The sequence below is a fragment of the Eretmochelys imbricata genome, chromosome 20 (genome assembly GCF_965152235.1).
Source record: "Eretmochelys imbricata isolate rEreImb1 chromosome 20, rEreImb1.hap1, whole genome shotgun sequence".
In the NCBI taxonomy this organism is placed as follows: Eukaryota; Metazoa; Chordata; order Testudines; family Cheloniidae; genus Eretmochelys; species Eretmochelys imbricata.
The window spans coordinates 17,379,901-17,518,161 of record NC_135591.1 but is presented as its reverse complement, the minus strand read 5'-3'; the positions used below and the strand labels follow the sequence as shown (position 1 = coordinate 17,518,161).

Here is a 138,261-nt window from a genome sequence, read left to right as displayed (position 1 = left end):
AAGAAGGCCAATGGCATTTTGGGATGTATAAGTAGGGGCATAGCGAGCAGATCGAGGGACGTGATCGTCCCCCTCTATTTGACATTGGTGAGGCCTCATCTGGAGTACTGTGTCCAGTTTTGGGCCCCACACTACAAGAAGGATGTGGATAAATTGGAGAGAGTCCAGCGAAGGGCAACAAAAATGATTAGGGGTCTAGAACACATGACTTATGAGGAGAGGCTGAGGGAGCTGGGATTGTTTAGCCTGCAGAAGAGAAGAATGAGGGGGGATTTGATAGCTGCTTTCAACTACCTGAAAGGGGGTTCCAAAGAGGATGGCTCTAGACTGTTCTCAATGGTAGCAGATGACAGAACGAGGAGTAATGGCCTCAAGTTGCAGTGGGGGAGGTTTAGATTGGATATTAGGAAAAACTTTTTCACTAAGAGGGTGGTGAAACACTGGAATGCGTTGCCTAGGGAGGTGGTGGAATCTCCTTCCTTGGAAGTTTTTAAGGTCAGGCTTGACAAAGCCCTGGCTGGGATGATTTAACTGGGAATTGGTCCTGCTTCGAGCAGGGGGTTGGACTAGATGACCTTCAGGGGTCCCTTCCAACCCTGATATTCTATGATTCTATGATTCTATGACTGTTGCCAGGAGAAGGAACCAGGAGGATGAACCGCCATGGGCACGCTAAGAAGAATGCTGTGCTGAGCAGAATACTGGCTCGAGCAGAGACAGAACCATTCCCTGGGCCCTGCGGGGCAGATTGGAAGTGTTCAAGTGACCGGAAGACAGAAAACAGTTATTCCTCCCTGGAGAGGGAAGATCCTTGATAAACGCTGCTGGGTACCAGGAAATACCAATGGATATTGAGTGCTTGTAGAGCCTACATCTGAGGCAAGCCTACCTAATGGGCTCCAGCCAGCCAACGTACTGTCAAAGGAAGAGTACTCACGTGGGAAGGCCATGGCGTTGTATCCTCGAACCAGTGTTGTAGAGTGGCACCAGCCCAAGGGAGTGGTTCCTTGGGTGGAGGTGACCTTTGAAGAGAGTATTACCAGCAGGAGAGTGGGGTGGGAGGAGAGAAAACCTTTTGTAGTGATAAACATCCATTTTTTCATGGTCTGTGTGTATATAAATCTCCTCACTGCATTTTCCACTTTATGCATCCGATGAAGTGAGCTGTAGCTCACGAAAGCTTATGCTCAAATAAATTGGTTAGTCTCTAAGGTGCCACAAGTACTCCTTTTCTTTTTGCGAATACAGACTAACACGGCTGCTACTCTGAAACCTTTGAAGAGAGTGACAATGAGCTGCGGGGGACAAGGAGAGATGAGCTGCGGGGGTCAAGAAGGGAGCACAAGTTACTGGTTCTTGAGAAAGACTTGCTGGGAGGCTGCCAATTCCAGTTCACGCGGCACTCCAAGGGCTGATTCCTGCGCAGGTGGCTATCTGAAGGGTGTCGCTAGAAAAGAATCCAGAAGTCTTGTCTAAGGAGGAGGTGACCATTGGCCGGCTGGGTCTTCTGAAAAATATTCTGGTTTTCTTGGAATTATGCAGCTGGAAGGGAAATGGGTATCTGAGAAGTTTAACTGTATTTTTGCTGAAATGTACAGAGACAAAAATACATGTTAATAACCCGATCTGAAAACAAGTTTAGATGCTTGTTTTTGAAAACGTTGCAATGTGCAGTGAGTTGTTCTTGTTTATAGACCTTGTTACCACCATAAAGTTTTCAGATTTTGAAAAACATCTTTTTATTTGTGTCCCCATTTAAAATAGAGTTTATCAAATGGTAGCGAACTGTGACGGGAGTGACCTGATCCGTCACAACTAGCCACCCCTGGGCCAGGAGGAGGAGAAAGGTGAGAGTAGCTCATTGTGACAGGGCAGCAAAAAAGACTATCCAGAGATGTCAGTGTGACGAAGTGGCGATTTCCCCTTGTTATGTTGTGTGTGAGTCTTACTGTCGAGCCGATGTGAGTTTTGCTGTTTTGCGTGACCTGACCCCTTCCCATTCTGTGACAAGATCTATGTACTATATACAGCATAGGCAAGAGTGGTAACACAAGAGGCCTGCTGGCCTGCATTCTGTAAGACTTTGCTTGCGCTAAGAGCATTTGCGTATGCTGGGCCGTGGTATTTGACCCAGATAACAGACTAGGCCAACCGCCTGCTAGAAAAGAGCTAAAGGGCCAGAAGTCCCTAGCTGTCCATTATATGCAACCCCCCCCAAAACCTGCAAAAGCCCCTTGACAAAACTCTGCCACGAGCAAACCGCAGGTCTTGATAATAACAAGTGCGTCAGCAGTGTACTAATTATGAAACCATTTTTTATCTCCTTATAAGGCTTTACTAACAATCCTTGAGTGATAAGGAAATGTATCATTTGGCTTGGATTTGTAACCTATATAAGACTGGTCTTATAGGGGCAGGACAGAGAGAGACCAGGGTGGTACCTGCGTGTGACCATCTCTGTCTCCCTCTCCCTGCATACTTGTATTCAATAAAGGACCTCAGACTGTTTGAAGCAAACAGATGGTGTGACTCGTTTTCCACAACACATGAATACTCTGTGTGCCTTAGTTTCCCTCTGTGCTGCACCAATAATGCAGTGGTGGGAAAAGGGGTGTGTGACTTTGGCTGAGACCTCTGGGGCAGGTGACGCTGCTCCAGCTGCCTGCACATATGCTCTGACCAGTGCCCTTCGTATCCTGAGACCCAGGAGGGGGATGCAACCAGGTGGCGACCAGGTGACTCTTTGCCCGAGGAGCAAGACAAAGACAAGGAGGAAGAGTAACAGGAGTGTTGGAGGTCGGGTCGCTGGAAGCTGGCAGTCTGCTTGGGGGGACTGGAAGAGGGGGAGTCCAGGGCTTCTGGCCCAGGGCTCCCCAAGATGGACTTGGCTGAAAGTCACTGATTTCTAACAAGTTCTGTTCTACGCTATGTTCCTGACAACTAATAAACCTTCTGTTTTACTGGCTGGCTGAGAGTCACGTCTGATTGCGGAGTTGGGGTGCAGGACCCTCTGGCTTCCCCAGGAGCCCCGCCCGGGTGGACTCGCTGTGGGAAGCGCATGGTGTGGAAGGGGATGCTGAATGCTCCAAGGTGAGACCCAGGAATGTCAAAGCTGTGTGAGCTTCTTGCCCTGGCGACAGTCTGCTTGGAGAGAGGAGGCTCCCCCAGAGTCCTGACTGGCTTCGTGTGGAGTAGTTCCAGAGCATCGCCCCGGTGACTCTGTGACAACTGGTGGCAACGGTGGGATAAACTCCACCCTGTGGACAGAGCATCCTGCAGTAAGTGACTGGGGAGCAGTAGAACGAAGTGGGATTCGCGAGAGACAGGTGCGCTGAAGGCTCCGAGAGGTGCGGTTCCAGGAGGCGGAGGCTTAACCCCGAGAGAGGTGGATCCCCGAGAGAGGTGGATCCCCGAGAAGAGCTGTCACACTGAAGGGGTTCCTCCCAGGGACTGTGGGGAGCTGAGAGAGCACAGGCCTGTGAGTCCATGACCACTTGGGAACGGCGTGGAGATGGCCTATAACCATCTCCTTAAGAAGGACATTGTAGAGCTGTGCAGAGGAAGAGAGTGGCACATTGGAAAGTTCACTAAGGCACAGCTGATTGCTCAATTAGAAGAGGAGGATCGCTCTAAGGAGCTGGTTCCTGACCCAGCTGGGGCCACGAGAGAGCCTGGAAGCAGCCGGGCATCCTGGAGACCCGTGTCCCCGTCAGCAGGGGGGTCTCCACTGGGTTCCCCGTTGGTGGATCTGAGATGGATGGAATTGGAGCTGAGATTGAAGGAGTCAGAGGACTATGAGAGACAGGGAAGGCATGAAGCAGAGCAGCAGGAGAGAGCGGTAGTATGCACTGGCGATGGCTGAGCTGAAAGGCAGAGGGACCTGTCCAGGGGTGAGTGGGGATGGATCTCGGGATGCCAGTTCCACAGGGAACCTCGACACTAAATTGCTGCCCCAGGTTAAGGAGGGTGGAGATATAGATGCCTGTCTCACAGCCTTTGGGAAGGCTTCAATTGGAACCAGGCTGGCCCTGCAGAAAGGCTCTGGCGTCTAGCCCCCTTCCTGGGTCCCAAGGCCATAGAGCTGTTTAGCCAGATGGGCGGGGTGGCAGACTGGCTCCCATTCTGGCCCCAGCATATATGTCTGTGTGGACTCTCCTGGGCTCAGGCCCCTCGGACCCCCAGTGGGAGTGGAAGGTGATGGTCAATAGGGAGACATTCCTGGGGTGGTGAGATCCTGGGACAGAGAGAACTGTTGTCAGACCCCAGGTGGTGCAGCCTCACCAGATGCTGAGGGGCTGTGTGACCTGGGTGAAGGCCCCACGGATGAAGCCCCTCACCCTGCCTATGGCCCAGATCCCTGTGCAGATACAGGAGGGATCGGGCTGGCTGGTAGTTGGGGTTCTCCAAGATATCGGCTGTGACCTCCTGTTGGGGGACGACTGGGTCTCTTTGGGACAGGATCCAGGCCCTGCTCCTGTAACAGATGAGGATTTGGATTTGAATCCAGGGAACCAATCAGCCAAGACTGAAGCGGTCAGTGAAAATGCAAATGACCTGGCTGCCAGGGGGAGGAGCTACTAAGATCAGGATACCTGCCTGCCTGTAACCAGAGCCCTGGAGCTGAGTGGGGCAGAGAGATACCCCTGCACCCGGGTAAATTGGCTTACACTGGCTCTGATGCTGTGAGCAGAGCAGTGGGACAGCAGGGGCAAAGCTGAGCCCAGGGGGATCGAAGACCCCAGCTGAGTGTGGGAAACCAGAGCCAGGGTGGGACAGCTCCCAACCAGGGCTGCCTTGTCTAGAGGTGCAAAAGGCCCGGTACAAGGGTAAAACAGCCTTGGGACCCCTGCTTGTCATAGAGGATCCTTTTCAGAAGGTGGCCCTGGACTTGATGAGAGACGGATGGGAGGGGAAGGCCTCCCCTGATGGAGAATCAGTGGTGGAGCATGTACTGACCTTCCTGGAAAACCTTGCTGAGCTCATGGGTCCGGCCAGGGAGAACCTAGCCAGGGCCCAAGGGAGGCAGAAGGTCTGGTACAACCGCTCAGCCTATGGCACCGGGAACCAGGTGAGGATTCTCATCCCGGTGAGGAAGAATAAGCTGCAAGCTGCCTGGGACAGGCCTTTCAAGGTCATCAAGCAGCTGAATGGGGAGAAAGATGTGGTGGAACTGCCCAACCGGGCTCACAGCCACTGAGGGGACCAGGTCAACTTGATGGAGCCATGCTGTGACAGGGAGAGGCTGGTATTGGCCATGTGTGGCCAGGGGGAGAAGGGGGAAGATCCCCTGGTGGGTCTTCCCTGGGACAGGAGCCAGCCCCTCGCTGGAATCAATTCTCCTCTCTGACCAGCTAACCCATGTCCAGCAGGCAGAGATCAGAGAGGTGCTGCATTCGTACCATCAGCTGTTCTGCAGCCTTCTGCATTTCACCATCAGCGAAATATGTTAGTGAGATTGGAGCCCTCATTGTGCCAGGCACTGCCCAGACCCCGACCAAGATCAGGGCCCCATTGTGCCAGGCACTGCCCAGACCCTGACCGAGATCAGGGCCCCACTGTGCCAGGCGCTGCCCAGACCCCGACCGAGATCAGGGCCCCATTGTGCCAGGCGCTGCCCAGACCCCGACCGAGATCAGGGCCCCATTGTGCCAGGCGCTGCCCAGACCCCGACCGAGATCAGGGCCCCATTGTGCCAGGCGCTGCCCAGACCCCGACCGAGATCAGGGCCCCATTGTGCCAGGCGCTGCCCAGACCCCGACCGAGATCAGGGCCCCATTGTGCCAGGCACTGCACAGATCCCAGCTGAGATCAGGGCCCCCTTGTGCCAGGCGCTGCCCAGACCCCGACCAAGATCAGGGCCCCATTGTGCCAGGTGCTGCACAGATCCCAGCTGAGATCAGGGCCCCCCCCCATTGTGCCAGGCGCTGCACAGATCCCAACCGAGAGAGAGGCAGGAAGGATCATCCCCATTTTATGGGCAGGGAGCTGAGGCCTAGAGAGATGCCCACGGTCATCCAGGAAATCAGTGGCAGACCTGGGCATCAACCCCACATCTGCTAAGTCCTAGCCCCAGCCTCTCGCTGACCTTCAATCCTGGGGAGGGTTAGGAGCTGGGTCCCAGATCTGCCCCTCATTCATTTCCCCGGCTCTAAGGAGCAGCCAGAATGGTGCAGCCGCTTTCGGGGCTTTCCCCAGATCCTGAAACCGGATGGGACTGTCACTCACATCTTGTCTGGCCCCCTGCCCAGCAGCCCTGCATCCGTTCCTGCCGCGAGCCCAGCAGCCAGGCCTGAGCTAGAGCAGAGCTCTTCGACCACCAGTTAGCCTTGATTGATCCCTCAGTCCCCAGGCCATCTTGGCTGACCTCCGGGATAACCCAGGCTGGAATCCTGCCCCCAACGATTGCTAGGAAAACAGCTTGATGTAAAACCTGCCAGGGATGGCGAAGCCTTCACCATGCCCCTGGGTCAGGTGATTAATCACTGTAACCAATAAACATTTGCGCCTATTTCCAGTCTGAACTGGTCTAGTTTCAACTTCCAGCCATTGCCTGGTGTTCAACTTTCCTCTGCTGGACCACAGAGCCCATTAGCCTCGGTTTGTCCCGTCCCCCCGGTAAGTATTTACAGCCTGGCTGAAATCATCCCGTAAGCGTCACATCTAGGCTGAATCTTGTCTCGCTCCGGCCAATCGCCCCCATCAGCCTCACAGCACCCACTTGAGGATTGGACCCAGGCGTCCTGGGGCCCAGGCAAGCACCCTAGCGGCTGCAGCCTGCAAGAGACTCTATGCCTGGGCCACAGATTTAGGATAAGCCCCAGTGTTCAGGCCCTGACTCACAAAAGGCCCAATCAAGGCCGGGCGTGTTAGTTTCCCAGGCCGGGATTGATCCCGCTGTTTACATGCAGGGATATCGGCACCATAAACACCAGCGTTCGGGCCCCGGATGGCGGCACATTCCAGCCCCGGTGCTTGGCCCAGCGGATCCCCAGGGGACAGAGCATCAGGGCGGGGCAGGTTGTCGCAGGAAGCCAGGCAGCCAGGGCTCTCGTTAGCCCACAGGGACCCCCTAAGAGCTGACACAGACCATGTGAGTTATAGGGGGCAGCACCCCAGCATCACAGCACCCTCTGGTGCCAGGCTGGGGTGTGTATGGGGCTCGGACACAGCCAGGGCATTGAGGGCAGCAGCCCAGCACCCCCTGGTGCCAGGCTGGGGTGTGTATGGGGCTGGGACACAGCCAGGGCATTGAGGGCAGCACCCCAGCACCCCCTGGTGCCAGGCTGGAGTGTGTATGGGGATGGGGCATTGCCAGTGTATTTGGGGAGCAACACCTCAGCAACGCAGCACCCCCCAATGGCTAGGGTGTGTATGGGGATTGGGCATAACCAGGGCATTGAGGGCACCATGCCCAGAACACACCAGGCATTGGCAGGCAGCCCTGCCCACTGTGTATCTGCCCTGTGGCAGGGAGAGAGGGCGAGGGGACTTGGCACGGTCAGACCCTGGGCCCTGACAGAAGCTCAAGGGGACACTGGGGAGCAGGAGAGATGCCCACCAGAGGCCATTTTCACAGGGCCAGCCCAGCTCATGTTCGCCATCCCCCAGGAAGCAGTGGCAATGTGGTAGCCGGGGGGTTCAGGCCTGGCTCTAGGGACTAATTCCCAGATGTGGATGGGGGGGAGGGGGTTGGCACAGCTAGTGTTGCCTTTGTGCAAACCGGATCATCCTTTTCCCGCACCCTCACCTCCTGGGTGAGTTACTCAATGACTCCGTGCCTCAGTTTCCCCCAGCTGCCAAATGGGGTTCATAATTCTAGAGCCTGCATTCCTTGGGGCAGGGACCACCACCGTGCGTCTGTGCAGCACCCGGCACCCACCATGGGGCTCTCAGCTTGGCACCTGTCACATGGAGACGTTTGCAGAGCTGAGCCAGGCTCAGAGACATGCTAATCCCTGGAGCTTTTCCCCAGTAGAGCTCAAAGCACTTCACAAAGCTCAGTGTCATTACACAGATGGGGAAACTGAGGCACAGAGCGGGATTAAGCTGCTTGCCCAAGGTCCCCCACACAGTCAGTGGCAGAGCCATGAGACCGAATCCAGCTCTCCGGTGCCATGCACTGTCCTTCGGGCCACGCTCACCCCAGAGTTCTGAAGGACTCAAACGTGAAATTGCAGAACAGTTACCTGCGCGATGTGACCTAGCAATCAGCCCCACGCCAGACGACTGGCGGATCGCGAAAGCGACACTGCTTGTTAGAAAAGGCTCCAGAGGCGACCCTGGCAATTCCAGGCCGGTGAAGCCTAACTTCAGCACCAGGCAAATCGGCTGAAACGACAGCAAAGAACAGAATAAGCAGACACCAAGATAAACACAGTATATTGGGGGAGAGTCAACAGTGCTTCTGGAAAGGGAAATCATGCCTCACCAATCTGTTAGAATTCTTTGAGGGGTCAACGAATATGTGGAATAGGCTGATCCAGGGGATATAATGTACTTGGATTTTCAGAAAGCCTTTGACAAAGTGCCTCACCAAAGGCGCTTAAGCAAAGTAAGCCGCCATGGGGTAAGAGGGAAGGTGCTCTCAAGGATCAGTAACTGGTTAAAAGATAGGAAAGGAAGGCTAGGAATAAATGGGCAGTTTTCAAAGTGGAGAGAGGTAAATAGCATGGCTCCCCCAGGATCTGTCCTGGGACCAGCACTGTCCAGCATAGTTATAAATGATCTGGGAAAGCGGGGTAACCAGTGAGGTGGCAATTTGCAGATGATACAAAACTACTCAAGATAGTTCAGGCCAAAGCCCACTGCAAAGAGTTACAAAAGGATCCCATGACACTGGGAGACGGGTCAACAAAATGGCAGATGAAATTCCATGTTGATCAGTGCAAAACAATGCACATTGCAAAACATCATCCCAACTATACATATACAATGATGGGGTCTAAATTAGCTGTTCCCACTCAAGGATGAGCTCTTGGAGTCATTGTGGAGAGGTCTCTGAAAACACCCGTTCAATGAGCAGCAGCCGTCAAAAAAGCGAACACAGTGTTGGGAACCATTAGGAAAGGGCTAGATAAGATGACAGTAAATATCACAATGCCACTCTATAAATCCATGGTGCGCCCACACCTTGCATACTGGGTGCAGCTCTGGTCGCCCCGTCTCAAAGAAGATACATTAGAATTGGAAAAAGGACACAGAAGGGCAACAAAAATGATCAGGGGGATGGAACAGCTTCTGTATGAGGAGAGATTAACAGGCCTGGGACTGTTCAACTTGGAAAAGAGACGACTAAGGGGGGATCTGATAGAGGGCTGTGACATGACTGGTGCGGAGAAAGTGACTCGGGAAGTGTCATTGACCCCTTCACATAACACAAGAACCAGGGGTCACCCCATGAAATTAACAGGGAGCAGCTTTAAAACAAACCCAAGGAAGTTCTTCACCCAGCGCACCGTCCCCTGTGGAACAGACTGCCAGGAGCCGTTGTGAAGGCCACAAGCATAATTGGGGTCAAAAAAGAATGAGGACAGGTCCATCAATGGCTATTAGCCAAGATGGTCAGGGAGGCAGCCCCATGCTCTGGGTGTCCCGACACCTCTGACGGCCAGAAGCTGGGACTGGACGATGGTGGATCACACACTAATTGCCCTGTTCTGTTCACTCCCTCTGAAGCATCTGTCACTGGCCACTGTCAGAGACCGGACTCTGAGCTAGCTGGACCATTGGGCTGACCCAGTGTGGCCATTCTTATGAAATCCAAATCAGTGGGTCCCTGTGAGAGTAGTTTCTACAGTGAGGTAGAGTGGGGTTCGTTCAGTGAAACCCCATTCCGGATCTTCTAATATAATTCGGATATATATATATATTGCTTCTACCCATCATTGCAATGCAGCCATAGCTGGGGTGGAGCATGGCAGTTTTTAATAGCCACACAATATTGCGCAGCAGTTTAGGACAGGAAGGGGAGAGTTCAGCTGTAGGCAAAGATACCAGAGTTATTATCTCCACCAAAGGACATCCCAACCCAGAGCACTGCGCCCCCCTAGTGCCACACTGGGGTGCAGCACTGACTGCCAAGGGAGAGCGCCCCCTACTGAGCCCCTGCAAAGTTCCTTTCAGCACAGTGCCCCCTAGTGCCACACTGGGGTGCTGAATAGATACAGCCAGATTAGATCGCGAGACCGGTTTCACTCTGTGAATTCCCAGCACAGATACGGAGGGTTTCCCTGTGCCAGGCTCCCTGGGAGCCGCTGGTAGTCCCAGCCTGCTCTGGCCAGACGCCACACGCGGCATATTGGCCCAACTCATTGGCAACAGCAGACCAAGACCCGCCCTAGGCCTGGCTATCGCTGAGGTTTCTCTGCAGGACTCTCTGTCTCCACGCCCTACTTCACGCTCAGCTTCCACCAGATTCTGCCCTCTTCGCTGGCACTGGAATCCATACCATAATAACCCATGCAAAGGGAGTCGATGCACTAGGATACCGTGAGACTTTTCATCTCCATGCTTCAGGACGTGAGCTGAGCCCCAATCTGGAGGGGTCAAGAAGAAATCCATCCCCGCCCCCCAGCCCCAGCAGCCAAGACTCCAGGGTGCACGGACCGTCCAGCTGTGGGGTGCGGCCGTTGCATCATCCTTGGGCTTTCCAACGGTGCTCTGCTCCCCAACCCCAAAAGAGAGACCAAACCCAGCGACACCTTCCTCCCCTCCCCCCCAGCCCTTCTCCTCCCTGCCCAATGGCTGCAGCTCACATGCCAGCAACAGGGCCAGACCTGCCCCCCCAGCAGGTGTCAATCAAAGACGCCAGATTGCACCAGCGCAGTATCTGGCCTGAGGAGAGGAATGGGGGGTGAGGGAGACAGGGGCTGTGTCTGGCCAAGCAGCGCGGCCTTCTTGACAACATCCCAAATTAGGCTCGCGGGGCTGGTGCAGAAGCATATTTTCCGAGCAGAAGAATCCACTTTGTGTTATTTGCTGGCAGGGCTGCAAACATCTGCCTTGCAACAGCCCCCCCATACACACACACACACTCCCCATAGCCAGTGAGTCAGGCGTGAAATAATCTAGCCTGGCCCCGAAAGAATGGCGTTGTCGGAGGCGGGGAAGGAGTCCAGGCCTGCGCCTATTTGAGGCATTGGCTGTTTGTCCCTCCCCCAGCACCTCCGGTGGCCTCCCTCCATCCATCGCCCTGCGGTGGGGAGGACGGGGGGGGGGGCCCTGTCAAAACAACCCAGTGCAGCTATGTAGCTGGGTCGTCGAGGAGCCGGCCCCGGTCGCCGAGCTGTTCCAGTCAATTTCGTTCCCGGGCGTGGGTGGGGAATACGTCCACTCCCCAGGAAGCTCCTGCTGCATCTGGGTAAAGACAGGACCAAGGGGGGAGGGGTCTCCACGCCCGTCCCCGGACACGGGGCCTAAAGGGACGTCCTGGGTCAATGAATCCAGCCGGCGCTGCCCCGGCCTGTCACCCCGTTCAGAAATTTACCAAGATCCGGCTTCGAGCCAGGCAGGTCCCACACAGTCTGCTGCAGACCCACCCTCTGATGGCTGAAAACCTGCTTGGAAACTCCAGGCCCAGCTTCTTCCTGGCCAGTTTATCCCCATCTGGGCTGGTGCCAACGTGGTCCTTCAGCTTCAATCGCTCTGCTCCCGCTCCGGTGTTTAGCCCCCCCCCGCACCCTCCCGCCTTCCCCCCGCAATGTGTTCCCAGACAGCCCTCAGCTCAGCTTGCCTTTTTGGCTAACCGAGCCGTGTGCATCTCCTCCCGTCAGATCCGGAGCACCTGGCCCTGCTCTGCCTTCCTGCCCTGCTGGCTGGGGTTTGTCCAGCACCTGGCAGGACCGCTGGCTCTCCCAGGCACCAGTCTTATGCCTGATACATCACACAAATGGTCTGTGAGTCCATCAGTCTCCACACATGTGTACCTAGACACTCAGCCAGCCATCTCTGGCCTCTGTCTGCCTATCAGCACACGTGCCCCTCTGCTTCCCTGCCTGTCTCTATATGGAGCGCTCTCTCCCGCAGCCTGAGCCCCTTCTCCTGCTTGATATCCTTCAATCCACCCTATTGTAGCTCATAACCCTCCAGTCCCACTGAACCGGTTCTTTCTGGGACACCTGAGTGCCCCGCGCCCTGCCCAGCCTAGTGCAGCGGATCCTGATTCACTCAAACTCTGCTGAGTCTAAAATGCCCACCGGGGCTCCAGCACCCAGGGCCAGGCCCCTCTGACCCCGAAGGGGCAGCCCCGGAAGGGCTGAGCCCCACACATGCAGTGAAGGTTGGGGAAGCTTGGAAAATGGGGATGCAGCCCAGCTGCCCTGGATTGTGGCTTTGCAAAGAAAAAACTAAGCCCACGGCTTTGTTTGTGTCTAAAGTCCCGGTCACTGATCCAACACCTCCCCCTGACCCTGACACACACACTGAGCCTTGACCCAAACTGGTCTGACCTGTGTTTCCTGAGTGGGTCCAGCCCAGCTGAGCGTGAAAACCCGTCCCCCACCCCACCACTCCATCTACACCTCTGTGTTTGTGCAGCACCTGGCACAAGGTGCCTGATCCTGGCTGGCCCCTGGGCACTACTGAAATAAACGTGATTCGTAATCAGCCTGATGCAATGACCCGAGGCTGTTCCTGCTGGAATATCCGGCAAGGTTTGACCCGGTTGCTTCCGAGCGCATCTAATGCCCACAGATCTGATGTGGCCCCACCTCAGAGCCAACCCCCAGATCACGGGATTGTTACTGTTTATGGGACATTAGCACCAAGACAGTGAGTGACGGGGCCCCATTGGGCCCAGCTGCACAGATACCCAGTGAGAGACGGGCCCCTGCCCCAGCTGAGATCAGGGACCCCGGGGCCGGGTGCTACACAGGCACAGCGAGAGACAGTCCCTGCCTCGGCTGAGATCAGGGACCCCGGGGCCGGGCTCTGCACAGACACACAGAGAGAAACAATCCAAATTTTCTGGTTCAAAGTCACTTTTCTTTTTGAAATTTAATCTAATTAGAGTAAGAAACAATTTCTTTAAATCAAACACCATGAAACGTTTGACCTGACCCAGTCTTTATCTCCAGATTTTCGTTTCCCAAAAATGTTCAAAAGTTCAACTTTCTGTCCTGATTCTGGGTGGGAAAATGTTGCAAGATCTTGAAAAATGTGGGACGGGAAACCCGTTTGTCTCCTCGCCCTGCTCCTTATGGGTGTCAGAAAGAAACCTGCCCTTCTCCGGTCTAACCACCCCGCACTCCAACCCCGACCCGACGGGGCCCACAGCAACCCATTGCAATGACCGTGACATAGCACAGCTAAGATGGCAAATCAGTTCCAAGATTTGACCGGCCAAAGCCTCTGAAAGGGTGTTACATCAGCATGGGCTTGTGGGGAGGGGGCTGACCTGGGCTCTAGCCCCAGCTCTGCCATTGGGCAACCTCAGGCACATCACTGCCCTGCTTTGTGCCTCAGTTTCCCCTGTTGACCTCTGCCTGTTTAGGCTGTGAGTTCAGTGGCCCGGGAGTTGTGTCTGTTCAGAGACCAGGCTGTGCTGCAATGTTAAGGAGTGGAGATCCAGCTAAAATCCCTGAGGCAGATCAGAGCCTGATTTGTCCCTCTCCCTGGCTGTTAGCCTGCCTATATAAACCCGTACGGCTTCAGCAACAGAGCTGGCGTGACTGGAGATGCGGCAAGTTCAGACTCACCCAGCCAAGACAGTGTCACCCACCAACAGGAGCTGGGAGCCCCAGAGAGTCGGCCAGGGACTTTTTGCCGAAAAACGCTGATTTGTCAAAACCGCGTCATCGGTATCGACAAGTGTCCAATATCGACGGTATTTCCCAAGTGTCCAGTTTCCCCCAACAGCCCGTGTCGGTCTTTTCCCAACGTGCTGGTTTTGAAAGGCCTTTTCGTTTCCAGGTTTAACTTTGGCCCCAGCAAACGCCGGGCTGAAAGTAGGACAAAGCGGCTGGAATTGGGGCGGAGCCCCTCCCCTTTGCGACACGGTCGCCCCTGGCGGAACCGCCTTGGCAGATTTTTGGGGCATGGAAATTTTCACCCTCTCGATTTTTCATCCCGATTCCAGACAGAAACCTCCGAGTGTCCAGAATTATCACAGGACGGCAGCCCCGGTCCCGGCCCCCGGGGACAGACAGGAGCTATCCCAGGCCAAGCTGTCACAGGAGGGCGCCCAAGCCAGGTCGCCCCATGTGTTTCGGGCACTGGACTGGGAGCATGGCCTGGAGAACTGGGTCTGCTACTGCCTGGCCATGAGGAGTGTTCCTCCCCCTCCTGCCCCCGCCCCACCCTCTGGGCCTCAGTTTTCCTTGTCTGTGATGGGGCGCGACACTGACCCACCTTCAGCAGGGCTTGGGGATCCAGGAAGGTGAAGGGATGAATTATTAATCAGATGGCTTGGCTCAGGGGAGTGGAGTCCCAGCAGCTCCTTTCCCCGGGGATGCGGGGGCTGCTCAGAGGAGGTCTCAGCTGACACACTCATCCAGAGAACATGCTCCATCCCCGGAGAAAACAAGCCATAAAATATCGTTATCTCAGGGCCCGGCATCAGCCAGGGATCCACTCGGGGAGGGTACCAGCAGCAGGAGCAGCAGGAAAACAGCCGGCGCGCGAGGTCTCCCGTCTGTGTGTGTAGGTGGATGCAGAGCGGTTCGTGCAGGGTTTCCCTGGGGCGCGTGGATGTTGGCATGCGTGTGTGCGTCTGAGTGGGCCCACGTATGTTCGCAAGGGGCCTGCGGGTGCAGGGCGGTGCTCACGCCGATGTGCGCGCCTGAGAGCACCCGGGCGCGTTTGCTGGGGTACAAGTTTGCGCACGTTCATGGTTGTGTGTGCACAGCCAGGGGTTTGTGTATGCCGCTGGGGGGGGGGGGGGCGTGTGTGTGTCACGTCTCTGTGTGCTCGTGGGTACGCGTAGTTGCGGGCGTGTCCGTGTGTGCATGCAGATGCACGTCCCGTGCGCAGTCACGTGCCTGGCAGTCTCTGGGCAGGTGCACGTACTTCTGCGTCCCGTAAAGGTCCTGCGGTGACCACGATGCTGCAGCGTCACTGCCCAACCTGGCACGCTCAGGGCACTGGTCTTCCCCGCGTGGGCACGAGAGAGGCCCTGACAGGTGGCAAATTCAAAGCTGATCTAAGGAGATGCTGCTTTACCCAGCGCATGATTAGCCTGTGGAACTCCCTGCCACAGGAAACTGTTAAGGCCGAGAATTTGGCACGATGCAAAGTGGGACTGGACGTCTCTAGGGATGGGAAATAAAACTGCCTGCTTCAGGGCTTGAGACCCTGGGGGGGGGGCAGATTAGCCCCCATCAGCTACCACAGAGATCTGATAGGGTCCTGTGAGGTGTCTGGCGCTGGCCCCTCATGGAGCTGGGATCCTGTTCCTAAGAGAAAGACAGAAAATGAATTGGGGCTCTTCTGATAAATGTCGCCAGGTGGGTCCAACCGAGATCAGGCCCCCATTGTGCCGGATGCTGCACAGATCCCAACCGAGATCAGGCCCCCTTATGCCAGGTGGGTGCTGCACAGATCCCAACCGAGATCGGGCCCCCATTGTGCCGGGCGGTGCACAGACACAGAGTGAGAGCCGGTCCCTGCCCCAGGGAGCTCACAGTCTAACAAGACAAAGGCGGGGAGGGAAAACTGAGGTTGCCCCAGCAGGTCAGTGGCAGGAAGAGATCCCAGGCATCCAAGGCCACAGGCCGACACCCAGCCACTAGGCCACACAGCCTCTCTAAGGCTCTGACTGTACATACCCTGCCTGCTCTCTGGCTGTCTGAGGGGACACCAGGGTCGCTCTGCCCCATAACCTCCACTGGCCCCATGCTGGTCACCTGCTTCCCCCTGCCCTCCCCAAATACCCCCCAGCTCTGGAACCACTCCCCTGGGGTCTCCCAGTGCTGCCCAGCAGATCCTGGGCCACCCCCTGGTGATGCCCCTCCCCAAGCACGAGGCACGCCGGTGATGTAGCCTGTATTACACAGAACAGCCTGGCCTCACAGGGCTAATCTCAGCCAGATACGGGCCCGGCAGCAGGAATTCCTGCCCATGGGGCGGGGAGATGAATCAGCCACAGAGCTCAGCTGACAGAAACCCCTCTGGTGTCCAGCCCCAGCCCGCTCGTCCGCGGCTGAGCCATCTCTGAGCAGCCATCCCTTCGAGGGATCAGCACCCCGGGCTTCCATTGCTGGCTTGGAAAGACAAGTGGGGACTGGAGGGTTAGAACGGGTTGGGGGAGTTCTGGGAGGTCAGTCAGTAGCAGAGCTAGGAATACAGTCCAAGAGGCCTGGCTCCCAGCTGCCTCACCCCACTCTAACCACTCAACCCCACTCCCCTCCCAAAGCCGGGACAGAACCCAGGTGTCCTGGCTCCCAGCCCCTCCGCTCTAACCACTCAACCCCACTCCCCTCCCAAAGCCGGGACAGAACCCAGGTGTCCTGGCTCCCAGCCCCTCCACTCTAACCTCTCAACCCCATTCCCCTCCCAGAGCTGGGACAGAACCCAGGTGTCCTGGCTCCCAGCCCCTCCACTCTAACCTCTCAACCCCACTCCCCTCCCAGAGCCGGGACAGAACCCAGGAGTCCTGGCTCCCAGATCCTCCACTCTAACCTGTCGACCCCACTCCCCTCCCAGAGCCGGGACAGAACCCAGGAGTCCTGGCTCCCAGCCCCTCCACTCTAACCTGTCGACCCCGCTCCATATGGCTCCTGACTGATGGTCCAGCCAGACCAGGCATCTCACCTCTGAGGCCAGATACCCCAGGAGGCACCCGCTGCCCCTCCCCGCCGTGGAAGGGCTTTTCCCCTCCCCACACTCCAGGTGCTACCCGGGGGAGGGGGGTTCTCCGAGCCCGGGGCCTGGAGTGTGTCATCGCCCCGGCCTCCCCTTGATGAGATCCAGAGGCCCTGGCGGATCCTGCTGGGGAATCTCACGCCAGGGGGCTGGTGCCTGGCCAGGTGCCAACACTTCCGCTGGGCTGGGATGAGCCCTGGCACCGTCACCAAGGGGTAGCCCCTACTCCCACCCCCACAGGCTCAGGACGTGGGGTAAGGGACACGGCCCCTGTCAGCCCCACGGGCAGCGGGAGCCAGGGGGCTGGCAGAGGAGGGGGCTGGGACTCCCCTCTGGGTGGGGGGGGGGCTTGTTGCCAGAGGGGATGTGAGGGGCACCCAGAGAAATCTGCCTCTCAGAGCTTCCAGCCCCCCCTCCTTCCTGTCCACCTCTTCCCCCCCCTTTCTCCCCCCCACCCAGCTTCCCAGCAGGCCCTGCCCTGGCAGGAGTTACCCAAGAGCCTGGGGCAACTTCCCATCCTGCTCGGGTGGTGAAATGTATCCGGGACATGACCCCGCCCAGCCCAGGGATGTCCCCCGCCTCTCTGGCCAGCCTAGCTCCCCTCCCCGCCACTCTTCACCCGTCAGCCCAGGGACCCCCCCACCCCCTGCTCCTCTCCGGCCATTCCAACCACCCCCACTCCCCACCCCTCCCCATCTGACCCAGCTACCTCCAGCCCCTGACCCTCTCTGCCCAGCCCAGGGACCCCCACCCTCCCTGGATCTCAGCCCCCTGCCCTGCCTCCTCCCCACCTGGCCCAAATCTTCTCCGTCCCTGGTGCTGGCACAAGAAACTCCTCCTGCACAGCCCCTGTCCCGCCCCACATTCTGCTCGGCTCCAGTCCCCCCACTCTCTCTACACCCTGTTTGTAATCAAGGCCCCCTCCCCCATCTGCACCCCCCAGCAAAGATACCTGCAGCTGGGTCATCCAGCTCCGCCCCTTCCCCCCACTCCATTACAGAGTGTCAAAGCCTGAGTTACCCCGCTGCTCTTGGGGGGACCCTCTGGATTGACCCTACCATTGCTGAATGCAGGATTTGGCCCCCTGCCCATCCTGCCAGACAGATGCCTGGCAGCTTCCTTTGATCCACCTGGGTGGGGCCTGATGCAACGGAAGTTAGATGGGGGTTCCCCCGCCCTCACATCCGTGTCACAGGAATTGCTGCCCCATGGGCCCATCTAGCCTGGTATCCCATCTCCTCCCTGCCCCCCGAATCACCACCTAGCCTGGTAACCCCCTAGTGATGGGACGATGGGATAACCCACCTCTAGAAAAAGTTGCGGCCTGACCCCAGGCTGTCAGTGGCATGCCCTGACGCATTGGAGCGCCTTTCCCCAGTACATGGTATCCCTTATCCCCAGACGACACTTCTGCCATCCATCCCCGTGTCTAAGCCCCTGATGCCCTGGCCTCGCCGACACCCAGTGGCAGGGAGTCCCGCAGGCTAGTTATCTGGGGTGAGTCTTGGTTTGAAATCAGTTCCTGTCTGCCCCCCCTCACGCTGGGTTGCTGTTTGTTCCAGGCCTGTGGCTGGCCGCTGGGCTTTGAAGGACGAGTTAGTGGTCAGAGCCTCCGTGTAAATGCAGTTTGGCTCCAGTCAGGAGTGCAAGTAGGGTGGGACGCTCCAGTATGCAGTATGCAGCAAGAGATTTTTAGTGGGTCTGGGGTACCGGGAAGACTTGGGGAGGCTAGCCCCCACCCTGGAGGGGGGGTGGAGCTGCACTCTGCTCCTTAAAGGAGCAGAACGGGGCTAGGGAGGGCGTTCATTCTCTATATGGGATTAATAGCACAATACATATGCTAACAAATGTAAACAAAGGCTTTGCTCAAGTTTGTTAGCATACCTATTGTGCTGTTAAGTTGGTCAGGAATCCTCAAGAGGGGCGGGGTGGGCAGGACGGAAGGTGTTTAAACAGTGTTTTCGATTCCTGCTCCAGCCTCTGGTCTATGAACATATACTGGCTGGGAGCTTTCGAACCAAGGGACTGAGGACTTTAAGGTAATTTGGAGCCTTCAAATTTCCTTGATCCTTTGCAGATGGACTTATGAGTTGGACATGGTGCAGAGACTGTTCTAGCCTTATTGATGGCTGATTTCTCCCTTGCACTAGGCCACGATCATAGAATCATAGAATCATAGAATATCAGGGTTGGAAGGGACCCCTGGAGGTCATCTAGTCCAACCCCCTGCTCGAAGCAGGACCAATTCCCAGTTAAATCATCCCAGCCAGGGCTTTGTCAAGCCTGACCTTAAAAACTTCTAAGGAAGGAGATTCCACCACCTCCCTAGGCAACGCATTCCAGTGTTTCACCACACTCTTAGTGAAAAAGTTTTTCCTAATATCCAACCTAAACCTCCCCCACTGCAACTTGAGACCATTACTCCTCGTTCTGTCATCTGCTACCATTGAGAACAGTCTAGATCCATCCTCTTTGGAACCCCCTTTCAGGTAGTTGAAAGCAGCTATCAAATCCCCCCTCATTCTTCTCTTCTGCAGGCTAAACAATCCCAGCTCCCTCAGCCTCTCCTCATAAGTCATGTGTTCTAGACCCCTAATCATTTTTGTTGCCCTTCGCTGGACTCTCTCCAATTTATCCACATCCTTCTTGTAGTGTGGGGCCCAAAACTGGACACAGTACTCCAGATGAGGCCTCACCAATGTCGAATAGAGGGGGACGATCACGTCCCTCGATCTGCTCGCTATGCCCCTACTTATACATCCCAAAATGCCATTGGCCTTCTTGGCAACAAGGGCACACTGCTGACTCATATCCAGCTTCTCGTCCACTGTCACCCCTAGGTCCTTTTCCGCAGAACTGCTGCCTAGCCATTCGGTCCCTAGTCTGTAGCGGTGCATTGGATTCTTCCGTCCTAAGTGCAGGACCCTGCACTTATCCTTATTGAACCTCATCAGATTTCTTTTGGCCCAGTCCTCCAATTTGTCTAGGTCCTTCTGTATCCTATCCCTCCCCTCCAGCGTATCTACCACTCCTCCCAGTTTAGTATCGTCCGCAAATTTGCTGAGAGTGCAATCCACACCATCCTCCAGATCATTTATGAAGGTATTGAACAAAACCGGCCCCAGGACCGACCCTTGGGGCACTCCACTTGATACCGGCTGCCAACTAGACATGGAGCCATTGATCACATTGATCAGATGTCAGCTGACCCTTTGCTACCTGTGGTATAAGCAACAGAGCCCTGGCTTGAGTGGTTTTGTTCTTGCCTCTCCAAATGTCAAAGCCTGGTCCCATTGAACTCAATAGCAAAACTTCTTTTGATTTCAATGGGAGCCGCATTTGGCCCCAAGAGATCAGAGAGTGTGATTTTGATCAATTGCTGATCTGTCCAGAGACAGTTCTCATGCCAGGCGGCTTTTGCTTGCCCCTCCTGTGTGGCATGCTGAGGAAAATAATAAAACAATTCGGGCAGCAGTTCTAGCATGATGCACGTGGCACACACAGTTCTGTGCCTCTTTCCCAGCAAACCCGGCTGGTGCAGCATCTTTGCTTCCCTCTTAGGCCTCATCTACACTGAAACTTTCTCGCTCAGGGGTGTGAAAAAACGCCCCGCTGAGCAATGCAAGTTTCAGCGCTGTAAGGCGCCAGGGTAGACAGGGCCGCAGCGCTGGGAGCTATTCCCCTCCTGGGGGTGGTTTTTTCACCCCTTGTGGGGGTGAGCTCTCTCCCAGCACTGCTGCTTTAACGCTGGCAGGGAAGACACACCCTTAGATAAAGGCAAACTGGCAGAAGCCTGGTTTGGCCATAAGAGAGGCACTGGTAGGGTGTTAAGGGAAAGTGGGGTGATTCCTTCCTATCCTTCTTTCCTTTGCGAAGTTTTCAATTTGGGGTGCTGCTGGGTCCTCAATGATCCCTGGAAGTACGGGTGGCACCAGGGGCCAAAAGCAGCATTTTACAACTGCAGGTGTTTAACAGATCCAGCTGTAAAATTTTAGAGCAGTAAAGGGGGGGGGGGGGCCAGGCTGGGGGCGGGGAGGAGTCACATGAAGGATCATGTGTGGAGGTCACGTGGCCCCCTTGTGTCCCTCTCATGGCAAGAAATGATTTCTACTTGCACCACTGGCTCCAGTGGTATGACGCCCGTTTACACCAGCTGGGGATCTGGCTCCAATGGAGTGACGCCCGTTTACACTAGCTGGGGATCTGGCTCCAATGGAGTGATGCCCGTTTACACCAGCTGGGGATCTGACTCCAATGGAGTGACGCCCGTTTACACTAGCTGGAGATCTGGCTCCAATGGAGTGACGCCCGTTTACACTAGCTGGGGAGCTGGCTCCAATGGAGTGACGCCCGTTTACACTAGCTGGGGACCTGGGTGCATTGCTGCCAGTTGCTTGCTGACACTGCATCTCCCTCTTCGCTGACAGCAGGGAGGTGACACTGTGGAGAGGGGGTTGAGGCCTACAGAGAGGAGAGGGCTGGCCCAAGGCTGGCCCACTCCTGTAACAGTGAGTCTATTACAGGAGTCCTGACCTGCAACAAACCCTGCTGTAACCACTAGACCCCGCTCCCCTCCCAGAGCTGGGGACAGTGCCCAAGAGTCCTGGCTCCCAGACCCCTGCTCTAACCACCAGGCCCCACTGCATTCCAAGCCTGTCCTGGGAATGCTGGGGAGGAGTGGGATCCTGGCTGGGGCAGAATAACTGGCTAGGCCCTTTCATTAGCCCAGCTATTCGGAGGCCGCTGCTGGAGAGGGAGCTGGGGAAGGGGGTCCTGGGGGGGAAGGGGGCTTGGAATTGGTTTCTTGGCATGGTAGCCGGCAAGGAGCACCCAAGTCCCGCCCCATCTGCGCCTGTCCCTGCCAGTGGGGCATTAGCACTAAGTCCCTTATGTAAATAGAGCCGGGTGGTCAGTCCTGCCGCAGCTCCCCTCTCAGCCACCTCTTCCCCCCCACCCCCTATCTAATGAGCCCCTCCCCACCCCGTCAGGCCTGGGCTCTACACGCTGAATCACCCTGGGTGGCATTGTCTCCCCCACCCCAAAGGGGTCCCAGTGCCAGGGGCTTCTGCAGGGTCCTGTCCTGCTCCTCCCCGGAGGTGCCTGCATTTCTGTGGCTGGGGCAGGACGGACGAGCTTTGGGACCTGCTGGGTCTTTCGCTGTTCGCAGTGAGCAGTGGGAAGGGGCCATATGGGCACAGCTGGGTCACAAAGCAAAGGACCAGGGTGAGGTGCCCACTCCCTGCAGCTTGGCGCTGGCTGTCAGCGTCTCAAACACAGAACACAGGGAGCACTGCTACAGGGCTCACAAGCCATTTAAAGGGGTACGCCTGTATTCGGATACACTACAGGAGCCCAGGGCTGGGATAGCAGGGGGCTGCAGGTCGGGATTGAGGGGCACCAGCCGAGCTGGGGGGAGCCCAGGACTGGGATAGCAGGGGGCTGCAGGTGGGGATTGAGGGGCACCGGCCGAGCTGGGGGGAGTCCAGGGCTGGAATAGCAGGGGCTGCAGGTCGGGATTGAGGGGCACCGGCCGAGCTGGGGGGAGCCCAGGGCTGGGATAGCAGGGGGCTGCAGGTGGGGATTGAGGGGCATCGGCCGAGCTGGGGGGAGCCCAGGGCTGGGATAGCAGGGGGCTGCAGGTGGGGATTGAGGGGCATCGGCCGAGCTGGGGGGAGCCCAGGGCTGGGATAGCAGGGGGCTGCAGGTGGGGATTGAGGGGCACCGGCCGAGCTGGGGGGAGTCCAGGGCTGGAATAGCAGGGACTGCAGGTCGGGATTGAGGGGCACCGGCCGAGCTGGGGGGAGCCCAGGGCTGGGATAGCAGGGGGCTGCAGGTGGGGATTGAGGGGCACCGGCCGAGCTGGGGGGAGTCCAGGGCTGGAATAGCAGGGACTGCAGGTCGGGATTGAGGGGCATCGGCCGAGCTGGGGGGAGCCCAGGGCTGGGATAGCAGGGGGCTGCAGGTCGGGATTGAGGGGCATTGGCCGAGCTGTGGGGAGCCCAGGGCTGGAATAGCAGGGGGCTGCAGGTCGGGATTGAGGGGCACCGGCCGAGCTGGGGGGGAGCCCAGGGCTGGGATAGCAGGGGGCTGCAGGTCGGGATTGAGGGGCATCGGCCAAGCTGGGGGGGAGCCCAGGGCTGGGATAGCAGGGGGCTGCAGGTCAGGCTTGAGGGGCACCGGCCGAGCTGGGGCTCAGAGGTCAGTCACTTCAGGGATGGACGGTGCCTGGAAATATCGGGGCTGGGTCACCATGGCCTGCTCTGTTCTCGGTCTCTCTGCCGGAGGCGGGGGAGGAAGTCTATGGTGGAGCCTAGACCTGGGCCAGTACCCCCTGAATGCAGGGGGATGGTCCCACCTGGCCATGTCCGGTGCCTGCCCCTACCATGCTGGGGCTCTTAGGGACCCCCCACCTCCCTGCCATGATGCAGGGCAGCGCTGGCCCTTCAGAGCCATCAAGGGAGGTAAATCAACCCTGACTTTACTGGGCGGCTGGGAAATCTCCCAGGCTGGCACCTGCTTGGATGTGATTCAAACACCACAGAGAGCAACAGTGAGCACTGGAGAAATTCCCCCATCCACCTGGACCGGTGCCCCTCGATCCCGACTCGCAGCCCCCTGCTTGCCCAGCCCTGGATGCCCCCCAACCCCCAGCTCTCTCAGTGCCCATACACACCCCTCCACCTTCCCCCATCCCTTAGACCCCTGTCTATCCCCCATCCACCAGCTCACCTATCCCCACACAGCTGGCCACTGATCGATCCAACTCCATACCCCCCCCACCATCCCATAACTACCCCTCTACCCTGCCCCCTCACCCCATAAGAATGGCCACACTGGGGCAGCCCAATGGTCCAGCTAGCCCAGTGGCCTGTCTGTGACAGTGGCTGGTGCCAGATGCTGCAATGGGAATGAACAGAACAGAGCAATTAATGAGTGATCCATCATCGTCCAGTCCCAGCTTCTGGCTGTCAGAGGTTTAGGGACACCCAGCGCATGGGGCTGCCTCCCTGACCATCTTGGCTAATCGCCACTGTTGGACGTGTCCTCCTGGAACTTATCTAGGTGGTTTTTTACTCCAATTATTCTTTTGGCCTTCACAGCATCCCCTGGCAACGTCCTTGTTTTGGTTTGTTTTGCTGCCCATTGATTTCATTGCGTGACCCCGGTTCTTCTGTTATGAGAAGGAGAAAATAACACTTCCTCGGTCACTTTCTCCACACTGAGCCTGATTGTATAGACCCTCTGGCACTTCCCCCCTTAGTCATCTCTTTTCCACAATCCCAGGCCGGTTAATCTCTCCTCATATGGAAGCTGTTCCATCCCCCTGATCATTTTTGTTGCCCACTTTCCCCAATTCTAACATATCGTCTTTGAGACGGGGCGACCAGAGCTGCACCCAGTATGCAAGGTGTGGGCGCACCATGGATTTATAGAGTGGCATTGTGATATTTACTGTCGTTTTAGCTGTCCCGTTCCTAATGGTTCCCAACATTGTGTTTGCTTTTTCGACGGCCGCTGCACATTGAGTGGATGTTTTCAGAGAACTCGCCACAATGACTCCCAGATCCCTTTCTTGAGTGGGAACAGCTAATTTAGACCCCATCATTGTATATGTATAGTTGGGATGATGTTTTCCAATGTGCCTTACTTTGGATTTATCAACACTGAATTTCATCTGCCATTTTGTTGCCCCGTCACCCAGTTTTGTGAGATCCTTTTGTAGCTCTTCGCAGTCTGCCTGGGACTTATCTATCTTGAGTAGTTTTGTATCATCTGCAAACTGCCACCTCACTGGTTACCCCTTTTCCCAGATCATTTATGACTATGTTGGACAGTGCTGGTCCCAGGACAGATCCTGGGGGGGCCACGCTATTTACCTCTCTCCGCTTTGAAACTGCCCATTTATTCCTAGCCTTCCTTTCCTATCTTTTAACCAGTTACTGATCCTTGAGAGCACCTTCCCTCTTACCCCATGGCAGCTTACTTTGCTTAAGAGCCTTTGGTGAGGGACCTTGTCAAAGGCTTTCTGAAAGTCCAAGTACATTATATCCCCTGGATCCCCCTTCTCCATGTTTGTTGACCCCCACAAAGATTCTAATAGATTGGTGAGGCATGATTTCCCTTTACAAGAGCCGTGTGGACTCTTTACGTTTATCTCTGTGGGATAGTTCTGTTCTTTACTGCAGTTTCAGCCAATTTGCCTGGTACTGAAGTTGGGCTTTATCAGCCTGTATTTGCCAGGATCATCTCTGGGGCCTTTTAAAAAAATTAGCAACACATTAGCAATCCACCGATCATCTGGCCCAGAGGCTGATTTAAGTGGCAGGTTACATACCACAGGTATTAGTTCTGCAATGTTTATTTGAGCTCCTTCAGAACGCCTGGGTGAATCCCATCTGGCCCTGGTGACTTATTACTGCTTAAGTTACCAATTTGTTCCAAACTCACCTCTACTGACACCTCAGTCTGGGACAGGTCCCCAGATATGTGTCCGCTAAGAAGAATGGCTCAGGCATGGGAATCTCCCTCACAGCCTCTGCAGTGAAGACGGATCCACATAATCCATTTAACTTCTCTGCAATGGCCTTGTTTTCCTTGAGTGCTCCTTTAGCACCGTGATCATTCAGTAGTCCCACTGCTGGTTTGGCTTCCTGCTTCTCATGCACCTAAAACAAAGTTTGCTGTTAGTTTTTGTGTCTTTTCCTAGTTGCTCTTCAAATACTTTTTCACCCTAATTATACTTTTACACTTGACATGCCGGAGTTTATGTTCCTTTCTGTTTCCCACAGTGGGATTTGACTTTGAGTTTTTAAAGGATGCCTTTGGCCTCGAACTGCCTCTTTCACTCTGTTGTTTAGCCACGGGGACATTTTGTTTTTTGTTTTGGTTTATCCTCACACTGCTTGTTTTTTTCAACGGGGGCTACACATTTAGATTAAGTCTCCGTGAGGGTATTTCTAAAAGGTGGCCATGCAGCTTGCAGGCGTTTCACCCTTGGGACTGTTCCGTCGAATGTCCCTTTAACTCGGGTTTGTGGCATTCCCCTTTCTGAGGTTAAATGCTGCAGTGGCGGGGGTGGGGTTGTCCTTTGGTATTTGTCCTCTGCCCCCACCTCACCAGGGTGTTAAATGTCATGTCATTCTGGTTGCTGTTACCAAGCAGTTCAGTTCTGATATCCAGCCCCTTAGGAGCTGTCTGGTCCTTTTCTGGCCCCAGGGGGCTGGGGAGATTAGTTGGGGGGGTGTCCCCATGTGGTTTCTCCTTTCTGCCCCCAGCTCATCCCAGTCCTTCCCCCATCTTGGAGCCGGTTGCAGGGCTCGGATTTCCTCAGCATCTCTCTCTGGGGCCCTGACCCCCCCCCCCACTTCCCCACCCCCTGCACCCTGTCACAATGCATCAAGCCGGGAGGCCCGAGGGGAAATTGCCATGCCACAGGGGCCATGTATCCAAGGGGGGCAGGAGAAAGGCTGCCCAGTCCCCTACCCTGGGGGAGGGGGTGAGTAACAGGTTCAACATGGAATCAACTGCCTGCTACCCCCAGGGGGCGCTCTCCACTGGGATTGGCATGGGGCAGGGTATGGGGAGGAGACAGTCAATAAAGCCTGCCCCTTCCACAGTGACCCCCAGTACCTCCCCCCAGCCAGGCGACCCCCTTATCAGGCCTCCTGCGCCTCAGTCCGCTGCCCGCAGTCCTGGCCTGGGCACACATGCGGTTGTGTGTTGCCTCCTACAGGGCCCTCAGGTCACATGGGGTGCAGAGCCATTACGCCCATTACAGCCGATGGGAAACTGAGGCACCAAGCAGGGTCTGCCCCGCAGCATCACCCTGCAGGGCAAGGGCAGAGTTGGGAATAGAACCCAGGTGTCCTGATGCCCGGGCACTGGGCAGGAGATCCCTGTATAAACAACCCCCAGACCCACCCCAGAGGTGGCTGCATCCCCATGTTGGGTGAGCGATCCCTGTGTAACATCTGTTGAGTCATCTAGTGTCTCACAATTATGTGAAATTCTCATAATCTGCCCCCACAGCCCACCCGCATCCCCCAGAATTCCTCCCCCTGTAGAAAACCCTCCACCATCCCCCCACTTAAGCCCTGAGATGTTTGTGTTGCAGATATGCTCCATCTGGGCCCTTAGCCAAGACCCCCTCCTCCCATCTGATGCCAGGAACCAAGTCAATTCGGGGGCGGGGGGGGGGCTCGCCCCTTGCTGAGAGCGTTGGCGCTTGACCATAAACAGCCTGTCTGGATCTGCAGGGCAGGGGCTCACCAGGGGCACTCACCCCTCGCAGTCAGTGCTGGCCCCCAGCATGACCCTAGGGGGCGCTGTGCTGCAGGGAGCAGGGCTCAGTAGGGGGCGCCGTGCTGCAGGGAGCAGGGGGCTCAGTACGGGGCGCCGTGCTGCAGGGAACAGGGTGGGGGCTCAGTAGGGGTCGCTGTGCTGCAGGGGGCGGGGCGGGGTGGGGGCTCAGCAGGGGGTGCTGTGCTGCAGGGGGTGGAGTGGGGGCTCAGCAGGGTGCTGTGCTGCAGGGACCGGGGGGCTCAGCAGGGGGCGCTGTGCTGCAGGGAGCGGGGGTCTCAGTGGGGGAGCCGTGCTGCAGGGAGCAGGGTGGGGGCTCAGCAGGGGGCGCTGTGCTGCAGGGGGCGGGGTGGGGGCTCAGCAGGGGGCGCTGTGCTGCAGGGAGCAGGAAGCTCAGCAGGGGGCGCTGTGCTGCAGGGAGCGAGGGTCTCAGTGGGGGAGCCATGCTGCAGGGGGCGGGGTGGGGGCTCAGCAGGGGGCGCTGTGCTGCAGGGGGCGGGGTGGGGGCTCAGCAGGGGGCGCTGTGCTGCAGGGAGCAGGAAGCTCAGCAGGGGGCGCTGTGCTGCAGGGAGCAGGGTGGGGGCTCAGCAGGGGGCGCTGTGCTGCAGGGAGCAGGAAGCTCAGCAGGGGGCGCTGTGCTGCAGGGAGCAGGGGTCTCAGTGGGGGGGGCCGTGCTGCAGGGAGCGGGGGGCTCAGCAGGGGGCGCTGTGCTGCAGGGAGCAGGAAGCTCAGCAGGGGGCGCTGTGCTGCAGGGAGCAGGGGTCTCAGTGGGGGGGCCGTGCTGCAGGGAGCGGGGGGCTCAGCAGGGGGCGCTGTGCTGCAGGGAGCAGGAAGCTCAGCAGGGGGCGCTGTGCTGCAGGGAGCAGGGTGGGGGCTGAGCAGGGGGCGCTGTGCTGCAGGGAGCAGGGGTCTCAGTGGGGGGGCCGTGCTGCAGGGAGCGGGGGGCTCAGCAGGGGGCGCTGTGCTGCAGCGAGCAGGAAGCTCAGCAGGGGGCGCTGTGCTGCAGGGAGCAGGGGTCTCAGTGGGGGGGCCGTGCTGCAGGGAGCGGGGGGCTCAGCAGGGGGCGCTGTGCTGCAGGGAGCAGGGTGGGGGCTCAGCAGGGGGCGCTGTGCTGCAGGGAGCAGGGTGGGGGCTCAGCAGGGGGCGCTGTGATGCAGGGAGCAGGGGTCTCAGTGGGGGGGCCGTGCTGCAGGGAGCGGGGGGCTCAGCAGGGGGCGCTGTGCTGCAGGGGGCGGGGGTGGATCGTGTCACCTGCTTCCCAGGGCACAGACCCAGACAGTCTGCGAGTGGCTGAGCTGGGGGGGTCGGTCCCTGCTGGCGACCTGCTCCCAGTTTCCATTGTTTGTACTGGAGACGCTGCATTGTTGCTATGTAAATAGCCCCTGGGGCCGCGAGCCACCAGCTGGGCGCGGAGACACCCCGGGGAAGCCGGGCTGCTGCAGGGAGCGGGGCAGTTCGTGGGACTCAGTCTGGGGGGGGCGTGCTGCAGGGAGTGGGGGGGGGGGGGTTGAGGGGCTCGGTGCGGGGGGCGTGCTGCAAGGAGTGGGGGGGTTGAGAGGGTCGGTGGGGGGGCATGCTGCAGGGAGTGGGGGGGATTGGGGGACTCGGTGGGGGGGCGTGCTGCAGGGAGTGGGGGGGTTGGGGGACTCGGTGGGGGGGCGTGCTGCAGGGAGTGGGGGGGATTGGGGGACTCGGTGGGGGTGTGTGCTGCAGGGAGTGGGGGGAGCCATGCTGCAGGGAGTGGGGGGATTGAGGGGCTCGGTGGGGGGGAGCCATACTACAGGGAGTGGGGGAGTTGAGGGGCTCGGTTGGGGGGCGTGCTACAGGGAGTGGGAGGGTTGAGGGGCTCAGTGGAGGGGCGTGCGACAGGGAGTGGGGGGCCTGGCGGGCAGGCTCTGCTCATGGCAGACCCCCCTGAACACACACCCGGGGCTGCGTGTATGTCAGGCCAGGAATCACCTCAGTTAATTCTCTTCGGCCTCCCAAACGCCTCCCCCGCGCCCCGCTCCGCTGGAGACAGGATTTTCCTTCCCATCCTGTTCTACTGTGCTGCCGTGGGGCGGCCCCAGCCCAGAGCTGGCTGCATCACCGGGGGAGTGTCCCATGGCTGGGCCAGCTGCTTGGGGGTTACTCAGCAGAGCCGCGAGGCTGCTGGGGCCTTCCCCTTGGAGACGTCTGAGACACAGAGCCAGCAGCTCAGGTTTGCCGCGGACTCTGAGCCTGGCCTCAGCCCATGGCAGGCGGCCAGGTTATGCCACCAGCCGCAGCCCCTCCTCCCCCACCACAGCCCCCCCTGCAACTCACCTCACCCCACCACGGCCCCCTGCAACCTGCCCCCCCTCCACAGTCCCCCCCACCCTACAACCTGCCTCTTGCCACAGACACCCCTTTCCACACACCCCTCCAATCTGGGCACCAAATCAAAGGAAACGACAGGGTGACTCATTCACACATTCCAGCCCCCACCACAGCTCGGGAATGGGCCGGGCAGCCTGGCAGAGAGCACGCCCCCCCCCCCAGCTCTGCCGGTGCCCCTCAAGCCTGACCCGCAGCCCCCCGCTAGCCCCGCCCTGCCCCCAGCTCTGCCGGTGCCCCTCAAGCCCGACCCGCAGCCCCCCGCTAGTCCTGCCCTGCCCCCAGCTCTGCCGGTGCCCCTCAATCATGACCTGCAGCCCCCTGCTAGCCCAGCCTTCCCCCCCCCGGCTCTGCTGGTGCCCCTCAATCCTGGTCTGTCTCTTCTACTCTGTGACCTTCTGTCCCCTGATTCTCTTGGCCTGACTCAAGTTGGCTCAGATTGACACCGGTCCCTGGCTGGTACGTCGTCCCTTCCCTAAACATTGCTGAGAAGCAGGAGAACCCAGCTCCCATTTGGCCTGGAACTGCCATGTGTCTGGCAGCCGCCCCCCTGCCAGCGGTCCTGGCCGCAGGCCCCTCCCTGCACCCCCAGCTGCGTGGGATCCAGGCGCCCCGGCTTCAGCACCCGGCAGACAGCCACCGCCTGGAGTCGTGAGCTGCGCATCCCAGTCCCAGGCCAGGTAAGCCCCATGCCCCCTCCCTCGCTGCCTTGGCCCATCGTGCCCCCCACCCTTGCCCATGTGCCCCTGCCCCTCCCCATGCCATGCACCACCCCAGCCTTGGCCCATGCGCCAGCCCAGCCCATGCAACCCCTGCCCTGCTCTATGCATCCCCCACCCCCCGTTCATGCGCCCCCCACCGCCCCAGCCTGTGCGCCCCGCTCCCCAGCATGTCCCCCCTCAAAGGGGAGGAGGCTGCGTGATCTGTTCATGCCAATGGGCCGTGTGTGAAAGGACCTGGATGGGAGGCTGGGTCCCGGCGTGGGTGCAGCCCGGGGCAGGTGCTGCAACCAGCCGCTCGCCCGGCCCCGCATGAGCTCATGGCTGCGGAGCTCCATTACCCATTACCGCGGCCTGCAGCCATTAGCACTAATGGGCTCCGTGTGGGGCGGCTCTGCCGGGAAACGCCGCCAGCTGGAGCCTGGGCACGGCAGGGCCGGGCGCCACCTCGCCCCACGCGCGGCAACAGCTGGGCAGGTCCAAGAGGCTCCTGCCCCACACCCCACAGCGCCCCCTGCTGGCTGGGGCCGGGCTGGTGCGAGCGCTCCCTGCAGCGTGGGAGGGGTCACGGTGCTGGGCTGCAGCTCTGGGCCTGGGCTGGGAACTGGGGACACCGGGGTCCCCCCAGGTCCTGATTCCACCCACCTCACTACTAGCCACTCCCTCTCCCCTGCCCGCTTTGCCCCCAGCCTAGCCCATCCCACCCAGTGTCCCTGGCTCACTCTGCATGCCAGGAACCCCCATGGGACTCGATTCCTGGGGCTCAGTGGTTTTCCACAGACATGTCGGGGGTTGGGGGGGACCTGTTACCTCCCCCCGCCTCCCCCATGACCCTCTCCCTTCCCCTGCCCTCCCCACCCCCACCCCCCCGTAGTCCCCTGTCTCCCCTATAACTCCTCCTTCCCCATCTCCCGCTCAGGCCCCCTCCCCCAGCTGTCCCTGGCACCCTCCCCCTTCCCATCACCCAACACCAAGGCCAAGACCCCGCAAGGCATCGAGGTTGGCCCAGGCCAGAGAGATGCGACTGTGCAGGGCTCACCCGCACCCACCAGGGGGCGCTGTGGGGTGAGGGCAGTAGTGCTGGCTGTGGGGATGGACATCCATGAGCCCCCCCACCCCCCCAGGCACCTCCAAAGCCTTGGCTGGGGGCGGGCAGCAAGTCGATCCCCCATTGCACGTTAGGGCCATTGCAGCTGGCCCTGTCAGAGGCAGGATACCGGGTTAGATGGGCCCATTCCTGGGTCATTTTGTACCCAGCACTCCAGCAGCTGGCGCTGGTCCCTGGCTTCACCGAGCCACGGCCCCTCAGCCCAGGAACCTGCCGGTCAGCTGCACCCATATGAAGCTGATAACCCACAAGGGGCCATGGTGTCCCGGCTACCAGGCATCCCCCTGCCCCACCTGCCAGGTACTGGGCTCAGCCTGTGCCCCATGGCATTGCCCTCCAGGGGCTTAACCTGGGTCTGCAGACTGGCTAGTGTAGACGGAACCCACTCCCAAGTCACAACGGCTCTCCATCCCAGAATGCACTGCTCCCCCTTCCAGTGCTTCTCTGCCGCCTGCTGATGCATGATGGGAGAGCAGCCTGGATTTTCCCACAATGCACGTGGCCAAATGTAAGTCAGGGCGGAGGCATAAGGACGGCGTGGGCACCACTCCTGCCCAGAGATGGTGCTCGCTCACCGAGGGGTGTGCCCTAAGCCCCGCGCTTGCTCAGCACAGGGGTCTTGGGCCCGGACATGGATGGGGCCCCGCTGGGGCAGGACTCACATGGCTGCCAGCATGGCGCTGGCCCCCGCTGCCCCCTGCTCTGAGTCCCACCTGCTGCCATGCCAGACACCAGTGGAAGGGGGGGCCAGGGGATGGGAGACCCTGCTGGGGCTGTTCAGCAGAGCAACGGGCTGCCGTTCATGGCCCCTCACAGGGGGTCACTGCGGGGGCAACACAGCCTGGAAACAGAACTCTAACCCCATTCACAGCCAGCCCGGTCTGACCCTGTCCCCAGCCAGCCCTGACTACCCCCATCCCCGTCCCCAGCCAGCCCCGTCTGTCCCCGTCCCCAGCCAGCCCCGTCTGTCCCCGTCCCCAGCCAGTCCAGTCTGTCCCTGTCCCCAGCCAGCTCTGTCTGTCCCCATCCCTGTCCCCAGCCAGCCCCGTCTGTCCCCGTCCCCAGCCAGCCCCGTCTGTCCCCGTCCCTGTCCCCAGCCAGCCCCGTCTGTCCCTGTCCCCAGCCAGTCTGGTCTGTCCCTGTCCCCAGCCAGCTCTGTCTGTCCCCATACCTGTCCCCAGCCAGCCCCGTCTGTCCCTGTCCCCAGCCAGCCCCGTCTGTCCCCATCCCTGTCCCCAGCCAGCCCCGTCTGTCCCCGTCCCCAGCCAGCCCCGTCTGTCCCCGTCCCCGTCCCCAGCCAGCCCCGTCTGTCCCCGTCCCCAGCCAGCCCCGTCTGTCCCTGTCCCCAGCCAGTCTGGTCTGTCCCTGTCCCCAGCCAGCTCTGTCTGTCCCCATACCTGTCCCCAGCCAGCCCCGTCTGTCCCTGTCCCCAGCCAGCTCTGTCTGTCCCCATCCCTGTCCCCAGCCAGCCCCGTCTGTCCCTGTCCCCAGCCAGCCCCGTCTGTCCCTGTCCCCAGCCAGCTCTGTCTGTCCCCATCCCTGTCCCCAGCCAGCCCCGTCTGTCCCAGTCCCCAGATAACCCTGTCTGTCCCCATCCCTGTCCCCAGCCAGCCCCGTTTGTCCCCATCCCTGTCCCCAGCCAGTCCCGTCTGTCCCTGTCCCCAGCCAGCTCTGTCTGTCCCCATCCCCGTCCCCAGCCAGCCCCATCTGTCCCCGTCCCCAGCCAGCCCCGTCTGTCCCCATCGCCGTCCCCAGCCAGCCCTGTCTGTCCCCGTCCCCAGCCAGCCCCATCTATCCCCATCACCAGATAACCGCATCTATTTCTGTCCCCAGCCAGCCCCATCTAACCCCATTCCCTGCCAGCCCCGTCTATCCCCGTCCCCAGATAACCTTGTCTATCCCCTTCCCCAGCCAGCACTGTCTGTCCCCATCCCCATCTAACCCCGTCTGTCCCCGTCCTCAGACAACCTGTGTATTGCCATCCCCAGCCAGCCCCATCTATTCCCATCCCCAGCCAGCCCCGTCTGTCCCCGTTCCCAACCAGCCCCGTCTAACCCCATCCCCAGCCTGCCCCAACTATCCCCGTCCCAAGCCAGCCCCGTCTATCCTCGTCCCCAGCCAGCCCCATCAATCCCCATTCCCAGCCAGCCCCATCTAACCCTGTCCTCTGCCATCCCCATCTGTCCTTGTCCCCAGCCAGCCCCATCTAGCCCCTTACCCCACCCCCCAGCTACTGCTTGATCTGTCACCTTAAACCTTTGTCTGTCTCTCTCCTCCCCTTTGCTAAGGTATTCTCAAGAGCTGGTAGACCTCTTGGTGTGTGCCGGGTGCTGGGCTGTGCTGGGGCAGTGGGGCTGGGCATAGGGCCGGAGAGATACCAGGACGGTGGGGCTGGGCTGGGCCTGTTGACAGTCACCATGTTGCTCTCGGAGCCGCTTTCCTCACCAGGCCAATGCAGTGACTCCACGGGCAGTGGGGGGCTCTCCGGGTCAGTGCCTGGATCCCTGGGCCAGCAGGATGGGGGAGCCACTGGGCTCTTCCCAGGCGGAGATGAGAGCTTGGGGCCGTGGCAGCCCCCAGTGGTTTCAATTCTCCAGCTCTGAGGCACCAGGGACCTGTGATCCATGGAGCTCGTCAGCGCCCAGGGACCTGTCCCGGCTGGAGCTGTTCAGATCTCACTGGGCTGGGGGTAAACAGCGACTGGCAGGAACTGATGCCACCCACAGGCCTCATGCAGAGTCTCCTTCCCTCCCTGGCCTAGAGGTCGTTCAGCTGAAAGGTCTCGGGACTCTTTAAAGGGGGTCTGGGACTCAGGACTCCTGGGTTCTATCCCCAGCTCTGGGAGAGGAGTGTGAACAGGCCGAGCCGTTGGGTGACTTTCCCCTGGAGCACATCATCCCTGCAGTGTTTTGTAACCCGCCTGGGGTGATGACACAGCAGGGGCTGCTGGCCCCAGGCACTGTCCTTGGCATCTAATGGCCGCAGTGCCCCACGGGGAACAGGGCTGTGTGGCTCCAGGCACTGAGCTCCAGAGCACCTGAGCTCCGAGCAGCCCTGACACCCAGGGGATGGGCGAGGCAGGAGGCTCCAGCCAGAGCAGAGAAATGGTCCATCTCAGCCTGGACTGAAGGACAGCGTTCCTTAGGGAATAGAGCCTTGGGACTCAGGACACCTGGGTTCTGTTCCTGACTGCCCATGGGCAAGTCCTTTCTCCTTGCTGCATCTCAGTGTGCCCGCCCAGCCCCCCCCCCCCCCCCCGGGTAGGAATGTGTCGCCTCCCTGCGTCTGTGGGCCTGTGAGCTCGGTTCCATTGGCCCAAGGGGCCCATCTGCCCTGGTATCCCTCCACCCTGCAGAGCCCGCAGCCCCAGTGGGTAGCATGCTGCATACAATGTGCCTGCTAGGATCCTCCATGGACTGGGGCAGGATGGGCACCAGACAGGTTCCAGTGGCATGGGGCAGGGTGCCATAGGGGACACACCCCATAGGCAGGGTGACATGGGGCAGGGTGGCACACGGGCCACACATGTCATAGGCAGAAGCAGTGTCATGGGGCAGGGTGGCACAGGACACACATCGTAGGCAGGCGCAGGGTGGCATGGGACAAGGTGCCATAGGAGATATGCCCTAGGCAGGGTGGCATGGGGCAGGGTGGCACATGGGATGTGGCATGGGCAGGGTGCCATGGGGCAGGGTGAAATGGCAGTTATGCCCTAGGCAGAGTGCCATGGGGCAGGATAGCACAGGAGATATGCCCTAGGCAGGATGGCATGAGGCTGAGTGCCATAGGGGACACACCCTGTAGGCAGGAGCAGGGTGCCACAGGGGACGTGGACGGGACAGGGTGGGACAGGACAGCATGGGGGCATAGGGGACACACCCTGTAGGCAGGAGCAGGGTGCCATAGGGGACGTGGACGGGACAGGGTGTCACAGGGTGGGACAGGACAGCATGGGGGCATAGGGGACATACCCTGTAGGCTGGGCCAGGGTGGCATGGGGCAGGGTGGCACAGGACCCACCCCATAGGCAGGGGCAGGGTGACGCATCCCTTACGCAGGGTGGCTCGTGCCCGGAACATGGAACAAGCCAGAGGGTGTCAGCTGGCTCCGTTGCCGGGAGCTGGGCGCCCCCCGTCCAGCCCGGCGCCCCCCGTCCAGCCCAGCACCACCGGGCCGCTTGGCAGCTGGGGTCACCCCTCCCTGGGAGCTGTGGGGCGGGAGCCCGCGAGCCGAGCTGGGCACGGGGGGGGTGGGCGCGCCCCCTGGCGGCGGCCCGGCGCGGCCCCCCCCCCCCCCCGCCCGCGGACGGAGCGGGGCCGGGCGCAGGGGGGCGCTCGGGGGCGCAGCGCTCCGGTCTCTACGCACGGCCGGCCGGGGAGGCAGAGCGCAGCACGGCGGGACCCCGGGGCTGGGACTCGCCCCACCGGGGAAGGCGGCTGCCGAGGCGCGGGGCGGTGGGTCTCCGAGCGGGTCCCGAGCCCTGCGCCCCCCGACGGGGCGTCGATCCCTCGGCCAGGGCGGCTCCGTCTCTGCCCCGTTCGCAGCCGGGACGGGGCGCGGGGGGCCCGGACGTGCGGTCCCTTCGGGGCGAGCCATCCGGCCGCTTGGGAGTGGGGCGCGGGGTGCCTCTGAGCACGGTAAGGGGGCGCGGGCCCCACGGCAGCACCGCGGGGCCGTCTCGGGGGTGGGGGGGGCAGCTGGGGGGGGTCCGGACTGCTGGCCCCGGAATGGGGGGCCTGATGGGGGGGTGAATGAAACAGAATCGCCCCCCCCCCGTACCGACCGGGACTGGTGCTGAGCTCCGATCTGCTCTTTGCAGGGGGGAAAGGGGGCTGGGTGCCAGGGCCCCGGTTCATTCCCCTGCTGGGGGGGGGGTCTAGAGCGAGGGAAGGGGGGTTTCTAGGAGTCTGGGTTCTCCTCTCTCTGCTCCCCCAAGAGTCACCCCTGGGCTCTCTGCAGCCCAGCGACCCAGTGCCAGGGGGCGTCTCCCGTGGGGCCACACAGGGTTCCCCGGGGGGTTCGTTCCCCGGGGGGTTCGTTCCCCGGGCTCAGGGGAGGCAGTGGCAAGAGGGGCCAGTCCTGCTCCTTGGTGCCAGTCCACAGGGGCACCCTGGGCTCCAGCAGCGCTGCCCTGCCTGACCGGGGGCCAGTCGCCCCGCCAGCCCTGGGTTCAAATGTCCTGAAAGTTGGGGGACCCCCACAGAGCCAGGAAACGTGCCCCGATTCCCCCATTTCCTCTCCCCCCCCAGCTCCAAACTGCTGTCCCCACCCCAGCAGGCCTGGGGGTGGGGGTAAATGAGAGCCCACAGCTCCCTCTGGAACCAGCAGAGGGCGCCTCCCCCAGTGCGGGGCGGGAGAGGGGACCGTGGGGTTCAGCCCCCAGCGTGTGGGGGCATTGCCGGGGCCTACTGGCAGTGGGTCTCCCCTGATTCCCATCTCTCTCCACCCTCCCACAGATGCCCATGGCTGGTGCCAGCTGCAGACACTGCTGAGAGGATGTTCACCAGCCACCCGCCCAACACCTCCCTGCTGGGGGCGCCCTGCAGCCCCGGGGCACCCCTCCCCATGCCTGTTGGCGGCTTGCGGCTGGGGAACTCCTCGGGGGGTCAGGGGGGGCCCTCGCCAGCCATGCCCATCTTCTCCATGATGCTGGGCGCTGTCTCCAACGTGGTGGCCCTGGCCATCCTGGCACAGTCCTACGCCCGCTTCCGGCGCCGCTCCAAGGCCACCTTCCTGCTCTTTGCCAGCAGCCTGGTCATCACAGACTTCGCCGGGCACGTCATCCCGGGCGCCTTCGTGCTGCGGCTCTACGCCACCCGGCTGAAATGGGACGCCATGGACAGCACCGGCGCCATGTGCCAGTTCTTCGGCGCCTGCATGGTCTTCTTCGGCCTGTGCCCGCTCTTCCTGGGCTGCGTCATGGCAGTGGAGCGCTGCGTGGGGGTGAGGCGCCCGCTGCTCCACGCCTCGCTGGTCACCTCTGTCCGGACCAAACTCACCCTGCTGGGCCTCTGGGGCTCCGCCCTGGGCATCGCCCTGCTGCCCATCTTCAGCTTCGGGAGCTACACCATCCAGTACCCGGGCACCTGGTGCTTCATCAAGGTGCAGCCAGCGGAGAGCTGGCGTGAGGTGACCTTTGCCTTGCTCTTCTCCCTGCTGGGCCTGGCCTCCCTGCTGGTCGCCCTGGTCTGCAACACCCTGAGCGGGGTCACCCTGGTGCGGGCACGGCTGCGGACCCAGCGCAAGTGCGGGCAGCGGCGTGCCAAGGCCCATGACATCGAGATGGTGGTGCAGCTGGTGGGCATCATGGTCGTCTCCTGCATCTGCTGGAGCCCTATCCTGGTGAGTGAGGGGGTAGGGTGGGGGCCATGGAATACAATGGGGTCCCCCCCAGTGCCATGGGATGTAGTGGGAGGGTTGCCCCAGGAGTGCAAGGTTGGAGGGATTTCCCTGGGGGGTCAGGGTGCAAGGGGGTTCCCCATGGGTGTAGGGTGGGCTCCTTGGGGGTCAGGGTGAAGGGGGGATTCCCATGAGCGCAGGGTTGGGGGTTCTCTCTGCAGGGACAGGCTGCAGTTTGGGGGTGTTCTCCAAGGGTGTAGGGCTTGGGGGGGGGGGTTCCCTGGGGTGTCAGGGTAGGGGGTTCCCTGCAGGGACAAGGTAGACTGGGGGTGTTCCCCATGGGTGCAGGGTTTGGGGGTTCCCCATGGGTGCCAGGTTTACCCCATTTCAGCCCCTCCCCCCGTGGGGGCTGCCCTGGAGAAGGCTGGGGCTGGCCGGGCGGTGGTGGGGAGCCCAGGTGATGCCGGAGCCCCAGTCGGCCCCATCCTGATCCCCCCGGGGGAGGATTGCCCCCTGGGCCCTGACCTGGGGGAGGTTGGAGGCAGGAGCACGTGTATCTGCGCGGCTGATTCGGGGGGGGGGGTGGGGGTGCTAGGCTGATGCAGCAGCGCCCTCGTGTGGTTGGTGGCTGGTAACTGCACAGTCACGCTTGGCTCCAGCTGTACATGCTGCAGGGTCCCCCCCCCCCCCCCCCCCGAAACTGTCTGGGGTGAGTAGATCAGGTTGGAGGCGGGTCAGGTTGGGAGGGGAGCGGGCTGAGGCCGTGGGGCGGCGGGCTCAGGATGTGGGGAGGGGGATCAGGCTGTTGAGGGGGCTCAGGTTGGGGGAGGGGGCTGAGGTTGGGGGGAATCGGGCTGTTGGGGGGCTCAGGGCGGGAGGGGAGGGGGGCTCAGATTGAGGGTCAGTCCCAGAGATTTAGGGCCAGAGAAGGGGTGAGGGGCCAGAGTCAAGCCCCCCCCCCCACCGCCGTGCCCCTCCCTCCCCTGCAGATCTTCGTGGTGCTGGCGGTGGGTGACAGGTCCGGCTCGCTGAGCTACCAGACGCTCCTGCTGCTGGGCGTGCGCCTGGCCTCCTGGAACCAGATCCTGGACCCCTGGGTGTACATCCTGCTGCGCCGGGCCGTGCTTCGCAAGCTCTGCGGGGTGCTGTGCCGCCAGCCGCCGGGCAAGGGCAGCCGCTTCGAGCGCTGGGAGGTCAGCTCCTTCCACAGCTCCGAGCGCAGCATGGTCGGCCGCTCGTAGGCGCCCCTGTGCCCTGCCAGCGCCTTGGCACCGGCTGGAGAGACGCTCGGGAGGGGGGGGGGGGGGACGTTGGACGCTTCTGGGGCGGACGATGGTGCCCCACCCGCCTGGGGGGGCCCCCCCCTGCTGCAGCCGTGGCAGGAGCTGAGCCAGATGGAAATCTGGGGCGGGGGCCGTTGCTGCCGGGGCCCTCCCGGCTCAAAGCAGGAGGCACCTTGGACATGGGGCAACAGGTTGCACAGGTGTTTGGGCATGTGCGGGGGGGGGGGGGCGCACAATGCTATGGTGAAATGCGGGAGTGGTGGTGCAGAGTGGTTTGTACTCAGAGCACCTGGCCTGAGAGGTAGCAGGGCCTAGTGGTTACGCCGTCAGCCTGCGCATCAGGACACCGGGGTTCTGAGCAAACCGTGGCTTTGGGGGAGCTCAGGGCCTGGCTCTCTCCAGGGAAGCAGCATATTGAACCAGGCCTGTTTAACTTTTGGGGAAACTGAGGCACAGCGAAAGGAGGTGATGGCACCAGTCTAGCAGGGCCCACCTGCCGGGGCTTCTTGCTGCCCTGGCCGAATCCATTCTGCCTCCCTCAGTCCCCTGGAGGGGATTCGTCTTCACTTCCTGGCCTGGCATGGGCAGCGTTGGGATGTGGCTGTTAGAAAACGGCCGTGCCCCACCCCAGAGGTGACTGCATGCCAGTGCCGAGCAAGGGTTTCCTGTAGAAAGAGCCCCTGCACACCCCAGAGGTGGCTGCATCTCCATGGGGCTGTGTATACTGCACAAAGTGCCCACAGCTTGCTCTCGACCCAGGGGACAGCTTCCCCCTTGCACCAGGCCACCCTCCCTGTTCACGGGCCCCAGCTGAGCCCCCTGGCCCCAGGCTAAGCTGGAGTGGCAAGTATTTGAGGGGGGCAGGTTGGGAATAAGCCCCCACTGGACGTGGGGGTTGAGGTAAAGGTACGTGGGAGGTGCTCTGCTCCCTTCCCCAAGGGGCTGGTGCCATTCCCAGGACGGCTGGGGAGATGTCCCCCACCCCATCCCCATTCTGCCACAGGCCCCCAGCCCCACTCCCCTAGGCCTTGCTTGGGGCCAGCCACCAACTGCAGAGCTCCAGGACATGGGGGGAGCTGGACAGGGGCTGGAGGGGGGGTCAGGAATGAGCCCCCAGCGGCCACAGGGAAAGCCAGGGGGTGGGGAACGCTGGCCCCAAGCGGGGCGTTCATTTCCCAGCATGCCAGGGGGCCAGCCCGCAGGGCGGCGCTGGGAGCTCTGTACAATAAAGAGCTTTTACCGATCGCTCTGGTGTCTGGGCTTTGGTTTGTGTGCGAGTCCCCATCCCTGCCGGGGAGGGGCCCCCACCCGAGGGGAGCCCCACCTCCGCCGCTGCCCCCCCGCAGAGCTAGAGGCCCAGCAAACTCAGCCCATGCTGCAGCCTCCAACCAGCTCAGTAGATGGCGTCCCAGCTGCCCCTCCCAGCCGGCCAGTCCCCTGCCCCGGGGGCTGGATCAGAGCCGGCGCCCCCTAGAGGGGAAAGGCCCCGTGTCCCGTTCCCTGCCCGGCCCTTTCCCATGACAGTCACACTCCCCCCGCCGTCACGGCGCCTGACTCAGGCAGAGCCCCCAGCTGACACAGGCCCCCACAATCCAGATCTTTACTAGTGTCCAGCCTTTACAGACCCCGCTGGGCACACGCATGCGGCTAGCTCCGGCAAGGGGGGATCTGGGACATCCTCCCACATCCTCTTGCCCCAACCCAGGGCCCTGCGGCCCCTGTGATTGGTGCCAGCTCTGGGGCGGCTGGGGGAGGGGGCGGAGGCGCTGGGTGGGGGTCTGGGTGCCATCAGCGGGAGGATGGTGCCCAGGTGCCAGAGCGATCCAGGGTCCAGATCCTCTTGCTTCCTGCCGGTGTCAGAGCCATCGGCCAGGGGTGGGGCCCAGGGGGAGTCACGCTCTTCCCTCCCCGCACTCCCGGGCCACTGATCCGAAAGGCAAAACGACCAACCTGGCTGGGGGCGGGGCAGGGCGGGCGCACTCAGTGTCACAGCCCGCAGGATACGTCCAGGCCTGGGGGCAGCTGCTGGCAGGAGGAGCCCCATGGCTGGCCAGAGCTGTAATCCTGAGCGGGAGGCTGCAGTGAGGGACACAGAGGTGGAGGGGGGTGGGGGGGTCTTTCTCCAAAGTCACGGGAGTCCGCAGGACGCTGGGGTCCCGTGATCTGAGGGCGGGCTGGGACACCTGGGTTTGTTACCACACAAAAGAACACAACCAAGAGCGACGGGGGCATGCGGGGAATCGCAGCTGGCAGGGGAGCAGGTCTGCCTGGTGCAAAGGGGGGGTGGGGCTTTCCAGTTGGAAAGGCGGAGCTCTCTGGAGCGAGGGGCGGGGCTCTTTGATGCAGGGGCGGGGCTGTCTGGTTGGGAAGGCGGAGCTTTCTGGTGCAAGGGGCAAAGCCGAGGCTTTGGTATAAAATGCCCTGGTGCAAGGGGCGGGGCTGTCTGGCACAAGGGGCGGAGCTGATGCTTTGGTGCAGGGGGCGGGGCCAGTGATCCCGCCCATCAGTTGTAGAGGTCGTCATCCCCCTCCTCCTGGAAGAGGCTGCCCCGGCTGTTGTCGCCCTCCCGGGAGCCACCTGCGCCGTCGGCGCCCCCGGCCCCGCTCTGCTTCCCAGCTGGGAACCTGTGGGGAGAGAGCGGGGCTGGCTCAGTGGGATGGGGGAAGGGAGCCCTGCCCTTGGCAGAGGCATCGTCTGGCACAACCATCAGCCCTCGGGTCCCCTTGTGCTGGCCACGGGCAGGCCATTCTTCCCGGGGTTGAGCGTGACACCGGGGGGGGGGGGGGCTAGTGGGGCAGGGGGAGAGCGGGCAGAGGATCCAGGGGCTGAGGGTGACAGCAAGGCCAATGGGCTGAGACTAAGGCTGGGGCAGTCCTGGGGAGGGCGCAGATCCCAGAGATGAGGGCAGGGCTGGAGGGATCCCAGGCGGGTGAGGGCAGGTAGGTGGATTGTAAGAGCTGGGGACAGACAAGGGGGAAAATCCTAGGGGGCCGAGGGCAGGGCTGGGGGGATGGCTGGGGATCCCAGGGGGCTGAGGGCAGGGCTGGGGGGAAATCCCAGGGGGCTGAGGGCAGGGCTGGGGGGAAATCCCAGAGACCTGAAGGGATCCCAGGGGGCTGAGGGCAGGGCTGAGGGGAAATCCCAGGGAGCTGAGGGCAGGGCTGGGGGGATCCCAGGGAGCTGAAGGGATCCCAGGGGGCTGAGGGCAGGGCTGGCGGGGTCCTGGGGCCGAGAACGACGCCGGGGGATCTGCTCCCTACCTGAAGTTGCCGAAGCTGCGGCTCTGCTGCAGTGTCTGGGCGAACATCTCGTACTTGCGGATGTCGTTGTCGCTGACGGAGCGGCGGGCGAAGCGCATGGCCTCCTCAAAATGATCCCGACGGATCTCGGGCACCGGGTCGTAGTCGTCCTCCTGCCCAGGGGAAGGGGGGACGGGGGAGGGGGACGGATGACACGGTCACGCCCGGTCTGGCCCTGATCAGCCAACCCAGGGCTGCTCCATCGGCAAACAAGGGCCATGTGATTGGCCTGCTCCACTCTCACCAGCCTGGTGGGGGCGCCCCAGGGGGCAGAAGCCAAGGCTCAGGGGACCCCCCCCCAGTGAGGGGGTAGCTCAGGCTGTGCAGCTGCCCCACTGTCAGGGAGCTGGGGGTTCAAGCCCCCCAGTGCCTTGCAGCAGGGAGGGGTTTGCCCCCTTGCCCTGTGAGGTCCCCCCCATACCATGACGGCATCCGGGTGGCTCTGGCGTTCCCGCTCCATCTTGATCTCCATCTCGATGGCCTCGCGGATGGCGAGCTTGCAGGCGCGCTGGCAGATCTCAGTGAGGTCAGCACCCGAAAACCCGTGGGTGATCTTGGCCAGGTAGTTCAGGTCCACATCCTGCGGGGGGAGGGAAGAGAGAGATAGTCAGGGGATGGGAGGGAAACAAAGAGCGCATTGGGGGGGTCACATTCCAGGGGGGTGGGAGAGACACAGCCAGTCAGGGGCTGGAGGGGGGCAAAGGCAGTCATTCCTGGGATGAGCATGAGGCTGATCAAAACCTTCCATCTAAACCCTTTTCAGACAATCAGGTTTTGGACAAAGCCATTTTTCCCCATCTAGAACGTCCATTTCCCGCAGAAAAGTTGGGTTCCTCATAAAAAAACCCCAAATATTTTGATTCTAAAATGTCACCCCCTTGTTTCATGAGAGTTGTAGTTGGGTTGCATCACATCCCCATTCTCCTCTATGGACCAGGCTTCCTGGGCAGACTACATCTCCCATGATGCACCAAGGACACAGCCTCCTATGATGCACCCCCACCTCTCACCAAGGGTGGATGCCGTGGTGCATCATGGGGAACGTAGTTCAGTAGTCTCACGTCCCCATCCTCTAGACCAGACTTCCTGGCCAGATGACATCTCCTATGAGGCACCACTTCCTCTTGCCAAGAAGGGAGACCATGGTGCATCATGGGACATGTAGTCTGACCAGGGAGCCCAGCCTAGAGAGGCGAAAGGATTCATGAGGCACCACGGCAGCCTTCAGAATGCAAATATTTTGGTTTTTGACTGCAATTCTTCAGTTTTCAAATTTCTGCTGGAAAAAAAGTCCCATGGAACCATTTAGATGCAAATTAAAGTTTTTTTCATGTTCTTAGAAATTGTCCATGGGGGGGGGGCTTGCCCCCCAGCAAATGCCACCCCTGGCTAGGACTGGAAAAACCAGACTCTGCTCCCAGTAACACAGCAATCTGGAGCCGCCTCACTGGCCCTCACATGTTTAAACCAGACTGACACCAGCCTAACTCTGAGAAGGATTTCTCCTGTAGCCTCTGGGGGATGTATTTGTGGGTGAGCAGCTCCACTTTTGTGTGCCCATGGACACACATGGGAGCTGCCTTAGGCCAGAGACACACACACAAGGGAGCTGCTTTGGGGTGGGGATAGGCACACACACACACAATCTCTCTGGGGGTCAGGCGGGGGGACAGACAATAGGATCTGCCTTGGGGTGGATACATACATACACCCCCCCACATACACATTCTTCCCATGGGTACACACAGAGTGCGCCAACTTCCCCACAGGGTGGGTTTAGGAAGCCGCCCCAGTGTTGCTGACCCCAAGCGTGGAAACCTCACGCGTCAGGCCTGGGGGAAATATCATGAGACCAACCTAAAAATCCCGAGATTTAAATACTGAACAATGCAAGCTGGGTTCTCTTCCTTTGCCTCCTGGGCTCACGCTTTCCAGCTCCGCTCTGCAGCCACAAGAGCTAGAAAACAATTTCTTTGCGGGCGTGAAAGCCGAGGGGCTCCCCTGTACTCCCGTGAGCTGGGGATTTAGGGAAGAAACGAGCGCAAGTCTCAGGCTCCAGTGCTGAGAGTTGGCAAAGCTGCGGCTCTACGAGACCAGAGCGCCGTGCGGCTGGGGGAGGAGGTGCTGCGAGGCCTGGCGTGCTCACTCACCCCGGCCACAGGCGACTTGCGCAGGTTGGCACTCAGGATGGCCGCCCGGGAGGTGTCGTCAGGCAGCGGGATGTAGATGAGCTGGTCCAGCCGCCCCGGGCGCAGGATGGCTGGGTCGATGATGTCTGGCCTGGGGATGGGGGGGAGGCGACAAGGAGACACAGCCTCAGCCCCTGCCCGGCACCCACCCCAGGGGGCGTCCTGGGGCACCTCCAGAGAGGGGGCAGCTCCCACATACACCCACCCCCACCGCTGGCGTCCCTCGGCCCCGGAGCAGCCCTGGGGAGCACGGGTACTACGGCCGTGCAAAGCTTCTCCAGGGAACCTGGACTGCGAAGAAAAGGAGACAAACCCCAGGAAGCCCGTCCCCCATAAGGGACCCTCCCCTACCCCCATGCAGCTTGCCCTACCCCCCGTCCCCAAGGAACCTCCCCCGCCTCCACAGAGCCTGCTCACCCTCTGTCCCCAGGGACCCTGTCCCCTGCAAGGGACCCTGCCCTGCCCCCCTGCCCCCAGGAACCCTCCCCCGCCCCCAGGAACCTCTCCCACCCCCACAGAACCTGCTCACCCTCTGCCCGTCTCCTGCCCCCAGGGATCTTGTCCACCCAAGGAAACCTCCCCAACCCCACGGACCCTGCCCCCTTGCTCTCAGGGACCTTGCCCCACCCCTGCTCCCAGGGTGCCTCTCCCAAGCTCATATAGATGGGGGGCGCGGTCCTCATGCCCCTCCCCATGGCCAGGTCTCCCACGGCGCAGGAGCACGCAGCAGGGCGGCACAGAGGGGCTTGTCCTGGTCCCAGCAGCCTGGGCCTGGAGAGCAGGGTGTCTGGGGGAGTCTCACCTGTTCGTGGCCCCGATGATGAAGACGGTCTTCTTGTTGGTCATGCCATCCATCTCGGTGAGGATCTGGTTGATGACACGGTCGGCCGCCCCCCCGCCGTCCCCCGCGCCACCCCCCCGTGCCTTGGCGATGGAGTCCAGCTCGTCGAAGAACAGGATGCAGGGGGCGGCCTGGCGAGCCTGGGGCGCAGGGGGAGAGAGTGGGGCGTGGGGGGGAGCTCCCGAGGGGGAAGAGAACAGGGTGTGCAGGGAGCCCCTGAGTGGGGAAGAGAGTGAGGGGCGGGCCTGGGGGGGACACCTGGAGAGGGACAGAATGCACTGGGCAGCGGGGAGCCCCAGGGCGGGGGTGGGGGGTACTCACTGCAACAGCAGTGCTGGGACAGGGGCTCCCCTGCTGCTGGGTCAGGCTGGGGCACCATGCAGCTCCCCTCCCCCGATTAGCAGGAATCCCCCCAAACCTGCGCCCCTTTGGCTGCGCAGGCATCACCCCCACAACTGGTGAGCACAGCAGGTTGAGGGGGCAACACAGACCCTGCAGCCAGGGCTCATGGGTAGGAGCAGTAGAGAGGCCCCCCCATGCCCCAGCACCCTGAGGCCTGGCCAGGCAGGTGGCGGGGAGCCCCCAAGGCCCGGCTGAGTGCGAGGGGGAGCCCCCAAGGCCCGGCTGAGTGCGAGGGGGAGCCCCCAAGGCCCAGCCGGGCCAGCACTCCATGCCCCACGCACCTTGTCGAAGACGTCGCGCACGTTGGCCTCGGACTCCCCGAACCACATGGTGAGCAGCTCGGGACCCTTGATGGAGACGAAGTTGGCCTGGCACTCGTTGGCGATGGCCTTGGCCAGCAGGGTCTTGCCGCAGCCCGGCGGCCCGTAGAACAGCACACCCCGTGATGGCGTCATGCCGAACTTCAGGAACTTGTCCGGGTACTCCACCGGGAACTGCAGGGGAGGGGTCAGGGATCAGGGATAGGGGGGCCCAGAAAGCTGGCATCGCCCCCTCCCTTCACTGCACCATGGAGGTGCCCCCTACTGAGCCCCCACCCCGCCCCCTGCAGCACAGCTCCCCCTACTGAGTCCGCCCCCCGCCCCCTGCAGCACAGTTCCCCCTACTGAGCCCCCACCCCGCCCCCTGCAGCACAGCGCCCCCTACTGAGCCCCCACCCCGCCCTCTGCAGCACGGCGCCCCCTGCTGAGCCCCCCATCCTGCTCGTTGCAGCACAGCACCCCTTACTGAGTCCCCACCCTGCCCCCTGTCGCCCAGCGCCTCCCGGTGAACCCGCCCCCTGCAGCACGGCGCCCCCTGCTGAATCCCTACCCCGCCCCCTGCAGCACGGCACCTCTTCCTAAGCCCCCCATCCCGCTCCCTGCAGCAGAGGCTCCTGATGAGCCCCCACCCCACCCCCTGGAGCACAGTGCCCCCTCCTGAGCCCCTGTGATGTTGCACTCTATATGGTTTTATGAAAATATGCTAATGAGTGTGAATATAACGTAACTGAAATATGCTTCATGCAAAAGGTCTCTTGTAAGGTATCATTACAAAGCTTACAATCTACTGGGCGTGGTCATCCTATTTGTAGGTATGTATCACTCTTGTATCTGAAACTAGAAATATGAACTATAACTCTGAGGTCCTATTGTAATTATGCAAAGTGTGGGCCATTAACGGTGGCTGGGAATCTTGATGGCTCCCATCAGCCAGGACAATTGGTTGTAAATGGCTCTGTTTACCGGTAAGTCTGTGTGCTGGCAAGTGGGTAAGGAAGTCTTACAGTGACATGTAAGAAGGAGGGGTGGGAACCCAGAGAGGGACAGAGGATTCCCACCTTGTGCAAAAGATATATAAGTGGGTGGAACAGAAAAAAAGGGGGTGGCCATCATGAGGAATCCCCTAGCTACCACCTGAGCTGGAACAAGGGCTGTACCAGGGGAAAGGATTTTGCCCAGACTAGGCAGGCATCCAGTCTGTGACAGAAGCTTATTGAAACATCCGAGGGTGAGATTTCATCTGTATTCACTTTCTTACTGTATTAGGTTTAGACTTGCGCGTTTTATTTTATTTTGCTTGGTAACTCACTTTGTTCTGTGTGTTACTACTTGGAACCACTTAAATCCTAATTTTTATATTTAATAAAAATCACTTTTTACTTATTAATTAACCCAGAGTATGTATTAATACCTGGGGGGGGGGCAAACAGCTGTGCATCTCTCTATCAGTATTATAGAGTGTGAACAATTTATGAGTTTATCCTGTATAAGCGTTATACAGGGTAAAACAGATTTATTTGGGGTTTGGACCCCACTGGGAACTGGGCATCTGGGTGTTGGAGACAGGATCACTTCTTAAGCTGTTTTCAATTAAGCCGGCAGCTTGTGGGGGACGTGGCTCAGACCCGGGTCTGTGTTTGCAGCAGGCTGGCGTGTCTGGCTCAAACAAGGCAGGGTACTGAAGTCCCAGGCTGCCAGGGAAAATGGGCTCAGCGGTCACCTCAACACACCCGGTGGCAGTTCCCAAGGGGGTTTCTGTGACCCAACCTGTCACAGCCCCGACCCCGCCCGCTGCAGCACAGCGCCCCCTAGCACTGCACTGGGGCACTGGGGCTGGCATGGAGGAGGGAGAGTCCCATCCAAGCCCCAAACGGGCGGATCCTTGCTTAGCCTGGGCAAGGCGGGTGCAGCCCCCCACTCACCTGCACCAGCTCCTGCAGCTCTCGCTTCACCTCCTGCAGCCCCCCAATGTCCTCCCAGCAGACCTGGGGCACCTCCACCACCGTCTCCCGCAGCGCCGACGGGTTGCTCTGGCTGAGCGCCCACTGTGGGGGGGGGGGACATGGGGGGGAAGAGCATGAGGGGCGTGGCCTCGGGCTGGGGAGGAGGGGCGGGGCCCAGGGGCGGGGTCGCCAGGTTACCTGGAAGTCGTCCATGGTGACGGCCATGGCGTCGAGGATGTCGGCGTCGATGGTGTCGTCCTCCAGGTCGATGATGTTCATCTTCTTGCGGATGGCCTGGAGCGCCGCCTCGGAGCACAGGGCCGCCAGGTCCGCGCCCACGTGCCCGTGCGTGTCTCTGGCCACCTGCAGCCACAGGGCGCCTGACACGGGGCCACGGGGGGCGGGGCCACAGGCAGCCAGGGAACGGGGCCACGGCAGGGGAGGGGGGAGAGGAGCCAGGGAACGGGGCCACGGGCAGCCAGGGAATGGGGCCAGTCAGGGAACGGGGCCACAGGCAGCCAGGGAACGGGGCCACGGCAGGGGAGGGGGGAGAGGAGCCAGGGAACGGGGCCACGGGCAGCCAGGGAATGGGGCCAGTCAGGGAACGGGGCCACAGGCAGCCAGGGAACGGGGCCACGGCAGGGGAGGGGGGAGAGGAGCCAGGGAACGGGGCCACGGGCAGCCAGGAAACGGGGCCAGTCAGGGAACAGGGCCACGGCAGGGGAGGGGGGAGAGGAGCCAGGGAACGGGGCCACGGCAGGGGAGGGGGGAGAGGAGCCAGGGAACGGGGCCACGGCAGGGGAGGGGGGAGAGGAGCCAGGGAACGGGGCCACGGGCAGCCAGGAAACGGGGCCAGTCAGGGAACGGGGCCACGGCAGGGGAGGGGGGAGAGGAGCCAGGGAACGGGGCCACGGCAGGGGAAGGGGGAGAGGAGCCAGGGAACGGGGCCACAGGCAGCCAGGGAATGGGGCCAGTCAGGGAACGGGGCCACGGGACCAGCCAGGGAACGGGGCCACGGGAGGGGAGGGGGGAGAGGAGCCAGGGAACGGGGCCACAGGCAGCCAGGGAATGGGGCCAGTCAGGGAACAGGGCCACGGGGGCCAGCCAGGGAACGGGCCCATGGGAGGGGATGGGGGGCCAGCCAGGGAACAGGGCCAGTCAGGGAACGGGGCCACGGGAGGCGGGGGGCCAGGGAACGGGGCCATGGGAGGCGGGGGGCCAGGGAACGGGGCCAGTCAGGGAACAGGGCCACAGAGCAGTGGGCTGTGGGGAGGGGCTAGCCAGGGGACCTTGGGGGTGGAGGCACTAGCTGGGGATGGAGCTATGGGGAGGGACCAGCCAGCCACAGGGGAGAGATCACAGCTCCCCTGCCCCACCCTCCCCCCAAGCACACATGACCCTCCCCTCATCTATACAGACTCCAGTCCCCACACACCTGCCCCCACCCCCACATCCATGTACACGACCCCCCAGCTCTCCCTCCCCCGCCCCGTCCAACCCCACCCTCTCACCCGCTCCAGATCCACGTCCTCAGCCAGCTTCATGTTCTTGGTGTGGATCTGCAGGATCTCCAGCCGCCCGACCGAGTCTGGGATCCCGATGTCGATCTCGCGGTCAAAGCGCCCTGGGGAAGGAGAGGGGTTGGGGTCTCAGCCCAGCCCCTCGCAAGCATACACAGCGTGTGGAACCATCATGCCCCAGGAGCGGGGGCTGGGGGCTAGCAAGCAGAGCAGGAGGGGCTGGGAGCCAGGACTCCTGGGTTCCATCCCCAGTGCTGGGAGGAGAATGGGGTCTAGTGGTTAGAGCAGGGGCTGAGAGCCAGGACTCCTGGGTTCTATCCCCAGTTAGCGCAGCAGCAGGGGGAAGATAGGAAGCCAGGACGTTCAGTCCAGGATTTACTTGCCTCCCACAGTGAGGGCCCTGGGTGGGGTCCCCATGTCCCTGCAGCCCCACACCCGGGCACCTACCAAACCTGCGCAGGGCGGGGTCCACGCTGTTGGGTCGGTTGGTGGCGGCCATGACGATGACATGGGACCGCTGCTTGAGGCCGTCCATGAGCGTCAGCAGCTGGGACACGATCCTGCGCTCTACCTCGCCATGTGTCTGCAACAGGGGAGGGGGTTGGGCTGAGAATGGGGAGACTCCGCAGCACCAGTGACCAGGGCCCCCGGGACCTCCCTGCTGCTCAGCCAGCTCTGGGCCAGGCTGAGCCATGGACACAGCACCGTCTAATGACAGGGCACTCCCCAGCAGCACAGCGCCCCCTGGTGCCAGACTGAGGATGCCCCTGAGGACTCCCTGCTCTTCCCTCTCTGATTGGGAACCGTTGGCCTCACATCCGAGATGAAGCAGGAGGATCTGGCGCTGTAAAATCCCATAAACCCTAACCCCTGCCAGCAGCGGGCTCGCTCCACCCCATACCAACCCCTGTTGCCCGGCCAAAGCAGGAAATCAGGGCAGCTGGCATCAGAGCAAGACAGCGAGAAACACCAGCCAGCCAGGGTCAGGCGGGTGCACACAAGCATGTGCACGTGCCCTGGGGCCTCCAGCAGACACGACACGGCCCCTCTTTATGATCAATGATCACAGAATCCTAGGGATGGGGGCAGGAAGGGGCCTCCAGAGGTCACCAGGTCCAGCCCCCTGCCCTGAGGCAGGGCCAAGTAACCCCAGCCCGTCCCTGGGTTGGTGCAACCTGTTCTTACAAACCGCCAATAATGCGGACTCCACAACCACCCTTGGTCGCCTGTTCCAGAGCCAAACTCCCCTTGGAGTTAGAAAGTTTCGCCTAATATCCAACCGAAATCTCCCTTGCTGCAGATTAAGCCCATTGCCTCTTGTCCTACCCCCCGGGGACACGGAGAACTACTGATCTCTGTCCTCTTCGTAACAGCCCTTAGCATGTTCTCAGGTCCCCCTCAGACGTCTTTTCTCAGGCTAAACATGTCCAGGTTTGAACCTTTCCTCAGAGATCCGGTTTGCTAAACCTCTGATCATGTTTGTGGCTCTCCTCTGGCCTCTCTCCAACCTGTCCACATCTTCCCTAAAGCGCGGCGCCCAGAACTGGACACGGGACTCCAGCTGAGGCCTCCCCAGTGCCGAGCAGAGTAGGGCAGTCACCTCCCGTGTCTTATGTACGACACTCCTGTTAATCCTACACCCCAGAACGAGATCAGCCGTTTTCACAGCCGTCTCGCACTGTTGACTCATATTCGATCTGTGCTCCGCTAGAACCCCAGCCGCTTTCCAGCACTACGACTGCCTTGCCAGGTATTCCCCGTATTCTGGTTGTGCAGTCGATTTTTCCTTCCTGAGTGAAGTACTTTGCACTTGTCTTTACTGAATTTCATCTTGCTGATTTCCCGCCAATTCTCCAATGTGTCAAGGTCGTTCTGAATTCCAAACCTGGCCTCCAAAGAGCTAGCAGCCCTCCCAGCCTGGTGTCAGACGCTGATTTTATCAGCACTCTCTGCACTCCGTTATCCAAATATTTAATGAAAATATTGACTAGAACCAGGCCCAGGACTGACCCCTGCGGGACCCACTCAACACACCCTCCCAGTTTGACAGCGAACCATCGATAAGTACTCTTTGAGTATCTTTGAACCAGTTGTGCACCCACCTTATTGTATATTTTTCTAGACCACATTTCCCTAGTTTGCGTATGAGAATCTCATCCGGGACTGTGTCAAAAGCCCGACTGAAATATTACTGTGACAGAATGAGAATTTTTCACAATATTTTGGATGAGTCTTGTGTGTGCCTCAGTTTCCCCCATGAGCTCTGTGGATAACTAGGTCAGGGAAAAAGAAAAGGAGGACTTGTGGCACCTTAGAGACTAACAAATTTATCTGAGCATCAGCTTTCGTGAGCTACAGCTCACTTCATCGGATGCATTCAGTGGAAATTCACTGAATGCATCCGATGAAGTGAGCTGTAGCTCATGAAAGCTGATGCTCAAATAAATTTGTTTGTCTCTAAGGTGCCACAAGTCCTCCTTTTCTTTTTGCGGATACAGACTAACAGGCCTGCTACTCTGAAATAGGTCAGGGAAAAAGTTTGCAGAGACCCAGGTGTGACTGATGCCTGGCTGTCTGTCGACCGCCCCAGGCCCAGGGATGGTCCCAGAAAACAATGGTCCCTCCAATTGCCCGGACATTTGTTACCTAGTGACTAATAACCATGATGCCCGGGAACAAGGAGAAAGGATGGAGGAGGGGCCAGGTGAGGTGGTTAAGTGGGGGCTGCTGGAAGCAGAAGTTTCTGGATGTGGACTACAGAGGAGTCAAGAGGGCTCTGGGCTGGGGCCTGACGCCACTTTGCTGTAACTTTCCATTCTCATATTAACTAAAGACTTTCTAAGCTGTGTTCCTTAATAAATCCTGCTGTTATACACCGCTGGCTGAGAGTCACTCCAGAATTAGGAAACTGGGGTTGCACCGCTCCCTTTGGGGGTGCAAGTCTCCCCCAGGGGTCCAATCCAGGTGGACTCATTGCAGGGAGCTCATGGCGTGACACAGGGGTGCTGACGGCTCAGAGGTTCGGTCCCACGAGGTGGGGAAGCCAAGGGGCTGACCATCAGCCTAAGGGGGCTGATGCACTAAAGGAGTCCTCCCAGGGCTGTGCGAGAGCATTGGGCCTGTGGATCCGTGACAATAACATCGACTATTTCTCCCTCAACTTTCACCCTGACCGGTTAGATTGTTCACATACGATCCCTCCCTGATGCTGAGATGCGGCTGCCACTGGGGTGGGGCGCGGGGGCTGTTTATACTGGGATCCCCTACCCCATCTCACCTTCTCCCTCTTGGGGGCAATGGCGTCCAGCTCGTCGATGAAGATGATGGCCGGCGCATTCTTCTCGGCCTCCTCAAAGGCTTTACGCAGATTGCTCTCTGACTCGCCAGCCAGCTTGCTCATGATCTCCGGACCTGGGCGGGGGCAGGGGCTCTTTATAAAGGGGTCCCTTGCCTGGCACTGAGAATCAGCTGGGGTGAGGCGCATGGCTATTCATACAGGGAGTGATGCCGGCCTGCAGGGCCATGGCAGGGGCCAGTCACCCGCATGCTTCAGAGCAGAAGGGAATCCCCAGCAAGGGGTCAGGAAGCCATGAAAACCCAAGGCACAATGGGGCCTCTGCACCGGGCAGCATCACCATACCAGCATGGGAGAGTGCCAGGATGAAGGGAAAAACTGAGGGCACCCAGCCCACCCCTGGCAGAGTGGACCAGGAGGGAGGGTGGGTGCTGTGGGGCGGGCAGCACAGAGGGAGGGCAGCCGGAGACCACAGCGAGGGATGCATGAGAAATGCCAAAGATGAGAGAGAGGGGGGTGCGTGGGGACAGACTAGACAGGCATGCGTGGGGACGGACAGACGGACATGTGGAAGGATGGCCAGACATGTGGGGACGGATGGGCTCCCCACCCTTTGCCCCCTCCTGCTTGGCGTCTCTCACCGTTGATGAGGAAGAAGAAGGCTCCTGTTTCGTTGGCCACGGCTCGGGCCACCAGCGTTTTCCCGGTGCCGGGGGGGCCGTACAGCAGGATGCCTCGGGGCGGCTGAGGAGGGAACAGACTCAGTTGGCAAGAGGCAACCGATGGGAAAACTGCCCAAGGAGGCTGCATTGGGCACGTGTGCGACGTGCAGGGCGGATGCCCCCAAACCCAGTGTCCCATCAGGAGAGGTGGTGGAGGGAGGTGACTGCGATGTTAATCGAGGCTGAGATGGTCCTGTCCTGGGGTGCAGAGGGAGAGGGACCATCCAGATGGCTCTGGGGGCACCCCAGGCTGGACTGAGGCCCATGTCTGGGGACCCAGCAAATGGGGTCCTGGACGACATCAGGATTGCAGCTTCTGCTAAGAAGCGTGTTGCCAGCCCTCATGGTTGGGAGGAAAAGGTAGAAAATATGACAGAGGGTGTCACGGACACAGTGCTGCTGCCTGCGTCTGCAGAGAGCCTGACCCCATTGCTCTGAGATGGGGGGGAAACAGCTTAAAGGGCAGAGTGCTGGGGCTGATTACACAGGGATCCCTTGCCCAGCACGGAGATGCAGCTGCCTCTGGGGAGGAGCGCAGGGCTGCTCGTGCAGGGATGTCCTAACAGTGAGATCTGCTTGGCTGTGGGATTGGATGAGGTGGCCCCGCCCTGCCGGGCTCACGGTACCTTGACGCCAATGGCTTTGAAGAGCCCTGGGTGGCGCAGGGGCAGCTCCACCATCTCCTTGATCTGAGCCATCTGCTTCCGGCAGCCCCCGATGTCGTCGTAGCCCACGTCGTTCAGGCTCTCCTCCTCGTCCTGCGCGGGTGCCGGGCAGGGTCACGGTGCGACCAAGCCGGCCTCCCAAAACCGTGGCAGCCACCCTGGGACCAGCACCCACTCCCTCCCCCTCTGGGACCAGACCCTGATCCCCACAGACAGCCACACTGCCTCCACCCCGTTGGGACCCAGCCCCGACCCAACCTGCTCCCCCAGGATCCAGCACCATGGGCCCTGCTCCACCTCCCCATAGATCCAGCACCATGGGCCCTGCTCCACCTCCCCATAGATCCAGCACCATGGGCCCTTCTCCCTGCCGCCCCCCGATCCAGCACCATGGGCCCTTCTCCCCCCCGCCCCCCCCAGATCCAGCACCATGGGCCCTGCTCCACCTCCCCATAGATCCAGCACCATGGGCCCTGCTCCACCTCCCCATAGATCCAGCACCATGGGCCCTGCTCCACCTCCCCATAGATCCAGCACCATGGGCCCTTCTCCCCCCCGCCCCGCCCCCCCCCCCGATCCAGCACCATGGGCCCTGCTCCACCTCCCCATAGATCCAGTACCATGGGCCCTTCTCCCTGCCGCCTCCCGATCCAGCACCATGGGCCCTTCTCCCCCCCGCCCCCCCCCCAGATCCAGCACCATGGGCCCTTCCCCCGCTCGGATCCAGCACCATGGGCCCTTCTCCCCCCCGCCCCCCCCAGACCCAGCACCATGGGCCCTTCTCCCCCCCGCCCTCCCCAGACCCAGCACCATGGGCCCTCCCCAGGCTCGGATCCAGCACCATGGGCCCTGCTCCACCTCCCCATAGATCCAGCACCATGGGCCCTTCTCCCCCCCGCCCCCCCCAGATCCAGCACCATGGGCCCTCCCCCCGCTCGGATCCAACACCATGGGCCCTGCTCCACCTCCCCATAGATCCAGCACCATGGGCCCTTCTCCCATCCGCCTCCCCCCGATCCAGCACCATGGGCCCTTCTCTCCCCGCCCGCCCCCAGATCCAGCACCACGGGCCCTGCTCCACCTCCCCACAGATCCAGCACCACGGGCCCTTTCCCGCGCCCCCCCCGGATCCAGCAGTCTCTGGGGCACCTGCAGAAGGGCGCAGGGCCATGGCTGCACCCACCTCTCTCTTGATGGGCTCACCCTCGCAGTGGATGACGGTGTCAGGGGCCACGATGCAGTGGGGGCTCGGATCCACTTCCACCACCTTGAACTCCACGGCCCGCATCCCGCCACGCACCAAGAAGATGTCACCTGGTGGGGGAGGGGATGTTGTTACCGAGCCAGCTGGGGGTAGGGGGGAGTCCAACCCACACCTGGCGGGGGCCCCCCTGTTGGGGGACAGCCCTACCCAACCCGCTCCAGGCTGGGCGCCTCCCCACCTTCCCCTAACAGAGGTAAGACAGCCAGCCCCGTGCTGCCCCCCCAGGGAGCTGCCCCCCGAACCATCATCCCAGGAAGGGGGGGTAGGTCTCAGGGCTCCCCCCGACCCCGGCTCACCTTTGTGCACAGGCCGATAGGCCTCCAGAAAGTAGGGCTTCAGGTACACTTCGAAGAGGTTCCCGGTCAGGCCGACGATGGTGTCGTCAATGGGCAGCACGTGGATCCGCTTCCCGTACTTCACGTCTGGGCAGGCCTGGATGCTGCAGGACAGACCCCGGCTCAGCCCGGCACCCGCAGCACGGTGCCCCCCGCCGAGGCCCCGGCCGCACGGCGCCCCCCGCCGAGCCCCCCGCTCCCCGCAGCACGGCCCCCCCCGCCGAGCCCCCCGCAGCACGGCCCCCCCATACTGAGCCTCCGCTCCCCGCAGCACAGCGCCCCCGAGTCCCCCGCTCCCCACAACTTGGCCCCCCCCGCTGAGCCCCCTGCCCCCTGCAGCACAGCACCCCCTGCCGAGCCCCCGCTCCCCGCAGCACGGCGCCCCCTGCCGAGCCCCCGCTCCCCGCAGCACGGCGCCCCCTGCTGAGCCCCCCGCAGCACGGCGCCCCCTGCTGAGCCCCTGCTCCCCACAGCACGGCGCCCCCGTACTGAGCCCCCGCTCCCCGCAGCACGGTGCCCCCTGCTGAGCCCCTGCTCCCCACAGCACGGCGCCCCCGTACTGAGCCCCCGCTCCCCGCAGCACGGTGCCCCCTGCTGAGCCCCTGCTCCCCACAGCACGGCGCCCCCGTACTGAGCCCCCTGCTCCCCGCAGCACGGTGCCCCCTGCTGAGCCCCTGCTCCCCACAGCACGGCGCCCCCGTACTGAGCCCCCTGCTCCCCACAGCACGGCGCCCCCGTACTGAGCCCCCTGCTCCCCGCAGCACGGCGCCCCCTGCTGAGCCCCCCGCAGCATGGCGCCCCCGTACTGAGCCCCCTGCTCCCCGCAGCACAGCATCCCCTGCTGAGCCCCCCCGCTCCCCGCAGCACAGCGCCCCCGGTGCTGACTGCTGTGGAGACTACCCCTAACTGAGCCCCCCATACAATGATTCATCCAAGCAGGGCATGTCAGGTCTCTATTGAGTGCGAATACCCCACTGGCCCTCAGAGACACTGCAAAACTTGGGCATGGATAATATCCCAGATTGATGCATCTGCACCGGACATTACAATCTTAAAGCCTTGACGTTAAAGGCAGGGCCCAAGGAGGCAACATGCCTCGGGCAGGCTCTGTTCAGGAAGAGGGAAGTGGACGCTTCTCTCTCGGGCTGGTCACTGTGTATTAAGAACACAAGAACGGCCAGGCTGGGTCAGACCAATGGTTCATCTTCCAACAGTGGCCAGTCAGGTGCTTCAGAGGGAATGAACAGAACAGGGCAATAGCCAAGGGATCCATCCCGTCATCCAGTCTCAGCTTCTCAGTCAGAGGCTTAGGGACACCCAGAGCGTGGGGCTGCATCCCTGACCATTTTGGCTAATAGCCATTGCTGGACCTGTCCTCCAGGAACTTACCGAATTCTTTTTTTGAACCGAGTTATACTAGAGGCCCTCACAACAGCCCCTGGCAACGAGTTGCACAGGTCAGCTGTGCGTTGTGTGAAAAAGTACTTCCTTTTCTTCGTTTTAAACCTGTGGCTCTCCATCAGGGGTACCCGTACCCCTGGGGGTATGCAGCGGTCTTCCAGGGGGTCCATCAACTCATCTAGATACCTGCCTAGTTTTACTTCAGGCTACATAAAAAGCACCAGCAAAGTCAGGACAAACTAAGATGTCCGACAGACAACGACTTGTTTATACTGCTCTGTGGACTATCCACTTAAATGTAAGTACAATAGTTATATTCCGATTGATTTACTTTATAATGACCTGGTAAAAACGAGAGAGCCAGCCATTTGTCAGCAAGAGCATGCTGGGACCCTTTTGTATTTTTATGCCAGATTTTGTCAGCAAGTCGTTGTTAAGTGAGGGGAAACTTGGGGTACGCAAGACAAGTCAGACTCCTTGAAAGAGGTACAGTAGTCTGGAAAAGTTGAGAGCCACTGGTTGAAACCTGCTGCCCCTGGTTCTTGTGTTCTGTGAAGGGACCAGTAACACTTCCCTCGTCCCTTTGCTCCTGATATTACACAACTCTGTCACGTCCCCTCTTCGTCATCTCTGGTCTAAGCTGACCAGCCCAAGTCTTTTCAATTTCCTTTCTTATGGAAACTGTTCCACTTCTTTACTCATTTTTGTCACCCTCATCTGTACCTTTTTCTTGTTGGAGACAGAGTGACCAGAGCTGCACACAGTATTCAAGGTGTGGGCGCACCATGGCGTGGCGTTGGGATATTTCCTCTCTCACTACCTAGCCCTTTCCTAGGGGTTCCTAACAGTCCGTTCATTGTTCTGAACAATGAAAGCTGCACGCTGAGTGGATGTTTTCAGAGACTTATCCCCGGTGACTCCAAGATCCCTTTCTTGAGTGTAACAGCTCATTTAGATCCCATCACGTTGTCTGGACAGTTGGGGTTACTTACTGTGTGTTTCCCAGTGTAAGTCTATTTCAATGAGGGGCCACCAACTAATCAAGACCAATGTTCCCTCTAATTTTTGACAGGCTGTGTACACCAAAAAATTCTGCTGTGCAAATGTTTGTGCGCGATGGGTTTCGCCGCGGGTGCGGGGTTTCGGATCTGTGGGCAAGCACGCAGCTTAAAGGGAACAATGATCAAAAGGACTGTGAAATTAACAAGAGACTGCAAAATCTGCAGGCAGGGACACACGGCAGGAGGCTCTCCACCATCAAAGGACCGTTTTCATATACATATTTGGGGGTTGCAAAGGGACATAGCATTCTGGACCAGGGGACCAGCTGGCAGCACGGTTTGCCTCATGAAAACAAGCTCCCAGCTAGGCCTGGCTGAAAAACGCCAGAAGGACTCTGGGGTGAACTTCGCTCTCTATGACACGAAAGGATCGAGGTGAACAAGTCTAGGCTCTAGAATGTGAGTTACAATTACATTTGCCATGTAACCTTTTGTTCCCAAATATTTCTACTTGCTCCCCTGGGAATCTCTTCCCTTTGTTAAATGAACTTTGGTTTGTTGTCACTGCAGACAAAGTGCAGCGTGAAGCAGGGCGTGACCTGAGGCCAAGCCGGGTATGCTGCTTCTTTGAGAGCAGCGGATCCGTGATTGTTCAGCGAGCCAGGGCAGAGCTCTCCCAGGGGACGCACGGAGGTTGCCGTGTGCCTCTCGCTCCACCGCAGAGGGCCAGCGGGGCCTGCATAGGCAGAGAAAGGAGTGACTGTATTGCCCGGGACTGGGGGAGTTGGGGATCTGACCCCAGCAGGCACAGCCCTGGTTTCCTCCTGCTAAGGGCAGGTGGTAGTGAGGTGCCACCCAAACCTGAGTGGTGTCACAGAAGGGCGCTCCCTGCAGCACCCCAGGGATTCCCAATTTCAGTCTCCCATCCGCACCCTGAGCAGGCCAGCCCCTTCTTAGCTGCAGAGCTGGAGGGAAGGGGCCCACCCGGCACTCACCTCACCACGTCACCCAAGCGCACGCGGAGGTTGTTGCGGGTGACGCGGTTCATGCGGATCTTCTCGCTGTGGCAGGAGTCGTCAGTGAGGACAATGCACACCGTCTCCCGGCGCTTCTTGCCCTTCAGCAGCACCGTGTCACCCCGAAACAAGTGCAGCTCCTCCATCTTGGTCTGCAATGGAGACGGGCGGTGACGGAGCACACGGGGCACGGGGGCATTTGCAGAATGTGTGGGGTGCATGGTGTGTCCATATGCAAAGGGTGTGTCGGGGGTATGTACATGGTACATGTGCTACTTCTGGGGGAATGCTGCGCCAAATTAAAAATTCTGCGCACGATATTTTAAAACATCTGCAAAATTCTGCATATTTTATTTGTCAGAATAACGCATGCTGGTTTCAATTATGTAGGTAATTTATTTAAACTACAATACAATGGATGGAGAATGGGAGTGGGGAGCATTGGAGGAAATCCCCAAATCCCCTTGCTTAATAGTAACGTAGCTAGGTTTGACGCTTTATTTCTACTTATTAGTCAACAAATAGATGCGGCCATATGTTCAGTGTTACATCATAGGTAACTGAAGAGCAAGTGAGGGCTGGGGAATCAAACTCACAATTTATACTGGCTACTGACCATCTCCAGAAAGGTCAGTAGCAAACAGTTCATGGAGCACATTTTGATAAGAAATGTTTTCAGTCCAAAAATGTAGACCAGTTCTAATCACTAAAGCACCATAAGCATTTATAAGGCCAGACTGTCCTTTATACCACTCTGGCCATGTGAAGGAGCCTTAAAACTTATAACACCTGTTTTATACTCCCAGGGAAATTCACAAAGACAATGGGAACAATTCACTAAGCAGGCAGGCTGCTACTTCTGCTCTGCCTGAGGGGACTGCCTGTGCCACGCCGGCTTCCTCAGACATTCCCTGAAGCCCTGACTCCCCATGCTGAGTGTGCTGCAATAGTGAGGGAGAGGTACAGAGTGTCTCTCTCTCACACACACACACACACAACTGCCCACCCCTTCACACACCCCCAGTGGTGATTTACATCTGTATTGGCTGCTCCGGGCACCTGAACCGACCTGCCTGTGCTGCCGGGGAGGGGCGTGTGACTGCTCTTGTGGCTTCCCTTTGCTCTCCCCTCAGAAGTCATTTTTCTGCAGGGAAGCAAAGAAATCTGCGGAGACCATGAATTCTGCACACGCACAGTGATGCAGCATTCCCCCAGGAGTAACAATGTGCATGGCGCAGATGTGAGACTGCATGGGGGTGTGTGCTTGGAGCACGTATGTGCATGGCGTGTGCACAGTGTGTGTGCATGGCGTGTGCATATGCATAGGGTATGTTGGGGCTGTGTGTGTGTGGTGTATGTCTGCATGGTGCCCAGGTGAGATTGCATGGGGGGTGTGTGCTTGGAGCGTGGATGTGCACGACGGGTGCATGCATGGGTGCACGGGGTAGTACTCATGCAGGGGTGTGTACATGCCTGGGGTATGTGGAGGCGTGGATGCGTGCATGGTTTATGCATGTGCAGCGTTTGAATAATGAGTGTATGCACATGATGGATGTGTGCGCTTTGGAGCGTACACGATGCACGTGGGGGTGCATGTAGATGGTGTGTGGGTGGGGGTGCATGTATGTAGATGGCATGTGGCTATGTATACACATGCGTAGGGGTGTGTACCCACGCGTTACCTTCACCCTCTCCTGGCGGGAATCCAGCCTGCCTAGCTATGGGTCCTAGCCCCTGTATTGCTAGCAACAGGGGATTCTCACAGAGCTCAGAGGGCAGGCGCTTTAGGAGCAGGGGAATCCAGGTTCAATCTCTGCTGGTCAGTGAGTGTCCCGGGATGCAGCAGGGAGCTCCCAGGAGCCTCGGCTCAGCTACAGAGCAAAGCCTGTGTCCCCCCAGTACCCCCCAGCTGACCCCTCTGCACAGTCTCGGCCCACTAGGCCACCTGCCTCCCTGGGGGGGAAGGGGCTCCGGTTCTTGGCAGGCCAGGCGGCTGGCTGGGGCAGGGGTCTCCATGCGGCACGGGGGCCGTACCTGTGACAGGCTAACAATGCTGTTGTCCTCATTCACCGCCTCATCCACAAGGAGCCGGTTGGGCCGACGCTTCTGGCGCAGGATGGCCGTGGAGTAATCCTCCCCTTTGGAGCTGCAGAGGGGAGAGGGGTCAGAGGGTCTCCCTCCCCAAAGGAAACAGAGCCAGCCCCGCCACGGGCCCTTCAGACAGGGGAGAGCGGGAGATGCAGGGCCTGGTTCCCGGGACTCCTTGGGGGTGGGGGGAAGAATGTCAATTTTAGAGGGGCCTTCAGACCCCAACCCTACCTAACATGCCTGGCCTGAGGAATCCCAGAGCTGAGGGGGGTCTGGGAGCCCAACTTTGGGGGACGGGGGGGCCAAGGGGATGCAAGGAAAACTAGAGCACTTTGCATTTTGAAGGGGGAGCAGAGAGGCAATCGTTGCTAGGCCTGCGGTTTGAGGTGGGGGAAGGGATCAGAGACAGGCACTAAAGTGTGGAGGAGAGTGTGGGGGGGGTTACAGACAGGCCACAGGGTGTCTTGGGGGAGGACCGCGGGAGGGACATGGAGCCAGGCCCCTGGGGCTTGGGAAGGGGGGGTGGGTCCCTCAGCCAGGCCCCCAGGATTTGGGAGTCACAGTAGCCGATGCGGGGGAGGATGGGGGGGGGGAGTTGGACACACAGAGGGTAAAAGACCTGCTACCACTGCCAGCTACGGCCCGGCCTCTCGGTACAGGCGGGCCTCGGGTTCGGGCCCCGGGTCCGGAACAGACCCAACCACTGTTTGTGTCCCGCACCACTGGGGGGGACAAGCCTAGGAATTTGTGTCCCCCCCACGCCGGGGCCCCCTGGGGGCGGGGCTGCCCTCTGCCACGCTGATTCTGTGCCAGTCCCGGGCGCGTGTGGGGATCGTGTTTCACCCCAGCCGGTGCCAAGAGCCTCCCCTATAAATACCCCGCGGCGTGGGCTCATCGCCCGTTATAGACACCAGTTGCCCCCCCCCCCGCCACAACAACAAACTCGGGATCCCCCCGCGCCAGAGCCCCCCGCCCAGCCCCCCCACTTGGGGGTAGGCCCCCCTGCAAGTTCGGATCCAAACTTTTCCGGCCCCTCCCCCCGGCTGAGCCTCTTCCCAGCTGCAGGACCCCCCCTGGCTGCCCCCCGCCCCAGGGGGGGTGGAGCCCCTCGAGCGCCCCCACTTACTCCCCGCCCGGGCCCGGCATCTCGGCTGCGCTACCCCCGCCCGGGCCGCCCCGAACCGTCCCGCAGCGCCCGCGGCTGCCTGCGCCCGCCCGGCCCTGGACCGCCCCGGCTGGAGCTCGGCCCCGCCCCGCCCGGCCAGCGCCCCCCGCGGACACAGGGGGAGCGGCAGAGACCGGGGGTGGCCAATGACCCTGGGGGGGCCTTGTGTGGGGGTGTTGGGTTGGCTTGGAGGGGTTTTTGGTGGGGGAGGGGGTGGTGTTTGGCCTGGGGAATCCCAGAGCTGAAGGGGGGGGGTATGGGGGAGGGGTTGGGTTGGGGGAGGGGGGTTGGTGTGTGAGGGTTTTGGGGGGAGTGGTGAGGTGGGGCTGGGGGTGTTGTGTGGGGGGACGTTTGGGGGGAGAGGTGAGGTTGGGGGAGGGGGTGTCGTCGGGGGGGTATTTGGGAGGTGAGGAGGGGAGTGGTGTTTGGGGGGAGGGGAAGAGGGATTGGTGGGGGGGTAGGGGAGGGGGAGTGGTGAGGTTGGTGGAAGGGGTGTGGTGTGTGGGGCTGTTTCGGGGAGGGGAAGGGGCAGTGGTGGGGCGGGGTTGGGGGTTATTTTGCTCACTGTTGGTGCCTGGTTCTGCTCCAGAGCAGCTGAGCTGAGGGGGCCGGGTGGGACCAAGTTCAAAGGGACTTGGGGGGGCAGTCAGTTGGGTGAACGTGTGGGTCAAGTCCCTCTGTGCAGGGCCCAGGGTGCAGCTGGGCAGGAGTGAATGTGGGATTGGTTAGGTGGGTGCATTTGTACCTGGCTGTTTGGGGCATTCAGGGTCTCCAAGTGCTTTGGAGGATACAATTAAAATTCAGAGTGATCGGTCAAACTGGAGAAATGGTCTGAAGTAAATAGGATGAAATTCAATAAGGACAAATGCAAAGTACTCCACTTAGGAAGGAACAATCAGTTGCACACGTACAAAATGGGGAACTGACTGTCTAGGCAGGGGTACTGCGGAAAGGGATCCTGGGGTCATAGGGGATTACAAGCTAAATATGAGTCGACAGTGTAACATTGTTGCAAAAAAAGCCAACATCCTTCTGGGATGTATGAGCAGGAGTGTTGAGAGCAAGACACAACAAGAAGTGCTTAATTTTTGCTAGGGCTGAGCCCCGGCACCGCTGGGCCTGGGAGTTCGTAGCCCTGGCACCTCTGGGCTTGGCAGTTCATAGCCCCAGCACCTCTGGGCCTGGCAGTTCGTAGCCCTGACACCTCTGGGCCTGGCAGTTCATAGCCCTGGCACCTCTGGGCCTGGCAGTTCATAGCCCTGACACCTCTGGGCCTGGCAGTTCATAGCCCTGGCACTTCTAGGCCTGCTGCTTCAGTTATGAAAGTAAAAGAAATTGCTTGAGTCCCCTCACCTCTTTCAGTACAAATTAAGCACCGACAAGAAAAATTTCTTCCGCTCTCCTCCGCGCTGATTAGGCCTCAGCTGGAGTCTTGTGTCCAGTTCTGGGCACCCCATTTCAGGAGAGATGTGGACAAACTGGTGAAAGTCCAGAGGAGAGCAAGACTAATGATTAAAAGTCTAGAAAACACGACCTATGAGGGAAGATTGAAAAAATTGGGTTTGTTTAGTCTGGAGAAGAGAAGACTGACCGAGGACATGACAGTTTTCAAGTAAATAAAAGGTTGTTAGAATGTAAGAATGATCAGACTGGGTCAGACCCAAGGTCCATCTAGCCCAGTGTCCTGTCTTCCAACAGGGGGGGAATGAACAGAAGAGGGAATCATCAAGTGATCCTTTCCCTGTCACTCATTCCCAGCTTCTGGCAAACAGAGGATAGGGACACCATCCCTGCCCATCCTGCCTAAGAGCCATTCATGGACCTGTCTTCCATGAATTTATCTCATTCTTTTTGAACACTGTTATTGTTTTGGCCTTCACATCTTCTGGCAAGGAGTTCCACAGGTTAACTGTGTGTTGTGTGAAGAAATACTTCCTTTTGTTTGTTTTAAACCTGCTGCCTATTAATTCTTGTGTTAGGAGAAGGAGTAAATAACACTTCCTTATTTACTTTCTCCACACCAGTCATGATTTTATAGACCTCTATCATGTCCCCCCTTAGTCATCTCTTTTCCAAGCTAAAAAGTCCCAGTCTTACTAATCTCTCCTCATATGGAAGCCGTTCCATCTGCCTATATATTTTTGTTGCCCTTTTCTGAACCTTTTCCAATTCCAATATATCTTTTTTGAGATGGGACAACCAGATCTTCACACAGGATTTGAGATATGGGCGTACCATGGATTTATATAGAGAAGGAGGGAGAAAAATTGTTCTCCTTAATCACTGAGGAGAGGACAAGAAGCAATGGGCTTAAGTTGCAGCAAAGGAGGTTTAGGTTGGACATTAGGAAAAACTTCCTAACTGTCCGGGTAGGTAGCCACTGGAATAAATTGCCCAGGGAGTCACAGCAGGTGACTGTCACTGGAGATTTTTAAGAGCAGGTTAGGCAGACAGCTGTGAGGGATGGTCTAGATCAAGGGTGGAAAAACTTTTTGGCCTGAGGGCCACATGGCAGCTGCAAAACTATATGGAGGGCTGGGTAGGGAAGGTTGTGCCTCCCCAAACAGCCTGGCCCCCGTCCCCTCCCACTTCCCACCCCCGACTGCCCCACTCAGAACCCCCGACCCATCCAACCCTTCCCCCCCGCTCCTTGTCCCCTGACTGCCCCATCCTGGGACCCCACCGCCTAGCCAACCCCTCTTGCTCCCTGTCTGCCCCAACCCTATCCACACCCGCACCCCCGACAGGCCCCCCGGGACTCCCATGCCTATCCAACCCTGTCCCCCGATCGCCCCCCCAGAACCTCCACCCCATGTCCCCTGACTGCCCCTTATCCAACCCCCCCACTCACCACCCCCTTACCATGCCTCTCAGGGGAGCAGGAGCTCACAGCCCCACCGGAGCCAGCCCCGCTGCCCGACGCAGCATGGCGCGCTGAGGCTGCGGGGCAGCGGGGACAGCAGGGATGGGGCTGGGGGCTAGCCTCCTCAGCTGGGAGCTCAAGGGCGGGGCAGGATGGTCCCGCGGGCCGCAGTTTGCCCACCTCTGGTCTAGATACTGCTTAGTCCTGCCTTGAGTGCAGGGGACTGGACTCGACGACCTCTCGAGGTCCCTGCCAGTCCCATGATTCTGTGATTCCACCAGTGCCTGCTGCTGGATGGGACGTGGCAATCCTGGCTCTCCTGACACCGTGATATACCAGGTGACACGGCCGTACTTCTGTGGGTCCTCCCCTCTGCACTCAGGGCAGCCCCGATTCTGAGATGTTGTGAATCACACTCATGAGGGGAGCGGTTTGTCATGCTAGGAGCAAGGGGGCTGGGTTTTGGGACTCCTGGGCTCTGTTCCCAGCTCTGGGAGGGGAGCGGGGTCTAGTGGTTAGAGCAGGGGGCTGGGAGCCAGGTCCTGGGTTCTCTCATAGCATAGTCAGGGTGACCCTGCCCTGCAGCAGGGACTCCCCCTGTGCTGGGGTTTCGGGCTTTGCTGGGCAGAGGGAACTGCTCCTGCAGGCTGTGGCTGTATGTGCAGGGCCAATCGCGTGGGAGTCAAGCCCTCCCCGCTGCAGAGCGAATGGGCCCAGGCTCTGCGGATGGCCCTGTCTTCCGGCAGGTGATGCAAGGACTTTCTCAATGGAGAGAGGATGCACCCAGACGGCTGTGGGTGGTGCCATCTTCTCCCCCAGCCTGGTCCAGCTGCTCCCATCCCCAGCTGCAAGCGCACCAGTGGATGCTGCTACCTGGTCCTGGGGCACTGCTGTCGCGCCCCCCCCGCCCTTCAAAAATGCTTTATTAACTGTGTGCCACAAGGAGAATTGAACCACACAAGCAGCCTGGGCTCCTTATACACCGGTCCCTATACTGGCTGGCTGGTCCCTATACACCCCTCAGCCTAGATACAGTTCACTGCTCCTTTATACACCACACCCACCCTGCCAGGCACAGCTCACTGGCAGGGATTTCCCTACACCCCCCATTGGGGGTGTAAACCCCCCTTGAATTTCCCCAACACCTCCCCAGCGGTCAACTAGTTCCATGCAGTGTTGCCATATTAGTCATTGGTTGGAAATTTGAATTGCAATTGAAACATTAGTTCACCCTTTAGAAGCCTACACAGAGTGCGATAAAATAACTTGTACCTGAAAAAGTGTAATCGGTTTGAAAAGTGTGAACAAAGACTCGATTCTTCACCCAGCTGCTGTTCTTTCTGACAAGGTCGGCACATTCATTTCGGCAACGTTGGCCAACCTTATAATATCAAATTATGATTTGTAAGCAAGGTCTGAATGAGCTCTCCCCTGCCCGCTACTGATGGGGATGGGGGGTAAGGCCTCAGTGAGGGGAAGGCTTCAGGACCAGACTGTATTTACATGAACTCACCTACCCTGCCTAGGTATCCAGCAGACAGAGCGGTGTTGCCCAAGTGATCAATTTTGGCTGGTGTTGGGTTATAAATCACTTTAGTATTGAATGGGGTGGGGGGGTAACAGCGCTCTGACTCATCACCGCAGCACCTCCTGCTGGTCAGTCGGGGAATGAGCTCATTCCAGCCTCAGAGCACCTCCTGCTGGCTGGTGTGTCGCCCATTGTCGGCTCTGCTGTGTCATCTCCATCACTGGGACACACGTCGCTCTCTGGACCGCAGTGTCCTCTTCAGGACACTGCCCTCCGGCACTGCCCACTACTCCATTCTCCCCCCTTCCGGGGGTATATCAGCAGTCCTAGTTCACACCTGCCTTCATGGCCACCTGCCACCCCAAAGTCGAGTCCCTTACCTCAGGAACAAGCTGCTGACCATGGGCCACGCTCCCTTGTGGCAAGGTGCGAAAAGGCCCACCCCTACTCTGGGCCTCAGCCCAGGGACCCTTGAGCAGCAGCCGCTTGCTGCCGTCCTCCACTCCCGGTCGCTGCCCGCCTTCCCTGGGCCACTTCCCCGGAGCCCTAGCACCCACTCAGCCCTTGTTTCAAGGCCCCCTCTGCCCGGCCCAGCACTGCTCTGTGCAGGGTGCCGCTCCTTCTACCACAGGGGTTCTCAAACTTTTGTACTGGTGACCCCTTTCACGTAGCAAGCCTCTGAGTGCGACCCCCCTTATGAATTAAAACCACTTTATTAACCGTGTTATATGGAAGCTGTTCCGTACTCCTAATCATTTTTGTTGCCCCTCTCTGTACCTTTTCCAACTCCAGTACATCAGTTTTGAGACGGGGCGACCAGGTCCGCACACAGTAGTCAGGATCTGGGCGTACCATGGATTTATATAGTAAAAGTGGAGGAGCTGGGTTTGCCAGACCGATCAGCCAAGCCAGGGCTGACAACCTCTATGAAAAGGCTGCAAACCACGAGGCCTCTGGACTGCATCGACGTGCAGAAAGCCTTATAAGCCGGTCAGTGTCAAAGCTAATTTTAGAAGTACTTAATGAGGTTGTTAAAAGGGCTGGAGACACAACACAGTTTATTCCAGGGGTCCCCAACGCAGTGCCCGCTTCTTCCAGGACGTTTTCAATGGATAGCTCTCCCACTGATCCACGCGTAGCTTCCATTGCTGGAACGAGATCTACAACTGTTGTAGCAGATGCCTGGATGACATTGGTTAACGGCCCAAGTGGTTTCAACAGCAGATTTACAAGAGAGAATGGCGATTGTCTTCTCTGAACAACAGTAGTCCATCAGGCTCACTATTTAGATCCGTCCCATCTCAGAAGCTTTCCAAAGCCAATAATAATGGCTGGAGTAATTTTAAGAGACCAGCCAAGGATCTCTCATAAGACAGTCAGCGGGTTTTCCCAGGTTGGACTAATTTGAAGTTCAGTCCCAATGTATCTTTGATATTTTCCAAGACGTTCAGACTTTTTGGACTCTTGCTGAAAAAAGAGGATAACGAAGACATTCAATGTATAGCTTTTAAAAGGCCTTCTGAAGATTCTGCAGTTCGTACGAGCACTAGTTGGAGTAGGTGACCTCTGCTGTGTGTATAGGAGAGATCAGAGTTACACTTTTCTCTGAGCAAAGCTTGTACTCCACCATGTCTTCCAGAGAAGTTTGCAGCTCCGTCAAATGCACAAGCAGCCATCTGCCTGGGGTCCAATTGACAAGCATTTAACTCTTCTATTAACAAATGACAATGCACTTAATATTGGCCTCCAGTTTGCAGCTTGTGGTAGCTCTTGCTTAAAGAGAGTGTATGATGTGACAGTCATCTGCCCCCGAAAAAGTCATTTTGGGCTAGGCCGGAGGGCGTGTGTGTGTCCCCCTGTTTCAGAGCTATTCTTTCTGGGCCACAAACCTGAAGCACTGTCTCCCACCGACGCATCGATGGAGGAGGTTTTAGAACAGATTGATCAGGCACTGGGACCCGCTGGCATTCACCCAAGAGAGCTGAAGAAACTCAAATATGAAATTGCAGAACTACTATCTGTGCTATGCAACCTAGCACTGAAATCAGCCTCTGGACCAGATGGCTGGTGGCTAGGCAGAAGACACTGATTTTTAAAAAGGACTCCAGAGACAATCCTGGCAATTACAGGCCAGTAAACCAGGCAAATTGGCTGAAACGATAGCAAAGAACAGAATTAGCAGACACATAGATACCCACAGTATGTTGGGGAAGAGTCAACATGGCTCTTGTAAAGGGAAATCATACCTCACCAATCTATTAGAATTCTTTGAGGGAATCAACAAGCATGTGGACAAGGGGGATCCAGTGGATACAGTGTGCTTGGACTTTCAGAAAGCCGTTGACAAGGTCCCTCACGAAAGCCCTTAAGCTAAGTGAGCTGTCATGGGATAAGAGGGAAGGTCCTCCTATGGATTGCAAACTGGTTAAAAGATAGGAAACGAAGGGGAGGAATACATGCTCAGTTTTCACAATGGGGAGTGGTCAAAATGGCAGTGGTCAAAAAAGCAAACCATGTTAGGAATGGGGTAGAAAATAAGACCAAATATCACAGAGCCACTATGGTGTGCCCACACCTGGAATACGGTGTCCAGTTCTGGTTGCCCCATCTCAGAAAGGATATGGTGGAACTGGAAAAGGTTCAGGGCAACAAAGACGGCCAAGGGTATGGAACAGCTTCCTGAAGAGGGGAAAGTAAAAAGACTGGGGCTTTTCAGCTTGGAAATGAGACAACTGGGGAGGGGTGGGGGGGATAGAAAATCATGAATAGTGTGGAGAAGTGTTATTTATCCCTTCACACCGTACAAAACCCAGCGGTCAGACAGGCAGCAAGCTTCATACAAATAAGAGGAAGCACTTTTTCACACAACGCACAGTTAACCTGGGGAACTCATTGCCAGGTGACGTTGTGAAGGCCGAAAGTATAACTGGGCTCAGAACAGAAGTAGATACATTCCTGGAGATTAGATACAGCAATGGCTGTTCGCCAAGGTAGTCAGGGACGCAACCCCATGCTCATGGTGACCCTAAGCCTCTGACTGCCAAAAGCTAGGAGGGGAAGACAGGGATGGATCACCCCACAACTGCCCTGTCCTGTACACGCCCCATGAAGCTCTGGTACTGGCCACTGCCAGAGACAGGACACTGGGCCAGACGGACCATTGGGCTGACCCAGGATGGCAACTCTAATGTACCAACGGTTTTGGCAAAAATAACGTCCGGTTTTGTGTCAAAGGCAACACTTCCATTTTGATCTGTTTTGGTTCAAAATTTCCCGCATTAAAAAACCCCAAGGAAACATTTTGATTTTTTCTGATTCCCCCCTGCCCCAATCTGGCCAACTCAGCATCACCAAATCTGCATTTTTGTGCTGGAAAAAAAAAAAGGATGAAAACGGTCACAGCTCTAGTTCCCATCCTCCCCAGCACACCCTCACCACGCCGCAGTTGCAGGCTGAAGGCCAAGTGTACAGAGCAGCATCTTGGTGCAGTTGCCTTGACGTGAATCTGGAGTAGCTGCACCGGATTCACTCTGGAGTAACCGGGATAAGGATCCAGCCAGGCCCTTTGGCTTAGGCCTTGTCTGCCATGGCATGTGATAACCCCAGTGCCAGGGTGGGCTGGGCTCCTTAGCTCTGGGTGGGGGCTCTTTGTTGTCATTTGTGGGGCAGACGGGGCGAGCTCCCCTCATAGCTAGGGAGCTGCTGGATGGGCCCACTGTAGACCTCCTGGCCCCACCGTGCACCCCCGCTCAGAGAGAGGCCATCAGGGTGTTCCCAATGGGGGGCGCTGGGCCCAATCTCCCACCTACCCTAGAATAATATCATCAATCTCTTGCCTAGTGCTTCCCAGCCGCAGATCTCAAAGCACTGCACACAGGGGCTCAGTCTCATTGTTTTCGTGCTGTAGATGGGGAAACTAAGGCATGGGGAGGGGACGAGACTTGCCCAAGATCACTCAGCGGTTCAGTGGCAGAGACGGGAATGGAGCCCAGGTCTCCTGAGTCCCCTTCTAGTGCTCTGTCCACGCTTCAAGCATTCTCCCCCCACGCCACCAGACCTAGCCAGTCCCCCCGTCCCCGTCCCCCCCACCCCGCGCCAGGCAGCCCAGCAGCCTTCCCGGTGCCAAGAACCAAACTTTTATTGCAAAAACACAAGGTTATAAATAAGAATTGCACTTGGGTTAGGGGGAGGGGGAGCCCCTGCACAGGGCTCTGTGGAGATCAGGGGAGGGGGGCCTCCAGTTCAAATTCAGGTGGGGGAGGGGACCCCATGGTGCTCTGTGCACTCAGGGTGGGGTGGGGCATTCTCAGTGCCCAGCAAGTTTGAGGAACAGGAGGGGGAGGGAGACAAAACCCTGGCAGATGGGGCCTGAGGTGGGATTATGGAGCTGTCCACAGATCGGAGGAGCCTGGGGAGACCCCCGTTCCCCATTAACAGCAGGGATCTAGCCCCTGGCTGGGGCTTTTACAGGGGAGGGTTTATGGACCCAGAAGCCCCAACTCTCTTCTCTTTTACCCCACCCAGGGCATCAGCCCTCCTAGAGGCAGTGGGGTAAACTCTGCAGAGATGGTCCCCGGCCTGCCCTCCAGCCCCAAGGGGCAGGTGGGGGAGTCAGGGCTGAGCCACCTCCACTCGCCAAGGCTAACAAGCCACCTGGGCCTAGAATCAGAGGCTTTTTAAAACAGCCAGTGGTTAGTTAAAATACAATGGGCCTGTTTGGGTGCCCTGACATCAGGGTGAGGGGCCCAACAGGAGGCACATGGGGGCTGTGCTACTGTCCCTGCCCCCCTGGGCTGCCCCAGTATAAGGGCTCCCTGCTGGTGCCAGGGCAGGGGAGGGGAGCGCAGGTCGGGGTGCTTAGGATCTGCACCAGCAAGTCGGTGGCCAGGGTATGCGAGGGCTCCTCGAAACCGATGGTCAGCAGTGGCTGGAAGTCACCCGTGGGCTGTGGGCACAGCACCCTGCAAGGAGAGCGAGGGGCACGTTACAGCCTCTGCCCAGGCCCAGGGCGCCCAGCCCAGCCGGGTGCCCACGCCCTGCCAGGACCACACCCACCCACCGCCAGGGGTGCCCAGCCCAGTCAGAGCACCCAGCTTGTTCTCACTCCGATCCACCCAGTCACTGCTCTCCCCGCCCCTCCCTATCCCCTGAGCCCTCCCAGCTGCCCCTCACCCACCTGGCTGCCAGCCCCCCGCCCTGACCCCAGGCCCCCTGTGTCAGCCCTGGCAGGAGGGGGCAGTGCTCTCTGTTCCCGGGTCCAGGGTCACTCAAGGCTCACCCCGCGGTGCCTGCAGCAGGATGGGTTTGGGCGCTGCCCCCGCAGGGAGGGTCTCGGGTGGAGACAGGGTCACGGGGACGTGGGGTCAGCTGGGCCGGACCACGTCACTGGGACTGATGCCAGGCCCCCGCCCCCCATGGCAGCTCCCCACCTCTGACTGCTGCAGCCGGGAACCCGCTCCCTGCCCTACAGCCCCTTGGCCCACACCCCAGTGCTCACCACTGCAGGACGTCGGAGGAGTGCTCTGTATCGGGGTCCAGGGGCACCCAGCGCCCGATGGACCAGAGCTTCTGCATCTTGACGGCGTTCTCCCTGCCCGTGTCCCGGAAGCACAGGAAGTAGCTGTAACAAAATTAGGGGGCGAGGGTTGTGGGGCGGTCAGACTGGGGCAAAGGTCCCCCTGGGAGACGATCTGGGGGAACGGGGCTGGGGAGGAGCCTGCAGGGATAAATTGGGGATTGGAGGAGGTGCCTGGCAGGGGAAAAGGGTGCCAGTCAGGGTGGGGGGCACGAAGTGCCCAATGGGGGGCCCTGTGAACCCCTCCATCGCCCCCATCTACACCTGAGTTCCCTGCTACCCTCCCACCACAAATGCCCCTAGGTCCCTGCCACCGAGGATGGGTGGGGTCGCCCCCTAACCCGGGGCTTGGCTGAATCGCTGCAGCTCAACGTCAAATCTCCCCCGGACCCAGGCCCCACCCCCAGTGCCCAGCAGCTCACTACTCAGTGCGGTGTGCCCGGCGCCGCCCCCCGGCCCCCGCCCCCTCCTCCAGAAAGTCCAGGTTCCAGCGCATCTTCTTGTAGAGGTTGCAGGGCAGGCGGGCGGCCGTGTAGGGGGCGGAGATGCAGAAGCGGAAGACAGAGAGCTGGCGCCATTCGCTGAGCCAGAAGCGGCCGCAGAAGAAACATGAGACACTGCGGGAGGGGGAGGAAACACAAACAGATGGGGTAAAAGCCCCATCTCCACCGGGGGGAGCCGGCTTCCTCTGCCACCCTGCAGCAAAGCGCCCCCTAGTGCTGCATAGGGGCATTGGGGCTGACTGTCAAGGAAGAGCCCCCCGCCCTGCTCCCTGCAGCACAGCGCCCTCTAGTGCCACACAGGGACACGGCGGTCACCACTGACTGCAGGGGAGAGCGCCCCCTGCTGGGTCCCCGGCCCCGCTCCCTGCAGCACAGCACCCCCTAGTGCCACACAGGGACACCGCGGTCAGCACTGACTGCAGGGGAGAGCGCCCCCTGCTGGGTCCCCCGCCCTGCTCCCTGCAGCACAGCGCCCCCTAGTGCCACACAGGGACACCGCGGTCAGCACTGACTGCAGGGGAGAGCGCCCCCTGCTGGGTCCCCCGCCCCGCTCCCTGCAGCACAGCACCCCCTAGTGCCACACAGGGACACCGCGGTCAGCACTGACTGCAGGGGAGAGCGCCCCCTGCTGGGTCCCCCGCCCCGCTCCCTGCAGCACAGCGCCCCCTAGTGCCACACAGGGACACCGGGGTCAGCACTGACTGCAGGGGAGAGCGCCCCCTGCTGGGTCCCCCGCCCTGCTCCCTGCAGCACAGCGCCCCCTAGTGCCACACAGGGACACCGCGGTCAGCACTGACTGCAGGGGAGAGCGCCCCCTGCTGGGTCCCCCGCCCCGCTCCCTGCAGCACAGCACCCCCTAGTGCCACACAGGGACACCGCGGTCAGCACTGACTGCAGGGGAGAACGCCCCCTGCTGGGTCCCCCGCCCCGCTCCCTGCAGCACAGCGCCCCCTAGTGCCACACAGGGACACCGGGGTCAGCACTGACTGCGAAGGGAGAGCGCCCCCTGCTGAGCCCCCACCCTCACATACTTGAAGGGGTCGGTGTCCTCCAGGGAGACGAAGCTGAAGGAGGCGTACATCAGCACCAGCTGCTCCAGCCGCAGCGCCAGCTGCTCCGAGATCTCCAGCAGCTGCAGGGGAGAGAGACTGGGAGCCTCTGGGGGTGGGCATGGCACTTAGCCAGGACCCCAGGGGGGAAGGTGTCTCCCAGCGCCGGGCAGGGAGGGACCCCAAGAGTCAGCATTCAGTCACAATCAACAGCTTGGGTGTCGGGGCTGCCCTGATGCTGGGGTGAGGGGCAGGAGGAGTCACAAGGAAGCCTTCCTGGGATGGGCAGCCCAGCCCCCTTCCTGGTCTTACCCCCAGGAGGGCTGCCTCCTTCCTCCAGCCATTGGCCTCCAGGCATTCTTGCCCAGCGTGTCTAGGGCAGGCTGGTTTCATAGCATATCAGGGTTGGCAGGGACCTCAGGAGGTCATCTAGTCCAACCCCCTGCTCAAAGCAGGACCAGTCCCCAACTAAATCATCCCCAACTAGCCTGCCTCCTTCTACCCCCCATCAGAGCCTGGCTGGAGGACAGGTACTATTCGCTGGTCTGCACTGGGGGCTGGAGCCCCTCCCTCATTTCGTTAGTGAGGACATTCAACGAGGCTGGACCCAACAGTGATCCAGAGGACACCCCAGCCGAGCCTTGCCCCATCCCTCCCCAGCCACGCCCCACACTACCTAGCCCTCCTCCCCCACGCCCCGCACAACTGCCCCTCCTTCCCTGCCCCACGCCCTCTGGCCCAGTTCATCACCCTCAGCCTTCGGTTCTGCTCCTGGAGCCTCTTCCCAAATGCACATGACAACGTCACATCCAAGGTACGTGTCAGTTAGCTCTGAGCTGGGGGTAAAACCCAGGAGTCCCAGCACCCTTGCTGTAACCACTAGACTCCGCTCCCCTCCCAGAGCTGGGGGTAAAACCCAGGAGTCCTGACTCCCAGCCCCCTTCACCCCATCCGACACCTTTAACAGGAGAGTAGAGAAGGCAGGTGACCTTTTGCCCCTAATGCAGGGCAGATGCACCCCCCCCCCCAAACCCCTACACAAGCGTCTGTGATTCCCCACCCCACCCGGCCCACTCACCCTCTTGCGCACGGACGCCTGCAGGGCGCCCAGGCCGGAGTTGTAGCTGCGGGCGGTGGACTCCAGGTATTCGAAGTAGGGCTGGCACATCTGCAGGAAGGTGGGCACGGCCTTAGCAAACTGCTCCTTCTGCATCCTGTCCCTGCTGGAAAGGCAGTAGGCACCCAGTCACGAGGGGCCAGAGGAGGCTCCTTGGCACTGACGGGCAAGCAGAGAGTCCCCACCCTGACGCACAGGGCCCCAGCGCCAGGCCGGGGCACACGGGTCAGCAGTGACCGCAAGACGAGAGCGCCCCCTTCTGCTCCCTGCAGGGCCCTGGCTCCTCACCGTCCCCCTCCTTTTATTTCTTTTTTTATTTTTATTTAGCTTTTATTTCTGCATCTCCAGGGGGTACCGCACCAACACCACTCCCCATTCGGTCCTGGGGCTCAGTGTGCCCACGAGCCCCCGGGCAGGGAGCTGGGCACTCCTGATTGGTACAGACCGGCCTCTTCCAGCAGGCAAAGGTGGTACCTGGAACCTCCATTCCCGGCTGGGTCAGATCAGAGGCGACTGACGAATTCCCCTTTTCCCCTGGAGGGCAGACCCCTGGCAGGGCACGGCCCCATCACCGTGTGGGGTACCACCCAGATGAGCCCCTGGCCCCTCAGCAGGACAGCTGGGATCCCGGCATGGCACTGCCCAGAGCGGGAGCTGTGCCTGGTAGACGGGTGAGATGCTGTGAGGGGGGTGCCCCCTTGGTCGGGCATTATTCCTGCCCAGCACTGACTGACCCAGTGCGGGCTCCGTCCCATCCTGGGTCCATTCCTCCCCTGCGTTCCCAGCCTCCTCGCCAGCACCTGGGCCCCTCCCTTCAGCACACAGAGCTGCCTGGGAGCAGGTTGAGGTGAACTGGCCCGCTGCCCCCACCCTGCTGCCAGGCTACCCCCACATCTGCCCCCCCATGCCAGACCCCTCTCTCCCCACTGCCCCCTCTGTGCCAGGCTTCCCCTTAACCCCACCCCCCTATCCCTCTGCCAGCCCCCTCTCTCCCCTCTGCCCCCTCTGTGCCAGGCTTCCCCTTAACCCCACCCCCCTATCCCCCTGCCAGCCCCCTCTCTCCCCTCTGCCCCCTCTGTGCCAGGCTTCCCCTTAACCCCGCCCCCCTACCCCCTGCCAGCCCCCTCTCTCCCCTCTGCCCCCTCTGTGCCAGGCTTCCCCCTCACCTCACTCCCCCCACCTCTACCCCCCCGTTCACTGTTGGCCCACTTCTTTGCCATATACCCTCCGCTCCCCATTGCTCCCTCCAGTGCCAGGCGCCTCCCTCCCACCCCTGCACACCTGTAGAGCAGGTATGTCTGGAAATCCTCTGCCTTCTTCAGCAGGTACTTGAGCTTCTCCGTGACGGGGGTGAGCAGCTCTTCCAGCGTGAGGCTCTCGTGGGTCGGGGACTCGGCCTGCGGTGGCGGGCAGCTCAGCCAGCCGGCTTCGGACGCGGGCGAAGAGAAGAGGCCGTGCTCCGGGCTGTACGGAGCCAGGCTCACGGCGCTGCTGGGGCTGAAGCACTGGGCCTTGGCAGCGCCCTCCGGGCAGAAGGTGCCACCGTGCCCCTGCTTGCCTGCCATCCCAGGGTCCCCTCTCAGCGTCTGCAAGAGAGGGAGCTGCTGAGGCCGGGGCAGGGGGCCATGGGTTTTGTCCCCATGGGTTTTACCTGATGGGGGCGCTAGAAAGGATCGGCCAGGAGAGCAAGTCACTTGGCCCCCCAGCCTGATCCCGTCAGGCCCCCGTGCATCTCCCAAGGCCAGTGGAGAGCGCACCAACTCTGGGGGGGTGGAGACGAGAGGAGAAGGCCTCGTCTACACGGGGAAGCTAATCTGAATTAGCTAACAGGGCGAATTCAAACCAGCTTAGCCCCCCCTGCCCTCCGTCCAGGCACTCCCTTTCCAAACAGAGGTGCCCTCAATCCAGATTTGCCCTGGCTGTAGACAATCCCTGAGGGATCAGGCCCTGCCCTGGGTGGGGAACGGGGGACAGGCCCTCACCTGCCCCCTGCTTTGGCAATCTCAGGATCACCCAGAGGTGCCATCAACCCTCCCCCAGCCCATCCCCGTGCCCCATTGCAACTGCAAGGGGCCTTGGTACCGGTGTGCCCAGGAGCCCCAAGGCCAGGGCCCTGCAGCGGGGGAACCCTCTGTGGGCTCATCAAGGCCACCTCCTGCAGCGGGGGTGGGGGGGCCGTGCCTGATGCGGGAGCAGCCCCAGCTCCAGGCTAGGCACCCCAGTGACAAGGAGTCGGGGCAGGGGCATCTCCCACCGGGCCCCCCAGGTTAGTGGCTGCTTGAGAAATTGTGAACCTCAGTGCCTCAGTTTCCCCATCGGTATAACGGGTGGGGGGGAGGGGGAAGCTGCCTGGGTTCAAGGGAGACAGACGGCAGGGAGCGTGGGCGGGGCGATGACCTTGGGGGCGGGGCACAGGGGCGGGGCTATGACCCTATGGGGGAGGGGCATGGGCGGGATTATGAGACGGTTTGTTTCCCTCCCCTTCACCTGCTCCTCCTACGGCGCCTCGCGCGCCGGCCCCGTCCAACCACCGCCCCCTGGAGGGGCGGAGCCAAGGGAGGGGGCGGGACTTTGGCCGACAGAGGGCGGGGCAGAGAGGAGCACAGCAGGGCTGGGGTCTGCAGCAAGGGGGCTGTTAAGGGGGGGCAGCCCCACGCCCCTGAGGGGCCCCAGTTCCCCCCCTCCCCATTGCTGGGGGCCCCAGCCCTTACAGCCTCCCCCCCACCTTAGACCCCCATCATGCCCCCCGCACTCCTCCCCCCTCTGCAGAGGCTGCACTGGGGGGCCTGGATTGGGGGCAGGGAGCATGTCCAGGGGCCATGTGTGGGGGCAGGGAGCAGCTCCCACAGCGGGGGGGCACAAAGTGGGACATCCTCAGGGCCCCCCACCCTGGCCCCCTTGTGGGTGCTCAGGGGCCGTGGGCAGGAGACAGAACTGCCGCTGCATGGAAAAAACCCAGATTTGTTTTCGTTCCACCTGGGACCAAAGCGGGAGGAAAGGGGCACCACGAGAACCACACTCTCCCCTAAAGCAGAATTAGAATCGGTTCCACTCTCTATTGCTCTGGGTCCAGCAGCACCTGCCCTTGTGGTAAAAATCACAACTGGCCACACGGATTTTTTTGTTTGGTTTTTTTTTTTAACCTTAAAATATGTCAGCCAGACTAATTTACAAACAAGGAATCTGAGCGGTTCCTTCTGCCCCTCCCCGGCCCTTCAGCATTTCGGCTGCCTCCACCCAGTCCTGACAAAGCGTCAATTTCATCCAAGGAGCATTTTTCTTCTGGAGGAGCCAGCTCTGCCCCTGAAAGCCCCAGGTGCTGGAGTCCTGGGATTTGTTTCTGCAGCAAAGACTTTTACCCCCCATACATGAAGGGGTGTTTCATAGAGTTGACACCACAAGGGACTATTTAATCATCTGGGCTGGCCTCCTGTATAGCACAGCCCATTAAATCCCCCCCAGATACCCCACACTGAGGCCAGAGACTTAGGTGACTCTAGGCTGTTATAGATCCAGGGCTGAGAGGGGCACCCTTGCCCTACAGCAGGCCGCTGGGACCAGGGCACACATAAACCCACTCCAGCGGTAGCAGGGTTTCAGCCCCATTCTTCGGCAAGGGGTTCATGCTTCAGAACAGGGCAGGATAAATCAAAGCAACCTGATCCTTTCCCTTGCCCTTGCCCCAGGATCCAGCTTCTGTAGGCCCCTACCTGCTTTCTGCAGGTCTGCTGTGTCTCTCTGACCACCTGGCTTGGTGGCCTCTTATCTCAGGCTCTGTGCTGCCCGCCTCTCAAACCCATGGGGTGGGCTAAACCCACCTTCCTTAAAGGCCTAGCCCACCCTGAGCCAGACACAGCTGGTCTCCTGCTCTAGCTTCATCTGTTTAGATCCTGCACTGCCGACGTGGGTGGGAGTTTTGCTGTTGATTTCCTGGGGAGTTGGATCAGACCTGTAGCTAGAGCCGGGCAAAGACCCCATGTGGATGCAGTCATTCCACTAGAGAACAGTTCTAGTAGCACCCCCCGGAGCTATGTTTTTGCCCAAGGTTTTCGTTTTCAGCTGCTTAGAACTTTGCCAAAGTTTAATTGGTTGGGACGAAACTTCCCCCGCCAGGTATCTGCTTCAGGTGAACTTGGGGAGTTTAAAACCACACTGCTGGGGGGGAAACCCCCTTTAGCCCATGTGGAAATGCCCCCCCAACCATTTGATTCAACAGCTGTAGCGCCCCTGTGTGGTGACACAGGGACCTTTGATGGATGGGGACACAGAGGTCATGGAGTCAGGAAAACGCCACTCCTTGGGCAGGGACTGTCGTCCTGGCCTGTGTTTGTACAGCACCTGGCACAATGTGCTCCTGGCCCATGACTAGGGTGCCAAGGCACTACTGTAATACACCTAATCAATAACATACAGCACCGAGCACCAGGTCTTGGTCTCTGACAGGGATGCCTACGCATTATCGTAATACACCTACTAACTAACTAATACAATGTGATCCCAACCCGCTCTGAACTCAGAGACCAGAATAAACTGAGCCCCGGGTTAGAGCAAGCCAGGAAAGAATTGTTTTCCTGGGGACAAATTTATAATATTTTAAAAAAGTTTTGGGCAGAGTTTTGTTGTCGGGTTTTTCCAGGTTTTCATCAAAAAGTTGATTGGTGTCGAACAAAGCCATGTGAATGGAAAGTATATTTGACCCCCCCCCCCATTTATTGTTTAAAATAATCATGATATTTTAGGCCAATCTTGCAATTTGGGGGTGGGGTGACAAAATCTTAAAATGCTTGGGGTTGGCAATGCTGGATGTCCCCTTACTCATTGGTGCGTGGCTCAGGGATAAGCCAGTAGGAGGCACTATAGGATGCCAGCTCGTCTCTTCCCTAGATTCTCCATTGATTTCTACAGAATTCCAGATTCCAGTCGTTATGGATTCATCACAATGATGATCGAGCCGTGCTTCATCTTGGTGGGTGTTAACTCTGGTCCCTAACAATGACAACCAAAATGGTCAGTGTGTTAACCACTGATCATTTGAGCCCAGACATCTGGCTCATAGCAGGCCTGGAGACTGTGGGCAGGGCTTGTAGGTCACACCTATCCCCTAACCTTTGTTGCGTCAATTTAGATTGCAAGTGTCTTGGGGCGAGGACTGTCTTGGCAGGTGTCTGTGCAGCTCCGAACGAAGCCATCCCCATGTTTGCTGTTCTGTGTTTGTGCAGCACCCCCAGCAGGGGGCTGATCTTGATTGTCCCTTCCCCTGGCACCATTGTAATAAACATGATTCTCTTCTCCTCCCTCTGAGCCTTGAGCTAGCTTAGACCGCGCTGCCCATCACCTCGGCATCAGGTCTTTTCTCACTTGCTGCCGAGGGAAGAGCTAAGGAGAAAGTCAGGAGACCAGAATGTCACCAGCATGTGACAGAGACAAGTGGCCATGAGATGCCCCCTCCGGGGATCACAGCATTGGGAGTTAATAGCTGAGTACAAATGCATTGGGCCTATTACATGCATGAGAGGGCAAACCCCTGCCCAGCCCAGGGCCCCACACCAGCCTGAACCAGGTGTGTGGAGAGTTCTGGGCTGCAAGACCACTCACCTGGGCCATGCAGTGCCAGACTAGCTGGTCACGATGATCCCGTTGCCTCGATGGCTATGAATGAGCCTTCAGGACCAGCCCATGGCTAACCAGCTCAGCTGCTACCCCCCAGCAGCAGGGGGGCTCAGGGCCTCTGTGGGCTTCCCCAGCTGCCGCTGGACCATCCTGGGCAGCTCTTCCAGGGCTCAACTCTCTGGAGGCAAGACCCTAGTGGAGTGTAAGGCCCCTCTGCCCAGCCCTCATGGGCTCTGGCCACTTGCTCCAGGGATGTGGCCACATGGCTGGTTGCTGGCAGCGCACTGGCCCGGGAGTGTGTCTGAGGGGAGAGCCCCAGCAGATGTAACTTAGCATTGCTCGAGTGGTGTCAATAATCCCCAGATGGTGTCAGTCTAGGGCACTCACAGAGAGCTGGTGACTAACCCCGTTGGAGACTTGGCCTGGGGCGTTTGTGCCGTGATGCCCCAGGTGCTGGGTGGAAGCTCCTGGCCGGGATTTGCTCGACAAAGACCAGGGGTGAGTGGGACTCACAGGAGGATGGAGCATGTCAGCAGAGAACTGGACAGATGACTGAGTACAGGGAGCTCCCTCCTCTAAGTCTGTATGAACCCACTACCCCATTGCAGCACTAGGGGGCGCTGTGCTGCAGGGAGCAGGGTGCTCAGCAGGGAGCTTTTCCCCCTCACACTCAGTGATGACCCCAATGCTCTAGTGGTGGGGCAATAGGGGGCGCTGTGCTGCTGGTAGGTCTGCTGCTCACAACCTGCCCAGGCATGCTGAATAAAGATCCCCCAGAGCTCAGGCTCCATCCCAGCTCCCTCCAGGAGAATCCCCCCGCCTCTCTCAATCCCCATGTAGGAGCATTGGGACTTGGGCATTTCCCCCACTTCCTGTCCCAAACTGCTATGCACAGGGCCTTGGATGTGCTAAATAAACTCCAGGCCCACTGCGGCACTGCCCTGTTCCCCAGAAGGGGGCACTGCAGCTACCATCCCTGCCACGGGATTCTCCTCTCCGCTGAACTCACCTGGTCCATTTTAACCCCTGCTGCGCTGAGGCCAGGTGCCTCCCTTGGTTCCTGGGCCTTCTGCAGCAGGTTGAGGGCCCAGCCACGGGGCCACCATATGCTGCCCCATCCCTCTGGCTTGCCCCGTCTAGCAGCCTCTCAGCACCACTGTGGGGAGCTTCCTCCCCAGCCTTCAACGTGCTTCATAACTGGGGAGGAACATCAGTCTCACAAAGTTACCTGTGGGGAAACTCAGGCATGGGAGGCTTGCCCAAGGTCAGTGGCAACGAAGGGAACTGAGCCCAGGCGTCCTGGCTCCCAGCCCCCTCCCCCCTGCTCAAACCACTAGACCCCACTCTCCTCCCAGAGCTGGGCATGGAATCCAGGAGTCCTGAGTCCCAGCTGCTGCCCCTGAAGGGTATCCCAGGGCACTGCGCTGGTTGGAGGGCTCTTCTAGCTTCCCACAATGAGATGCCTTCGACGGCCAGGCTGCGACATTTGCTTAACTGGTCTATAATTTACAACTCACATCTCATACCACAAAGGCAGCTGATTAGCTCCCTCTCACCCCACAGAACACAGCCCGAGGGTCTCCCTGCGGGGACAGAGGTAGTTAAAAGGCAGGCGGGTGGCAGGGCGCTGGCAGGGGGACTGTAACTTTGAGCCTTTGCCTGGAGCCAGAGCGACCCCACCCCAAAGGCTGACAGGCAGGGGCGGGAATGTTACAGAAGGGGAAACTGAGGCACACAGAAACGTGACTCCACCAGGTGCACACAGCAAGTCAGTGGCAGAGCCAAAGACAGAACCAAGAAATCCTGGCTCCCAGCCCCTCCTGCTCTAACCACAAGAGCTCACTCTCCTAGGGCCAGGACAGAACCCTGACTTCTGGCCACATGCCCCCTCTTTAACCACTAGACCTTTCTCTCTTCCCCATCAGTAACAGAACCCAGGAGTCCTGATTCCCAACCCCACCTCCATCACTAGACCCCCCCACCCATTCAGAAGCAGTGGGCTCGACTCCTGCCGACCAGGGGAACGGCCCCTCTTGTGGCAACGCTTCCCTGCATCCCCAACACTGTGGTCAGGGGCACAGCTCAGTGGAGGCTGCAGCAGCAAGCAGGTGCATGAAGCCCCCATGGGGAGGCACTGCAGGACAGGGCAGCACCCCGTGGGTGGGAACTTAGAGACAGTGGCCATCTCCCCCCTTCCCCTCCCCCACCAGGTGTGGGAGTACACAGGGAATCCCTACCCCCAGCCCCTGTGGATCTGCTGTGCCCTCAGCCCTTGTGCCTGCCTGGGCTCTGCCCCATCTCCATGGGGCCAGCAGCCCCCAGGTCTCACCCCAGTCATACCCAGGGAGGCTCCTGCTTCCCTTTATCAGGGGTGATGTGGCTCCAGACCCTCTAACCTTCATGCAATGCAGGACGGGGAGCTAGGACATCATGCTGAGTGCGGTCAGACACGTGAGAGACAAGGAAAATGCAGGGAGTGGGACAGGGGCTCAGTGCCCCCATACAGCACTAGGGGGCGCTGTGCTACAGGGAGCAGGGTGGGGGAGCACAGCAGGGGCACTCTCCCTTCACAGTCAGTGCTGACCCTAAAACACCAGCGTGGCACTAGGGGGCGCTGTGCTGCAGGGAGCAGGGGTGGGGGGCACTCTCCCTTTCAAGGCAATGCACAGGGGCCTCTGGTTTTGGCTTAGAATTAAAGCTGGAGCCCTGATCAGTCATCGGGCTGGAAGGGACCCGAGAGGTCAAGTCCAGCACCCTGCACCGAGGCAGGGCCATGGGTACCTAGACCGTCCCCAACAGGTGTTTGGCCACTGTGTTCTTAAAAACATGGCCCAGCCCATGGCCAGTGACGGGTGGGAGCGCCAGCTCCCTGGCCAAAGTCCCCTTGGGGCAGCCCCCTGCAGCCTGCCTCCAGTCCCTTCCCCTCCAGTCCTAAAACTGTTGTGTGCTGTTGCTGGTGGCTGTTAAGCAGCTGAAACAGCCCACCCCAGAGGCAGCTGCATTTCAGTGCCAGGCCAGGGATCCCTGTATAAACAGCCCCCGTGCCCCGCCCCAGCGGCGGCTGCCCCCACCAGTTCCTGCGTCAGCCGGATCCAGATACTCCAAATGGTCCATGATACGAGGCAGAGCCCTCAGGCAAAGGGCTGGGCTGCCCTTTGCCAGGCCCTGGGGGAGCAGATGGGCCTACAGCCATGGGCAGAGGGCAGCTGAGCCCTGGGTAGAGCTGCAGTAGGATGAGGGGCTGCAGAGCATAAAGCTCCCCAGCTCAGTGGAGGTTTCCAGGGCCTCAGAGAGGAGCAGGGGCAGATGGCTGGGTCACTGTATGGGGCAGGGGGGGGACCCTCCTGGGCACCCTTCTGGGACCTGACCATGGAGCATCCCACCAGTCCTCCCCCAGGACCTAACATTGGGTGCCACTCCTCCGCCCTCAGGGTGGTCCCTACTTGCCCTGAGGGTCCAGCAGCTCCCTACCCCCACGAGCTGACTCCACCCTGGCCTGGCAAGGCCCCCACCTCCCCTCAGTGCCCATCCTCCCCCCGCCCAGGATGCAGGGCACAGACCCCTCCTCTCGCTGCACCCCTGCCTCTGGGAGCAGGGGGTGGGGCTCGGCCTTACACCCATGGAAACGCGAAGGCCAGACCCAGGCTGGGGGTAGGAACCAGGGCGGGGCCAGCGCTGTGCTCACCCCCTCCACTTGTTGGCAAAACTACAGTAGTCCAAGACAAAGTTATGGGCAGAAGGGGCAGCGGAGGGCTCAGACAGGGGGCAGGTGGGGTTGGGGGCAGCGGTCCCTGGCAGGGATTCCAAGAAATCCACCTCCCCTGTCTTGCTTCTGCGGCCTTGGAGCCAAACTGCCCCCACAGCACGGATCCGGGACGACTCCCCGCCCCAGTGAGTCCTTCACACAGGTGGGGGCAGGCTTCCTCCGCAGAGTCCTTCAGAGCCCGAGGGGGTGCTGGTGAGAAACCCTCCGTCCGTTCCCGCGGCCCAGCTCTCCCCTGGGCTAGCAGGTGTCCGCGAGGTAGTCGAAGTGGCGGAAGGCCTCCTGCTCGGCGGCGGTGAGCGGGCGCGGCTCGCGGGGCGGCGTCAGTGCGGGTGCCTCGGCCGTGAACTCCTCGTCGAAGTTGCTGATGTCCTCACGCCCCTTGATGACGGGGACGAAGGGGGGAGGGAGCCGCCGGGCCAGCAGGGCCTCCCAGTCAATGAACTGCGGGGGGAGGGGAGCAGTGAGCAAGTGGGGGCGGCTGCAGCCAGACTGGGAGTTAGCCCTGCCCTTGGGAACCCCCACCAGGCTAGGCCGGGCTGGCCCTGGCCAAGCCTTGGGCAGCAGAAGGCAGCTGCAGGGTGGGAGTCACAGCAGGGGGTGCTCTCCCCTGGCAGTCAGTGCTGGCCGCAATGCCCCCATGCAGCACCAGGGGGCGCTGTGCTGCAGGAAGCAGGGCAAGGGCGCAGGAGGGGGTGCTCTCCCCTGGCAGTCAGTGCTGGCCGCAATGCCCCCATGCAGCACCAGGGGGCGCCGTTGCCTAACATGACCTTAGACCAAGGGGGCTGCACTCCATCCTGGATATGGGGGAGGGGGCATCGCCTCCTGCAGGCTGAGCCAGGCATGGCAGTGCCAGCATCCAGCGGGGGCATCTCAGCAGGAGCCAGGCTGTACCCAGGGAAGGGGGCTGCAGTGGAGGGTTGTTCTGTCTGGCGTGGGGGTGGCCGCAGGGCGGGATGTCGGGGGAATGGGGGGGGGGTTAACATGGGGGTGGGAACTGACCCTGAAGAACGGCTGCTTCTTGACGTCCTCGGCGTCCCGCTCGCTGGAGCCCAGGCGCCGGTCCGGGTTCCTGCGCAGGAGCTGGACAGAGACACCGTCACCCTCCAGCGCCCTGCCCCCACCTCCCTCTCCATCCCCAGGGACCCCTCCCTGCCCCCGCTCTCCATCCCCGGAGACCCCCCAATCTCCATCCCCAGGGGGGACAGGCGCTGCACTGAGCCACCCTTCCTGATCCCCACCCAGAGCAGAGCCCTGGAGCATGAGGGTAGCTTGACCGGATGAGCCATACACTGGAGGGGCAGGAGCTGCTCCAGGCTGGGGGCAGGGCCCCCACCTCTCCTTGATGCCCATCCCCCTGGCATCCGGTTCCTCCCCCAAGCACCCAACCCCTGCTCCCACAGGCTCTTTGGGAGCTGCCCTGCCCCCCAGCCCAGCCCCAGTGTGTGTGTGATGGGGGCAAGGCCTGGCGTACTCACCCGGCGCATGACGCCGATTGCTTCGGTGGACAGGAAGCGGGGGTACCGCACCTCGTCATTCACGATGCTGTCAAACACCTCCTCCTCGTCGTCACCTGGGAATGGGGACTGCGGCGCAGAACCGGGGGGCAGGTCAACATCCCGCCAGCTCAGAGTGACCCCCAGCACAAACCTGCCCCCACCCTGCCCCAAGCGCCACCCCAAACCTCATGAGGCTGACCCCGTGCACCTCAGCCCTGACCCAGTCCCCCGTCCTGAACCAAGCACTCCCCCACCTCCACCCTACCCAATATCTCCCCACCTTTGACCCAGCCCCCCGCCCTCTCCCAAGCGCCCTCCCTGCCCGGGCACCTGTGACCCGACTCCCTCCCCCACCCCAACCAGCCCTGGGATGGCTATGTGAAGGCCCAGGAGAAGACCCCGCCCCCCGACTCACCTCCCCCACCAGCATCTCATAAACCAAGACGCCCAGCCCCCACCAGTCCACGGCGCGGGTGTAGGACGTGTCTGTCAGCACCTCGGGCGCCAGGAACTCAGGGGTCCCGCAGAACGTGCTGGTGCGGTCGCCATAGCCCATCCCTGAGCGGGGAGGGGAAAGGGTTAAACCCCGGGGTCCCCCCCTGCACTGAGCAACACCCTCCCCATCGCAGGGTGGGGGCTACGCCCAGGGCTTCCTCCCAGCTCCCCGGAGGCCACAGACCCACCAAGGCTCCTGCCCCCACTGCCCCCCCTTCAACTGCTCCCAAGCTAAGCAGGGTCAGTGCATGGAGAGAGCTCCCAGAGAGCGGGTGGGGGCTCAGCAGGGGGCGCTATCCCCTCAGTCAGGCTGGCCCCAATACCCCAGTGCAGCACTTGGGGGGCACTATGCTGCAGGGGATGGGGTGGGAGCTCAGTAGGGAGTGTTGTGATGCAGGGGGTGGGGGGATTAGTAGGGGGCGCTGTGCTAAAGGGGGTGGGAAAATGGGGGCTGAATAGGGGGCACTGTGCTGCAGGAGTTGCCATGCCCCAGGGTGGTTATGAACAACCCCTGAGCTCCCCCACAGAGCTGCATTTGTCCTGCTGTCCCTAGCAGGGCGCTTCTATCCCCCTGCAGCCAGATACGTGCCTCTCCTTCACCTCCTGTCCCAAAGTGCTGCATTCCCCCCGAGTCCCACAGCTGCCATGTCCCCCCATGGAAGTGGCTGCACCCCGGCGCTGGGTGAGCCACACTCCTATAAGCAGCTTCTATGTTCCACCCCAGAGGTGGCTGCATTGCAGCAGCAGGTGGAACTGGGCACAGAGACCCCCAGCTGCCTGACGGGCCCCGGTGGCAAAGTATCTCGACACTCACACGTAACTGCCCCTGGTACCCCTGCCCCCTCCCTTGCCCTGTACCCAGCACCCACCTTCCTTGCACAGGCCAAAGTCTGCGATCTTCACAAAACCCTCCTTGTCCAGTAATAAATTATCCAGCTTCAGGTCCCTGAAGGAGGATGGTGCGAGGGTCAGTGTGTGCGGGCAGGCTAGGAGTCCACACTGCTGGGATCTATCCCCAGTGATGGGAGGGGACTGAGGTCTAGTGGTTAGAGCAGGGACGGCTGGGAGTCTGGACTCCTGAGTCCCAGCCCCAGCTATGCACCTTATCCACAAAGTCCCGTCCCGGCTGTGTGCCTCAGTTTCCCTACCTGTACAGCAGGGTGCAGAGCAGGGAGCCCCATGCTGGGCAAGGGAATGTCCCCCCTCCCCCGTTGAGAGTCTCTTACCTGTACACGATTTTGCGCTCGTGAAGAAACTGTAAGCCAAGGACGACACACGCAGCGTAAAACCTGCAAGGGAGACCGGGATGGGGGGTGTCAATGCTGCAGCCCGTGCTGGGTCAGCCCCTCCCTGCTGGCTCTGCCATACAGAGCAAACCCAGTCCGGGGGGGGGAGCAACAGCAGGCCAGGAGTCAGGACTCCTGGGTTCCACACCTGGCTCTGGGAGGGGAGCGGTGTCTAGCGGTTAGCGCAGGGGACTGGGAGTCAGGACTCCTGGGTTCCACACCTGGCTCTGGGAGGGGAGTGGTGTCTAGCGGTAAGAGCAGAGGGCTGGGAGCCAGGACTGTTAGGTTCCAGACCTGGCTGGGACTGCCAGCAAGGCCCTGTGGGCTGGTGCACGGCTGCCCCGCACTCACGTGGCCCGTGGCTCGGTGAAGACGTCGGTGTGGATGTGCATCATGAGGTCGCCGCCGGCTGTGTACTCCATGACGAAGCAGACGTGCTCGGGCGTCTGGAAGCAGGCGAAGAGGTTCACCAGGAACGGGTGCCGCGAGCTATTCACCGTCTCGAAGATCCGCTTCTCGCACATCAGGCTGCAGGGGAGGGGGGACATGGGGAGGAGTGGGGAAAGGCAGGTGTGGGGTGAGGGAGATGGTTCCCCAGGCCCCCAGCCCCTCTGCCCCCAGCAGGGGTCTCCAGAGGGGACTGGCTGGGTCTCCATGGCACCGGGGAGGGGTGGGGGGGTGCTGGCCACTCACCTCTCCACCTCGTCCCGTGCCACAATGTCGCCCTTCTTCAAGGCTTTGATGGCATAGAGCTCCCCTGTGCGGCTGTATTCAGAGAGCAGCACCTGCAGCCACACAGCCGGCGTTAGGGGCTGCACCGTGGCTGGGGGCCAGGGCTGCTGGGAGGGGAGTGGGGTCTAGTGGTGAGAGCAGGGGGCTGGGAGCCAGGACTCCTGGGTTTTCTCCCCAGCTCTGGCAAGGATTTGTGGTACGACTGGGTGCAAATCACTTGTCAGTGTCATTTCTCTGCCCCGCTGGGAAGGGCCCGGATGGGGTGGGAGGCACTTTAGACTTCCCACCACAGCAGGGGGCTGCAGATGAATGAGTTGGGGGAAGCCCTTGGGGGGTTGCTGGGGGAATGGGCGCGAGTGGGGCTGGGTCCAAGACTCACTTTGCCGAAGTGCCCGCGTCCCAGCACGGCCAGGAACCTGAAGTCATCCAGCGTCAAGGGCGTCGTCCTGGGGGGCAGAGGCAGAGTGAGAACCAGGCACCGCTGCGGCTGGCAGCCGCCGTGGGGCGGGGAGGGACCTGCGCACCACAGGGCAGGGAGGCCCCTTACCCCTCCCCCAGCCCAACCCTGAGCAGGGGGGTCTGCAAATGGTGCCCCCCTAATCCCCACCCCCTCTGGGGAGACAAGAGCCCCAGGAGGGGGAGGGGCTGCTCGCTTCACCCCTGCCCCCCCCACAATCCGACCCCCTCTGTCAGCTGGCTCTGGGCAGCGAGAGCCCCTGGTGGGGGCTGAGGGGGGCAGGGTGGGATCCTGGGGATGAGGTGACAGTCCCACCGGGGGTCCCAAGAGACAGGCTCTGGGGTAAGGGAAGGGGTCTGTGGGGAGGAATGGGACTAACAAGTGTTCGTGTGGGGGTGGGGAGCGGGGCAGGAAGTGGGGGAGGGGTCTGGCAGTATGGAGGGGTGGGGCCAGCAGGTGGGGGAGGGGCTTGGCATGTGGCAGCTGATAACCTGGGTGGGGCCCTGTTGCCAGTCTTGCCCCTGGAGTGGTTGGGAGGCTGAAGGAGGGCTGGGGGAAGGGGTTTTCCCTCCGCTTGCCCTGGGGGCAACTTCCAGCGAGGAGCGTGAGAGGGCAGTGGCCAGGGGTCTGGGTCAGAAGCAAATGGGGCTGGGAGGGACCCTGAGGTCTCTGGGGCTGGGCTGGGTAGGCACACGTGGGGAAGATGGGGGGCAACATGGGGGGCAGGGGTCCCTCACCTGTGCAGGGTGCTATTCCCAGGCCTTTGGGTGTCTCCTCCAGGCACCGGCTCCTTGTCTCCTGCTTGCGGGCTCTGGGGGGCAGACGGGGGTCAGGCAGGCAGGAGCTCCCCCAGCCCCCTCACTGCCCGCTGTGCCAGGCATGGTGGGGCAGCTGAGAAGGCACCACAGTCCCATGGCAGTGCTGGGTGGTGCCAGGGGTCAGCAGGGCCTAATCTTCCCCCCTGGGGTACTGAGGAGCCCAGCCATGAGGCAGGGAATCTCCATCTAAAACTCCCCACTGGCGCTGCATCTCCAGGGTGCCCATCCCCATGGACTCTGGGCGCAGCTAATGGCAGGCCCCGTTAGACAGGAGGGAGCGAGAGTCGGGTCCCCAGTCGCTGGTGGCAGGGGGCCCGTTCCCTCCCCTGGGCTCTGACTGCAGGGAGCCCTTGGGTCTGGCACTGGCTCCCCGTGGGGCTGGGTGTGGGCTGCGGGATCCCCATGTCTGGTGCTGGAGCCCAGGGTGGGTGGTTCCCCAGGTCTGCCACTGCTGCCTGGCGACGGGTGGTTCCCTGTCCCTGGTGCCGGGGACCCGGCCCATCCCTGCCATCCCCGGAAGTTGCTCTAGTGGACAGGAGCAGCCCCCCATGTGACAGGGGGAGTCTTACCAGTGCGCCCCTCTCCGGTCGCTCCCCACCTTCGGCCGGCTGGCCTGGCTGCTCCTGCTGCGGCTTATCAATGTCCAGGGTCAGTTTCTCGATGGAGAAGTCTCTGTGGGGCAGGGATGGGGGTGGGGGGATTAGAGGGGAAGACCCATGGGATCCCCCCCTTAGCCCCCTCCCCCCAGATCCCCAGAGCGGATGGAGCTGGGGGACCCTGCCTGGGAGGCTGGTGGGTCTGACGACAGGAGGTAGCTGCCCCCTTGCGACATCCCCCCTTGCAAGCAGTTGTTTGGGGGGCCCTGGCAAACCTCCTGCCCCCTTCCACAGCTGGGCGGTGAGGTACCCCCATACTTCTGGCAGTATTTGGGCTCTCGCCCCACAGACCTGGGCCCCCCCATCACCCCACGGGACGCAGCTTGGCCGGCCTGCCGGGGCTGTGAGGCCTGCCACTCCCCCCCTCCACAGCGGGGGGCTGTCCCTGGGGGCCCGGCCCAACCCCCACAGCCCCAGGCCCCAGAGCGAGGGCAGAATGGTCCCCCCGCACCCCGGGGGCCGTGCCGGGTGCGGTGAGCTCCAGCCCCCTCCTCCACTCCTCCTGCTGCCCCAGGGACCCCCAGGGGCTCACCTGGCCAGGCTGTGGTGGCCCTCGGAGCCGGGCCCGGCGGGCATGTGGGCCGAGGGGCTGTAAGCACCGGTGGAGCTGGTGGTGGGCAGGATGCGCCGTAGCAGCCGCACCCACGTGGCGATGTCAATGTTCATCTGGCGGGCGCGCAGGAAGGCCTTGCCTGGGGGGGGGGGGTCAAAAGTCACGGTGGGACCGGTCCGCCCCCCCCACCTCCAGCCGCCCCCCCAGAGCTGCTTTAGGGCTGGGAATGCAGCCGAACCCGGAGCCTCAGCAGCAAGACGCTGCAGCGCCCAGTGCCCGCCCCCCGGGGTGGGGGATATGGGGTAGAGCCAAGCGTTGGCCCCCAAGGAAGGGGGAGGAGTATAGGGAGCAGAGCCCGTCCCCACAAGGAGGAATGGGGATATGGGGCAGCATCAGCCCTCAAGGGGTGGAGGGGGTTATGGGGCAGCATCAAACCCCAAGAAGGGGAAGGAAGATATGGGGCAGAGCACAGCATAAGCCCCCAAGGAAGGGGGAAGGGCATGGGGGCAGAGCTGCCCCCACAGGGAGGAATGGGGATATGGGGCAGAGTCAGCTCCCAAGCAGGGAGGGGGGACACAGGCTGGCACCTGGTGCCCACCCATATCTCTGGGCTGGGGGTTTACGCAGGAGCCTCCTTGGGGTGCTGGGCCCTGCATTTGGGTCGTGCCCCCCCCAGACGGCACCTTGCTGCTTGGAGAAAATCTTCTTCTGCCTCTGGAGCTTGGGGATGCGCTCAATGACAGGGTCGAAGAAGGTCACCTGGGGTGGCAAGAGACCGGGATGAGGGGCTGGGCCCGGGCAGGGATGGGGGGCCTAGGACAGGGTGAGGTCAGTGCAACCTCCCCTTGAGATACTGCTCTGCTCACGGGGCCATGGGGAAGCTCCCACCCCACAATGCAGTGGGGCCAGCACAGGCCCCGCCCCAGCGAGCCCATGGGGTGACTAGCTGAGTATGGAGGAGTCCAGGGGCCAAGGGGCTCCCCCCGGCCGGTGAATTTACCTTGGTGAGTGTTGGGAAGGGGACATGGCCAGTTCCCCTCGCCCCGGGGTCTGTTCCCTGCTCCCCCCTCCTCCCTCGCAGCGGCCTGCTCCCTGCTTCACTCTCCTCCTCCCAAGGACCTGCAACCCCCTCTCCTCTCCTCCCCGCCAGGGGCCTGCTCCCCTTCCACCATCCCGGGACTGCTCCCCACTCCTTCCCCTCAGGGGCCTGCTCCCTGCTCTCCCCCTCCTCCCCCACAGGGCCTGCTCCCCCCTCTGTCCTCCCAGGGCTTGCTCCCCATCCCTGTTATCCTGATCCCGCCTGCCGCGGGCATCACCTCAGCCAGCAGGGTGCCCTGGGGCTCCAGGTCCAGGTGGATCTCATGGCGTTGGTTATCCAGGAAATCTTCCAGCTTGAGATGCTTCAAGGCACAAAGGCTGCGGTAATCCCGCCAGTACACTGAGATCTCCAGCTCCCGCGCCTGGGGGGCAGAGTCAGGAGTGAGAGAGACCCCAGCCAGGGCTATGGGGCAGCTGGGGGTGGGGGGCAAGGCAGTGCGGAAGCCCCATCCACCACCTGGTAGCTCCAGCCACAACCCCCCAAAGGAGCTGGATATTTGGGCTAAAATGTTGGAGCCATTATTAGGTTCCAGTGTAAACAGTTTCCCACTGACATGGGGCCACTTTAACCCTTTCCAGTAGCTTTTTCAGCTGTGGCTCAGCTGAGTTTTGGGACAGGGGTGGGGAGCGATTAAACTTAGTTAGAGCTGGAGTGCAGATGGGAGCTGGCTTTGCCCCGCTAAACACTTTGGGCTGGGTAAGGCCCAGTCCACACTACAAAGTGTGACAATGTTGGAAGCAGAATCAGGGCTGGGCCATGTTGGAACCAGGTGCCCTAATCCGGTTAGGAGCACAGAGTCCAGGGGGGACGGGGCAGCTGAGCACTGGAAGCTCAGTTCTGTTCACTTACCAGGACTGGATCGGCAGTGCGGGCAATGCAACAACCAGGCTGGAGGAATTGGGGGTCAGGACTCCTGGGTTCTAGCCCCAGTGCTGGGAAGGGAGTGGGGTCTAATGATTAGAGCCGGGGGGGGAGTGGCTGAGGGCCAGGACTCCTGGGTTCTATCCCTGGCTCTGGGAGGGAAGTAGTATCTAGTGGTTAGAGCAGTGGGGAGGGGCGCTGGGGGCCAGGACTCCTGGGTTCTATTCCTGGCTCCACCTCCCTCAGAGAGGCTCATCTGAGTCAGGTGCGTGGCTGCCCTTTGACCAGACCCAGCGTCCTGGAGCAGCAGGGCCCGATGTGTGCACGTCCCCCCTACACTCACCCTCTCCAGCTCCAGGGCGAAGGTCTGGTTCCAGGCCTGCTGGCCCACAGGCTTCCAGGCCGTCTGCCCCACCACAGTGTTATCCAGCTTCAGCACGGCGCTCACCTCATCTGCGGGGAGAGGCGCGCGTCACCGTGGGCCACCCCCTATCCGTCCTATCGCTGCCTCCTCGGAGCGGGGCCCTGCCAGCTGAGCATTTGGGAAGCTCCCAGCACATAGTGGGTACCACTGTAAATGCTATTATACCAGTAGCAACCAGGGGGTGCTGTTACACAGCCCGATGCTCTTTGCGTGCGAGTGAGTGTTCAGCCTCGGGAGACACGCTACGTGTTGCTGGTGGCACTGTCGTGCCCACGCTTCGCAGGGGAGCTGCTGCACGCGGCAGGGGAGTTTGGACCCAGCTTGGGTCTCTCCAGCGAGAGTCAGTGCTTGGGACAGAGTCGCTTTCTGGGCATCAAGAGTCGGTGCAAGGCTGAGGTCCTGGGTTGCCCTGCATGCTACTGTGCCCACTTCTGCCCCAGGACTGGGGCAGCGACAATAAATTAGTTCCGTTGAGGGACTCCCCAGACTCTGTGTCATGATTTCTCCCCCAAGGGGAAACCACCCTGCTTTGCGCTGCGGGGAGTGTGCCCGGGTGATGCCAACGCCCCCCGAATGCCTGCCAGCTGACAACTCCTTACAACCACCATCCGCCCCCATCAACAACCATCCTCCGCCTCCAAGAGTCTAATCCATCTCCCCCTCCCTTACCCCACACAGCACCCCCGATCCTCTCCCTCAACCCCTCTGCAGCACCCCCCCATCCCCTCCCACATACCTCTGATCCCCCTCCCCTGCAGCACAACTCCCTCCTCGCTCCCCTCCCACTCTGCAGCAACCCGACGGGATCCCCCGCCCCCATCCCCACCTGCATCCCTCCAATCCCCTCACCCAATCCCCCCGGCAGCACGGCGCCCCACCCCCGGGTGTTCCCAGCCAGGGGCTGGGTGCCCGGCTCACTCACTGCTGAAGTCGTCGGATTTGAGGACGGTCCGGCCGCTCAGGCTGCCACTGCGGCTGTAGAGCCCCCGCCCGCTGCGGTTCATGAAGTAGGGGCGCACCTCGCCGGGGTTGTTGCAGGGCAGCGAGACCGTAGCACCACGGGTCCGGCCAGGCACCGACTCCAGCAGCCCGCTGCAGCCCAGCAGCTGCACCTCCAGCATGCCTGGGGGGTTGGGGGGGGCGGGTTAGAGCAGTGGGCTGGGCGCCGGGACTCCTGGGTTCTATTCCCAGCCCTGGGAGGGGAGTGGGGGCTAGTGGTTAGAGCGGAGAGCAGCTGGGAGCCAGGACTCCTGGGTTCTATTCCAGCTCTCTCACTGACTTGCTGTTCCCTGGGGGGTATCCAGGGACTGGTCTCTGTGGGCGCTAGGGGGCGCTCCCCCAGGGGGCCGGTACCTTGGTGTTTGCCCCAGTGGGACTGTTGCCAGTGGGCCCCGGGGTACCTGTGAGGGGCGAGGGCTTGCAGAGCGTGCTGTACTGGTTGTGCTGGTAGGGGGTGCTGTTGCGGGCGCTGAAGGCGGACGAGGAGGCCATGATCAGCTCCTCCTTGACGATGCAGCCCTTGGGGTGCTCCTCGGGCAGCTCCCCCACGCGCCGCTCCAGCGCCAGGCGCAGCAGGTCCAGCTTCTGGCTCGACTCGGTCAGCTTCGCCTGGGGCCTGCAAGGGGCACAGCGTGGGCATGGCCCCCGAGACCCCCCCGTGCCCCCACATGCACTGACCCTGCCCCCCATGGCCCTCCATGTACCCTGGCCCTGCGCCCACAGATAAACCCCAGCCCTGTGCACCAACCACCCCCGATACCCCCTGCTCTCCCCGACAGCCACCTCTGAATGCTGCCCTGGGACCCCTGTCCTCCTCGATGGCCTGTGGAGGGGGGGGTTGGGGGGGCAGTACCTCAGCGATGGCCTTGCTGGGGGGGTTAACGAGGGGCTGGGGGGAGGTCAAGGGGGGGCCGGGGTGGGCAGTACCTCAGTGATGGCCTTGCAGGGGGGGGGTTTAAAGGGAGGTCAGGAGGGCAGTACCTCAGTGACGGCCTTGCAGGGGGGTTAACGAGAGGCTAGGGGGGCAGTACTTCAGCCATGGCCTTGCGGGGGGTGGGGGGCTTAACGAGAGGCCGGGGGGGGCAGTACCTCAGCCATGGTCTTGCGAGGGGGGTTAACGGGAGGCCGGGGGGGGCAATACCTCAGCCATGGGCCTTGCAGGGGGGGTTAACGAGAGGCCGGGGGGGCAGTACCTCAGTTATGGCCTTGCGGAGGGGGGGGTTAATGAGAGGCCGGGGGGGGCAGTACCTCAGCCATGGCCTTGCGGGGGGGTGGGGGGGTTAACGAGAGGCTGGGGGGGAGCAATACCTCAGCCACGGCCTTGCGGGGGGGCTTAGCGGGAGGCTGGGCGGGGGCAATACCTCAGCCATGGCCTTGAGGAGGGGGTTAACGGGAAGCTGGGGGGGCAATACCTCAGCCATGGCCTTGCGGGGGGGTTAACGAGAGGCCGGGGGGGGCAGTACCTCAGCCATGGCCTTGTGAGGGGGCGGGGGGGGTTAACGGGAGGCTGGGGGGGGCAATACCTCAGCCATAGCCTTGTGGGAGGCAGGGGGGGTTAACGAGAGTCCGGGGGGGGCAGTACCTCAGCCATGGCCTTGCGGAAGGGGGTTAACGAGAGGCCGGGGGGGGCAGTACCTCAGCCATGGCCTTGCAGGGGGGCGGGGGGTTAACGGGAGGCTGGGGGGGCAATACCTCAGCCATAGCCTTGCGGGAGGCAGGGGGGGTTAACGAGAGTCCGGGGGGGGGCAATACCTCAGCCATGGCCTTGCGGGAGGGGGTTAACGAGAGGCCGGGGGGGGGCAGTACCTCAGCCATGGCCTTGCGGGAGGGGGTTAACGAGAGGCCAGGGGGAGGCAGTACCTCAGCCATGGCCTTGTGAGGGGGCGGGGGGGGGGGTTAACGGGAGGCTGGGGGGGGCAATACCTCAGCCATGGCCTTGCGGGAGGCAGGGGGGGTTAATGAGAGTCCGGGGGGGGCAGTACCTCAGCCATGGCCTTGCGGGAGGGGGTTAACGAGAGGCCGGGGGGGGGGGGCAGTACCTCAGCCATGGCCTTGCGGGAGGCAGGGGGGGTTAATGAGAGTCCGGGGGGGGCAGTACCTCAGCCATGGCCTTGCGGGAGGGGGTTAACGAGAGGCCGGGGGGGGGGGGCAGTACCTCAGCCATGGCCTTGCGGGGGGGCGGGGGGGGTTAACGAGAGGCCGGGGGGGGCAGTACCTCAGCCATGGCCTTGCAGGGGGGTGGGGTGGGTTAACGAGAGGCCGGGGGGGGGCAGTACCTCAGCCATGGCCTTGCGGGGGGGCGGGGGGGTTAACGAGAGGCCGGGGGGGGGGCAGTACCTCAGCCATGGCCTTGCGGGGGGGCGGGGGGGGTTAACGAGAGGCCGGGGGGGGGTGGGGGCAGTACCTCAGCCATGGCCTTGCGGGAGGGGGTTAACGAGAGGCCGGGGGGGGGGCAGTACCTCAGCCATGGCCTTGTGGGGGGGGCGGGGGGGGTTAACGAGAGGCCGGGGGGGGGAGGGGGCAGTACCTCAGCCATGGCCTTGCGGTCCGGCGTCCGGGCAGAGCCCAGCAGCCGCTGCACGTTCTTGGCCCCCTCGGACACAGCGTGCTCCACGCGGAAATGGTGGCGCAGCTCCTCGATGCGCAGCTCCGTGCAGGTCAGGTCCAGGTTCCCTGCGGGGCGACAGCGCGGGCTCAGACCCGGCTGGGGTGGGGCAGACCCAGAGGCCCTGCCTCTGCGGCCACCGAGCCATGGGCAGGACTCCTGGGTTCTCCCCCGACCAGCCAGCCCGGGCCGCGGAGAGGGAGCTGAGTTTCACGGCCCCACGCCCCACCCCGGAGGGGGCTGCATCTGAGCACTGGGAGAGGGGTCCCTGTATAACCTGCCTCCGGGCCCCACCCCAGAGGTGGCTGCACATCTAGGGGCTGGGGCGCATCCCAGTGTCCTGTCCCACGAACCCCGGCCAATTCCTCTCCATGTGCCTCAGCTCCGCGGGGCTGACCGGTGAGCACCAGGCTAGGAAAGGGGGCTGGGGGGAGCTCTGGAGAGAAGGGAAGGCCTCCCCAGGTTGCCTCCTTCCCCGCCCACCCTGCGTAGCATGAGAGCACCCCCTCCCGTGCTGTGCCTGTCCCATGGGCCTGGCTGTAGCCAAAGCTGCCAGGATTCCCTCCCGCTGAGCAGCGTTGTCGGGAGTGGGGGGGGCCTGCAGGCCTGCGGTGATGGTCCAGCTAGTGTGTGGAGGGACCTGGGCCCAGCCCAGCTCTGGGTACAAGCAGCAGCGGGGGGCTGCCAGGATGACGGGTGCTTGGATCAGTAAAATGCCCGGGCGCAGAGCTGCCAGGAGAGGGGCGTTGGCAGAACCGGCTGGGATTTGGTGCAGGGAGAGGGATTGAGCCAGTGTTATGTGGGGTGTGGAGGGGAGCCCAGCTGGGCTACCTGGGTGCTGGGGGAACCCTGACCAGGGGGACCCACTGTTGGGGGGATCCCTGCCCCCCACCCTGTGGCTGGGCCATGGGACACCAGGGGGGTGGCTTTGCTGGATAAACACGTCCCAAGTTGACATGGTTCCAGGATCTGCCCGCCAGGCCCCACCCCTGGACCCTTGGGAGAGCAGCCCCACAGCGGTGTTGTGAGCAGGGCCGTGGGGGGCAGAGGATTGTGGGTGTTCGGACAGGGTGAGTATCTACAGCAGGAGCTTACGGACACTGCCCCGGCTCCCCCACCCTGCTGTCCACTCCTTGCCCCTCCTTGTCTACCTCCCTGCACTGCCCCATGGCTCCCCTCCTATTTCCCCTCCCCCCACTGCCCCTCTCACCTTGCCCATCCTCGCCGTCGGGCGGCATCGCGTCGGCCTGCGCGGCTCTGCGGATCTGCATGCGGATGATGTTGATCTTGGTCTTGCTGTCTTGCAACATCTGCTGGGCTGTCTGCAGCAGCTTCCGGTCCTGGGGGGCAGACAGGAGGGTTGAGGGGGGCTGCTGAGCCCAGAGCTGTCTGGGGAGTGCCCTCCCACCCCCACACCCCTATGAGTCCAACCCCCATATCAAGGGCGGCTTCCTGTCCCAACTACATCTCCTCCTTCCATGCCTGTTTTTCCGGGCTGGAGGCCTCTCTGGGCATTTGGTCCCAGAGCCTCCAGGGCAGGGGAAGAGGGATCTGGGGGGCGGGGAGTGAAGGGGGCAGGCAGAGGTGGAGGAGGGTGTGGGGGGCAGGGAGCAGTTGGAGAGGCAAAGGGAGTGGGGCAAGTGGGGGGTGGGAGTTGGGGGGGCGAGGGGGCTGGGATGGGGGAGGAGCTTGGGGGGTGGAGAGGCAGGGGGGAGGGAGGAAGCGGCGGGAGGAGGTGGCTTGGGGGGCCAGGTGCGGAAAGGCAGGGGGAGGGGAGAAGTTGGGAGACAGGGACAGCGGGGTGAGGGGGTTGTGGTGGAGAGGTGGGGGCAATGGAGGTTGTGGGGGCAGGGTGGGGGTTGGGGGTAGAGGCTGGGCAGGGTGGAATAGGAGGCAGGTGGGGGAGGGGGCAGGGGGCGGGACCCCTCACCTTGGTGGAGCCATTGGCGTACATCTGGATCATGTTCTCTGCTCCCTGCTTCACCTTCAGCTCAATGTTCAGCTGCTTCTCCAGCCCGGCCAGGCGGTGCTTGTTGGCGGCCGAGCGGCTCAGGCTGTTGGGCGACTGGGGGGCATCTGCAAGCGGGGACGGGGAAGGGTCAGCAGTGCCTGGCAGGGGGTGGCCCTGCCCCTCCAGCACCCAGGAGCCCTAGGCGGGGCTAGCAGGGGTGCTACGGGTCAGGAGTGAGGGGCACTGGCAGAGCCAAGGTACCTAATCCCTGCTTGGGGGGGGTGGGGGGTCGTGCCCCCTGGATGAGGGGGGCTGGGTGAGGAGGGGGAAGGGCACTCTCACCGGCTTGCCCCCATCTCTGCTGGCAGGTCCCTCACTGGGGCTGTTCTGGTCCTCCCACACCTGCCCTATTCCCAGGCTCACATGGGTTAACAAGAGCATCTATCCCGGCCCACCCCCAAACGGGGTCCGCACCCTGGGAGAAGGACAAAGTCATCGCGTGACGGCTTTCTCTGGACTCCACAGCTCTGCCGGTGCCCCGAAATCCTGACTGGCAGCTCCCGTTTACCCCAGCCCTGGGCTCCCCACACATAGGCTATCTGTGGGATCTGGTGTGGGGAGGGAAGCCCCAGTATCTGGCTCTTGTGGGAGAGTTGCTGGGAGCTGAGACAGGAGGTTTCTCTCCTTCACTTGGCTCAATGCACCTAAACATCTCATTGAGCAGAGAGGGTCAAATACCCCCTGTGCAAGGGCTGACCCCTGCCACACCCCACCCCACCCCAGAGGCAGCTGCATTGTTGCGCCAGGCAGGGAGTCATAGAATCACAGAAATGTCGGGCTTGAAGGGCCCCTCGAGAGGTCACCTAGTCCAGCCCCCTGCACTGAGGCAGGGCCAAGTAACCCCAGCCCGTCCCTGGGTTGGTCCAACCTGTTCTTACAAACCTCCAATAATGGGGACACCACAACTGGCCTTGGTCGCCTGTTCCAGAGTTGAACTCCCCTTGGAGTTAGAAAGTTTTGCCTAATATCCAACCGAAATCTCCCTTGCTGCAGATTAAGCCCATTGCTGGAGACATGAAAAAACACTGATCCCCATCCTCTTTGTAACAGCCCTTAGCGTATTTGAAGACTGTTCTCAGGTCCCCCTCAGTCGTTTTTCTCACACAAACATGTCCAGGTTTGAACCTTTCCTCACAGATCCGGTTTGCTAAACCTCTGATCATGTTTGTGGCTCTCCTCTGGCCTCTCTCCAACCTGTCCACATCTTCCCTAAAGCTCGGCGCCCAGAACTGGACACGGGACTCCAGCTGAGGCCTCCCCAGTGCCGAGCAGAGTAGGGCAGTCACCTCCCGTGTCTTACGTACGACACTCCTGTTAATCCTACACCCCAGAACGAGATCAGCCGTTTTCACAGCCGTCTCGCACTGTTGACTCATATTCGATCTGTGCTCCGCTAGAACCCCAGCCCCTTTCCAGCACTACGACTGCCTTGCCAGGTATTCCCCGTTTTCTGGTTGTGCAGTCGATTTTTCCTTCCTGAGTGAAGTACTTTGCACTTGTCTTTACCTCATTTCATCTTGTTGATTTCAGGCCAATTCTCCAGTGTGTCACGGTTGCTTTGAATTACAATCCTGGCCTCCACAACGCGAGCAGCCCTTCCCAGCCTGCTGCCAGCCGCAAGCTTTATCAGCACACTCTGCACTCCGTTACTGAATTCATTAATGAGAATATTGACTAGAGCCGGGCCCAGGACCGACCCCTGCGGGACCTGCTCGACATGCCCTCCCAGGCTGACTGCGAACCATTGAGAGCTGCTCTTTGAGTAGGGTATTTCAATCAGTTAGGCACCCACCTCATAGTATTTTTATCTAGACCACATTTCCCTCGTTTGCGTATGAGAATGTCATGAATGTGACAAAAGCCTCACTAAAATCAAACCATATCATATCTGCTGCTTCCCCCTATCCACTTGGCCAGTAACCCTGACAGAGAAGGAAAATTATGCTGGTTTGATAAATCCATGCTGATTATTCCTCTTCCCCCTACTGAGCTCGAACTGCTTACAAACTGACTGGTTAATAATTTGTTCCAGTGTCTTTCCAGCTATCCAACTCAGGCTGTTCAGGTTCTCTGTTCCCCTTTTAAAAGACGGGTACACACTCTGTATGATTATATGAAAATATGCTAATGAGTAGGAATATAATGTAAATGGGATATGCTTCATGCAAAAGGTCTCTTGTGAGGTATCATTACAAAGCTTACAATCTGCCAAGTGTGGGCATCCTATTTGTATAAATGTATCACTCTTGTATCTGAAACTAGAAATATGAACTATAACTCTGAGGGCCTATTGTAATTATGCAAAGTGTGGACCATTAACGGTGGTTGATGGCTCCCATCAGCCAGGACAATTGACTGTGGATGGCTCTGTTTGCAGGCAGGCCTTCCTGTGAGTCAGGCCGGGAGGAACGAAGGCGTGGCGTCTCACAGGAAATGTGACCATGTCACCTGGTACTGGAATCCATCTTAAACCTGGTGCTTTTCCAGTTGGGGGGGCACCCAGAGAGACAAAGGATTCCCGCCTTGTGCCAAAACCATGTAAGTGGGTGGAACAGAACAAAGGGGGTGGCCATCATGAGGAACCACCTGAGCTGGAACAAGAGCTGTACCAGGGGAAAGGATTGTCCCCAGACTAGGAAGGTGTCCAGCCTGTGAAAGAAACTTATTGAAACATCTCTAAGGGTGAGATTTTACCAGTAGTCAGTTGTATTACTGTATTAGGTTTAGATATGCATGTTTTATTTTATTTTACTTGGTAATTCACTTTGTTCTGTCTGTTACTACTTGGAACCACTTAAATCCTATTTTCTGTATTTAATAAAATCACTTTTTACTTATTAATTAACCCAGAGTATGTATTAATACTTGCGGGGGGCAAACAGCTGGGCATATGTCTCTATCAGTGCTATAGAGGGCGAACAATTTATGAGTAAAATGGATTTATTTGGGGTTTGGACTCCATTGGGAGTTGGGCATCTGAGTGCTGAAGACAGGAACACTTCTGTAAGCTGCTTTCAGTTAAGCCCACAGCTGTTAGGGGACACGGTTCAGACCTGGGTCTGGGTTTGCAGCAGGCTAGCGGGTCTGGCTCAAACCAGGCAGGGCACTGAAATCCTAAGCTGCCAGGGCAGGAAAGCAGAGGCAGAAGTAGTCTTGACACATCAGGTGGCAGCTCCCAAGGGGGTTTCTGTGATCCAACCCGTCACACTATGTTTGCCCTTCTCCCTCTTCTGGGACCTCACCCGCCCTCCAGGAGTTCTCAGAGATAATTGCTAATGGCGGTGTGATTGTGTCTGCTAGTTCCTGAAATAGGACGAATTGCATTGGGCCCTGCCGACTTGAATACACCTAACTTATCGAAATATTCTTTAATCTGATCATTCCCTAGATTGGCTTGTGTTCCTTCCCCCGGTTGTTAATATTAATCGTGCTGAGTATCTGCTCTCCATTAACCATTAACCTGAAGACTGAAGCAAAACAGGCATTAAACGCCTTTCTTGAGGCCATTGGTTGTTTGCTCTCCTTCCCCGCTAAACAGAGGACCTGCGCTTTCCTTCCTCCCTCTCTTGCTCTGAATGGATTTAAAGGATCTCTTCTTACTGCTGTTTACGTCCCTTGCTAGGTGTAACTCATTTTGCACCTTAGCCTCCCTGACGTGGTCCCTACAAGCTTGTGCTGTTCTTTTGTTCTCCTCCTGAGCAATCTGTCCCTGGTCCCATTTCTCCTTTTTGAGTCTCAAGTCATTAGAGAGTCCCTGACGGAGCCATCCTGTCCTCTCCCTATTCTGTCTCTCTTGCCGTCACCTCAGGATGGTTTGCAATTGTGCCTTTAGCACTGGCTGCTTGACAAACTGCTCGTCTCCTTCATCCTGGAGATTTTCTCCTGGTTGCCATTATCCTGCTGCTCTCTTTCCTCAGAGTCCTGAAATCGGTCATTTCCCAATCGCTTGCACCCAAATCGCCTGCAGGTGCAAACCCAGTTTGGTCAGAATCCCGGGCTGCCCACCCTCCACTCCTCCGTCACTCCTCCGCTTCGTGGAACAAACAGCCGGTTACCAGCACATCCCAAGAGTTGACTGGAAATTCTGGGCTTTGCGAGGTGACGTCCCCATTCCGACCAGGGCGTGTGTTTGGATAGTTCTGTTATTCCTTCGAGAAATGCCTCTGCCCCCTGGTTGGGTGGTTTAAAGGAGACCCCCACAGGACAGCGCCTCCCCCCCCCCACTTTTACCTTTACCCAGAAACTCTCAACTGGTCTGACTGCCGCCTCCTGCTGGCCCTCACAGCTAGCCAATGTATTGTTGTATAATGCACCAGCTTCCTTTCCCCCCCGCCTGGCCTTCCCGAACAAGCTCTGCCCCTGTCCCCTTGTCCCAGTCACAAGACTTATCCCGCCCCGTCTCTCTGAGGCTGATTAAGTCATAATGAAGCAGATGGACTTTCTCGGGATGGGGGGGGCACTCGGGGCTGCTGGGCTGGGAGGGGCTGTGGCAGGCGCCAGATCATTTGTTTTTCTAGCTCAGTAGAGGAAGCAGCCATGTCGCTTCCTGCCTCGGACCCCCCAGCTCGCGCCGCGATTCGCTGCTGGGGCAGGTGGCATCTGGCAGCTTCCTGTTTTGAAATCCCAGTCGTTGGTACAGCCCTGGCACCGCACAGGGGCCTGGCGCTCAGGGAGCTCAGGTCAGACACCGAGGGGGGTCAATTCCCAGCTGGATGGGGAGGAGGGAGCTAGTGAAAATGCTCCGGGGCGGGGGAGCTGTGGCTGTGACCCACAGGGTCTGCACTGCCCCCTAACCCTCCTTGGGGCCTTCTCAGCAATGCAGCCTGGATCCCCATGGCAGAGCAGTTCTATGGGCCCATCTACCCCGGTATCCCGTCTCTGACAGTGGAGGCTGCCAGCTACCCTAGAGGCAGGCAAATCCCCACGGGGATGGGGGAATTCACTCCCAGGGCCGAGCCCTCCTGCCCCCGACAGCTGGAGAGCTGTACAAAGACCTGTCCCACCCCAGAGGTGGCTGCATCTTGGCACAAGTGCTAACGCAATGACACCACACCACATGGTGGGGGTGGGGGCTCTCTGACAATCCTGCAGGTGTCCCGAGGCCTCCATTCCAGCCCCAGACACCCGACAAACCCCCCAGCCTGTTTGAATCCTGCCGAACTCTTGGCCTCACCGAGACCTAGCGGTGGGCAGTTCTGCCGGCCAGTGCTGCTTGGAGATGGAGACTCCCCTGGGTTCTGTTCAGCATTTGCTGCCTCGTGGTTCCCTTCCCTGCTTCTTGCGTCACATCTCAGGATGAAGAGTAGTGCCCAGCCCCCTGATGAACCCCGGCCACTACTGGGGGTCTGCCTGTCCCAGCCCCTTGCACCTGCCTCCTCTCCAGGACAGATAGCCCTGAGCTAGCAGCATCCCAAGCCCTCCTAGCACTCAGCCGCACGGCTGAGCCCCCGGCATTGACCCCTGCTCCTTGCCCCCCCCCCCCCCGTGTCCTCCAGCAATGACCCCTGCTCCCTGCCCCCCGGTGACCCCCCGGTGACCCCTGCATGACTCCCAGCGCCCTGCCAGGCCCCTGCCCCCTGACCTCCGCTCTCCTCAGGATCCTTGACCATGATGTGGGCGTCCAGGTGCTGCAGCCGGCAGTGCAGCTGGTGCAGTTTGCGGTCGGAGCCACGCAGCAGGCTCTCCACGCTGGCCAGGTTACGGCGGTCGGTGGTGGCCCGGCGCAGGTTCTCCGCCCCCTCCTTGATCTTCAGCTCCTTGCGGATCTCGCGCCGGATCCGGTCCTTCTCCTCGTCCAGGCGCTGCTGGACGCTGCTGGCCGCCAGGTCGGGGCTGGGATCGAGCGCCAGCTGCTCCAGGACCGACCAGCTCTGCTCGCCCTGCGGGGGAGAGCGCGGGTGAGGGGCTTGCAGCGCCCGGCCCTGCCCCACCTCCATGGCTGCCCCCCGACAGCCCCCTTCCTGCTGCCCACCACCAGAACTGCCCCCCGACAGTCCCCCAACCCCTGACAGCCCCTTCCCTGGGCCTCCACCTCCACGGCTGCCCCCCGACAGCCCCTCCCTGCCGCTCACCTCCACGGCTACCCCCCAACAGATCCCCCGCCCCGACAGCCCCCTCCCTGCCTCCCACCTCCACGGCTGCCCCCCAACAGATCCCCCGCCCCGACAGCCCTCTCCCTGCCCCCCACCTCCACAACTGCCCCCCGACAGTCCCCCACCCTCTGACAGCCCCTTTCCTGGGCCCACACCTCCATGACTGCACCCCGACAGCCCCTCCCTGCCGCTCACCTCCACGGCTACCCCCCAACAGATCCCCCGCCCTGACAGCCCCCTCCCTGCCTCCCACCTCCACGGCTGCCCCCCGACAGCCCTCTCCCTGCCCCCCACCTCCACAACTGCCCCCCGACAGTCCCCCACCCTCTGACAGCCCCTTTCCTGGGCCCACACCTCCACGACTGCACCCCGACAGCCCCCTCCCTGCCACCCACCTCCACGACTACACCTTGACAGCCCCCTCCCTGCCGCCCACCTCCACAACTGCCCCCCGACAGTCCCCCACCCCCTGACAGCCTCTTCCTTGGGCCCCCACCTCCACGGCTGCCCCCCGACAGCCCCCTCCCTGCCCCCCACCTCCACAACTACACCCTGACAGCCCCCTCCCTGCTGCCCACCTCCACAGCTACTCCCCGACAGACCCCCACCCCCTGACAGCCCCCTCCCTGCCGCCCACCTCCACGACTGCACTCTGACAGACCCCAACCCCCTGACAGCTCCCTCTCTCTGCTGCCCACCTCCATGGCTACCCTCCGACAGACCCCCACCCCCTGACAGCCCCCTCCCTGCTCCCCACCTCCACGACTGCACTCTGACAGACCCCCACCCCCTGACAGCCCCCTCCCTGCCGCCCACCTCCACGACTGCACTCTGACAGACCCCCACCCCCTGACAGCTCCCTCTCCCTGCTCCCCACCTCCACAACTGCCCCCCAACAGTTCCCCACCCCCTGGCAGCCCCTTCCCTGGGCCCCCACCTCCATGACTGCACCCCAATAGCCCTCTCCCTGCTGCCCACCTCCACGACTGCACCCCCAACAGCCCCCCACCTGGCCCCCCCACCTCCACAACTGCTCCAACTTCCTCCCACCCACCTCCACTGCTGCCCCCCAACAACCCCCTCCCTACTTCCCACTTCTACGGCTTCTCTGCAACAGCCTCTATGCCGACAGCCCCCTCCCTGCCACCCGCCTCCACGAATGCCCCCAACCCCTGACAGCCCCCTACCCGCCCCCCACCTGCCCCTCTAGACTCCTGCATGTGCTGGCCCAACAGCCCCTCAATTCCCCCTGTGCTCACGGCCTCCCCCGCCCCATCCCAGCCCTCTGTACCGAGCTCAGTCGGGGTCTGGGCAGCGCCTGGCACTACCGGGGACCTGATCTCCGTTGGGGTCTGGGCAGTGCCCGGCACAATGACCAGGGAGGGGTTGGGGCCTGTAGGCCCTACTATAATATGGACAATACCAGCTCATCTCTGGGCACAGAGACAGCTGGGCGAGGGTCTCTGGGGAGGGGTCAGGCAGGGGGGTCCTCTGGAAATCTGTGTCCAGGATGCTCCCAGACAGCCCAGCCAGCTCCCGGCCCCACTGCCAGGGCGCTGGCGGCTGGTTTTCCCATTGCCAGTGGGATTTCCACCCCTCCGCGCCCCCTGGGCACTCAGTAATCAGCCCTGGCACTGCAGCCCCCCACCCCCCGGGACGTGGCAGAGCCGAGGGGAGAGGCTCCTTTGTTAACAACGCACCACCCCGGAGCCGCCATGGCCTCTCGGGGGAGCAGTGGGGGGGTGGGGGTGGGGCGGCTGGCTAGAAGATGGCGGCGTGGGGGCCTAGATGGGGGCGGAACCCCGTCCCTTCCTCCCGCGGCCGATTGCAGGCGCAGTAGCAGCAGCGATGGCCGGGAAGGAAATGCACCGTGCCCCCTGCATGGTGCCACCCAAGTACCAGCCCCACCCTGGTTCCCATCCCCAACCAGGCCCACACCGTGCCCTGCCTTGCAGAGCCATATTTTATTTTATGGGGTGGGGGTTGGCTGATTCCCCTCCCCTCAGGGGGCCCCCCACAGCCCCTTTGCCACCCTCCCCGTCTCCATTGTGCCAGGGCAGCGGGACGGGGGCAATTCATGCCCCCCTGGGGCTCCCATCCTGCTGGGTACCTCCAGATCGTGCTCAGAGCAGGAGTCTGACTCGGAGAACGACATCCTGGCCCTGGGGGGGATCCAGGCCAGGACCCCCGTCCGTCCTTGGGTCCGTGCGCTGGGCCACACCCGCCCTCCTGCCGCTCGGAATCTATCACTCCCCCCCTCCCCCCCGTCACAAAACCACTTCCCCTTCCCGCGTCTCAACGCTGCCTCCAGCCACCCCGAGCACCGCGGGCTGGGCCTGGATCCGCCCCCCCCCCCCGGCCTGGGCCCAAAGGGGTAACGGGGGAGGGGGAGACTCCCACAGGTGCAGCCCCCCAAAGCCAGGCTCGGAGCTTGAGGCTGACCCCCAAATGCCCCCAGGGAGACCCCACTGAGCTCTCGCCCCCAGGGACCAAACGGCCCAACCCCACGCCCCTCCAGAAGCTCCCCGGACTATGCCTTGAGTGGCTGCAAACTGCACCCCCCAGGCAATGCTCCCCCGAACATGCTGTCCCCAACTCTGCACATGGGGGCCCTTGACACTGGCCAAGCTCCCCCTAGAAACACCCCGAGGCAGAGCCCTCTGGGTCCCAAAACTGGGATGATCATCCAGGGATCCCAGCTAAACAGCCCCCGTGTCCCACCCCAGAGGTGGCTGCATCTCAACACCGAGTGAGGGATCCCTGTATAGGCAGCCCCATGTCCCACCCCAGAGGCGGCTGGCGGGGTGCACTCTCCCTTCACCCTGATTAACTCTGTACTAGAGACCCACTAGCCCTGCACAGGCCCCGGGCAGCCAGCTTCCTCCTGTCCACCGACTCAGAGCAGGGATGGGACCCAGAGCATGGGGGCGGGGGGGTGGGGGCGGCTCCTTTCCCTTTTCTGGCTCTCTGCGAGCAGCTGTCGAGGTGGCTGCTCCCCACGTGCCCCCCGAGCCGTTGAACAGGCGTGGGGGGGGGTGTCAGATTGGGTAACTCGGCAGATCAGTGCAGCCAGGCTTGGCCTGGTGCCCACCCCAGCTGGCCGCACCTTGCTGCACAAGAGCCCGGCTGCCCTGTCCCCACCCCGGAGCTACAGACGGGCCCCAGTGCGACACAGGCTCAGCACTGGGCAGGAACACAGGACACCTGGGTTCCATCCCCGGCTCTGACGGGTGACTTGAACCCCTCCCCCCTCATTCCCTGCAGCACAGCGCCCCCTAGTGCCACCCCCTATTCAGCTGCCCACCCCACCCCCTGCAGCGCATTGCCCCCTAGTGCCATGCTGGGGCACTCCCTATTGAGCACCCCACCCCACAGCACCCCCTAGTGCCACGTGAGGACATTGGGGCCAGCACAGACTGGAAGGCGAGAAAGCATCCCCTGCTGAACCCCCACCCTGCAGCGCCCCCTCGTGTCACAGGGGGGCCAACAGACTCGACTGGAGAGAGCCTCTCCCTAACCATTGGTTTGAGGTCTCCCATCCAGCGCTGGACCCAGGCCAAAGCTGCTTAGCCAAGGCCAGGCCAGGTCCCGGCACACGGCCCAAACAGCTGCAGCAGGCCCTGTTACTGCGGAGACTCAGCACCAGTCAAGTGGGGGCGGGGGCCCTTCTGGCCCGGGGCCTGGCCCCAGTTGCAACCCCCTGGTGCCGTCGCCCCACACACTAGCTGACAAAGCCGGGGTCTGCCCCGAGGCAAGGGGCCAGCTGCACGGGTGCAAACAGCAGCTCTTCCTCTCTGCACCCGGGGCCTGCATGGCGGGGGGTGGGGGGGTCACCATGTGAGACGAATCCCAGCACAGACCAGGCTGCAGTGAGTCACAGGAAGAGGCTGGAGTCTCTCTCAAATCCCAGCAGCTCCTGGAAAGGCCAGCAGGCCCGGGGCCAGCAGCCTGTACCGGGGCCAGCCCCTGGCTGTCAGGGGTGAGCGGGAGCAAGAGGCCACCCCCCTCTGCGCTGCTCCATCACTGGGCAAGGGGAAGGAACTCCCTGGGAACGGCACCCGAGTGTCCCAGGGCGCTGGCTGGGCAGCTCCACCCAGCGCTGGCATGTGGCCAGATCACAGGGTCAGTGCCTCGTCAGGAGATCTCCGGCTGCAGGAAACGAGAGCGGCTGACTCACTCGAGCTCCCCGGCTGGCTTGGTGCAGAGCTAGGGGGTGCTGTCCTGCAGGGAGCAGGGGGGCTCAGCAGGGGGCGCTCTCCCCTGCAGTCAATGCTAGCTCCAGAGCAGCGCTAGGGGGCGCTGTGCTGCAGGGAGCAGGGTGGGGGTCTCAGCAAGAGCGCTCTTCCCTCACAGTCAGTGCTGACCCCAATGCCATGCTAGGGGGGAAATACATCCCTCGGCTTGCAGCAGGGAATCCCCCAGCCCCGGGTCCTGCTTGGCTGCTGTAGTAACCTCCCTCCCCCTCGCTGGGCTTGGCCAGGGAATGGGGAGCCAAGCCCCCAAGATGAGAGCTCGCTCTGGGAGTTCAGGCTACGATCTCCGGGACGGACAGAGGCCGGCTCAGCCCGTGACCGGAGTGACGCAGCCCTTTAAAAGGAGTGAAAAAACGAGCTACTGGCTAGGAGGACCCGTCCCTGTCCTTGGCTGGCTGGATCCCCGGCCCCATGCCCGGAGCGGCTGGCAGGAAACCCGGCAGCCTGGTGATCTGGTTCCCTTCAGCAGACACCTCGTCCTTCGAGGAGCCCACCCAGTGCATCTTCTCCAGCCATCAGCTGCCCAATGCACCTTCCACCCTAACTCCCCCCATCGGCCCCTGGTCTGCTAGTCACAGCGCTGGGGAGTTTCCCGAGGGAGCTGCGAGGCCGAGGGTCGGGAACATCCAGAGTGATTCTACAATAGCAGCCAACATGGAGCTGACAGCACCGCCTGGCTCGGATTCAAAAGGAGGGATAACTCAGGGGGGAGAGGGATAACTCAGTGGTTTGAGCACTGGCCTGCTAAACCCAGGGTTATGACTTCAATCCTTGAGGGGGCCATTTAGGGATCTGGGGCAAAAATTGGGGATTGGTCCTCCTTTGAGCAGGGGGTTGGACTAGATGATCTTCTGAGGTCCCTTCCAACCCTGATATTCCATGATTCTAACTGCTCCTGAGAAGCAGGGAACTCAGTAGGGATGGCCCCGGGCTCCAGTCCCGGCTCTGCCGCTGGGTGACCTGGGGCAAGTCACTGCCTCTCCGTGCCTCAGTTTCCCCATCAGCACAATGGTGAGAATGATACAGACCTTGCTTCCTGCCGGCAGAGTTGATAACTGGCTCACATCTGGGCAGTGCTAACGCACTGGGGAAGGGTTAAGTGTTGTCACCCCCTCCGCTGAGCTGCAGCAGGGGGCCGGGCCCTACAGGGAGGTTTCCTTTTGGGGGAGGAATCGATGGTGCAGTGCCTGGGGAGTCCCTCAGTTCAACTAGTTCATTGTCCCTGCCCCAGTCCTGGGGCAGAGGTGGGCACAACAGCATGCAGGGCAACCCTGGATCTCAGCCCTGCACCCACGTCTGGTGCCCAGGGAGTGACTCTGCCCCAAGCACTGGCTCTCGCTGGGGAGACCCAGGCTGGGAGCAAACTCCCTTGCTGCTTGCAGCAGCTCCCCTACGAAGCGTGGGCAGGTCAATGCCACCAGCAGCAAGTCTACAGAGACTGAACACTCGCTCGCACACGAAGAGCATGTCAGGCTGTGTAACAGCGCCCCCTGGTGATGCCGGCATAACCATGCTCCAATTGCAAACCCTCACCCATGTCCACAGACCCTGCTCACGCCCAGCAGCCATCAACGGGGTGACCTGTTTGCTATTTCAGATTTTAGAGCCTGCCCCACCAATGTGACATCTTGACCCCATGGCTCCTTTCCCCACCCCCGCTGGCGCCTTTAACGTTATTTAAAGAAACAGTACAGCTAATCTGGCTTCACACCCAGCATCCTGGCTTGCCCAGCTCACACCAGAACTGGCTTCTCCAAAGCCCACAAGCACCCAGTGCCCTGCTTACTCTGGAGCTCGACCCCCAGCCGGTGCCCACTCGCCCCGGCTGCGCTGCTGCCCACGTCACTGGGCCTCTCGCTGCTGAGGATCCAGCCTGGAAACTGCACTTGGAAGGCCCCAGCCGGACACGCCAAGTGTCACGAAGTGTGCGGGAGTCCGGGCCCTGCACCCCTCTTCCTGGGATTCACCGTGACTCTCAGCCAGCCAGTAAAACAGAAGGTTTATTGGACAATAGGAACACAGTCCAAAACAGAGCTTGTGGGTACAACCGGGACCCCTCAGTCAAGTCCTTCTGGGGGGCAGGGAGCTTAGACCCCAGCCCTGGGGTTCCCTGCGTTCCACCACCCAGTCCCAAACTGAAACCAAACCCCGCCACCCCCCCAGCTGGCTCTCTCCTGCAGCCTTTGTCCAGTTTCCCGGGCAGAGGTGTTACCTCCCCCTTCCCCGTCCTGGCTCAGGGGACAGGCTCAGGTCTCCCATCCCCAATGAAACTCCCCTGCCACAGTCCCAGGTCAACACTCCCCCGTCCCCACTGCGTCACACCAAGCACCAAGCCCAGACCCTTGCAGGGACACCCCGCTGGTCAACCTTCCCTCGGCAGCTGCGGCTCCAGGGGGATTGTCAGGGCTGGGATCTGGGTTTGAACCCCCGTCCTCCCCCCAATCTCCCGGGGGTGGGGGGCAGCTGTCCCCTGCCCGCATGGTTCCTGCCCCCTCCTTTGCAGCAGCTGCTGCTGCCAGGAGACCCAGCTAGATGGGCCCCCGGCTCAGCAGGACCGGGGTCCCCCACACAGTTAGGGACGTGCCTGCCCCCAAGGCAGTAGCTGTTACTGTCTTACAGGCCACGAGGGCTGAGACGGGGGAATGGAGAAAATGTGCTGAAAGGCCAGGGCTGAGGTGCTGGAGTGAGGGCGCAGGACTCCTGGGTTCTATCCCCGGCTCAGGGAGGGGAGGGGGGGTCTAGTGGGTTGGCGGGGAGCGGTTAGGAACCAGGACTCCTGGGTTCTATCCCCAGTGAGGGGAGGGGAGGGGGGTCTAGTGGGTTGGCGGGGAGCGGTTAGGAACCAGGACTCCTGGGTTCTATCCCCAGTGAGGGGAGGGGAGGGGGGTCTAGTGGGTTGGCAGGGAGCGGTTAGGAACCAGGACTCCTGGGTTCTATCCACTGCTGGGTGACCACAGGCAAATGCCCTTCCAGCTCTGTGCCTCAGTTTCCTTTTCCACCTTTGGTCTATTCCTCTGAGTGCTCCAGGGCAGGGCCTGTCTCTCCTTGGGTCCGGGCAGCACCTGGCACAATGGGGCCCTGGTTTCAGCTGGGGCATCTAGGTGCTATCATAATACACCTAATAACACGGCCCTGGTTTACCAGGCTGAGCGGAGCAGAAAGCAGCCAACTGGCATCTGTCAAGCACAGCATTTCCCACCCTGGGATCCCAAGCAGCTTTGGCTGCTACCCCAGAGCCCCATGTCTCCCTCCAATGCTACCCCTGCAGCCCCGTGGCCTGTGCTGGAGGCTCCCGCACCAGCTACTTTCACCCCCCTGCCCTCGGCTCACACGCAGGGCGACGGCTCCCAAATCGCTCTGTCCCGGGCACGGGTTCCCACAGCCCTTTACAGCCCTCGACTGAGCTCCACAAGCACCCCTGGGGTTGGGCTTTATGATCTCCGCACTCACGGGGGGAGGAAGCTGAGGCACAGAGAAATTTGCCTGAAGTTGTACTGGGAACCAGGGACACAGCAGGGAACGGAACCCAGGAGTCCTCATTCCCCGCTCCCTCCTGCTCTAACCACTAGACCCCACTCCCCTCCCAGAGCTGGGGATGGATGGAACCCAGGTGTTCTGGCTCCCCCCACAGGGCCACCACGAAAAAAGTTAAAGCCCAGTAAGACCTGTAATGCGGGTTGGTGCCCTAAGCGAGCAGAGCAGGATCTAGGGTCATTACAGAGCTCCCTTCACCATGGCATCTGGGCTCCTAACTGTATTTATCCTCACACTCCCTGTGGGCCAGGGTGGGGCTCTTATCCCCATTGTACAGAGGGGGAAACTGAAGCACAGACTGGCTGAGGGACATGTCGGAGGTCACTCCAGGAGTCTGTAGCAGAGCCAGGACTTGAACCCAGGTCTCCCGGGTCTCTTGTGCTCTCACGACTGGGCCACCCTTCTTCTCATTCAGTCCCCCCATTTCCCCCAGCTCTGGCAGCACCCAGTGAGTGGTGGCATGCAGCAGTGGGGTGTGGGCTGCCCAGTGCTATCACTGACCCCAGTGCCCGTTGGTCGGGCCATGCCAGGCAGAGCGGGCCCGGAGTGCCTTGCGCCCATGAGACCTGCCCGGCACTGAAGTCAACAGGTGCCCGTTTCCAGCCAGAGCGCATGGGGCCGTGTCTGTAATTCACCCCCTCCCGGGCCCATAGTCCCGGTGCACTCGGTCTCGCTGACAGGGGGTTACTGGCCCCTGGCCGCTGCTGGGCCAATCCCCTGGACACCCGCTCCCATCGCACCGCCTCCAGTTCCCCCGTCAGTGTCTCCAGACAGCTGAGCCTCGAGCAGCACAAAGCAGCCATTCACCCTCCCTGGCCGCCGGCACCACGGGGCTCAGAGCCAGAGCCCCGATGGCGCGGGGGCGGGTGGGGGCGCTGCCCTGGCAGAGAGGAGAGGCGGAGGCGGGGGCGCGAGCGGGAAGGCGACTCCCCGAGCTGAGAGAGCCGGCACTTGGCAAGCTTGGAGGGGAAATTCATCTGAATTAGTGCTGCTGGGAAAATAGATCCTAGAGTGAGATCCCGTCGCGCTGGGCGCTGCACAGGCCCCTCCCCTCCCCCCAGACTGAGATCAGGGCCCCCACTGCACAGACCCCTCCCCTCCCCCCCATTCTGGGATTGGGGCCCCCTCCGTCGTGCCAGGCACTGCACAGACCCCTCCCCCCTACACTGAGATCAGGGCCCCCATTGTGCCGGGTGTTGCACAGACTCCTCCCCTCCCCTGCCCTGACCGACAAGGGGGCTCCTGTCACACTGGATGCTGCAGGGGCCCTGATCCCAGTCAGGGAGTGTGTAGCACCCAGCAGACCTGGCTGGCTCCGGAGCGACCGTCCCTCATAGATCATAGAATATCCGGGTTGGAAGGGACCTCAGGAGGTCATCTAGTCCAACCCCCTGCTCAAAGGGGAATCAATCCCCAGTTTCTGCCCCAGATCCCCTAAATGGCCCCCTCAAGGATTGAACTCACAACCCTGGGTTTAGCAGGCCAATGCTCAAACCACTGAGCTATCCCTTCCCCCACGCCCAGTAACAGATTCAGGCTCTGGGCTGCCACCCCCAGCTCCAGAGAGCTGCAGACTCAGCTGGGGGACGGCAAGATCTGAATGCCTCCCAGCTCCACGGCCGGCCTGGGCGACCTGCCCCAGCTCGGCAGGGTCCTGGCCTGATCTAGGGGGTCTACAGCATGCCTGCTCTGAGGGCCCCGCTGTGGCACAAGGCAGCCGGGGTATGGCTTGGGGCTCTGCGAGGGACCCGTGGCCCATCACGGCCCCACGTGGGGGCACTCCAGCATCCGCCACCCCTCCTCCCCCAGAACCTCTGAGAGCCAGAAAACGAGTTCTAGAAATCAGAAGCCCCAGCCGCAGCCCCGTTCAATGGGGTTGCGCCCCCCCGCCCCACCTGCCACCAAACTGAACCGGAGCAGGGGTTAGACTGGCCCGAACATGGCTCTGCAGAGCCCCACGAGGGCTGGGCTGGGTCAGTCCAGGATCCCCCCAAGTGGGTCCGTGCAGGAGGCTGACGGAGCCGCAGCCAGGCCAGCGCGTCCAGCAGCCCCATGGATTCACTGCAGCAGGGCCAGCGCACTGGGATTTGACCCTTTAGGGCACCTAGCCCAGCCTCGGGAGACATCACTGTGATTTCTCCTTCCAGGTGCCTCCTGGGGCACGGAGCTCAGCCCTCCTCCCCCAGCCAGCCTGGCAGAAACCTCCCTGCCTCGCTCTGCTGCCCCTGTTGCTCAGGCCAGGCAGCTCCAGACCCTCCCTCCCTAGCAGGCAGGAACCTCCCAATTTCCAGCCCAAATCTGTCCCTGGCCTGTTTATCCCCAGTTGTTCCTGGGCCAACGTTGTCCTTCGGCTTCACTAGTTGCCTCACCACGTGTCACCCCCCCACCCCTCTGCTGGCGTATTTCTAGGGCACAAGCAGATCCCCGCTCAGCCAGCATGCCAGCCCACTCCGTCCTCTCCTCCGCTCAGATCGGCTCCTCGCAGCCCTTCTCGGCAGCCCACCGGCCCCCAGCTGCAGGTCGCCTTTAACAGGAGTCCCCGGGGTGGGCAGCAGCTTCCTTCCCAGGGCCCAGCCCTGGCACTGGCTCGTGGGGGAGACGGGACGTGATTTAAAGAGCCAGCGTGCAGAGTCTCATGGTGTTGTGGCAGAGCGTGCGGAGGGCCCCTTGACAGAACAGGGGCAATTTTCACCAGTGCAAAGGGAATTCACAAGTCCCAGTGTGGCCTAGTGGTCAGATCGCTGCCCCGGGACTCAGTTTCCGGCCAGGCCACTGGGTGACCTTGGACAAGTCGCCCCCCTGGTGCCTCAATTTCAAATGATGCTTTGGAAAGTGCTCTGAGCTCTACAGACCAGCCGAGCTGGAGAGTATCATCCTTTGTATTACTATTGCCAGCGTGCACTGGTGCAAATGAACCACCCCCCCGGGGGCAGAGAGACTGATCTGCTAGTGCAACCCACAAGCCCGTTCCTGTGACGCCCCCGCCCCGATGCAAGCGGGCGAGGCTGAGAGGTCTTGGGAGGGGGTTTAGTACCAGACTCTCTCAGAGTCCAGGCCAGATGGGAGAGACGGGATCTTGGCTAGGGACCCCCTGGCATGTGCCCGGGGCTGGTCGGGAGTTTGGGGGGATCGGGAGCACTGGGAGCAAGTGGGGGACAGCGCTGGCATGGACGACAGCTGCAGCAACCCCGGCTCCCCTCTGCCAAAGGCTGGAGCGACCATGTGACAAGGCAACAGCTGTTCCGGGTGACCGGGAGCAGGCTGGCGACGCTCGAGAAAGGAGGGGCTGGCGGGTCAAGGCCGGGGAATCTGGGTTCGATTCCCGGCTCAGCGTGGCCACGTGACGCAGGAACCAGGGCAAAGGAGCCTGCCTTTGTCTACGAGGACTGGACCCTCTTTGAGGTAGAGACTGTCTCTGATGCAGGGTCCCTGCAGCTCCCGGCCTGGGGGGAGTGGGGATGGGGGTAGCGGTCTCAGTAACATCTCGGTGGCAGCATAATATAAATAAAAGCACTGACTGGCTGAAGCGTGAAGGGAGACTGACTTCCTTTCTCCTCCTCCAAGGGAGTGAGGGGGGGTGCATGGAGTGGGGTGCTAAGAGGGGTCGTAGCCCCCCCCCCACAGAGATCCACAAGGCACTGGAGCCTGCAGGGCTAAGAGACCCTCTCCCCAACCCAGGATCCATCACGTCCCCGCTCCGGGAACGCTCGCCCAGCCAGCCGGTCCCTAGCTCCAGCGCCCTCTCCCCCACCCATCACCCCCTAGCATAAGCCAGTCCTGGGAGCTGCAGGCATCCTGCCCGCTGCCCTCCCTCAATCACCAGCGCCGGCCAAGGCTAACCTGATCATTTCTCAAGGCCCTTTTCATTAAGGGGCTGCTGCCAAGACAGAAATCGAGTCAGTGCAAGGGCCGAGAAGCTCTGGGAGAGGTAGGGGCCGTGTATGTATGTGTGTGGGGGGGGGTCCCCCTCCCTACAGGCTGGAATGGATCCATGGGAATCCAGACTCCAGCAGGGGGAGGCCTGGGGCTCCAAGGCTGGAATAACTGACTCCAGAGTCTTGGCTGGGTGTGTGTCCCCCCCCCGCCAAGTTCTGGGGACCTGTCTGGGTCTCCCTGCCTCAGGAAAGGGTCAACTGGGGCATGCAGGTCTGTCTGAGGCATCACCCTGGCCCTCAGCCCCAGAGCATACGGGTGCCTCACAACCTGTGATGTTTATCCTCCGACACCCCCCCCGAGGCAAGGCTTTTATCCCCCTTGTACAGATGGGGGAAACTGAGGCACAGAGCAGCTGGCTCACCCAAGGAGTTTGTGGCAGAGGGACTTGAACCCAGATCTCCCATATCCCAGGGTAGTGCCTGAATCATTGGGCCAATGTCTCCATAGGAGGGGATTGCCCCTGATCCATTGTAAATCAAATTGGTCCCCCCACCGCATGGTGATGCGCTGACCCTGGTTTCCCCTCTCTCTTCCAGGCTCACCTGGGCCAGCGGTGTCTCATTGCGGGGGAGAGGAGGGGTCTGTGCAGTGCCCAGCGCGACGGGAGCCCCGATCTCAGACTGCGGGGGAGGAGAGGGGTCTGTGCAGCGCCTGGCACGAGGGGGCCCTTGATCTCACTCTGGGAGGGAGGGGAGGGGAGGGGTCTATGCAGCATCCATCACCACGGGAGCCCCCATCTCACTCTGGGGGGGAGGGGCCTGTGCAGGGGAGGGGTCTGTGCAGCGCCTGGCACGAGGGGGCCCTTGATCTCAGTTTGGGGGGAGGGGAGGGGAGAGGTCTGTGCAGTGCCCAGTGCAACGGGGGCCCCGATCTCAGTCTGGGGGGGAGGGGAGGAGTCTGTGCAGTGCCCAGAGTGACAGGCCCCAATCTCTGTGGGGGTCTCTATACGCTACCGTAATACACCTAATAACACTAGAATGCTAGGAGCAACTTCTTTAAGCCAGAGCCCTGGTTCAGCGGTGCCTTCTTAACAAAACCTTGGAGCAAAGGATTCTGGGATGGCACTGAGGAAGTCTGGTGGAGAGCATTGGCCTGGGGCCAGGGCGACCTGGGTTTGAGTCCCTGCCTCCCTGTGCAGCTTTGGCCAAGTCACTTCCTTGCTCTGTGCCTCAGTTTCCCCATCTGTACAGGGGCTCTAGGCTGTGCAGCTCCGTCTGCTGCAGCGGAAGGCACCCAGATACTCTGGCAAGAGCTAAACCCTAGCGTCGGCCCCTCCTTTGGAGAGCCAGCACGTGGGGAGCAAAGGATTGTGGGATGGAACAGGACAGAGAGCGGAGTCTTGGTGCAGGGGCTCCCCCAAGGGAAGCGGGGGCAGACGGAGGCAGCTCTCCACCTGGGCGCTGGCTCAGCAACGCCCGCCCCACCCCCAATGCTGACAGCCCCTGGCTCCTGGAGCGGCTGGCCCTGACCCTGGGGGAAGCACAGCCTAGTGGGGATTTTCATACCGGGGTTTGGCATCCTCAGGGACCGCTGTAGGACCGAGGTGAGCACCGTCCCCCCACTCTGGCTTAGATCCCCCCTCTTTTCCAGCCCCCATCAGCCAGGCACCATCCCACCTGTCTGCGTGGCTTTGGGCGACGAGTCCCACCCCTGGGCTGGAGCATTGGGACAGGGACTCTGGTCGCTGGGCCGCACCCCAGTACCTCTGATGGGATGGGCGCAGTTAACTGTGCAATCCCAGTGGGAGGTGGCAGCTGCTAAATCTATCATATGGATGGGAAGGAAACTGAGGCACCAAGGTGAAGTGGCTTATTATTGGACATCACTGCCCGCCCCGAGCTGGGGTAGAACCCAGGAGTCCTGGCCCCCAGGTTCTCCCACTCTAACCACTAGTCCCCACTCCCCACCCAGAAGTGGGGATAGGACCCAGCCATCCTGGCTCCCAGCACCCCCCTGCCCTGCTCTAACCACTAGTCCCCACTGCATGCCCACTCTACAGCCTCCACTTTGCCTGTGCTCTAACCCGTACGACTCTCTATGGCCCAGGGACCCCCCCGGACGCTGCAGACCCCGAACTCCGGAGCAGCTGGGAGGGAGGAGTGGGGCATGTGACTCCCATGGCACTGGGTCAGCAGCGGGGCGGGGAGCAGGCAGAGAGTTCTGAATGACCAACGTGGGAACCGGCCTTGGGGCCTGGCCAGCATCTGCTGGGGCCTGGCACTTGGGCGGAGCCACTGTGCTGAGCCGGCACCCGGAGCCTCTTAACCCCTTCCCTTCCGCCTTGTCTGGTGTGGGTGGCGCCAGGCCTGGCTCGCTGGGCCGGGAGGTGGGGGCTGAGTTTCCTCCTGTGTTAGAGGGGGAAACTGAGGCACAGAGTGGTGGGGACGAGACCTGCCTTGGATGGGATAAGAACTGGGAGCCTTGTGCTCTTCTCTGGGCCGCTGCCCATGCGCTGTGGGGCACCGCTAGGCTGGGAGATGAGGCTGCACCTCCAAACTCAGAATAGGAGTGTCCCCCCCCCACCCCAAGTCTGTGCCCTAGGCTGCCCGCTTAGTGCCCTGACCCCGGCTAACCGCTCACCCCCATTGCGTGCCCCAGCCAGGAAAGGGCTCGCTCCTGGGGGGCCACAGGGGGACTGCCCGCCCCACCCAACTAGCCCAGGGGAGCAGAGCTCAGACACAGCCCCCCTAACCCAGGTGCTCAGGAAGGAGGAGGCTGATCCCAGGCGCTGGGGAGGTGCAGCTCCCCACCCCTGGGGATGCACCTGCCCCTGGAAGGCAGCCTCTTCTGGGGTGGGGCAGCTGGGGGCCGGGAGCAGGAAAAGGAGTCGAGCCGGGTGGGAGGCAGCCAGCCGGAGTGGAAGAACCGGCCCTGCCTGCCAGCACTCCTGTCCCCACGCTCCAGGGCTGGCCGCGGGCCGCACCCACACAGCTCCCAGGGACGGGCGGCACCCTGGCCCCGCTCGGGGCTGGGGCCTGCGCCCCTCATTTCGAGGCTGGGTGCACAAGGCCCCGGCCCCCTGCACCCCACTCCAGCCCAGCTGCCCCCCCACACCTAGCTGCCCGCCCCCCCGCCCCCAGCTCCGGTTGAATGGGAAATCCCAGGCTCGGCTGACTTAACCCTTCGCCGCCTGGATGAAGTGCCAGCAACAGAAAGCTCCGAGCAGGAAACGAGGCAGCAGCTGCAGGAGCGGAGCAGGCAGCTTGGAAGGGGACAGCGCTTTGTATCTAGGCCAGGGCAGGCCGAGAGGGGTTAGAGCGGGGTGGGGGAGCTGGGAGCCCGGACTCCTGGGTTCTCCCCGCAGCTCTGCGTGGGGAGACTTCCCAGCTCTGCCACTTCCCCTTTCCATGCCACAGCTCCTTGAGTGCCCAACCCATGGCAAGCGCCAAGCGGACCCTTGCCCCAGCGGAGGATGGGGCTCCGGTCTGCCCCATAGAGGCAGGGGTGGAAGTTGCCTGGCTGATCCTGGGTGTCACTCTCTGCCACTGGCCGGCGCTGCCCTGGGGGACGATGGGTCAAAGCCACAGGCAGGGGAGAGGGATTGGGGGGGGCCGAGGGTTAAAGCCACAGGCAGGGGGTGGGGGAGGATGAGGGGATAAAGCTGGAGGCGGGAGGATTGGGGGGGATGAGGGCTAAAAGCCGCAGGTGGGGGGGATTTGGAGGAGCTGAGGGGTTAAAGCCGCAGGCGGGGGAGGGGGATTTGGGGGGACAAGGGTTAAAGCCGCAGGCGGGGGAAGGGAATGGGGGGGACGAGGGGGTTAAAGCTGCAGGCGGGGGAAGGGGATTTGGGAGGGACGAGGGGTTAAAGCTGCAGGCGGGGGAGGGGGATTTGGGGGGACGAGGGGTTAAAGCTGCAGGCGGGGGAATTGCTGGGGGCGGGGATTTGCTCAGGGTAAATCCAGAGTGGAAAAAACAGTTGGAAAACAGACAGATCTGGAGCCAGGGAGCTAATCCTATAATCCCCCAGGGCTAGATGTGGGGGGCATCCCAGTGGGGTTCCCCCCCACAGCTAGTTGAGCACGACGGAAGGGGGGGACCCCAAGCTTGATCCCAGAGCAGGGAGACGGGGTGGGAGGAGGAGCAGCTCCCTGGGCCCCCAGGACCCATTATGGGGTGGGGGGCAGCCAGACCCAAAGAGGCTACTGTAGACGGTACTGGGCAGCCTGGCAAAGGAGGAGACCTCCGGTCTCTTTGTGGGGAGGCGGTTCTCCACAGGGCACTGAGCCCAGGGCTTAGTGCCCCATAGCATGGGGGGGGCCAGGTCCAGCTGTCCACAGGCTGGGTTACATGTGCAGCCCCATGCCCCTCGCCAGCCACTCATTGGGCTGCTGCCCTGTGGGTTGGGGGCCAAGTTGGGGAGACCCCCCTGGTTAGCATCCAGCTGGGCCTTTCAGGTATAGGCCAGACTGTGGGCGCTGAGGGGGGGCCCCAGCGGCTCCCCCAGCCCAAAGTGCGTGTGCGGGGGGGCTGTTTGAGTCCCTCCCCCGGCACTGTCCTCCCTGCATGTTGGTTTCTGGCCCCAGGGTGTGCTCTCCCCGAGTGACGAAGGGTAGATTGCATCCTGCAGGGCAGGTTGTGTGTCCCCCACACCCACCCATGGCGGCTCTGCACCTGGGTCATGGGAAGGGGGGCAGCAGGACCTGCTGGGGGGTCACAGCTCTGATCAGGCAGCCAATCACCCTGCCCATGGCATCTGTGGGTGCGCCCCAGCGTGCCCAGAGCAGCAGGATCACTGGGTAGAGCTGGCACCTTTCAGGGGCGCTGATGGGGCCCCCGAGGGCAAAAACACGCCCCCAGTCCATACAGGGCAGTGGGATTGGCTGGAGGCTGCTATCAAGGAGGATGGGCTGGATAGGGCCCACCCCCAGCAGAGCAAACTGCCCCCGACTGCACTTACGCTGGGCCTTTGGCCTTGGTGCCAGGCCCACGGTGCAGCCTGCAGTGGTGCAAACTGGCATGCCTGGCATGGAGGGGGCACGGAGGGCACTGGCCATGCCCCGCAGGTCAGGACTGAGGGGAGCCCAGGGCTGGGCTAGCAGGGGCTGCGGGTCGGGACTGAGGGGAGCCCAGGGCTGGGCTAGCAGGGGCTGCGGGTCGGGACTGAGGGGCACCGAAGAGCTAGAGGGGCGTCCAGGGCTGGGCTCGTGCCAAGAGCAGGGGCTACAGCAAGGAGCGATGGCAACACCCAGGCCTCCTGCCAGCAGCCCACCCGGCTACCCTGGCAGGTCTGAGAGCTGGGGGCCCGGGCTGGGGGAGGGGGCGCCTGGGCAGGTTTATTCAGGGGGGGCCGGAGCAAATCGTGTTAGTTAAAGGACAAAGCCTTGGGAGCGAGAGTGGTGGGAAAGTGATTGGGGGGGGTGGAAACGGGGCTGTGGGGCGCCAGCTGGGTCAGGGCGGGAGGAAGGATCCTGCCCCTCCCTCCCATGCTGGCTGCACTGCGGCTCGGGGGCTAAGCCTGGCCGTGACTCTGCAGATCACGGCCTGGAAGCAAGAGGCCAGACTCAAAATGCTAGAGCTGCACTTGGAATCAGAGGTGCTGGAACTAGGGGTGCTGGGGGGCTGCAGAACCCCCTGGCTTGAAGTGATGATAACAACCCCAATCCATGGCTTCCGCCTCCAGCACCCCTGCTCGGCATGTCAGAACCCAGGAGTCCGGGATGGGGGGATGAAGAATGCTCTGCAGAACCCAGGAGTCCTGGCCGGGGGGGAGGTTTGAACACTTCCTTCCAACACTCAGATTCCACAAGGATCTTACACAGCCAGGGTAGTTGGGCCCCCCAGGAGACACCCCCATTAGGATGCAGCCCCCCTCTGCCCTGCTATGCAAGAGGCTGGGGCGCCCTGGCCCAGGGGGACACTGGAGGAGGTCAACCAGCACCCCGCTTTGACAGCACGTCGCCCCCAGCAGGTAGGAAGGGCCCACAGCTGCAGAAGCGGCTGAGCAATCGGGGGAGGCGGAGCTGGGCCAAGGCGGGAGAGGAACAGGGCTGCCCCGGGCTGGGGGTGCTTTCCCAGGACTGACCAGGGAGCCCCAAGCTAGGAAAGCAGGAAGTGCCAAGCACCTGCCCCTTTGGGGGACCCAGGTAGTGCTGAGAAGGCCAAAAACTCTGGTGAGACTCAAATCAGTGCCGGGAAACGAGACGCCAAACTGTGGGGGTGGGGGGGGGTGGATCTTACAGAGATCCCCCTCCCCTCACTCCTTGGCCACCCCAGAGCCAGGGTCTTGGCCTGGTCTTGCTTTGCACATGCCCTCAGATTGCTAGGGGTCTCCAGGTCAATTCTCCATATCCCAGGTCCCCAGTGCTCCAGGCACCCTGCTGCCCCAGCCTTGCCTCAATTTCCCCTATGAGCAGACCAAGGAGAGCAAGTGTCCGGAGGGGAGAGAGGCAGAGGCTGTAAGGACCCGATCTTGGTGGTGGGGAGCCCCTGGGCTCGATTCCCTGGTGGCTCATGGGGCCAGTTACACTTCTGGTGTGAAATGCAACCACGCCAGGTCCAACCTCTGCCCTGGCGGCACTGAGGGGCAGGGGAGAAGGCCCGGAAGCCCCTCCGCAAGGCAGGCAGAGCTGAGGGTCAGCAGGGGGCCAGCGGAGGGACTGGCAGAGGCATTGCCCCTCCTTTGGGGAAGCAGCCCCATCTTTAGCGCCCCCTGCATTGCATCCCGACTGCAAGAGCCACCCCGATCTAGCTGGGCCTCACCCTGTCCCTGGCAAGCTAGCATCCCCTTTAGCGTGATCCTTGACTGGCACGTTAAGCCCTCCCCCACACACATACTCCTGAGCCAGAACAGGACAGATTGGATTTTCTCACGCTCCAACAGGCTGAGACACAGGGTGCCTGGCTCTGCCACTGCCCTGCTGGGTGACTGTGGGCAAGTCGCTTCGCCCTGCATGCCTCAGTTTCCCCTCCCACCATGGGTCTATTGAGAACAGAAGCTCTCTGAGGCAGGACGTCTGTGCTTCTCTAGGTCTAAGTGCTGCCATAACCCCACCAATTAGCAACCTCTCTCCAGGTAATTACCCCCCCAAATCACTGAGGGATTCTGGGATGACCTCCAATGTATTAAAAATAGAAATTCCTCCCCACCCCCACGGCCCCATTTCGCAGCCTGTCAGAGAACGAGCTGGAGTTGTTAACGACAGTGTTTTGATTTTGCTGGTCTCCAGGAAGAAGGGAAGTTTGATCACAGAGCCGAGGGTTTATCTGCAGCCCCGATCACCGTGGGCTGAGCCCCAGTCTCCTAGCGGCGAGGGGTTCCGTCGTCTGGGACCACCTCCCCCAGTCTCCTCGTGGCAGGCAGTTCCATCGGCTCCTACGATAGCTCCACTGTGGGCTGGGGCCAGTCCCATGGGACCGGGGGGGATCTGAGCATCAGGTCTGCGGCCTTGAACGGGACCTGGCCTAGAGCCAGCCTGGAGCACGACAACAGCCAAAGCCTCCCCGGGTCACCGTGCCCAGCTCTGGGGCCAAGGGCCGGGGCATGGACTCATGGCCAGTGGGCACCCTTGCTGCCAGAGCCATCCAAGGCTCCAGGTGCCCCCAGGCGGCTGGGTGCCAACACCCTGGCCAGCACGGCTTTGCAGCTGCAGCAGTTCAGCCTGGCTGGGGCTAGAAGATGGGGGGGGGTGTTTAAAGGGACAGCAGCACCCACAAGGAAGTTAAAGGGCCGGGGAGGCCCCCTTGGCGGGAGAAAGACAGGCAGTGCCGTGTCCTCAGCCAGGCTGGGCTGATCATGTCCCAACTCCAGGCAGGAGTTTGGGTTTCGCAGAATTCAGTTACAAAAAAAGGGGGTGGGGGGGGAAGGACTGTCATATTTACATAGGACCTACCGACAAACAAAGCACCCGATTCTGCCCTCGTTCCCTGCAGCCAGCGGGGAAGCGCCATTTGACAGCAGCACAGACAAGAGCAAGAGTCAGGCCCCAGGTGTGCCACGCTCCCTGTGCCCCTCCCTGGCAGGAGCGGGGGACGAGGCAGTCCACGGAGAGGCTGAGTTGGTGGCACGTGGCAGAGAGGGAACAAACAGCCGCGCTCAGAAGCGCCACTGCGAGCAACGGTGCTGGGCAGTGCTGGGCCCAGGGCCAGCGGGAAACACGCCTGGCGGTGCCATGGCTGGCGTGGAACAGAACCCAGGAGTCCCAGCCTGGTGCTACTGGACTAAGCCATTTGCTGCTGCTTGACCCACTGCGGGTTCGAGCTGGTTTCCACCCTCTGCAGGTTCCGAGAGGAGCCCACCAGTGGTAGACCTGGTCTCTGGTATCTGTGGGGTCTGCTGCCCCCAGGCGCCGTACATAGACTCTCCTGCCCTATGCCCGACTCGTGCCAGGAGCTGCCACTGCTGCTGCCCGCCCAGGGCCTGCTCCGGGCGCTTCCCCGGTGGTGCTGAAAGCGCCGCGCCAGTCTCCGCCCTGTGCTGCCCTTCCCCAGAGCAAAGCCCCACCGCTGGGACGGGCACCAAGAGCCACCTGAGATGCAGCCACCAATGGATTAGGGCTGGGGTTTCCACACAGCCCAAGGGAGTTAGGCACACCCCAATCCCATGGAGTCTCCTCTAGCCAGGCACCCCATAGCCGTCAATGGATTATCTCCGCCCACCCAAGAGGGAGGGATCTGCTGTCACCCCCATGTACAGAGGGGGAAACTGAGGCAGGAAGGGGCAAATTAAGCAACACGCCACACAGGGAGGCAGATCTGGGAAATCAAACCGCAGCATCCCAAGCCCCAGTTGGCTGCCCTGCCCCCTTGGATTCTCCCTCCGCCCCCCCCAGCCTGGCATCCCCCCGCCAGGCTAGCAGAGCTCAGTTCTGTTTCCTTGCTGACTCTGGACAGGTCCTGGGTTCCAGCAGGGGGTAGTGCCCCCCTCCCCGCACTTTGCCAGGCACAGAGCTCCTCGCTGGTTGGGGGAAGCTGGCAGCTGTTCTCAGGAGCTGGAAGAGAAGTGCCAGGTGGTGGTGGTGGGGGGCAAACGGATCTGATCTAACGACCACCCACTATACAGCTAGTGCTTCACAGCCCCCCCACGGGCCATGCAGCCATAGAGGGAGGGCCAGAGAGCGAGGTTGGACTCGGGGGGTGGATACAGCCTCGGCACCCTGGGGTGGGGTTCAGGGACTCTGTGCCAAGTGAAGTCAGTGGGAACGTAACCGCCAGCCGCCCTCCCCGCTGTGGGGAGCGGAGAGCCGAGCCTCACACCCCGGCAGACAGGAGCGTTGGATCGACTGCATTAACTCGGCCTGTCAATTATTCATGTGCAGACAAAGACACCGCGATTCCTTCCCGCCCCCCTGTATTAACCAGACATGGCCTCCCCTCTCACCGGCCATCCCCCAGCACCGCCCGCCTCGCAGCGCCAGTACCCCGTGATCGCCGGCCCCCAGCTCCCGTGCGGCGCAGGGAAACCCATCACCTCGCGGCTCCCCAAAGAGGGGGAGACTGCGCCAGCCAGCCAGGACCACTGCCCAGACACGCCCGCCGCTCTAGTCGGGGCCTCACGCCATGCCCGGCGCAGCCGGGAGCAGACACAGCAGGAGCCGGAGGGGCGGGGGGCAGCTTAAAAAAAAAAAAAAAAAATCACCTGACCCTGACCAAGCGAGGATTTGTAGATTTCGAGGCCAGATGAGAATGACCATCGAGTCTGACCCCCCCAGCCCACAGCACAGAGATAGGGAGGGTGGACCCAGGAGATCTGCATTCAATTCCCAGCGCTGACATGGACTCCCCATGGCACCTCACTCAATTGCTGCGTGACTCAGTTTCCCTCATGCCATAAAATGGGGATGAGATGAATCCTCCCTTTATCAGTTTAGACCAGGAGCTCTCTGGGGCAGGGATTGCCTGTGCAAAGCCTGCACAATGTCCCCCGCACCCTGATCTGGGCCGGGGGCCCCTGCAGCACCGGGCACAGCCAGCGCCTCCCCAATGTGGGTTGGGGGCGCGTACAGCACCTGGCACAGCCAGCACCTCCTTGATCTCGGCCGGGGGCGCGTACAGCACCTGGCACAGCCGGCACCTCCCCGATCAGGGCCGGGGGCGCGTACAGCTCCTGGCACAGCCGGCACCTCCCCGATCAGGGCCGGGGGCGCGTACAGCTCCTGGCACAGCCGGCACCTCCCCGATCAGGGCCGGGGGCGCGTACAGCTCCTGGCACAGCCGGCACCTCCCCGATCAGGGCCGGGGGCGCGTACAGCTCCTGGCACAGCCGGCACCTCCCCGATCAGGGCCGGGGGCGCGTACAGCTCCTGGCACAGCCGGCACCTCCCCGATCAGGGCCGGGGGCGCGTACAGCACCTGGCACAGCCGGTACCTCCCCGATCAGGGCCGGGGGCGCGTACAGCACCTGGCACAGCCGGCACCTCCCCAATCTGGGCCAGGGGCCCATGCAGCTGTTTCCAGTATACAAAACAAACACAGGCCACAGAATTTCCCCCAGCCCTTTCTGCAGTGGGGGGCGCTATTCCCACCCTTCCTCATGGGGCCGCTAGAGCCACCTGGGTCTCTTAGGATGACGTCCTGCCTCATCTTATTGATGCCGAGTGACAGAGGATCCAACCCGGCCCAGCCTGGCTGCTCAGATCCCCCAGCTCAGTCTGGCTGGGCCCTTGGGCACGGTGGGGAGTCCCCTTCCCCTGCAGTATGGGGCTAGGGCAATGTGAGTCCTGAAACGCATTGGTTGGAAAGTGACTGGGCTCAGTCCTGAGGGAATGTAACGGCCTGGGCTCCCCCGCAGGTCGGCCTGGAGATCCCTGCTGGCCTCGGACACCAGGACATTCACCGCCCGCCCTACGGAGACGTATCCCAGTCTGAATTTGCCGGCACATCAGCCCCCGGATGACGGCCCCTGGCCGATCTGCAGCTCTTAGAAGGCCCAGGATCTCACCAGTGCTTCGCTGGGGACTTGCAGAAGCCCTGGGCTTTGGCTGGCCGCTGCTCCCAGCCCGTGGCTCCTTGCTGCTGCAAACCCTCCTCCCCTTCAGCACAGCGGGCACCGGCTTTTTGAAGTTAACAAAATTAGCCACATTATACGGGGTATTACGGTACGACCTAGGCACCCCTGTCATGGCCCAGATCCCCACTGTGCTGGGCGCTGTGCATTATTTATTAAGTGTATTACGTTAGCACCCAGGAGCCCCAGTCATTGTACAGTGCCGAGCATAACGGGGTCCTTGTCAACGACTGGGGCTCCGAGGTGCTACCGTAACACACTTAATAATAACGTACAGCGCCGAGCACAACGGGGTCCTTGCCAGACCCATAACACAGCTCTTTGGGGCAAGACCCCGCTCTGACAATCTACACAGACAGGAGCCAGCAAATGTGGGCAGACAGGGGTGAGCACAAGGAAACAATGAGACAGCGATAGCCTTCTGGGTCAAGTTACTTATGCAGCACAGGGACTGGTGCCATTAACAAAACTCTGGCTCATTAGAAGCCCAGGAATATTTTACAAAGCTCTTTCACTCTCTCTGCTATCGAGGCTGACTGTTTGCCTCCTGCCTCTCTCTGCTCGGACTATTATATATATATATATATGAAGTCCCTTTTCAGTTTTGCTCATTGTCAATTTCGTTTTTGGGTTCTCCTTGGGTGCAAGTGGCTAATCTGGTCTTTAAATGAGGGAGATCTCTCTACTGCCTCTGGGTTTTGTTACAACACCCGAGACCCTGCTGGTTGCAGAACGGTGATCCTGGAATGGGCCCCATGCGGACTGACCCCCTCAGGGCTCTGTGAAGGCCCAGGAGATTGTCGGTGGTTTGGGGCCAGGCTGGAACAGCCAGCTTCCCTTTAAAGGTTAGGTTCAACACTGCAAAGGACTTTGTTTGTCTTTACGTTTTACCGAAACTGCTCAGAGAAACGCTTGCTATTTGGATTACATTTTCGGCTCAAGGTCCCATTGTCGGGATCCAGGTTTTTGCTTCCCAAACACAACAGCATGAGAGCCAGGTATTATGGAATCAAAAGTGAAACTAACTAGCATGGGCCAGTGGAGGAGACCCGACTAGGAAGCAGGACTCCTGGGTTCTCTTCCCAGATCCGCTGTGTAACTTTGGGAAGCCCTCTGTGCCTCAGTTTCCCCACCTGTAAATTGGGGAATAATGAGATCCACAGAAGAGCTGGGTAACAGATTTATTATTCAGTCCTTTAGAAAATGCAAACGAGAGCAAAACCGGGCCAGAGCATCTCTTCCAGTCCCGTCAGCCAGGCAAAGGAAAGGGCTGCCAGTTCTGGATCAATATAACAGCTTGAATAATTGACAGGCTGCTAACAGGGCAGGGAAGGAAGGGTTTTTTAGCCTACTGATTTTTAGCCTGACAGCGATCTTTTAAACAGGCAGCCGAGGATGACCATGGCCAGGCAGGGGCCGGAGGCAGGCTCCGGAGCCATCTTGGCCAACACACCTGCGGTTGAACCAGGGACCTCCCGAGCTAACAGCAGCAGTTGCTGCAGCTTGAGCTAGAGCACCAGGGCTCCCCTGGAGCACACCCTTGCTGGTGGGGTTTACAAAGGTCCGTGCACACACAGCTGTGGCCTGGGCCCTTCTCCCCATGGCCGGTTCCTGAGCCAGAGCCACAAACGGCACATCCCCCAGCACGGCAGAGTTCTCACTCAGCTGGGCCCCGCGGGCACAAGCGGGAAGCGAGCGAAACCACAACAACCGGGGATGTTCCCAGGGGACGCGCCAGCGCGTGTCATGCCACGGAGCAACCGCTGGGGAAGTGATTGTAGGAGCGTCCGCCCCATCCCCCCATCAGTGCAGGATCAGGGCCCCTAGAGGGGAGGGTGCCCTATGGGGCGACGCAGCATCTGACCCATCCCCGACCCAGCTAGCACAGAACCAGGAGCTCCCGACAGGGAAGAGAGCAATGCCCCATCTGTCGCCTAGCATGGGATGGGGCACCCTATAGGGGAAGGTGACCCTATAGGGGATGGGGGGACTAATCCATTCCCCCGGCTAGTGCACGAGCAGGCACCCCATAGGGAAGAGTGATCCTATAGGGGACGGAGCATCAAACCCATCCTTCTCCCAGCTAGTGCAGGATCCAATCCCCTATAGGGAATTGTGACCCTATAAGGGCTGGTGCGTCTGACCTCCGTACCCTCCCCAGCTAGTGCAGGATCAGGGCCGCCAGAGGGGATTTCACCTCGGTCTCTGTCACTCAGGTAAACACACATCCCAGCAGCGCAGAGGGCTGAATTCTGTTCTCACTTACAGCAGGGCTGGCCGGGGGTAACGGAGCAGGATCTGAACCAGGGCCGACGAGTCCAGATTTACACCTGCGGGGTCAGTGCCCTTAGAGGTTCAGCTGTTGCAAACAGGGGTTCAGTGATAGGGAAAGGGAGCAGGTGCACTGGGAATCTGGAAATACCGCGGGGGGTGGAAATAAAAGAAACCCGCATCTCATTCAGGGGATGGTCACACACGCAGTGCTCTCTAGGGCCAGATCTCACAGCACCCACTCTTCAGCTGCATCAGGTTTTGCACCTGTCTCCTTTGTGGCCATGCCCAGGGTGGGGAGGCTGCGAGAGCCGGGGGGTTGTCATACAGTCAGGTTCTGGGTCTGGATTCTCCAAACTGACCCGTACCAGAATGGGGGGAGGGATGGGAAGAGAGGCAGAAGTTCCAGTGTCTGGATGGGCAAGGCCTGGCAGGGGGGCACAGGGACTTCAGAGAGATGCAAGGCAGATGGCACTGAACTTGTAAGTTGAAATATGTGTGTAAGCGACACGGCCCAGCTGGCCAGGGAAGGCCTGTAGCTCCCTCCCCCACCCCCATCTTCCTCCCCCAGGCCAGACGCCAGCAGCGTTTCTCTGGCTTTACACAGATGGCGAGAGCAGAACCTGGCCCAGCCGGGGGCCTGCATGTCCCACCTGCATCATGGGGGTTGCCCCACACTCCCCTTCCACCATGGTGGGGGGGCAGCTGGGCATATCCCAGATGTGCAGGGGGGCCCCACAGGAATAGGCCCCACCCCCCTGCATGTCCCAGATGTGCAGGGGCGATAGGAGGTTCAACACCCTCTCGTGCAGGCTCCAGATGTGCAAGTGGCTCCAAACCCCCCCTACAGTGACGCTGGAACAATTTGTATAGCGGGGGTGCTGAGAGCCCTTGAACAAAACCGTAAACCTTTTATACGATGAAAACCACTTCAGGCCACTGGGTGCTCCCCCCCCCCAGCACCCCTGTCTCCTATGCATGTTCCACCTCCCCCCTTGCAGAACCCAGATGGGGAGGGTCCAACCGCCCTCCCATTAGAGATCCCATATATGCAATGGCTCAAATCCCACCCCACCCCTCCCCTTGGCAGGTCCCAGACATGTTGGAGGGGCTGCCCCCTGGCGGCTGGGGACGAACTGCCCGCCGGCCACCGCTCTTACCTGAACGGGGTCGTTGGCCATCTCTGCCCCTCGCCTCCGCACAAGCCACCGCGGCTGCTTCTTCCTCCTCCTCCTCTTGGGAAGGCTGCCGCTGCCGCTGTTCTCCAAGGGGGCCCCCCGTCACACCCGCCCCTCCATCCTCCTCCCCCACTCCGGGCTGCGGGGCGTGCACCGTGCGCGGAGCCCTCGCTGCAAGCCCCCAGCCCCGCCCGGCGGGGCAGGCGGGGACCAAGGAAGAGCGAGGAGCTCCCGGGGAACGTTCGAGCCGGGGCGGCTCGCGCCGGGGCTGCTCCCGGGGAACGTTCGAGCCGGGGCGGCTCGCGCCGCGGCAGCTCCCGGGGAACGTTCGATCCGGGCGGCTCGCGCTGCAGCCGCCGACCCCCCGCCCCCAGCGCGCCCTGCTGTGTCCCTCCCTCTCTGGGTCCCTAACTTGCCGGGCTGGTCACATGACCAGGGTGGAGGGTGGGGGAACTGGGAGGAGGCCGCTGGCTGCAGCAGGCGGCTAATGGGGGCGGGATCCCGAGGCCGGAGACTGCGGGGATTGCAGCTGCCGCCCGGGGTCCCTTCCCTTCCTCTGCAGATTAAGGGATTAGCAGCTCAGGCCCGGGAGAGCCCGAGCCGTCCCCCGCCGTGGCGGCATCGCCCGGGCTGCCTGCAGAAGGAGTCCGTCCGCCCCGCGCCAAGGGGTTGCACCGAGAGCCGTTGCATGTCCTTATGAATGCGGGGGTGGTTCTTGGGGTGAGGAGGGGACGGTGTATTGCATTGGCCCTCCCCTCCCCCACCGCAGCTGCTTCCATTGCACCGTGCCCCACAGCTGCTCTTTCCAGAGTGATGCTGCACTGACCCCAGATCGGCTTCCTTTGCGCTGCCCAGCCCCCTCCCCAGAGCCCTGCCTATGACACACAGTTGCGCAGCTCTGACTCCACCCCATAGAGGGCACCGGCGACCTGTGTCCTAGTGGAGTTAAGTCAGTGATTCTCCAGGTTTTTTTCCCTACCCGAACTGTGTACCCCACCCAGCCCCCCAGGATCTAAACCAGGAGCCCCCCCCCACTTCCCCTTTATGATGCTCTCGACTCCACTCCCCGCCCCCTCCCCTCCCAACACACACAGCAATCCAAGCCCTTGAAAGTTGAGAACTCCCGGGCTGGCTAGTTTCACTTGAAATCAAGGACAAAAGTTTGCAATTCCCACAAGAGAAGCCAGGCTAACAACTCAGCAAGTGTTCGCGCACAAATACAGCGGCTGGTTCTGTTCCAGAGCAAGCGCGGCCGCTGCCAAGTTAATGTAAATCCTTGAAATTTAGGTAAAAAAAAAAAAAAAACCAGGGAGGAGGATTAACCCAATGGAAAGAGCGAGGGGATTCAGTGCTGCGTTTGAATGAAAGGAGCTTTGTTTGCGCTCCCCATTGGGCTGGGCAGAAGCAGGGGAAACAAAAAAGGAAATTGACGAGAAAGAGAAAGTGAAACTGACCCACTGCACTTCACAGCCCACAGAGGAGGTTGGATTAACATGTAAAACAAGCGGGGGGTGGTTGTTTCATAAGAACAGCCACGCTGGGGCAGACCACGGGTCCAGCCAGACAGTAGCTTGTCTCTGATGTCTAAAAACCTTGTCTAGTATGTCTAAAAACCCGCAGCACCAAATCTTAGAGTCAACTGCTGGGGGGTGGCGGGGTGTAAAAATTTCAGCGTGGATGGTCAGGCTGAGGCATGGAGACCCCTGGCTATGGGTCTTTTATTGCAGAGGACACTGCCAGATGCTTTAGAGAGGGAATGGACAGAACAGGGTAATCTCTAGTGATCCGTCCCTGGTTCATAGAATATCAGGGTTAGAAGGGACCTCAGGAGGTCATCTAGTCCAACCCCCTGCTCAAAGTAGGACCAATCTCCAATTTTTCTCCTAGAGCCCTAAATGGCCCCCTCAAGGATTGAACTCATAACCCTGAGTTTAGTAGGCTAATACTCAAACCACTGAGCTATCCCTCCCTCCAATTGTCCAGTCCAGCTGGTTGTCCAGTCCCAGCTTCTGGCAGCTGGAGGCTTAGGGCACCCAGGGGATGGAGTTGTGTCTCTGACCACCTTGGCTAGGAGCCATTGCTGGACCTATCCTCCAGGAACGTGTCTCCTTCTTTTTTGAACCTACTTATACTTTTGGCGACGTCCCCTGGCAACGTGTTCCACAGACCCACTGTGTGTTGTGTGAAGAAGAACTTCCTTGGGTTTGTTTTAACTCGGCTGTTTATTCATTTCGTTGGTGACCCTGGTTCATGTGTTACCTGAAGGGGTCAATAACACTTCCCTAGTCACTGTCTCCGCCCCAGCCATGATTTTGCAGCCCTCTACCACATCCCACCGCAGTGGTCTCTTTTCCAAGCAGGCCAGCCCAAGTCTTTTCAATCTCTCCTCATCTGGCAGCCATTCCATCCCCCTGATCATTTTTGTTGCCCTTCTCTGTACCTTTTCCAATTCCAATAGATCTTTTTGGAGAGGGGTTCCTAGAACTGCAGACAGTATTCAAGCTGTGGGGGCACCATGAATGTATATCGAGTCCTGCTCTTCTGGGCACTGGGGAGGCCTCAGTTGGGGCTGAGGAGAAAGGAGGGGAGGGACTGATAGTCTACAAATATGTCCCAAATTGTTGTAAAGAGGGCGGTGACCAGCTGCTCTCCACGTGCACTGAATTAGGACAAACCATAATGGGTTTAATCTGCAGCAAAGGAGATTTAGGTGAGATGTTAGGAAAAGCTTCCTGGCTGTAAGGACCGTTCAGCACAGGACCAGGCAACTTCCGGAGGCCGTGGCATCCCTGTCACTGGAGGTTTTGAAGAGCAGGTTGGACGAACCCGTCAGGGATGGGCTGGGGTTATGGGCTCCTGTCTCAGTAGGGGGATGAGCTAGTGACCTCTCCAGGTGCTTTCCAGCCTGATGTGTCAATGATTTGGTGAGTGAAACGGATGAGAGCAAACAGCATAAATAGGTCGTGGGCCTGATCCTGGCAGTGTGAGCGTCCTTACCCTGCTCTCGCAATCTGTACTTCCCGAGGTGCTTTACCAGGCAGGTCAGTATCATCACCCCTGTTTTACACATGGGGAAACTGAGGCACAGAGAGGTGACGGGACTTGCCCATGTCACCCAGTGGGAGAGCCAGGAATAGCACCCAGGTCTCCAGAGTCCCAGTCCAGTGCTCCATCTGTTAGGCCAATGGGATGCCCCAGGCAGGCACACCAGAACACATCTGAAAGTGAACAAGCCTGGCCCTGTCCACTTTTTGCCATGGGCCCGGCCCCCCACCCTGCCCCCCAAGGCCCCGCCCTCCAGCCAGGCGAGAAACTGGAGCCTTGACCGGGTAACATGGGCCCAGGAAGATGTGGGGAGCCATGGACCCTCTACCCTGGGCAGGGGCCCCAGGATACGAGCACATGGGCTGGGGGCTGTTCTCAGGGCCCCCCCCCCACCCCAGGCAGGTAGAGGGGCTTGGTTCCCGGCCCAGCTCCAGCTTCCGGCTTGGCCAGGGGGCAGGGTCTCGGTGGGAAGAAGAGGGACAGGGACAGGGCCATGGAGGGGGCGGGGCTTCGTGTGCCCCCCACCTCTTTTAGGAAGAATTTGTCGCCCTTTGCCCCGGGTGCCTAATTATAAATATTTGCAGGAATGGGCCCGAAAAGACTTCAATGAGCTCTGAGGAAGCAACATGGTCTAGTGGGTAGAGTACTTGACTAGGAATTCGAAGACTAGGATTCTCTTCTCAGCTCTGCAACTAACCTGCTGGGGACCCTGGGGCTAGCCAGTTCGCTGCCCTCTGCCTCGGTTTTCCCTCCCATCCCTTGTCTTTTTCTACCGGAACTTCTCTGTGGCCAGCGCTGTCTCCCGCTATGTGTCTGTGCAGCTCCGGGCACAATGGGGCTATTGCAGTCAATTATACAGCTCCCATGACTGTTGTGTGTGAGCGCCTTACACTTTTAACATACTCCCTGGCAAAGAACTTTGTTAATGCAGAGTTCAGCCAAACTCCACCCTCTGAAAACCCAGGAATTGAGAGTTCATCCATTCCTAGATGCCAAGGCCAGGGGGAACCGTTGTGATCAACTGACCCCCTGTACAACGCAGGCCAGAAAACTTCCCCAAAGCAATTCCTTTGGAACGAGAGATCTTTAAACAAAAGTCATCTTGATCATCTAATTGCCAGTGATGGAGGATCCCCCACACCCATACAACCTTAACTCTGCCCCTGGCATGGGCCAGAATTCCCTGGCTGCTCTCCGGCTGCATTCGCTGAGCTGGGTGCAGCTGCCCTGAAGGGTGGAGCGATTAGCTGGAGCTGCTTGTCAGAGCTGTGATTGTGATATGAGGAGAGCCGGGGGGTGTCTGAGCCCCACCCCCATGCGTGAGATCAAGGGAAAGGGGCGCACATGCCGTGTGAAGGAGCCAGAAAGCCCAGCTTTGGCCCAGAGTTCTGTAAGACGCAGAGAGGCTAAGTGACTTGCAGACAGACACGCAGGGAGCCTGTAGCAAAGCAGGGAACTAAACCCGTGGACCCCACGTCCAAGGTCAGCACCATAACCACTGGGCAGGTTCTGTGCAGCACCCAGCGCAGTGGGGTCCTGACCTGGCCTGGGGCGACTGCAATTCCAATGACACGCTGTAAAGTGTCTGAAGCAGGGGGCTGGTTTTATGTCATGTCCGTACAGCCCCTGGCCCGACGGGCCCAGTGAGCGCCGCTGCAGGGCACAGCAGAGTCAGGATTAACACACAGAGCCCAGCATTTCCCACTCGTCCCCTGCTCCGTGGTGCAACCCACCTGCGTGGCTTTCTCTTCAAAGGGTCCCGCTAGCTCCCAGCACCGAGACGTCCGAGCTGGCCAAGCCATAGGGCGCTGGGCCAAGGGGAGGGGGATGGTACCTCCACGCAAAGGTTCAGTGGCAGACAGTGCTCGTGGGCATGTAGCCGCCCTGCTGCAGCGTGTGTCTGCCCAGCTCTGAGCGGAGCGCCTCGCCCTGGCTCCCACTCTCATTGGTTCATCTTCAGGTTTGGGCCTTTTCTCAAATGTGATTTGTTTGTGTGAGTGTAGCCATTTATGGACTTACAGCATTCAGCGGTCATCCACCTATCCATCCCCAGGCACGCTCTCTTTCTCTCCCCATAGTATCTACCTGTCCATCCCCACACACCCCTCTCATCGAATCTGTCTATCCCCATCCACCCCCTCTATCTATCTATCCCCATATACTCCTCTCAGCTAATCTATATATCCATCCCCATACACCCCTCTTTCTATCGATCCCCATATATCCCCTCTATCCATCCCCATACACCCCTCTCATCTAATCTATCTATCCATCCCCATACACCCCTCTATCTATCCATCCCCATACACCCCTCTCATCTAATCTATCTATCCATCCCCATACACCCCTCTATCTATCCATCCCCATACACCCCTCTCATCTAATCTATCTATCCATCCCCATACACCCCTCTATCTATCCATCCCCATACACCCCTCTATCTATCGATCCCCATATATCCCCTCTATCCATCCCCATACACCCCTCTATCTATCCATCCCCATACACCCCTCTTTCTATCGATCCCCATATATCCCCTCTATCCATCCCCATACACCCCTCTATCTATCCATCCCCATACACCCCTCTCATCGAATCTGTCTATCCCCATCCACCCCCTCTATCTATCTATCCCCATATACTCCTCTCATCTAATCTATATATCCATCCCCATACACCCCTCTTTCTATCGATCCCCATATATCCCCTCTATCCATCCCCATACACCCCTCTCATCTAATCTATCTATCCATCCCCATACACCCCTCTCATCTAATCTATCTATCTATCCATCGCCATACACCCCTCTATCTATCTATCCCATACATCTATCTATCTATCTGTCCATCCCCGAGCACCCTGCTCATCTATCTATCTATCTATCTATCTATCTATCTATCTATCTATCTATCTATCCATCCCCATACACCCCTCTATCTATCCATCCCCATACACCCCTCTCATCTAATCTATCTATCTATCCATCGCCATACACCCCTCTATCTATCTATCCCATACATCTATCTATCTATCTGTCCATCCCCGAGCACCCTGCTCATCTATCTATCTATCTATCTATCTATCTATCTATCTATCTATCTATCTATCTAACCCCATACACTCCTCTATCTATCCCCATATACCCCCCATCTAATGTATCTATTGATCTATCGCCATACACCCCCTCTATCTATCTATCTATCTATCTATCTATCTATCTATCTATCTATCTATCCCCATACACCCCCTCTATCTATCTATCTATCTATCTATCTATCTATCCCCATACACCCCCTCTATCTATCTATCTATCTATCTATCTATCTATCTATCTATCTATCTATCTATCTATCTATCTATCCCCATCCACCCCGTCTATCTATCTATCTATCTATCTATCTATCTATCTATCTATCCCCATACACCCCGTCTATCTATCTATCTATCTATCCCCATACACCCCCTCTATCTATCTATCTATCTCCTTGGTATCTAGGCACTAGCATCAGAGCACCAGGTCTCCTTGTGCAAAGCCTCCCGGTGGACACCAGAGTTGTAACTTTTCCTAGCGCCGCAGCGCCCCCTGCTGGCCAGTCCCCCCCACCCCACTGCGGGGCCCACCATTTACGCCTTTTCTTTCGAGCCCACCGGGTTTCCGGGTTTCTTTTGTTTAATTTCAGGGCAACGAGTGAGGTGCTGGGGGCTAAGGCCCTGCCCCCCCGCAGCGGCGCTGGACGGGCCTGGAAATGGCTCTGGGCGAAGGTGCAAGGCCCAGCAGGGTGAGACCTGTGCTGTTGGGGTACGTGTAGCTTGTCGGGTGCAGGGTGGCTGTAGCCGCATTGGTCCCAAGAGAGCCAAGGTGGGTGAGGTCACAGCGCCCAGCCGGCCACTGCACCGCTGTGGGGCACTGGGGCCCGCACTGACAGCCAGGGGAGAGCACCCCCTCCTGAGCCCCCACCCCCCTGCCCGCAGCACAGCGCCCCCAGATATCGCACAGGAGCCCGCACTGACAGCCAGGGGAGAGCGCCCCCTCCTGAGCCCCCACCCCCCTGCCCGCAGCACAGCGCCCCCAGATATCGCACAGGAGCCCGCACTGACAGCCAGGGGAGAGCGCCCCCTCCTGAGCCCCCACCCCCCTGCC

At 60.8% G+C, this 138,261-nt stretch overlaps 4 protein-coding genes across 5 annotated transcripts; 1 reads left to right on the top strand and 3 right to left on the bottom strand.

Moving 5' to 3' along the window:
* Positions 1–35,698: 35,698 nt before the first annotated feature.
* PTGER1 (prostaglandin E receptor 1) lies at positions 35,699–40,047 on the top strand. Its single transcript, XM_077838491.1, has 3 exons — positions 35,699–35,915; positions 36,735–37,620; positions 38,607–40,047. The coding sequence occupies exons 2-3, from the start codon at positions 36,775–36,777 to the stop codon at positions 38,856–38,858; spliced, it is 1,098 nt and encodes a 365-aa protein (XP_077694617.1). The 5' UTR covers positions 35,699–35,915; positions 36,735–36,774; the 3' UTR covers positions 38,859–40,047.
* A 439-nt stretch (positions 40,048–40,486) lies between these two features.
* Positions 40,487–62,447, bottom strand: LOC144277613 (transitional endoplasmic reticulum ATPase-like). The gene is made up of 18 exons (XM_077838514.1): positions 62,328–62,447; positions 61,148–61,259; positions 59,093–59,265; positions 55,657–55,799; positions 55,280–55,410; positions 54,058–54,189; positions 53,351–53,453; positions 52,692–52,825; positions 49,862–49,997; positions 49,406–49,518; positions 48,093–48,257; positions 47,874–47,996; positions 45,913–46,125; positions 45,191–45,369; positions 44,350–44,479; positions 42,621–42,779; positions 42,161–42,312; positions 40,487–41,524 (listed from the first exon to the last, which is right to left on the bottom strand). The coding sequence occupies exons 1-18, from the start codon at positions 62,345–62,347 to the stop codon at positions 41,404–41,406; spliced, it is 2,439 nt and encodes an 812-aa protein (XP_077694640.1). The 5' UTR covers positions 62,348–62,447; the 3' UTR covers positions 40,487–41,403.
* Positions 62,448–71,528: 9,081 nt separating this feature from the next.
* Positions 71,529–76,566, bottom strand: C20H19orf67 (chromosome 20 C19orf67 homolog). Its single transcript, XM_077839003.1, has 6 exons — positions 76,283–76,566; positions 74,963–75,107; positions 73,867–73,967; positions 72,755–72,949; positions 72,255–72,377; positions 71,529–71,718 (listed from the first exon to the last, which is right to left on the bottom strand). Exons 1-6 carry the CDS (start codon positions 76,564–76,566, stop codon positions 71,529–71,531), a joined length of 1,038 nt encoding a protein of 345 aa, XP_077695129.1.
* A 5,530-nt stretch (positions 76,567–82,096) lies between these two features.
* PKN1 (protein kinase N1) lies at positions 82,097–131,435 on the bottom strand. 2 transcript variants are annotated; one of them, XM_077838603.1, is made up of 22 exons: positions 131,058–131,435; positions 104,451–104,748; positions 98,789–98,934; positions 98,069–98,198; positions 96,780–96,926; positions 94,655–94,867; positions 94,177–94,377; positions 93,174–93,283; positions 92,187–92,330; positions 91,554–91,629; positions 90,850–91,009; positions 90,231–90,333; positions 89,581–89,654; positions 88,766–88,832; positions 88,348–88,439; positions 88,006–88,182; positions 87,595–87,657; positions 87,238–87,314; positions 86,289–86,431; positions 85,853–85,960; positions 85,377–85,457; positions 82,097–84,818 (listed from the first exon to the last, which is right to left on the bottom strand). In XM_077838603.1, the coding sequence occupies exons 1-22, from the start codon at positions 131,076–131,078 to the stop codon at positions 84,615–84,617; spliced, it is 2,835 nt and encodes a 944-aa protein (XP_077694729.1). In that variant the 5' UTR covers positions 131,079–131,435; the 3' UTR covers positions 82,097–84,614. The 2 variants fall into 2 exon arrangements, with proteins under 2 accessions (XP_077694729.1, XP_077694728.1); XM_077838602.1 differs by lacking the exon at positions 131,058–131,435 and adding an exon at positions 107,072–107,181.
* Positions 131,436–138,261: the final 6,826 nt, after the last annotated feature.

Bases quoted from the DNA above. Each gene is read 5' to 3' on its own strand.
- PTGER1 (XM_077838491.1), top strand. From the start codon at position 36,775: ATGTTCACCAGCCACCCGCCCAACACCTCCCTGCTGGGGGCGCCCTGC. The intron at 37,621-38,606 runs GTGAGTGAGGGG...CCTCCCCTGCAG, and splicing joins TCTGCTGGAGCCCTATCCTG to ATCTTCGTGGTGCTGGCGGT.
- LOC144277613 (XM_077838514.1), bottom strand. From the start codon at position 62,347: ATGCCGGGCCCGGGCGGGGA. The intron at 49,998-52,691 runs GTGAGATGGGGT...CCCCTGTTGCAG, and splicing joins TTGCCCCCAAGAGGGAGAAG to ACACATGGCGAGGTAGAGCG. The intron at 41,525-42,160 runs GTAGGGAGCAGA...CTCTCCCCACAG, and splicing joins CGCAGCTTCGGCAACTTCAG to GTTCCCAGCTGGGAAGCAGA.
- C20H19orf67 (XM_077839003.1), bottom strand. From the start codon at position 76,566: ATGGCAGGCAAGCAGGGGCACGGTGGCACCTTCTGCCCGGAGGGCGCT. The intron at 73,968-74,962 runs GTGAGTGGGCCG...TCTCCCCTGCAG, and splicing joins AGGCGTCCGTGCGCAAGAGG to CTGCTGGAGATCTCGGAGCA. The intron at 71,719-72,254 runs GTGAGCACTGGG...CTCTCCTTGCAG, and splicing joins TCCTCCGACGTCCTGCAGTG to GGTGCTGTGCCCACAGCCCA.
- PKN1 (XM_077838602.1), bottom strand. From the start codon at position 107,116: ATGTCGTTCTCCGAGTCAGACTCCTGCTCTGAGCACGATCTGGAG. The intron at 98,935-104,450 runs GTCAGGGGGCAG...CCCCGCTTGCAG, and splicing joins GGATCCTGAGGAGAGCGGAG to ATGCCCCCCAGTCGCCCAAC. The intron at 93,284-94,176 runs GTGAGTGAGCCG...CTCTCCCCGCAG, and splicing joins CAAATCCGACGACTTCAGCA to ATGAGGTGAGCGCCGTGCTG.